The sequence below is a fragment of the Oncorhynchus masou genome, chromosome 30 (assembly GCF_036934945.1).
Source record: "Oncorhynchus masou masou isolate Uvic2021 chromosome 30, UVic_Omas_1.1, whole genome shotgun sequence".
NCBI classification, from domain to species: Eukaryota; Metazoa; Chordata; class Actinopteri; order Salmoniformes; family Salmonidae; genus Oncorhynchus; species Oncorhynchus masou.
In genome coordinates, this window is record NC_088241.1 from 21845997 (window position 1) to 21990175 (window position 144179).

The 144179-nt window shown below is 42.6% G+C and overlaps 6 protein-coding genes, 2 long non-coding RNA genes and 1 pseudogene across 18 annotated transcripts; 7 read left to right on the forward strand and 2 right to left on the reverse strand.

Moving 5' to 3' along the window:
* The first annotated feature begins 452 nt into the window (after positions 1-452).
* LOC135522344 (uncharacterized) lies at positions 453-8879 on the forward strand. Its single transcript, XR_010452676.1, has 2 exons — positions 453-528; positions 7374-8879. It is a non-coding gene; the product is annotated as an uncharacterized LOC135522344 (long non-coding RNA).
* Positions 3116-15672, reverse strand: LOC135522342 (serine/threonine-protein kinase Nek8-like). Its single transcript, XM_064948494.1, has 5 exons — positions 15601-15672; positions 10233-10378; positions 5083-5221; positions 4786-4893; positions 3116-4599 (listed from the first exon to the last, which is right to left on the reverse strand). The coding sequence occupies exons 2-5, from the start codon at positions 10376-10378 to the stop codon at positions 3367-3369; spliced, it is 1626 nt and encodes a 541-aa protein (XP_064804566.1). The 5' UTR covers positions 15601-15672; the 3' UTR covers positions 3116-3366.
* Positions 15673-29258: 13586 nt separating this feature from the next.
* Positions 29259-41434, forward strand: LOC135522345 (lipolysis-stimulated lipoprotein receptor-like). 7 transcript variants are annotated; one of them, XM_064948500.1, is made up of 12 exons: positions 31897-32134; positions 32766-32858; positions 33353-33682; positions 33871-33990; positions 34532-34588; positions 36166-36312; positions 36997-37200; positions 37414-37473; positions 37790-37918; positions 38321-38660; positions 38779-39247; positions 40442-41434. In XM_064948500.1, the coding sequence occupies exons 2-12, from the start codon at positions 32849-32851 to the stop codon at positions 40475-40477; spliced, it is 1902 nt and encodes a 633-aa protein (XP_064804572.1). In that variant the 5' UTR covers positions 31897-32134; positions 32766-32848; the 3' UTR covers positions 40478-41434. The 7 variants fall into 7 exon arrangements, with proteins under 7 accessions (XP_064804568.1, XP_064804569.1, XP_064804572.1 ...); XM_064948499.1 differs by having other exon boundaries at positions 32788-32858; XM_064948501.1 differs by having other exon boundaries at positions 31897-32013; positions 32788-32858.
* A 944-nt stretch (positions 41435-42378) lies between these two features.
* On the forward strand, positions 42379-68289 carry LOC135522347 (myelin-associated glycoprotein-like). Of its 5 annotated transcripts, none has more exons than XM_064948505.1 (13): positions 42379-42486; positions 55177-55312; positions 56392-56531; positions 56808-56883; positions 59078-59446; positions 59733-60029; positions 60487-60744; positions 62486-62746; positions 62878-63180; positions 63675-63774; positions 64447-64549; positions 64940-64993; positions 65691-68289. In XM_064948505.1, exons 4-13 carry the CDS (start codon positions 56838-56840, stop codon positions 65850-65852), a joined length of 1953 nt encoding a protein of 650 aa, XP_064804577.1. In that variant the 5' UTR covers positions 42379-42486; positions 55177-55312; positions 56392-56531; positions 56808-56837; the 3' UTR covers positions 65853-68289. The 5 variants fall into 5 exon arrangements, with proteins under 5 accessions (XP_064804577.1, XP_064804579.1, XP_064804576.1 ...); XM_064948504.1 differs by lacking the exon at positions 42379-42486 and adding an exon at positions 46822-46970; XM_064948506.1 differs by lacking the exons at positions 42379-42486; positions 55177-55312 and adding an exon at positions 46822-46970.
* Positions 68290-87484: 19195 nt separating this feature from the next.
* LOC135522348 (sialic acid-binding Ig-like lectin 5) lies at positions 87485-92448 on the forward strand. The gene is made up of 9 exons (XM_064948509.1): positions 87485-87516; positions 87985-88137; positions 88287-88682; positions 89069-89389; positions 89500-89760; positions 89844-90125; positions 90319-90445; positions 90645-90726; positions 90855-92448. The coding sequence occupies exons 2-9, from the start codon at positions 88077-88079 to the stop codon at positions 91233-91235; spliced, it is 1911 nt and encodes a 636-aa protein (XP_064804581.1). The 5' UTR covers positions 87485-87516; positions 87985-88076; the 3' UTR covers positions 91236-92448.
* Positions 92449-103149: 10701 nt separating this feature from the next.
* LOC135521612 (myelin-associated glycoprotein-like) lies at positions 103150-107650 on the forward strand (annotated as a pseudogene).
* An 11183-nt stretch (positions 107651-118833) lies between these two features.
* On the forward strand, positions 118834-126144 carry LOC135522350 (uncharacterized). The gene is made up of 6 exons (XM_064948512.1): positions 118834-118882; positions 119437-119592; positions 121779-122055; positions 122321-122447; positions 122646-122721; positions 123603-126144. The coding sequence occupies exons 3-6, from the start codon at positions 121983-121985 to the stop codon at positions 123999-124001; spliced, it is 675 nt and encodes a 224-aa protein (XP_064804584.1). The 5' UTR covers positions 118834-118882; positions 119437-119592; positions 121779-121982; the 3' UTR covers positions 124002-126144.
* LOC135522351 (uncharacterized) lies at positions 120940-121927 on the reverse strand. Its single transcript, XR_010452677.1, has 2 exons — positions 121752-121927; positions 120940-121571 (listed from the first exon to the last, which is right to left on the reverse strand). It is a non-coding gene; the product is annotated as an uncharacterized LOC135522351 (long non-coding RNA).
* A 3043-nt stretch (positions 126145-129187) lies between the features above and the next one.
* Positions 129188-142504, forward strand: LOC135522349 (myeloid cell surface antigen CD33-like). The gene is made up of 7 exons (XM_064948510.1): positions 129188-129392; positions 137566-137717; positions 137917-138303; positions 138557-138877; positions 139164-139290; positions 139507-139588; positions 139743-142504. Exons 2-7 carry the CDS (start codon positions 137657-137659, stop codon positions 140163-140165), a joined length of 1401 nt encoding a protein of 466 aa, XP_064804582.1. The 5' UTR covers positions 129188-129392; positions 137566-137656; the 3' UTR covers positions 140166-142504.
* The last annotated feature ends 1675 nt before the right edge of the window (positions 142505-144179 follow it).

Below are 144179 nucleotides of genomic sequence, written 5' to 3' on the forward strand. Positions count from 1 at the left end.
CAGAGTTGCTCCTGAAAACACTGTTGCCTTAGAAACCCTGTCTTGTTCTATTTGTCCTTTCACTTTACTTTTGATTAAACTTCAGGTCGAGATTTATGAATGGAACCGGTTTCTAGTGATAGCAACACTAGTTGATAGAATAAATACATGAAAAACCTCTTTCAGCCACTGATAATGCAGTAGCATATGGGTCGTTCCACCAATTACAGTGCCTTCAGAAAGTATTCATACCCCTTGATTTATTCCACATTTTTGTGTTACAGCCTGAATTTAAAATTGATTAAATTGAGATTTGTTACTGGTCTACACACAATACCCCATGTCAAAGTGGAATTATGTTTTTTGAAATGTTTACAAATTAATTAAAAATTATAAGCTATAATATCTTGAGTCAATAAGTATTCAACCCCTTTGTTATGGCAAGCCTAAATAGCGTCAAATAACGTGAGAGAGAAACATTGGATGTCTGATAGCTGTGCATGTGGTTGCATGCTGACATAGGGATAGATGGCCTTCCACTGACTGCAGGTATGTTGAGGTTTGTGTGTGCGCTACTATCTGATCTAGGAATCTCGTGGATGACCTGCTTCACTATGTAGTCTATGTCTTTACCTTTTCTACTCCATATGATGCCTGGTTATGCATGACACACAGACCCTGTATTAGATGAGTGGGATGTACAGAGATCCACACACAGACCACCATAGCATGACTTCACATTTCAGTTTCCTGAAGCATGCTAAAGCGTATGCTTGTGTAGTGATTTGTAAGACGTATGCTACATGTACTATACAGTATGTACCTTTAATCACTTCATGCCATGGTTTATTATCATATCGTGATATCGTATTATCATGTCTGTATGTGTGCTCTTTGGCTTCAGTCGATGTTGAACTTGACTTTCACTCCATTATGATGTGGATATAATGTCCAGGGTGTCTGCGTCAGAAGATGGAGCTCACTGAGAATGTGATACTTCTGATTTAATTTCTCTTCTCTCAATGAAGCCTGCACAGTCCAGAGTGACTTTATACCATGATTAATTAACAAAATGATTACTCAAACATCATTGAAGTTCCTCCTGACGGGATGAAGTGGATGAACTGTGTGTTAACAGTCTTGCAAAAGGTTATTTTGAACACTGTTGTTGTAAAGAGGATAACACAGTCATTTTCATAAATATATGCTTTTATTCTTAAGAGTAAAAAAAATGTAACAACTTTTTGTCTTAGATGATACCAAACAAATGCTTATTATTATAGTACCAGTCAAAAGTTTGGACAACTTACTCATTCAATGGTTTTTACCTTTATCTTTTACTATTTTCTAGGATAATAGTGAAGACATCAAAACTATGAAATAACACATATGGAATCATGTAGGGACCAAAAAAAGCGTTAAACAAATAAAAATCTATTTTTTATTTGAGATTCTTCAAAGTAGCTGCACTTTGCCTTGATGACAGCTTTTCACACTTGGCATTCTCTCAACCAGCTTCTTGAGGTAGTCACTTGGAAAGCATCTCAGTTAACAGATGTGCCTTGTTAAACGGCAGGAAAGAAATTCCACAAATTAATGCGTTTGAGCAGTTGTGTTGTGACACGGTAGGTGTGGTATATTTGGTTAAATGACCAAGTCCATATTACGGAAGGAACAGTTCAAATAAGCAAAGAGAAAGGACAGTCCATCATTACTTTAAGACATAAAGGTCAGTCAATACGGAACATTTCAAGAACTTTGAAAGGTTCTTCATGTGCAGTCAGTCGCAAAAACCATCAAGCGCAATGATGAAACTGGCTTGCAGGAAAGGAAGACTCAGAGTTATCTCTGCTGCAGAGGATAAGTTCATCAGAGTTAACTGCACCTCAGATTGCAGCCCAAATAAATGCTTCACAGAGTTCAAGTAACAGACACATCTCAACATCAACTGTTCAGAGGAGACTGTGTGAATCAGGCCTTCATGGTCAAATTCCTGCAAAGAAACCATTACTAAAGGACACCAATAAGAAGAAGGGACTTGCTTGGGCCAAGAAACATGAGCAATGGATATTAGACTGGTGGAAATCTGTCCTTGGTCTAACGAGTCCAAATTTTAGACTTTTGGTTCCAACCGTCATGTCTTTGTAAGACGCAGAGTCGGTGAACTGATGATCTCTGCATGTGTAGTTCCCACTGTGAAGCATGGAGGAGGAGGTGTGATGGTGTGTGGGGGTGCTTTGCTGGTGACACTGTCTGTGATTTATTTGGAATTCAAGGCACACTTAACCCGCATGGCTACCACAGCATTCTGCAGCAATACACCACCCCATCTGGTTAGCAATTAGCGGGACTATCATTTGTTTTTCAACGGGACAATGACCCGACACACCTCCAGGCTGTGTAAGGGCTATTTGACCAAGAAGGAGGAGAGCGATGGAGTGCTACATCAGATGACCTGGCCTCCATAATCACCCGACCTCAACCAAATTGAGATGGATTGGGATGAGTTAGACCGCAGAGTGAAGGTAAAGCAACCAACAAGTGCTCAGCATGTGTGGGAACTCCTTCAAGACTGTTGGAAAAACATTCCAGGTGAAGCTGGTTGAGAGAATGCCAAAGCTGTCATCAAGGCAAAGGGTGGCTACTTTGAAGAATCTCAAATATAAAATAGATTTTGATTTGTTTAACACTTTTTTGGTTGTTACATGATTCTTTGTGTTATTTCAAAGTATTGATGTCTTCACTATTATTCCTCAATGTAGAACATAGTAAATAGAAAAGATAAACCCTTGAATGAGTTGGAGTGGCCACACTTTTGACTGGTACTGTATGTACACAGTCAAATGTATGATATAGAACTAAAGAGTCAACTGATTTGCAACAAGGATGAGATTCCCAAAACAGAAAGTTTTCAAAAACATTCACAGATAGTTATTTGACTCCAGGTGCCTCTGTACACTGTCACCTAACCAGTTGTGCAACATTGTAGCCATACTGTAACATGATGTAGCATTAGAAGAAGTGATAGTACATTCAAGATCATCCCTAAATCCTTACTCAACCTTAACTCACTCAAAGGTTTCCTTCTTACCAGTGCAAGAAAACTTTTGTTGTTAATAGTCTTTTTCGGGGGGGGGTCTCACGTTGTGGGATATTGTGCCACTTTGTTTTTAGGCACAGTACATCTGGTATAGTTTCATTGGACGTTAGAATTCTTACATTAGTTTGTCCCATCTCCCAAATATACTCTTCCCCTTCTCCATAAAAATGTCAGACTTTTACAATGAAGGATATAAGGGGAGTGACCATAGTCAAATCAACTCCCAACTATTTCAGAAGCAGAGTCAAATCAACTCGCAACTATTTCACAAACTCTCAATAACCTACTTATGACTTGTTGTTAAACATCACATCCTCAAACTTGACTATCCTCCCTCCTTCAGTCTCCACCTCCTTTTGCTCCCATGTCTCCACTTCCCCATTCCTTTGCTCATAACGGCGGATTCGCACCTTGCCCGTTGTTGGGAGTGGGCATGGGAGACCCTTCATGGCCTCTTCGTAGAGAAGCTGTTTCATGACATCTTGACTGGGTTGAACCATGCCTGATGGAACCAGTGTATTACCCTTGTCTACCTTCGGAAGGGGAGATGATGAGTTCTTGACTTCAGGATTTGGAGAGGCTGCACGCTCCCATCTTGACGGGGAAGGTGAACGCTGTACGGGTTGTGGTTGCAGTGTCGCCTTGACCTCAGTCTTTGGCAGGGCTGCACGCTCCCACCTTGACGGGGAAGGTGAACGCTGTACGGGTTGTGGTTGCAGTGTTGTCTTGACCTCAGTCTTGACCTCAGTCTTTGGCAAGGCTGCACGCTCCCACCTTGACGGGGAAGGTGAACGCTGTACGGGTTGTGGTTGCAGTGTTGTCTTGACCTCAGTCTTGACCTCAGTCTTTGGCAAGGCTGCACGCTCCCACCTTGACGGGGAAGGTGAACGCTGTACGGGTTGTGGTTGCAGTGTTGTCTTGACCTCAGTCTTGACCTCAGTCTTTGGCAAGGCTGCACGCTCCCATATTGATGGAGAAGGTGCTCGCACAGGAGCTCGCACTAGCGTCTTGACCTCAGGCCTTGGTGAGGCTGCGCACTCAGCTCTTGATAGAGGGAGTGATTGCTGTACAGGAGCTTGAGGACGTGGCAATGTGACTTTTATCTCAGTGTGAGGAAAGGGTGTCGGAAGATGTCCTCTTTGTTGTTCCTCGGTGTTGCCACTTCCCACTGCCTTTCGTATCTCTGGCATGATCCCGGCCATGGTGGCTCGCACTGTGGGGTCACTCTGCACCATCCTACAGACAGCGTTACAGTACTGCTGTCCTTGGAGACTGAGGATCTCATGGATCTTAGCCGGACAGACACTGGGGGTGTGCAGCCTGACTCTGGCACAGAGTTCAGCAATGATTTTACCGATAGCCCACACGTCCGAACGCTGGTCTCGGTGGCCCCGCCTCTGCAGGACCTCAGGTGGAGAGTAGGCCTCGTTGCCCATATCCACGGCAGAATTTAGGCCATTACGGAAGAATTTGGCCAGTCCCATATCAATGATCACAGCTCTGTGAGTGTCATGCTCTACCTGGAAGAGATCATTTGAAAGGGATGGAAAAATATAGTTTTATATCTAATCGAAGCATTTAGCGTGATAATGCTAAATAATTTAGCGTCCTTTATTCCCAATAACAGATGAACTACTGCTTCGGAAGTTTTGCATAATTAATGAAGAACATTAAAACAACAAAACCCATTATAATGCCTGTCTCACCATGATGTTCTCAGGCTTGAGGTCTTGATGGACGATATCTTTGCTGTGTAGGTGAAGCAGTCCTTCACACATGCCTGCGATGATGGTGGCCTTTATAGATAGAGTTAACTGTGGGAGATCAAAGGCTTTCATTACCAACTGATGAGTTAACTTGCAATTTTTTGTGATAATGTTTGGAACACCCCCTGAAAATCCTGTAGGCTTAGATATTTATTTATCAAATATAAGTTTTTCTGTGAAATTCATCAACACTGTCACATGTGTGTTTGGTGGCAGCAGGGGGATCCATAGACCTACCTGTATTTTAGATTTTTGTGATTTGAAGATGGTTGTCTCCAGTTCCTCTCCAAAGATGAACTCCATGGGGATGATCCACTTTGAGTCCTTGAGTGTTGGATTACCCAGAAGCTTCACTATGTTAGGATGAATCGCTTTACTGGAGTCCCAGATCACAGACAAAGTGTGAAAGAAAATGGGGAGAAAGAGTTGAGGGCATTGGAGTCTACAGACAGCACAACTAATCACTTCTGTAGTGACCTTCATCAGCACCATCTCTCCTATAGCAAAGCAGTCCAAGAAGAGACCTTCTTTTCCCCTTTTGTTTCTCCTAGCCACAAATTATCTCTCTTTAACACCAAAATGAGACTACGACCATTTTCTTACATTTCAAAATGTCTACTAACCTCTACAGGATCGGTTGGTCCCCGCGGATGGTTGAGCTAATGTAGGCTAATGCGATTAGCATAAGGTTGTAAGTAACAAGAACATTTCCCAGGACATAGACATATCTGATATAGGCAGAAAGCTTAAATTCTTGTTAATCTAACGGCACAGTCCAATTTACAGCAGCTGTTACAGTGAAATAATACCATGCTATAGTTCGAGGAGAGTGCACAGTTAGGAACTTATTAATAAACCATTTAGGCACATTTGGGCAGTCTTGGTACCAAATTTTGAACAGAAATGAAATGGTTCATTGGATCAGTCTAAAACTTTGCACATACATTGCTGCCATGTATTGTGCTGGAATAATACATAATGGCCTTTCTCTCGCATGCTTTTTTCTTTGTATTATCTTTTACCAGATCTAATGTGTTTTATTCTCCTATATTAATTTCAGATTTCCACAAACTTTAAAGTGTTTCCTTTCAAATGGTATCAAGAATATGCATATCCTTGCTTCAGGCCCTGAGCTACAGGCAGTTAGATTTGGGTATGTCATTTTAGGTGAAAATTGAAAAAGGGGGTGGATCCTTAAGAGCTTTTAAGAGAAACAACCACATACACTATATAAACACAAAATTATATGGACACTCCTTCAAATTATTGGATTTGGTCATGTCAGCTACACCCAGTGCTGACAGGTGTATAAAATTGAGCACACAGCCATGCAATCTCAATAGACACTCTTTGGTAGTAGAATGGCCTTACTGAAGAGCTCAGTGACTTTAACGTGGCACCGTCATAGGATGCCACCTTTCCAACAAGTCAGATGGTCAGATTTCTGCCCTGCTAGAGCAGCCCCGTGCAAATGTAAGTGCTGTTATTGTGAAGTGGAAATAACAATGGCTCAGCCAGGAAGTGGTAGGCCTAACAAACTCACAGAACGGGATTGCTGAGTGCTGAAGCGCGTAGCATGTAAAAATCGTCTGTCCTCGGTTGCAACACTCTCTACCGAGTTCCAAACTGCCTCTGGAAGCAATAGAAGCAACATCAGCATAATAACTTGTTAGTCAGGAGCTTCAAGAAATGGGTTTCCATGGACGGGCAGCTGCACAAAGCCTAAGATCACCTTGTGCAATGCCAAGCGTCAGCCTGAGTGGTTGGACTCGCTGGAGCAGTGTAAACGCGTTCTCTGGAGTGATGAATCACGCTTCACCATCTGGCAGTTCGATGGACAAATCTGGTTTTGGCGGATGCCAAGAGAGCACTACCTGCCTCAAATGCATAGTGCCATCTGTAAAATTTGGTGGAAGAAGAATAATGGTCTGGGGCTGTTTTTATGGTTCAGGCTAGGCCCCTTAGTTCCAGTGAAGGGAAATATTAACTCTGCAGCAAAGAATGACATTCTAGACGATTCTGTGCTTCTAACTTTGTGGCAACAGTTTGGGGAAGGACCTTTCTTTTTTCAGCATGACAATGCACCAATGCACAAAGCGAGGGCCATACAGAAATGGTTCATCATCTTGTGGAAAGGCTTTCCAGAAGAGTGGAGGCTGTTATAGGGGGGGACCAACTCCATAATAATGCCCATGATTTTAGAATCAGATTTTCGACGAGCAGTCAAGCTGTCATCAAGGAAAGGGTGGCTAATTTGAAGAATCTCAAATCTAAAATACATTTTGAAATGTTTAACACTTTTTTGCTTACTACATGATTTCATGTGTTATTTCATGGTTTTGATGTCTTCACCCTTATTCTACAATGTAGAAAATAGTAAAAATAAAGAAAAACCCTTGAATGAGTAGGTGTTTCCAAACTTTTGACTGGTATTGTCTATCTTTTTTTCTATTCATTATGATCACAATATTTAATGTGGCAACTTTTGTTTAATCTAAACCCTCTTTCTGTCGTTGTGTTTCTGTCAGACATTCCAGATACAGCGCTGGGCCGTTGACCGGCTGAGGCTACCCTCCCCAGAACATGTTGCCCTCGTCCTCCTCTGCTGTCTCCTCCTCAGTGGGGGCATACAAAGATCCCCTTTATCTGGAGGACCCCCATGCACCTTCTGAAGACCCCTATCACAGGGGTCACCCACCTACTGCACCCTTCCGTTCTAACAAGCCCCCTGCTCTACCCCGCATATCCTAACGCTGGAGGGGCTGGACAGCACATGGCACAGCACCCTGCAATACCTTCTCCACCCCTTGCACCCCAGGCCGACAGAGACAGAGAGTGGGACAGCGACTCAGGTGGGATTGTCTCTAGAAGGTGATCTTACCAGGAGGCCAAGTCTTCCTCTAAGTATTCCCGCCACTCAGAGCGAGAGAGAGGGGAAAGGGTCTACAGATGAGTCAGCTTGGGCTACAGAGACCACGGTAGACCCTGTAACCACTACTCACACAACCACAGCAGCTACCACAGTCATATATTTGTGCTATTTGTGAATAGTGTGAAGTAAAATTCAGAGTTATATCGATACAAGATGTGAATATCAGTGACAAAAAGGCTTTGCAGTGGTATCGTGATACTTTCACATACATTGTTTTGTGGGTAATATTTTGGCATCAGGACAACCCCAATAGTGATGTGGCAAAAACATTATACAGTTACATATCAGGATATTATCTTTGACACTATATTGAATCGTTATGAAAATGCCACAATATTATTTTTTTGCGCTAGTTGGCTGTACCTGCACAAAAAGGGATTACATTTGTTTTCGGCATTTATTTCTATGACGGATCAAAACTTCTTTTCTCATGGCTCACTCGTCTCACTGTAGCAGACGTATGGTCATGTTTGGAACATTGAATCACAATAAAATCACAGTATGGAATTGCAATACATATAGAATAGTGAGAATCGCAAAACACATCGTATCGTCACCAAAGTATCACGATAATAATGTATTGTCACTAGCAATTCCCAGCCCTAAACCCTAATACATTATGTAATTTCATATGGGTTAAGCTGCATTTCAGTTGAACTCCAGGTCCATTTTGACACATGTAAGATTTTTGCAATCATTTTCAGTATTTATAACAGAGTTTCACTAGGTGTGGAGGTGGTACAGTTTGCACAACTTATGAGCTGGTATGTGCTGACTGACAGCTTTTTAGGCAGCTCCCCCAGGCATTTGCAGGGAGTTTTACACTTTGGCTTTGTCTAAATGGGGTGGTGAAACGTTTGTGGTTTACCCAATAAATTACTGGGAGCCTGTATATAGTGTTTAACTCTCTTTATGTTTTAATAGAATGCAGTTTACTTGCCCGTTAGTCAGCACCTATACTAACTTTTTTGGTGGTGGTGTGCGCCAGCTCCTATTTTCTGTGTGGGGTTAATGACAGCACTTTCAATTTCACACCATTTTTTTTTACTATTTTGTTATTTTACAAGCAATACGACTTTGTATTAAAAGCAATCTAACCTCTTCCCAGTCACTTTTTTGGGGTATTTTTTAGTTCATTAAACATCAAAGTAGTTAACATTTAAAGAATGTGTTGTTGTGAAACTTGAGTGTGTCTAATGCATGCACATTTATAGAATGTATACAGTTAAAGTCGGAAGTTTACATACACTTAGACGGAACCCAAACCGGATGCGAGCCTGCGCTGTCGTGCATAAATTTATTTTGTCCCCCTACACCAAACGCGATCACGACACGCATGTTAAAATATCAAAACGGGCCTCCCGGGTGGCGCGGTGGTTAAGCGCCAGCTGTACCCTCAGAGACTCTGGGTTCGCGCCCAGGCTCTGTCGTAACCGGCCGCGACCAGGAGGTCCATGGGGCGACGCACAATTGGCCTAGCACAATTGGCCTCGGGAGGGGTTGGCCGGTAGGGATGTCCCTGTCTCATCGCGCACCAGCGACTCCGGACGCAGTGCACGCTAACCAGGTCGCCAGGAGCACGGTGTTTCCGACACATTGGTGCGGCTGGCTTCCAGATTGGATGCGCGCTGTGTTAAGAAGCAGTGCGGCTTGGTTGGGTTGTGTTTCGGAGGACGCATGGCTTTCGACCTTCCTCTCTCCCGAGCCCGTACGGGAGTCGTAGCGATGAGACAAGCTAGTAGCTACTAAAAAAACACGAAAACAGGGTAAAAATAATTTTAAAAAAGATATACTATACTGATATACAGTAATAGTATAAATAATTTAGCAAACTTATATTTTATTTACAGAAAGTCACCTGCACAACATTCAGACATCATGTGTGTTTAGGGAGTCCGCCAGATCAGAGGTAGTAGGGATGACCAGGTTGATAAGTGCATAAATCCCTTCCTGCTAAGCATTCAAAATATGGGAAAATGTATGGAGTAAAAAGTACAATATTTTCTTAAGGAATGTAGTGAAGTAAAAGTAGTCAAAAATATAAATAGTAAAGTACAGATAACCCAAAAAACTACTTAAGTAGTACTGTGAAGTGTTTTTACTTAAGTACTTTACATCACTGTGTATATATCTCCTTGATGCTCAAAAAAGCTTGTTTGGCGCAATAAATGAGACATTAATGAGCTCATGTGGAGACAATGATAAGATCTCATCTATTTCTCATGCTTCTCAAATGGAAGACTCAATTCAAGCTCATTTGTCTCCTGAAGATTTCAAGAATGAATTCTCTTAGGATAAACAGTTCAGATTTAAGGGATCACTAAATTATACAAAATTGAGATCTCCCATTTTTCTTCAGAGATTAAAAAAAGACCACTGATCAAAATACTTTCCCTCTGGGCTGATATCACCTTTTAGCAACATACCATGATAGCACATTGTCTGTCATACTCACTTGTATACTTGACACTCTCTCTCCAGGTCTCTCCTATTGATTAAGTGTTGTGGCACCTTCTTGATTGCAGCCCAGGTGTCATTGTACTTCTCCTTGTATACCTTCCCAAACGAGCCAGCAGCAAGAGTTTTGGTGGAGTACGCCATCTAGGGGTTTGGTGGGGAGTGGGCAGTGAGGTCAAGATCAGAAATGAGAAAAATGTTGACCAAAAACGACTAAAGCATTCACCTCTACATAGCATTTGTTATAGTACTGGTGTTAGGGTAAGTACCTGTAAGTACACCCTACAGAGTCAATTCTCTCAAAGTTACAAAGACAAAGAGAGAATTCTAAGATTATAATGGAGTGGGAGAGAAGGATGTGTCTGTTGACTAGGAACTAAAGCAAACAGTGTTGCAACCGTCCAAAATAGTAGGCTGTTTGAGTATGTGAAAAAGTAAAGTTTAATAGTAAGCAACATTTTGAAAATCGATTATACTTTAAATGCCTAGATGTCATACTCATTTGGGCTTTGACAAATCAATTACAGTGCCTTGCGAAAGTATTCGGCCCCTTGAACTTTGCGACCTTTTGCCACATTTCAGGCTTCAAACATAAAGATATAAAACTGTATTTTTTTGTGAAGAATCAACAACAAGTGGGACACAATCATGAAGTGGAACGACATTTATTGGATATTTCAAACTTTTTTAACAAATCAAAAACTGAAAAATTGGGCGTGCAAAATTATTCAGCTCCTTTAAGTTAATACTTTTTAGCGCCACTTTTTGCTGCGATTACAGCTGTAAGTCACTTGGGGTATGTCTCTCTTCAGAGTTTACAGAAATTAATCAAATTGGAAATAAGCTATTATATAAAATAGCTATTATCAGGCTGGTTAAAGCATGTATGTCTGTTGAATTTAGAAAAATCTACCCGCACTCGGTCCCACCCCACCTACTCAGCCAATCAGGAGTCACTACTACACTGTGGCGGTGGCATATGGCATACTTTTTACTAAATGGTATGTACTAAATAGTATGCAACGATGAGTACAAAGTATGCAGTTTAAGCACAGCTGAAGTCAGAAATGTACATACACCTTAGCCAAATACATTTACACTCAGTTTTTCACAATTCTTGACATTTAATCATAGTAAAAATTCCCTGTCTTAGGTCAGGATCACCACTTTACTTAAAGAATGTGAAATGTCAGAATAATAGTAGAGAGAACGATTTATTTCAGATTTTATTTCTTTCATCACCTTCCCAGGAGGTCAGAAGTTTACATACACTCAATTAGTATTTGGTAGCATTGCCTTTAAATTCTTTAACTTGGGTCAAACGTTTCAGGTAGCCTTCCACAAGCTTCCTACAATAAGTTTGGTGAATTTTGGCCCATTCCTCCTGACAGAGCTGGTGTAACTGAGTTAGGGTTGTAGGCTTCCTTGCTCGCACACGCTTTTTCAGTTATGCCCACAAATGTTCTATAGGATTGAGGTCAGGGCTTTGTGATGGCCACTCCAATACCTTGACTTTGTTGTTGTTAAGCCATTTTGCCACAACTTTGGAAGTATGCTTGGTGTCATTGTCCATTTGGAAGACCCATTTGCGACCAAGCTTTAACTTCCTGACTGATGTCTTGAGATGTTGCTTCAATATATCCACATAATTACCCATCCTCATGATGCCATCTATTTTGTGATGTGCACCAGTCCCTCCTGCAGCAAGGCCCCTCCACAACATGATGCTGCCACCTCCATGCTTCACAGTTGGGATGGTGTTCTTCGGCTTGCAAGCCTCCCCCTTTTTCCTCCATACATAACGATGGTCATTATGGCCAAACAGTTCTATTTTTGTTTCATCAGACCAGAGGACATTTCTCCAAAAAGTACCATCTTTGTCCCCATGTGCAGTTGCAAACCGTAGTCTGTCTTTTTTATGGCGATTTTGGAGTAGTGGCTTCTTCCTTGCTGAGCGGTCTTTCAGGTTATGATGATATAGGACTCGTTTTACTGTGGATATAGCTACTTTTGTACCCGTTTCCTCCAGCATCTTCACAGGGTCCTTTGCTGTTGCTCTGGGATTGATTTGAAGTTTTAGCACCAAAGTATGTTCATATCTAGGAGACAGAACGAGAGAAATCACACATCTCCTTCCATCTACTTGTAGAGGTCTACACATTTTTTTCTGACGTCTTGGCTGATTTCTTTTGATTTTCCCATGATGTCAAGCAAAGAGACACTGAGGTTGAAGATCGGCCTTGAAATACATCCACAGGTACACCTCCAATTGACTCAAATTATGTCAATTAGCCTATCAGAGGCTTCTAAAGCCATGATGACGTTTTCTGGACTTTTCTAAGCTGTTTAAAGGCACAGTCAACTTTGTGTATGTGAACTTCTGATCCACTGGAATTGTGATACAGAGAATGGTAAGTGAAATAATCTGTCTGTAAACAATTGTTGGAAAAATGACTTGTGTCACGCACAAAGTAGATGTCTTAACCGACTTGCCAAAACTATAGATTGTTAACAAGAAATTTGTGGAGTGGTTGAAAAATTAGTTTATGGCTCCAACCTAAGTGTATGTAAACTTCCGACTTCAACTGTATGTAGTATGGGTATCTGGACAATTTCAGTTGCTCATATAGTAAGGTGGAAATTTGGTTAATTCTAAACTGGTATTCTAAACCATTCAAAACCAACCAACTATAATTGAGGTACTCCCAGATAGAGCAGTACCCTATTTATGCCAGCTGGGTAAAATTGTCAAACACGTTATTTCCTACTCTACACAGGAACAAAAAGTCCCATCCTGTGTTGTGTGCCATCCATTTGTCATTCATTTGTATAGTAACAATATGCACTGAGTGTACAAAACTGCTCTTTTCATGACAGACTGACCAGGTGAAAGCTATGATCTCGAGGTCGACTGTTAAATCCACTTCAAATCAGTGTAGATGAAGGGGGAGAGACAGGTTAAAGATTTTTTTTTAGCATTGACACAAATGAGACATGAATTGTGTATGTGTGCCATTCAGAGGGTGAATGGGCAAGATAAAATATGAAAGTGCCTTTGAAAGGGGTACGTTAGTAGGTGCCAGGTGCACCGGTTTGAGTGGTGTCAAAAACTGCAATGCTGCTGGGTTTTTCACACTCAACAGTTTCCCGTGTGTATCAAGAATGGTCCACCACCCAAAGGACATCCACACCTGTGGAAAGTATTGGAGTCAACATGGGACAGCATCCCTGTGGAACGCATTTGACACATTGTAGAGTCCATGCCCCGACGAATAGAGGCTGCTCTGAGGGCAAAAGGGGGTGAAACTCAGTAGGAAGGTGTTCCTAATGTTTTGTACACTCAGTGTAGATTATGATGTATAGGAGCAAAGCTGTCTGAGGGACAGACATCAATATAGGTAAATACCTTTTAGGTACCATTTGTGGCCTGCCATGAAATAGAGTATATTGTGGTCCCTATTTCTGTTCCCAACACTACAATTATTTGAAAAGATCTTATCTTGGGAGTGACCACACATTACAATAATGATTTCATAGCTCATGCTATTCAAGCAAAGAGGGAATTTCTAAACTATGAGCATGTACAGTGCATTTAGAAGGTATTCACACTCCTTAACTTGTTGTTGTGTTACAGCCTCAATTTTCACCCATCTACACACAATAGCCCATAATGACAAAGTGAAAACATGTTATTTTTTAATTTTGCAAATGTATTGAAAATGAAATACAGAAATACACATCTCTAAGTATTCACACCCTGGAGTAAATTCTTTGTAGAATAACATTTGACAGTGATTATAGCTGTAAGTCTTTCTTGGTCAGTCTCTAAGAGTTTTCCACACCTGGATTGTGCAACATTTGCCCATTATTCTTTTCAAAATTCTTCAAGCTCTGCCAAATTGGTTGTTGATAATTTCTAGACAACCATTTTAAGGTCTTGCCATAGAATTGCAAATAGATTTATGTCAAATCTGTAACTCAGCCACTCAGGAACATTCACTGTCTTCTTGGTAAGCAACTCCAGTGTATATCTGGCCTTGTGTTTTAGGTTATTGTCCTGCTGAAAGGTGAATGACTCTCCCAGTGTCTGGTGGAAAATAGATTGAACCAGGTTTTCCTCTAGAATTTTGCCATTCCATTTCTTTTTTATCCTGAAAAACTCCACAGTCCTTAAGCATACACATAACATGATGCAGCCACCACTATGCTTGAAAATATGTACTCAGTTTTGTGTTGTATTGGATTTGTCCCAAACAAAAACAAATCCACATATTTTGCGATATTACTTTAGTGCCTTGTTGCAAACAGGATGCATGTTTTGGAATATGTTTTATTCTGTACAGGCTTCCTTCTTTTAACTCCATCAATTAGGTTAATATTGTGAAGGAAATAAAATGTTGTTGATCCATCCTCAGTCATTTTCCCCTATTATAGCCATTGTTTTAAAGTCACCATTGGCTTCATGGTGAAATCTCTGAGCGGTTTCCTTCCTCTCCAGCAACTGAGTTAGGAAGGATGCCTGCATCTTTGTAGTGACTGGGAATATTGATACACCATCCAAAGTGTAACTAATAACTTCACCATGCTCAAAGGGATATTCACTGTCTGTTTTTTTTTTACCCAAATACCAATAGGTGCCCTTATTTGCGAGGCATTGGAAAACTTTCAGGGTCTTTGTGGTTGAATCTGTGTTGGAAATTCACTGTTTCACTGAGGAAACTTTCAGATAATTGTATGTGTGGGGTACAGAGATGAGGTCATTCAAAAATCATGTTAAACAATATTATTGCACACATAGTGAGTCAATGCAACTTATGTGACTTAAGTACATTTTTACTCCTGAACATAATTGAATAGTTATTGACTCAAGACATTTCACTTTTCATTTTTTTATCAATTGCAAAAATGTCAAAAAACATAAATCCACATTGACATTATGGAGTATTGTACGTAGAGCAGTGAAAAAAAAATCTAAATGAATCTATTTCAAATCCTGGCTGTAACACAACAACATTTTGCAAAAGTCAAGTGGTGAGAATACTTTCTAAAGGCACTATAAGTATGCAGAATATGAAAATGATTTCCCCCCCACCAATGTGCAGCTCTCCTGACATTGCTTTTACACAAATGGCCACATTGGGCAAATAACGCTGACACCTCTATAAACCGGATATAGATATGTTTTTAATGCCTCATGATAGGCAATAACATTTGCAATCCTCTCTAGTAGATACTTACACTAAATTTACATTCCCAATTTCCTTTGTTCTACTTTACAAAAGCAAAGTTGATTAACTTAATGCTTGTTATAAATGGGAAGTTAATCAAATACAGTTTATATCATCTTAAAATAAAAGCATCCTTACCTATAACACCGTCTATTTAGCTCAGGAATGGCTGCTGTCTTGCTGTGTCAGGTCTAAACATGAGAGAACACAGTTGTCTGTGTTTTTTTACATCTCCTCTGCCCCACCCCTAAAGTAGTCACGCCCCTTTATCTGGTGTCATGCTGTGATGAAACTGTTGGACAGCTTGCAAGGAAAGACATGTCTAAATAATGAACTAATTGCTCGTACCTGTTCCTGCTTGCTAAACTCTGCCCGGGACTCTGAGAAACTGATATAAGGCAGAGCCGAGAGCGCATGAAGGTCTTGACGGGGGAGCTGGTGCTTTGATGTATATTGGGCTCTTTAACCCTTGCAAGTTTCCGCAGTTTAAGTTTCAAGCTTTTTATGCCATGTGCACAAGTACAGTGAAATGCCTTTCTTGCAAGCTCCAAACCCAGCAATGTAGTAATCAATATCAATGTAGCACAAAACATTTAATATGGTAGAAAAACACACAATAAATAAAAATAAGAAATGAAAACAACTGGAGAAAGTAAGAAGCTATATACAGTTGAAGTCGGAAAATTACATACATTTATGTTGGAGTCATTAAAACTTGTTTTTCAACCACTCCACAAATTTCTTGTTAACAAGCTATAGTTTTGGCAAGTCAGTTAGGACATCTACTTTGTGCATGACACCAGTCATTTATCCAACAATTGTTTACAGAAATATTATTTCACTTATCATTCACTGTATCACAATTCCAGTGGGTCAGAAGTTTACATAATCTTAAATTGACTGTGCCTTTAAACAGCTTAGAAAATTCCAGAAAATGATGTCATGGCTTTAGAAGCTTCTGACATCATTTAAGTCAATTGGAGGTGTACCTGTGGATGTATTTCAAGGCCTACCTTCAAACTCAGTGCCTCTTTGCTTGACATCATGGGAAAATCAAAAGAAATCAGCCCCAAAATTTGTAGACCACCACAAGTCTGGTTCATCCTTGGGAGCAATTTCCACACGCCTGAAGGTACCACGTTCATCTGTACAAACAATAGTACGCAAGTATAAACACCATGGGACCACGCAGTCATCATACCGCTCAGGGAGGAGACGCAGTCGGCCTCCTAGAGATGAACATACTTTGGTGCGAAAACTGCAAATCAATCCCAGAACAGCAAAGGACCTTGTGAAGATGCTGGAGGAAACAGGTACAGAAGTATCTGTATCCACAGTAAAAACATGTCTAAAATCGACATAACCTGAAAGGCCGCTCAGCAAGGAAGAAACCACTGCTCCAAAACCGCCATAAAAATGCCAGACTACGGTTTACAACTGCACATAGGGACAAAGATCGTAGTTTTTTTGTAGAAATGTCCTCTGGTCTGATGAAACAAAAATAGAACAAAAATAGAACTTTCACATTCTTAAAATAACGTGTTGATCTTAACTGACCTAAGATGGGGAATTTTTACTAGGATTAAACGTCAGGAATTGTGAAAAACTGAGTTTAAATGTGTTTGGCTAAGGTGTATGTAAACTTCAGACTTCAACTATACATGGGTAGTTTCTATACCATACTTACGATGTAGTGATAGAGGTATATATGTATAGGGGTAAGGTGACTAGGCATCAGGACATATACTAAAACGGAGTAGCAGCAGTGTAAATTAGGATTGTATGTGAGTGTGTGCATGTTGGTAGATGCAGTATTTTATTAGAGGAGCAGTGAACCTCCACTGTGGGGACAATGTCGCCGATGCATTTACTTATGAAGCTGATGACAGAGGTGCTTAGCTTGTCGTTGTTATCTGCGGAATCTCAGAACATATTCCAATCAGCGCTAGCAAAGCAGTCCATAATCTCTGTTTCTGATTACCATTTCTCAACGGAGCGAGTCACAATCGGATTTGCCAAAGGTCAGTGCTATCCAACGTCCTTGGAACGTCCCTACCCTAAACCCTCACCTTAACCATAACCCTTAATCTTTTTAAATTTCAACTTCTAATGGGGTAGGAATGTCCCAAGGATCCCAGATAATTATTTGAGCCTAATTCAGATAATGCATGTCATCACTAGATACCTAGCGCTTGCCCGCTTCATAGCAAGCTGCTCTATCCGCACTGCATGATTGGTGAAGTAATTTAATGTTCAAATTAAATGTAAAAATCCGATTTCAAAGGTTTGAAATGGTTCTGTTCAGAACAAAATGATTGGAAAATAATTTTGGGTTCCAACACCTGCATAAGACAGAAGGTTACTGAAAGGGATACTTCAAGATTTTGGCAAGAAAGCCCTTTATCTACTTACCCAGAGTCAGATGAACTATGGATACATTTTTATAGTATGCTAGTAGATACTATAGACTTCCAGTCATTGTGCTGATGCTAGTTAGCATTGGCTCACGAAACTACCTCCAAATTCCTTCATACGGGATGCAGAGACATAAAAATGGTATCCTTGAGTTCATCTGACTCTGGGGAAGTAGATAATGGGCTTCATTGCCAAAATCCCATAGTTTCCCTTTAAGGCAAGATGAGTGGGCGTATAATGCGAATGTCTAGAAACCTACTTTTTAGCTACTTTGCAACTATTTAGCATGTTAGCTAACCCTTTCCCTAACCCTTTAACCTAACTCCTAAACCTAACCTTTAACTCTAGCCTAGCTAATGTTAGCCACCTAGCTAATGTTAGCGTTAGCCACCTAACTAACATTAGCCAAAACCAATTCTAAATTTGGAACATATCAAACGAATTGACATTCGTAACATGTCATACAAAATGTATGTATTCATTTGTGGATGTAAATCATCCCATCCCATACGAAACGTAACATATCATACTAATTGGAGTGTCCTGGATTTATGTTTAATCAAATTGATTTATAAAGGCCTTTTTACTTCAGGAGTTGTCACTAAGTGCATATACAGAAACCCAGCCTAAAACCGAAAAAGAGCAAGCAATGCAGATGTAGAAGCACGGTGCTAGGAAAAACTCCCTAGAAAAGGTAGGAACCAAGGAAGAAGCCTCGAGAGGAACCAGGCTGATGGCCATTCCTCTTCTGGCTGTGCTAAGAGTAAGAGTACATGACCATTAATGCCAGATCGTTTTTTCAAGATGTTCATAGATGACCAGCTGGGTCAAATAGGGTGGAACAAGACAGCACCTAAGGAGAAAATGTCAGTTGGACTTTCATAGTCGAGCATTCAGAGGTCAAGGTTGGGAGAGAGACACTCGAAACACCTGGTTCGGGACAAGGTCGCACGTTCAGTGAGCAGGTCAGGGTTCCATTGCAGCAGGCAGAACAACTGGATCAGCACACGGCCAGGTGGACTGGGGATGGGAATAGCCACGAGTCGTCAGGCCCTTCGAGACATGGTCCTAGGGCTCAAGTCCTCAGACAGAGAGACAGAGACAGAGAGAGACAGAGAATTACACCAGATAGTCCAGGTTGGATAGTGTGGTTTCTAGGAGTGCTAGCCCTCTCTACTGCTTCTGTAAATGGATCACGCTGCACCTAACGTGTTCTTTGACATGCAAATGAATTAACTTGAAGCTATATCAGTGATTTTTGGCTAAACAGAGCATGCTGCCAGCTGTATTGCACTCCTCGATTTGATTTAATCATGCTAAACCCGGTCATAGGTTGCTACATTTGTCTTCCCCATCTTGGTTTCCTGGATTCACAGTGATTAACCTGAAACCGAGTGTAGCCTAGCCTGTTTCTTCTACCCAGTTTGTTGTTGTAGCTTATTCAGTGCACCGCAGATGTGCATCTACTGCAGGGCCCAAAGATGTTGAAAACACACCCAGACCCCATGAGTGAGGGAAGAGGGGGTCCGTCAGCTGGAGAAGCGAAGTGTTTTTAAATGCAACATTTAAATGTTCAATGTTATATCTATGTCCCAGTTTGGCCATAGCCATTTAAAATTACAGCGTGGGTTACGAGGGGCGGGCAGAACAGTACTGCAGACTGTGTGGCTTAAAGTGGGCTGGGTTCTACATAGATTTACGATCACGTGTGGGACTTTTGGACCGTGTGCATTCAGCTCTCGTTTGTAGAGTTCTATTTGACGCTATCACTATCTAGTGGGTCTTTTGACCGTGTATTGAGCTAAACCCCTGTTTACATTGTAGTTGCATGCTTCCAGAGTGTTTTATACTCAGTTTCCCCTTTAACTGCATGTTTCACCTTTGTGCGCTTGTCACATTCTGCAGCGTGTTTCGCTTTCCTACCCGTGGTCCATTTCAGTGACACAGCTGCTTAATATGATTAGGGCGCTCATCTTGGGTCCACGCTGTCCTACGAATTGGTATTTTCTATTAAAGATCATTTGTTATAACTGTGTTGTTTGTTTGTTATATCTGTGTTGAGTGTCCAAGCCTCGGATGTAGCACTAAGCTACTCTGCTCAATCCAGTTCTTGTCCCACCTCTCAGGTGGTCCTCCAGATTTATTATAATACATAGAGAAAGTGTGACAGGAGTTGAGCCATGGATTCAAATGCGACATGATCAGCTGAATGTTTTTAAGGGACAAAAATGTTACATGATTCAGTTATTGACCATCCTAATGCTGCTGCTCTATAATACACACATACACTGCTGGGTTCTGTTCTTCACCCAATTAGGGGTATCTCTTGGTATCCCTTCATTAGTGCACATGACAACACTTTATGACTGCAATGAGCCTTTATTGTTATGTGCAGCCTAACTTGAAGAGTGACTAATAATCAGTGCCATCAGAAAGTATACAGACCGCTTGATTTTTCCCCCACATTTTGTTGTGTTACAGGTTGAATTGTAAAATGATTCAATTTAGATGTTTTTGCCACTGGCCTATACACAATAACCCATCATGTCAAAGTGGAATTATGTTTTCGATGTTTTCTTTCTTCAAATTGATTAAAAAAAAGAAAATCTGAATTGTCTTGGGTCAATAAGTATTCAACCCCTTCGTTATGGCAAGCCGAAATAAGTTCAGGAGTAAAAATGTGCTTAACAAGTCACATAATAAGTTGCATGGACGCACTCTTGTGCGTAATGACAGTGTTTTACATTATTTTAGAATGACTACCTCATCTCTGTACCCCACACATACAATTAACTTCATGGTGACTAATTCGAGTGGTGAATTTGAAACACAGATTCAACCACAAAGACCAGGGAGGGTTTCCAAAGCTTCGCAAAGAAGGGCACCTATGGGTAAAAATAAAAAAAGCAGACATTGAATATATCCCTTTAAACATTAAGTTATTAATTACACTTTGAATGGTTTATCAATACACCCAGTTACTACAAAGATACAGGAGTCCTTCCTAACTTGCGTGAGAGGAAGGAAACTGCTCAGGGATTTCACAATGAGGAAAATGGTGACTTGAAAACAGTTACAGAGTTTAATTGCTGTGATAGTTTTCTCCTGAGGATGGATCAACAACATTGTATTAACTCCACATTACTAACCTAATTGACAGAGTGAAAGCAGATAGCCTGTATAATACAAATATTCCAAAACAAGCATCCTGTTTGCAACAAGGCACTAAAGTAATACTGCAAAAACAAATGGCAAAGCACTTAACTTTGTCCTGAATACATGTTATGATTGGGGCAAATCAAAACTCTCAATGTGTTCAAGCATATTGGTGGTTGTGTCATGTTATGGGTATGCTTGTAATTGTTAAGGACTGGGGATTTTTTCAGGATAAAAAATAAACAGAATAGAGCTAAACACAGGTTAAACCCTAGAGGAAAACATGGTTCAGTCTGCTTTCCACCAGACAGACACTGGAAGATTAATTCACATTTCAGCAGGCCAGGCACAACTCCAACACCATCATTACGTTTGCCAATGACACAACAGTGGTAGGCCTGATCACCGACAACAATGACACAGCCTATAGGGAGGAGGTCAGAGACCTGGCTGTGTGGTACCAGGATAACAACCTCAACGTGATTAAGACAAAGGAGATGATTGTGAACTACAGGAAAAGGACGGCCGAGCACACCCCCATTCTCATCGACAGGGCTGTAGTCGAGCAGGTTGAGAGCTTCAAGTTCCTTGGTCCACATCACCAAGACAGACGTGAAGAGGGCACAACGCCTATTCCCCCTCAGGAGACTGAAAAGACTTGTCATGGGTCCTCAGCTCCTAACATTTTATTTACAGCTGCACCATCGAGAGCACCATACCATACCAGGCAGTGGTTGCATCACTGCCTGGTATGGTATGGGAACTGCTCGGCCTCCAGCTGCAAGGTACTACAGAGGGTAGTGTGTACGGCCCAGTACATCACTGGGGCGAAGCTTCCTGCCATCCAGGGCCTCTATACCAGGTGGTGTCAGTGGAAGGTCAAAAAAATGGTCAAAGACTTCAACCACCCTACTCATAGACTGTTCTCTCTGCTACCGCATGGAAAGCAGTACTGGAGCGTCAAGTATAGGTCCAAAAGGCTTCTAAACAGCTTCTACCCCCAAGCCATAAGACTCCTGAACAGCTAATCAAATGGCTTCCCAGACTATTTCATTGCTCACCCTCTTTTACGCTGCTGTTACTCTCTGTTTATTACCTATGCATAGTCACTTTAACTCTATCTATATGTACATATTATCTCAATTACCTCGACTAACCTGTGATCCTACAGATTGATACAGGTACACCCTGTATATAGCCTCGATACTGTTATTTTATTGCTGCTCTTTTATTATTTGTTACTTCTCTTTTTTACTTATCACTTATTTTTCTTAAAACTGCATTGATGGTTAAGGGCTTGTAAGTAAGTATTTCACTGTAAGGTCTACATACAGTGCCTTGCGAAAGTATTCGGCCCCCTTGAACTTTGCGACCTTTTGCCACATTTCAGGCTTCAAACATAAAGATATAAAACTGTATTTTTTTGTGAAGAATCAACAACAAGTGGGACACAATCATGAAGTGGAACGACATTTATTGGATATTTCAAACTTTTTTAACAAATCAAAAACAGAAAAATTGGCAAGCAATAAACATTTCAGAACACTATAGTTAAATTATTATCCATACACATTCAAAAATACTAGTCGAATAAGACAATGGAGAGATGACGAATATCGGCAAAGAGATTTATTTATAGACTAATACAAAATCAGTAGCGGATTTTGGTACGGGCGACATGGGTAGCCACCCAGGGCGTCATCTTGCCAGCGGAGGCACGGGGCGCCCCCCTAGTGCGGGCGCGGAAGGGGGGTTCGCCCAGGGCGCCATACAAGCCAGAACCGCCACATACACTTGGAACAAATAGCCAAACTAAGATCAGTGATCGGGGGGGGGATTCTGGCAGGGGGGAGATTTTCGGCACAACATCTGTATTGTCCGGTCCCGCATGTCTATTTCCTTGAAAGAAGGTTAAAGCATACTGTAGGCTGTACCTGACAACTGACACGTACTGGGCTCACTCAAACCTCGAAACAATGCTTATTAGTATCACAAAGCTGACTAAGTCTACATTCAAATATGTCATCTAACTTAACTTGTATGATTGTAATGTTCATTATCGTGCTCGGAATAGCCTATACCGCCTGCTAAGCTATTTCTGAACTTTGTAGATATGTTGCACGCAGAAGCCCGATAATTTTCCTCCGATAATACTGTCACAGAGGAAAGGTGAAAACTAACCCCATAAAGTTAGCATAGTCTTTGATAATGCTATCCAGAGTAGCCTATTCTAGCCTCTACTTTATTTAATTGAAGTTTAGACCTTTTCAAAGCGGAGGTCTCGGTCTCCATCGAATAGCCTAAACAGGTTTATTTTTTTTAGGCTTCGCATGATAAACCGAGGTCATAAAATAATACGTTTAGGGTGTCTTTCATTTAAAAAATGGTCTATGAACTAGGGTGCCAGTCAGAATTGCAATGAATAATATTATGCTAATTAGGGTGTATCAATAATGGTATAGCCTGGGGCTCCCAGAAAGCCTGAAAAGAAAATCAATAGCCTGATAGATTAATCAATTACGGAATCCAATATTGGGGAGATATCATTCCATTCCGAAACCATTTGGTAGCTAAGCGAAATCTTGAATAAATGATGAATAGTTTGCAAAGCCAAAACAGAACATAAAAAAATGTAAACTGTGCAAAATAGCCTGTATTTCGTAGGATATGCCTATATTAATTTTAACCTGCCTTAAACTCGTAGTTTTAATACGACTTAAAGTTTGATTCTATCAAATTTGATAAGATTAATGATTAATTCAGCTTAATCGTTATCCTATTTAGTGTGTGTAATTGGTTAAATATAAGCTATTATAGTAGGACTTTTGTATTTATATTATCCTGTGCTATTTCTCTTGACCTGTTCTTAAAAAAAAGAAAATCAGATAAGGCGCGTGTAATTCCACTAACTCGTGACAGACTTTTACAATCCCGATAGTTATTAGCCTATATAAAAAAGACTTGTCCTCAGACATCACAAGGTCCATAACGAAATTCTTACCCTATAAAAACGTAGCGTTTTATTTTTCTGGCGGTTATTTGGCAGTAGATTATTAACGTGGTAGCATTTAACGGCTGATGAATTTAACTAGGCCTACATCATATTCTCCAGGCCCCATTTACGTTTTCCCAATGTCAAGATAATGATTCAGAATTACTATTTTTATTTACCCCACAGGTGGATCATTGCAGCATGTTCAGGGTAGTAGTTAGTTGTAGATTTACCCAATCTGTGTGTGCCTGCGTGTTTGCTGTAGCAGTGTGCAGTGGTGTAAAGTACTTATGTAAAAATATGTTAAAGTACTACTAAAGTCATTATTTTATGGTATCTGTTCTTTACTATTTATATTTCTGACAACTTTTACTTTACTACATTTCTAAAGAAAATAATCGACATTTTACTACATACATTTTCCCGGACACCCAAAAGTACTCGTTACATTTTGAATGCTTAGCAGGACAGGACAATGGTGTAATTCCCGCACTTATCAACCAAATATCTCTGGTCATCCCTATTGCCTCTGATCTGACAGACTCACTAAGCACAAATGCTTCAATTGTAAATTACGTCTGAGTGTTGGAGTGTGTCCCTGGCAATCTGTAAATAAATAAAAAGCAAGAAAATTGTGCTGTCTGGTTTGCTTAATGTAAGGAATTTGAAATAATTTGTGCTTTTACTTTTGATACTTAAGTATGTTTAAAACAAAATACTTTTACTCAAGTAGTATTTTACTGGTTGACTTCACTTGAGTCATTTTCTATTAAGGTATCTTTACTTTTACTCAAGTATGACATTTGGGTACTTTTTCCACCATTGGCGGTGCGTGGGGTAAAATCACTGGGGAAGCCAAGCCATGTATTGTGATAATTGTGTTGTTTGCTCTTTAACCTGTTAGTTCATATGCCTTGCGACAGTGATATATAGGCCTAAGGCCGAGACAATTAGAAGACAGTGGCAGAATAAATTCAACCACACCTTTGTTTCGTCACAAAACCAGAGAGCAACCTCTGTCCGGTGAAGTCCACAAAGCATATTGCATGTAACAAACAGTTATGGTAAAGCAAATTAAACCAAAATTTTCTGACCACTAAAACAACCACGAAGAGTTACTGCAAATTGCAAAGAAAACAGGAGCTGCCTCCACTCTTCCAGCACTATTTCAACTTCAACCTCATCAAACCACCTATGCTTAGTCTAATAAAGTGACAACAAAAAGATACCAAAAACAATTTAGTCCAATCAATGTAAGCTAAATATCATGTGGCTGTCCATGGTTCTGATTTCTGTGTGTGTGTGTGTGTGTGTCCGAAGGTGCGCGTCTGTGCAAGTAGAAAAATACATGTTGACTCACCCTACTTGTAGAGAAACACCAATGCCATCCTCCTCTCTTTCATGTTGAAACAGTATCACTCTGTCATACAGTACACTGTGTTTGCAGTACTTCTGAAATCAATAACTTTGAACAAAATAGGTGCTTTTGGTATTGTTAAAACAATTAAAACAAAACCTAACCTCAATTTCCTGTGTTTCCAGTGTTTCTCCAGTTCTTAATCATCAGTGCACTAATTCAAGACTCTGCTGGTGAGCTCTGCCTTTTTGTCAATGTTTGCTCTTTAAACGTTTTGAGAATTTTTTTGCAATGAAAAGCTCGATGCATTCTGATGTGTTTAAATTGATAGAGTCATGTCTTTACAGTCATGTAAAGAACTCTACTTGACTGACACATACACAGGAAGTGGAACACTCTCAGGAACACTCCTGTAAGTGAGGCTGTGTGATCAGTTTAAACCAGTAGAGGGATTTTCTCTCTCCCTATGTCTCTTTCCTTCTCTCTCTCCCCCACTCTGTGTGAGATGTGTATTGCTTTAAACAACTAATCAACCACGGATGTTTAGTTGTGTGGCTTTTAACTATTATTTTTGGATCAACCAATAAAAATGTCATGGAGATTAAAAAAAGTTAAATCCATCTAAACTCAGTAAAAAAAGAAACGTCCTCTCACTGACAACTGCAACAACTACATTCAGCAAATGTAACATGTGTAAATATTTGTATGAACATAACAAGATTCAACAACTGACATTAACTGAACAAGTTCCACAGACATGTGACTAATAGAAATGGAATATTGTGTCCCTGAACAAAGGGGGGGTCAAAATCAAAAGTAACAGTCAGTATCTGGTGTGGCCACCAGCTGCATTAAGTTCTGCAGTGCATCTCCTCCTCATGGACTGCACCAGATTTGCCAGTTCTTGCTGTGAGATGTTACCCCACTTTTCCACCAAGGCACCTGCAAGTTCCTGGACATTTCTAGCCCTCACCCTCCGATCCAACAGGTCCCAGACGTGCTCAATGGGATTGAGCTCCGAGCTCTTCGCTGGCCATGGCAGAACACTGACATTCCTGTCTTGCAGGAAATAAAGCAGAGAATGAGCAGTATGACTGGTGGCATTGTCATGCTGGAGGGTCATGTCAGGACGAGCCTGCAGGAAGGGTACCACACGAGGGAGGAGGATGTCTTCCCTGTAACGCACAGCATTGAGATTGCCTGCAATGACAACAAGCTCAGTCCGATGATGCTGTGACACACCGCCCCAGACCATGACGGACCCTCCACCTCCAAATTGATCCCACTCCAGAGTACAGGCCTCGGTGTAACGCTCATTCCTTCGACGATAAACGCGAATCCGACCAATCTGAGACAAAACCGCGACTCGTTAGGGAAGATAACTTTTTGCCAGTCCTGTCTGGTCCAGCGACGGTGGGTTTGTGCTCATAGGCGACGTTGTTGCCGGTGATGTCTGGTGAGGACCTGCCTTACAACAGGCCTACAAGCCCTCAGTCCAGCCTCTCTCAGCCTATTGCGAAGAGTCTGAGCACTGATGGAGGGATTGTGCGTCTTGGTGTAATTCGGGCAGTTGTTGTTGCCATCCTGTACCTGTCCCGCAGGTGTGATGTTCGGATGTACCGATCCTGTGCAGGTGTTGTTACACGTGGTCTGCCACTGTGAGGACGATCAGCTGTCCGTCCTGTCTCCCTGTAGCCCTGTCTTAGGCGTCTCACAGTACGGACATTGCAATTTATTGCCCTGGCCACATTTGCAGTCCTCATGCCTCCTTGCAGCATGCCTAAGGTACGATCACACAGATGAGCAGGGACCCTGGGCATCTTTCTTTTGGTGTTTTTCAGAGTCAGTAGAAAGGCCTACAGTGCCTTGCGAAAGTATTCGGCCCCCTTGAACTTCGTGACCTTTTGCCACATTTCAGGCTTCGAACAAAGATATAAAACTGTATTTTTTTGTGAAGAATCAACAACAAGTGGGACACAATCATGAAGTGGAACGACATTTATTGGATATTTCAAACTTTTTTTAACAAATGAAAAACTGAAAAATTGGGCGTGCAAAATTATTCAGCCCCTTTACTTTCAGTGCAGCAAACTCTCTGCAGACGTTCAGTGAGGATCTCTGAATGATCCAATGTTGACCTAAATGACTAATGATGATAAATACAATCTACCTGTGTGTAATCAAGTCTCCGTATAAATGCACCTGCACTGTGATAGTCTCAGAGGTCCGTTAAAAGCGCAGAGAGCATCATGAAGAACAAGGAACACACCAGGCAGGTCCGAGATACTGTTGTGAAGAAGTTTAAAGCCGGATTTGGATACAAAAAGATTTCCAAAGCTTTAAACATCCCAAGGAGCACTGTGCAAGCGATAATATTGAAATGGAAGGAGTATCAGACCACTGCAAATCTACCAAGACCTGGCCATCCCTCTAAACTGTCAGCTCATACAAGGAGAAGACTGATCAGAGATGCAGCCAAGAGGCCCATGATCACTCTGGATGAACTGCAAAGATCTACAGCTGAGGTGGGAGACTCTGTCCATAGGACAACAATCAGTCGTATATTGCACAAATCTGGCCTTTATGGAAGAGTGGCAAGAAGAAAGCCATTTCTTGAAGATATCCATAAAAAGTGTCATTTAAAGTTTGCCACAAGCCACCTGGGAGACACACCAAACATGTGGAAGAAGGTGCTCTGGTCAGATGAAACCAAAATTGAACTTTTTGGCAACAATGCAAAACGTTATGTTTGGCGTAAAAGCAATACAGCTCATCACCCTGACCACCCTATCCCCACTGTCAAACATGGTGGTGGCAGCATCATGGTTTGGGCCTGCTTTTCTTCAGCAGGGACAGGGAAGATGGTTAAAATTGATGGGAAGATGGATGGAGCCAAATACAGGACCATTCTGGAAGAAAACATGATGGAGTCTGCAAAAGACCTGAGACTGGGACGGAGATTTGTCTTCCAACAAGACAATGATCCAAAACATAAAGCAAAATCTACAATGGAATGGTTCAAAAATAAACATATCCAGGTGTTAGAATGGCCAAGTCAAAGTCCAGACCTGAATCCAATCGAGAATCTGTGGAAAGAACTGAAAACTGCTGTTCACAAATGCTCTCCATCCAACCTCACTGAGCTCGAGCTGTTATGCAAGGAGGAATGGGAAAAAATTTCAGTCTCTCGATGTGCAAAACTGATAGAGACATACCCCAAGCGACTTAAAGCTGTAATCGCAGCAAAAGGTGGCGCTACAAAGTATTAACTTAAGGGGGCTGAATAATTTTGCACGCCCAATTTTTCAGTTTCTGATTTGTTAAAAAAGTTTGAAATATCCAATAAATGTCGTTCCACTTCATGATTGTGTCCCACTTGTTTTTGATTCTTCACAAAAAAATACAGTTTTATATCTTTATGTTTGAAGCCTGAAATGTGGCAAAAGGTCGCAAAGTTCAAGGGGGCCGAATACTTTCGCAAGGCACTGTATTTAATGTCATAAGTTTTCATAACTGTGACCTTAATTGCGTACCGTCTGTAAGCTGTTAGTGTCTTAACGACCGTTCCACAGGTGCATGTTCATTAATTGTTTATGGCTTAATAAAGATCTGTGTATTTATTTGGATTTTTACGAATTATCTTTGAAAGACAGTGTCGTGAAAAAGGGACGTTTCTTTTTTTCGCTGAGTTTATATGATCAAGCTGCTCAGGAAAATGTAATATTCCAAATGTGTTAATTTTAATTTTCCTACTTGCTGCCTTTGTGTTCATCCATGCCTCCTTTTTGTGTTATCTCAGGAAGTTGTTCAGCCTGCAATGACGACGGATGTGAAAAAGTGCAGACAATATATGGATCGGATGACACCCTATTGTATCAGAGAAGTAACCCCATGGAAAACCTCACAAGTTGTTCCACCACCTCTGCACCACCTCCTCAGAGTCGGATATGCATTGTGTGTCTTGCTGATACCAGAGCTATGGTCCTCTTTTGCTCAGACAGCGAGGAAGCAGCTGGGCCACTCGACTGGGAGATTGATGGCGTCCGATTGAAAAACATCTCTATGGTTGGTAAGTATAACATATTGCTGAAATAGGACTTAATAGTGAATTAAAGCAATTTGACAAAACAGATTTTGATATACCATTCAACCGTCAGGATGGGAAATCTATCTTCAAAGTTGTATATTGTCTTTTGTTTTTAAAATGTGATTTGTTATTCTATAAATAAGTAATTCAAATACCCTTCCCTCAATTGATGTTTATAATCATGTACTGTTTTAATGACAGACTGCCCTTGCCATGAAGACTGTCCCTCGTACAATAGGTAACTGCCTTGCTGGTCTTCTATCTGGAATTTTATTCCTCATCATGTCTTCTCTACTTTTGGTGGCCTTAACTTCATGTTGTTTTGCAATTAAAATATTGACAAAGTTCCAGTGAAACTTTCTGCTTTTCATCGGCAGGTTTTCTTGTCATGGTCCTTAATTTATGAACACAATTTTTCTCCACATAGATATTATATATGGAATGATCGGGATATATTGTATAAAAATACGTCTTTGTTTTTAGAATATTGGTTCCAAAATAATATCCTATTGGTGAGCCAACTGGTAAATGCAGAGGGTCTTTTACTCAGTTATAAGGAATTCCTATCATTTTACAAGGTCCCTGTAACACCTAAAGATGTTGCAATTGTTTTAGATGCCATTCCCTCAGGTGTTGCTCTGTTATTCAAGAACGTGTCAAGACCTGACTCTCAGAGCCTACCTTCTATTGACCCTGTTGACTCATCAGTAGGAAAGATTTGTTTCTCTTTTGGTCCATTCAACAACAGAGCAATGCAAACCTTGTTTCAGCAGGATGTTGTACCTTATGTCATGCCTTATTGGAATGGATTTATTGATAACATCTGTTGGAAAAAGTTTGGATGTTGCCACACACATACCTACTTGTTAACAAAATGAAGGAAGTTTCTTTTAAAATGATTCATAAATATTATCCTGCCAACCACTATATGAAGAAGTTTAAGGAAAACATCAACTCAAATTGCTCCTTTTGTAATGACCACCCAGAAACAGTGTTGAATCTTTTTTGGCATTGTATGCATGTAAGAAAACTTTACATACGATAGAAATAAGCTGAAATATTTTTATGTAATTAATTTCATTATTCTTTTGGCCAAATTTCATATATACAAATGTAAATTTACAAACAAAAAAACTGATTTTCTTACCCTACAAAAATAAATGTAACTGTATTTTAAGACAGTTAAATACTCCTACTAACAAAAAAGTTGTATGTATGTCCCTTAAAAGTGTATGTATGTACCTTAAGATCCTTGTGTAATTGTAATGTCATATTGTACCCCCTAGCTCGATTGTCCATTGTATATAATCTATATATACTCGTGTTCCCTCATGTACTTTCTGTATTGAGTTGTTGTTAATAAAAAATAAAAATAAACTGCCGTGCTGATTAACTGTCAGCTTGGGGATTCGATATGAGGATGGTTTGTTGATAAGCAATTTACCCTATGCGTGAAATGCCAGTAAAAGCATTTGTGGGCTTCAATTATTAAGCCATAATGCCCGAGGAGGGTGACCAATATTCTGCGGCCAAGGGCTGTTCTTAGTCACAATGCAACTCGGAGTGCCTGGACCCAGCCCTTAGCCATGGTATATTAGCCATATACCAACTTATTGCTATTATAAACTGTAGAGCAGTAAAAATACATATTTTGTCATAGCCATGGTATATGGTCTGATATACCATGGCTGTCAGTCAATCAGCATTCAGGGCTCGAACCACCCAGTTTATTTCTATTTGAGTTGGTTTCTATTTGAGTTTGATTTGTGGACTTCCAAGTATTTCATTTTTTTCCTTGAAGAAACGTTGTTTTACATAGTTTTCCCTCTGAATGTCCTTAGCGATGGTATCCTACAAGTTTCACATGGTTTTGATTGGGATTCCTGAAACCACTTCATACAGATTCTTACATCAGTGTTTTAACAGATGTTTACCTATCCCACTGTCCCCGGGCGCCGAAGACGGAGATGTCGATTATGGCAGCCCCCGCACCTCTCTGATTCAGAGGGGTTGGGTTAAATGCGGAAGACACATTTCAGTTGAACGCATTTAGTTGTACACTGACTAGGTATCCCCCTTTCCCTTAAAACAGTGTTTTACTAGGCCAGAAGCTTGAGATCGCAACATTTCTAATGCTTAGTATTGAGGGGGAATAATAACTAGTTTCGAGTTGGGCAATACCAACTATCACTCCCGGTAGTTTGAAGTGGAACGGGTGTATCCCAGGTCACGTTCAAAGGTACATTATCAATGCAGAGGGCGATAAACTGTAATTGGAAAAAAAAGTATTCATGTTTTTTTTTCTCAACACAATTCACATTCAAATCTTAGGGGTGGACAATGGAAACTAGTTTCCAAAGGCCACCCCTAGGATTCACATCGAACGTCCCCCTGTTGGGCCAGAGGTTTGGCAGTCTCACCTGTCAGGTCCGCCTCCTACTCGCATACCTACACCGCGAGACAAAATGTCGGAAGTAGGCCTATCTAGTTAAAAAAAAAATACATGGTTGCGGTTTTTCAAGGTTTCGAATGGCTTTTATGCAGGTCTTTAATTCATTACTATACATAGTTTCAATTTAAAAGACTCAATTTAAAAACTAACATATATTCACTTCGGATCGAAAAATGTTCTTGACTTTCGTCGTGACCGTCCTTATGGCAACAGGTAGGGAGAGGAAATTGAATGTTTTTCAAGGCAGGGTCAGGGCCCAATTTAATCAGTACGTTTGTTACTGATGTGCGTATTTATTAGTACTCCTTATTTTAAACAGTTTATATGATCTAATGTTGACTTATTTTGATGTCGAATTCGTAGGCTAAAGTAGCCTCGGCCTCGATTGTTTTTGTTATCGTAAGAGGTAACCTGGATCTCTGGAGTTCGTTGTTTTATCAGGTGTTGGCCACCAAATGGTTAAATCTGTATTCATTTGAACGTTTATAAATGCTAATCATCTGTTGGCTTCATGACGTGCCCGAAATACTATGTTTATGTATTTTTTTTTACAGTTTTGTGTAGGCTTTGTAGAATCATCACCTATAAATATTGAGTGTTTTCCTAAAGAAAGAAAATAGCCCTATGTATTCAGATAATGAGTGATTTTGTGATTTATTAGTTAACTCACAGATTTCCAGTATATTTACATGTCAGAATATAATACATTCATGATTACTAGAGACTTTAATCATAGTCAAAGCCTTTAAAAAAAGGCTTTACTTTCAGATCAAGTATTCATCATATCATTGCTATTTTTTTGTCTCCTGACATTTTTTTGTACTCAAACATGGCATGGAATAAGATGAAGGGGTGTAATTCCACAGGGATGCTATCTTTTTGACAATTGAAGAACGGTGAAGCAATCTTAGCAAGTTGAAGTTTCTGATGAAGCTAAGTAACAGCATCTAATATGTTCATGCCAAATGCCCATGTCTGCCTTATACATTTGATACAATTTTACCCCCTATGAAATGTATAATTCAGTCTAAGCTGAATTATGACATCATCTCACTGAGTCTAGGGCTAGGCTATTACTCAAATGTGGAGTTTTGTTGATGAAACATGCCCAGCTGAAGGTCTTGGTGACTCATTGCATCTACTCTCTATGATACCAGTCTTTAGTTATGAAATACCTTTGTGAATGTCACTTACAGACTGGTCAACTTCCTGCCACACCCAGAGTGCCTTAAATCTCACTCAAACAGAGCTGCTGAATTGCGAACTAAATTAGAAAATGTAACAATTAATGTACTCACAAGAAAAGTTAGCTGCCATCAGTTAACAACAAATACTTTCTTGCGCACTGTTATGGGTGGTGAAGATATCGATCTCTACCTGCATGCATTGAGACAAACTATCCTCTTTAAAGACCCCCTATTCTCTCTCCAGGGTCCACTATGGCCATCTCTGTCCAGTGTCCTGTCAAGAGGTATGTGGTCATCCTGTTCCAGCCGGTCACACTCACCTGCAACTTCCAGACGTCTTCCACGCAGCCGCCCGTCATCACCTGGAGGTACAAGTCCTACTGCAGGGACCCCATCCAGGCAGCCCTGAACCCCAGCAGTGCTGACAACATCCTGTCCCAGAACAACCCTAACTACAACGCCAACATTGAGTGTGCCGACAACTTGCGGACGGTGCGCATCGTGGCCTCCAAGCAGGGCAGTGCTGTTACTCTGGGCCTGGAGTACCAGGGGCGCAAAGTCAGCATCTTGAACAGTGAGTTTGGCTTTTAGTGATTTCAAATGTGATGTGTGTGTGGGGGGGCGGGCAAGCGCACCGGTGTGTGTATATGTGCCTGTCTCTCTCTGTCTGCGTGTTACTTCCATTACAAAACTCCTATACCACAAGGAGTCTTGTCTGTTGCCAGTGTCCCCTCATCAAACCCACCCTACTTGTCTCTTTAGACGCAGACCTGAACCTTGCCCAGACGGCGTGGGGAGACAGCGGCGTGTATGTGTGCTCTGTGGTGTCTTCTCAGGATCTGACAGGAAACAGTGAGGACTACACAGAGCTCATAGTGCTGGGTGAGTGGCTCCTATCCTCATAGACCATTTTCAGAGTTCCCCTGACCTGTTGTCATCTATCCACCCTTCCACCACCACCCCTCCATCTCTCTACCAAGTCCTATTCTACTGCTCCTCACAGAACTGCTGTCCTTTTGAGGAACAATCACTAATTTTCTCTGTGCTAGTTTCCCCTTAGTTTGCTTGGGTTTATTTGTTGAGTTAGCTGGGCACCGTGTGGAGCAACACAACATCTGATAGCAATAGCAATCAAATGTAAAAGATCTTGAAAAGCCAAGTCCAATTTTCAGGCAGTTCCACAATTTCCAAATTTGCTATTTGATTCCTGGTTGTGCTTAATGAGACTGCTCAGTGACGTTTTTCGGAAGGATCCATGGCTTCTATTTTGAAGTGATTCGTGAATCATGGACCACTTAGCAGGGACTTCCAAGAAGGACAAGTTGTCGTGAGGGAGACTCAAGAGGGCAAAGGTGTAGTCATTTATTAGAAAGATAGATTTTAAATAGATTTTAAAATAATTGTGGCTTTCTTTCTTTCACAGAGAGAAAGTCAAATACCACTGACCTCCTGCCTGAGATTGACTTACTGGTTATGGAAGGTACTTTCCAATTTGCCCCTTATAATCAGTAGAGCCTAACCCAGCCAATCAGTAGAGCCTAAGAGCCCTGTTTTTTAAGATATGTCAACTATGCCACTGTTTTATGTTCAGTTTCCGGTGAATAACATTTGGCCTGAACCCACAGCTTTGAATGGGACAACATATGGTGTGGTTAGAAAATGTAGTCTGAGAAGCAGGCCTCCCTTGAGAAAGGCTGACAAAAACTAAAGTTTTGCTGGTTTACTTTATCAAGCCTGGTTTACTTTAACAAGCTTGTTGATGTTTTTATCAAGGTTGTTGGTGCAACGATTTTGGCTGTACTGAATCAAGCCTTGGTCAATTTTGAAACATTACAACACCTTCAATGTCTACGTTTTAGTATGAGGAGCCACATTGCTTAACATTTCAAAGTAATGCTCATCAGACAGCTAAAAAGCTTTAACCCCCCCCCTCTTTACAATGATCTTGTTTTGACTTGTCCTTGCATGGAAAGTCCCCTCACAACAACATAAAAAACTGATTGTTAACCCTTGAAATATACAATTAGTTGGTTGCGTTGATTAAAAAGTGATATTCAACTCTAACTTGCTTCTTCTCCTTCACGGTCAAGACTGCAAAACTCTCAGCAGAACATAACTATAGCCCTAAAGGCTGTGACATTGTTGCAATATGAGGCCACTCAGCACATAGCTCTGGTCTGTTTTTGTCGGCTCAAACCGCAAATGAACTCTTTTTCAGTCAGACTGCAGCCTATGACATTTATAGGCGATGTGTGGTTGAAGTGAGTATGTCCTCTGTCACTATATTGGCATATATTGTTTTTCTTTCCCGTGCAGCTAGCTCCCTCATCTGACAGAATGACTCACGTGAAATCTGGTTTCTCTGATGTCTGAAATGAACCTCTCGTGTAGATGCTCCAATGTTTACTGCTTGTCATTGTGACTTTTCACCCAATACATACTGTAGCCTTTGCATACTAGACTGACCATTGGACGAGCCAAGCTACAGGTTATAATACAAATGTTTATTTTTCTATACTAGGGCTCTGTTCAAGTGTTCTTGATAGACTTGTAAATTGTCATTTTCTGGTCCACATTTTTGAAGAAATTAGCGTTTGTCAAGTTGGCTATTTGAACAGTAGAAGTGTTCCACTTCTCTGGTTTAAACAGAGCCAAGGGAAACCTAGAACTGCCTGAACAAGTGCTATGTGAATACAGAAACATTAATATTCAACCACGCTGATAGACACCCAGAGAACACAGAGATGTTTCATTTTGACTGAATGGCATACACATTAGCTTGCCCATACAAACATACATAATTGGGGTGGCAGGGTAGCCTAGTGGTTAGAGCGTTGGACTAGTAATCGAAAGGTTGCAAGTTCGAATCCCCGAGCTGACAAGGTACAAATCTGTTGTTCTGCCCCTGAACAGGCAGTTAACCCACTGTTCCTAGGCCGTCATTGAAAATAAGAATTTGTTCTTAACTGACTTGCCTAGTAAAATGTAAAATAAAGGTAAAATAAAAAAATAAAAATAATTATAATATCTCTGTCTCTCTCTCTTCTCTGTCTACAGACTGGTTGTTGGTGGTACTGGTAGTGTTTGGCTTCCTGCTGCTGTTGCTCCTCATAGCGATCTGCTGGTGCCAGTGCTGCCCCCACACCTGCTGCTGCTACATCAGCTGCCCCTGCTGCCCTGAGAAATGCTGCTGCCCACGGGCACGTAAGTACCACTCTCCACCACTCTGTAGAAAACCCCCGCCACCACCAGCCCTACATGTTCCTCTTCCACTGGGCACAGAGCATCCTGCTTCCATGCCACCTTCACATTAGTATGCCCATTCCATTCAAGCAAACTCCTTTTTCTCATTCAGTTTCACTTTGCCAGTTTGTGACCCTGGCACTGTTTACCTTTCATTTGCCATTCTCATGTACATGTTATTTATACAGTATGTGCTGCTACTCTTATCTTCTTGGGGCTCCCAAGTGGCGCAGCAGTCTAAGGCACTGCATCTCAGTGCTAAAGGCGTCACTACGGACCCTGGTTTGATTCCAGGCTGTATCCCAACCGGCTGTGATTGGGAGTCCCGTAGGGCGGCGCACAATTAGTGTTAGGGTTTGGCCATGGTAGGCCGTCATTGTAAATAAGAATTGGTTCAGAACTGACTTGCCTAGTTAAATAAAGGTTAAATAAAAACAAATACAATACAGTTCATAGAAAGGCATAAGGTTTTACTCACAACACACTAGTTGTATTGAATTTCATCATGACTTACAATTAAACACATTTTAACAGACCAATAAAGTAAACCCTGGGAAATGAGGCCTCCAGAATATGCAGTTACAGTATGCGACCTAACTACAGCATTAATGTGTCGTAACACTGAACTGACTCCTCTCAATTCAGTGTATGAAGCAGGCAAGGCGGTGAAGTCGGGCATCCCCAGCCACTACGTCCCCACGCTCTATACTCCCAGCATGTACCCCCAGCCACCCTACGGAGGTGGCATGCAACAGCCCGGCATACCCATGCTGCCCCTGCCCCAGGGAATGGGCAGCCCCCCACTGCACCCCAACGGCTACGGACGGGAGTATGACAGAGCCAGCTCAGGTGACTTACAGCCCATCTCCAGTTTTAATGTGACAATTAACTAGATAAAAGCAAGGACTTGATGTGTGACTTTCGTTTCTCAGTTTTGTTTGGACTGATGCTCCTCTTGCTCTCAGATCTCACTACTGCACGTTTTTGCAGCAATGTGGTTTTCAACGCTGGTGTGAGGAACATTTTTGTTGATAAATCTCTGTTTTTGTTTTCTGTTTGTAGTTGGACAAGGCTCCCAGGTGCCTTTGCTGCATGACCAGGACAGTGGCGCAGGAGACCAAAGTGAGTAGTCAAAATGGTTACTTCAAAATCCTCAGTCTGTTTGATTATTTGTGATAATACATAAGTCTAATCAGACCTATAGCTCAGCCCCCAAAGCATCTTGGGGAGGCTGAGAAATGTCAGCATATTTCATCTTGTCACTAGGGTTGGGCTCAGTACCATTTCCATTCAGTCAATTCACAAAGTAAACTGAAATTCCCATTCCAATTTTCCTCATTGCTTTTCAAAGGAATTTTAGTTTACTTCCTGAATTGAAATGGAATTGAGACCAACCCTGCTTGTCACAATGTCTCATGATTTACTCCCTCCTCCTCAGCTCGGAGTGGGTACCGTATCCAGGTGGACCCAGATGGGAACGCAACGCGAGCCATCTACTACATGGAGAGACAGCTAGCCAACCTGGACCCCACACGGTCTGGTGATGCCGCTGGGAAGTACAACCGCTGTGAGTCTTACATCTACACATAAACACACCCATGTCAACTGTACTGTACTGCGGAGTTCGGGGCCTGTAATCACAAAGAGCCTCAGAGTAGGAGTGCATGTTCTAGGATCAGTTGAAACTTTTAAATCATAGGAGACGCTTTTTGAATATGGTCCCTAGGCTCGTCTCTTAATCAATGTTGTGGTTTGTGGTTGTTCAATTGAAAGGGTCAAGTTTTCGTTCATTTCACATGGAGCCTTCAACGGGCTTCATCAACTTTAATGTGTTGTAATGTCCTTTGATAGGGCTTTTTAAATCTGACTCGTGCTTGATCTATGTCTGTCTTTCTTGAGCGTTTCCCCATCCTCTTCCTTTTTCCTTCTCCTCTCCACCCTTCTTTCTCTCTCTGTCGCTCTCTCTCAGTGGATGGGGGGATGAGCGAGGTGAGCTCCCTACACAATGACTCCCGGGGCCGTGGCGGCGGCCGCTCCCAGGCCCCGCCCCTCGCCACCTTGTACGACCAGGACGAGGCCATGAGCACCATCAGCAGCGTGTCCGCGCACGGCCAGCGGGGGCGTGACGACTACCCGCGGCGAGGAGGTGGGCCCTCCCCCCACATGGGGGCCCAGGGACGCGCTCGCTCCATGGACAATCTGGATGACATTGCCCGCCGAGGCCGCTACCCCAGAGACCCCCGGGATCCCCGCGACGACTACCCTCCCCAACGCCGTACCGGAGGAGGAGGAGCCAGAGATCGCAGAGGGTGAGGTTCTTATTTGGCGCCTCTCTCACTCTTTCTCCTTCTAGTGCATGAGCCTTACCTCTCAGAGGTCAAATCTGGGGAAGAAAATTATTCGACCCACTGTTTTTTCTCCTCTCAGCTCGGATGATGACTTTAGCAGCCGCGGAGGCTACGACCGCGGCCGTGACTTTGACGACCGCAGACGGCGCGAGCCCTCCCCTGACGACCGTCGCCGCAGAGGCAGCCCGGTCAGCGGTCTGCAGGGGAGACGTAGCCGTGACGACCTGATGACCATCGAACGTGATCGGGAGCGTGGTGGCGGCCGTGGCGGTGGGCGGGACGCCTACGATGATAGCTTTCTGCGGGAAGCCATGGAGAAGAAGCATCTAGGCGAGCAGCAGAGGGCGAGGAGCCGCGAGCACCTGGACAGCGACAGCGAGCGCTCGGACCGAGGCAGGGCCCCCCGCGGACCCCCTCCACTCCCCATGTCCCCGCCCTCCGCCTACCCTGTCCGTCGCTACGATGACAACTACCCAGCCCCTCCCCCGCCCCCCTACATTAGTGATGACGAGAGCTTGACGTCCTGCAAGAAGAGCAACCTGCGCAAGGTCAGTCATCACAGAGTTTTGCATATGGACATTGAGCATTCAGGGTGCCGCTCAAGGCCATTGCCAAAATGCCTCATTGATTGTTTCATTCATAGAACTACTTTCATCAACATAGTTAAATAGATACTTCGGGATTTTGGCAATGAAGACCTTTATCTACTTCCCCAGATTCCGATGAACTAGTGGATGCCCTTTTTTATGTCTCTGCGTGCAGCCTGAAGGGAAAGATAGCATGCTGTTCCCATAGCATTTCAGTCATTACGAGACATAAAAATGTTATCCACCAGTTTTACCTAAACATCAGACTGTTACCATGGTTATTCCATGGATAATCAGTCAAAGAAGTCACTGAAAAGACGCAATAGTCTCTACAAGCCAGAATGTTGACTAAATTGGTTGTCCGTGCTTTTGGTCCTTTTGCCGGAAGGTAGTGGAGATCAAATGTCCACAGTAAAGTATTGTTTCCCCAACTTTTTGCGGCCCCGGTAGGTTTATGTCGCATGTATTTTCCATTTCCTGATGCAGTTCACGTGATGCACAATATGTAAAGAATAGTCGAATGTAACCGAACGTTGTCGACTGAAGTCCATTCCCTCACAATCATTTGGAAGTGCTTGTGAAATCTGCTCGCTGATTGCGTGCGATAACGTTCGGTCTCTGCTTCGGGAAAAGCTCAGCCATTGTTGACATATTGTGCAAGTAGCGTGTGAATTGCATCATAATTGAAACTACAAACCGATATACAGACCAGCATAGTGAAAGTCGGGTTAATAACAATACTCTGGGTATTTTGTGTCAGATTAAGGTAAAGTATGTTCAAATAAAGTTTATTCAGCATTCTTACTTGGGATGGGACTGTTCACAAAAGGGAGTCTATATGTTAGAGACGATAGAAGAGTCTTCCACTCTTGAATTTGTAGAGGCGACAACAAGTTCCTCTGACTCTGGGGAGGTAGATAAAGGGCTTCATTGCCAAAATCCCCAAGTATCCCTTTAATGCCTGTTACAAAATAGTATAATCATATTCAGCAGAACAAACAAACAAATATCCAGATCCTAGTTTTGCCAGAATTGTGGTGGTATGTTTTAGCAGGTTTTTAGCTTGTTGTCTCTAGATAGATAGTAATGCTTTATAGTACAGTATCAGGCCAACTCATCGTTCTGTTTGTTTCAACTCTCTTTCTTTTCTGACAGAATGGAGCTGTGAGTCGGGAGAGTCTGGTGGTGTGAGACGTTCAGTATCCCCCAGCATAACTGTTCTGTCCCGTAACACAATGACCAATTGTCTATGTAAATAGTACTAATGTTGCAAACTTGCTACCGTGATTTTATATTCAATGCCTAAACTAAGATATCAAAATTTGACGGTGCAAATATATCTACAAATGACCTTATTGTGGTAATTTAGTAATTGATTGCTTCATATTTACTGAAAACATTGTCAGCCTTATGTCCTCTCAATTCATTTTAATGTACAGAATAGCTCTAACTGAAGTGCTAAGTGTAGTGTGTGGTTGAACATACCGAGGGCTTAATTAAAGTAGACTACGCTGGAATGGCAGTAGCCAAAGTAAACCAAAAAGGGTTTTTCCATTCACTCTTTTTATCCATTCATTTTCACTTTACAGTCATCTTACAGTCAATGGGAGTATGAATGTGAGTAACCCGGAGCTTTAAGTTTCTAAAGCAAGTATTAATTTTAACTTTTAATTACTTACTGTGAGAAATCATGGACTTATTTTATTGAAAATTAGATCATGCTGTACATTTGAAATGGAATAGATTTTATTAGGGTGGGAGGTAGCCTAGCAGTTAAGAGAGTTCTTCACTTAGTCGCAGTGCCGACTAAGTGAAAAATCTGCTAATGTACCCTTGAGCAAGGCACTTTACCTTAATTGCTCTGTATAAGAGCGTCTACTAAATGACTAAAATCGAATAATAGCCATGTTATTTTTACATTGCGTTTATCATTGTATTTATAGTATTGGATTAGTTTTAACTGTCTGTCCAGCATGTATTTGTCATGAATAATGTCAGCCATAGGCAGATTATATATATTTTTTTACATTGCTATGAAAAATGAACTTGCTGCATTGTTGTACAGTCTACTTGTCATACTCACTGTCCGTACTGTGTTTACTGTGATTTACAACAGGCGTCATTTTACAATAAATCTTTTTCAAAATGCTCAGTGGTTTTTTCTCTCTATAAAATACATTCTATGGGGCGAACTTCTACTTAAGTCAAATATTCACTTAGTCATGCATTGATGTCAATTGGAAACTAAGTGAAAATTCAATAATAAGCGATCTGACATGCTGTTCTAGGAGGTACCACCGGACGTCACTGTCTTGTTTCTGTGGCATGAAGAAGAGCTGTTCGCTGAGGGAGTATCATGCAGGGAATACTGTATGACATACAGAAGGCACGATAGTATTTCAATATTTGTTTATGTCTTTATGGGTATCTACTATTTGACCACATGAATGTCATTACCATACGTTGTCTTTCCTATTTTCATAGATTGAAATCTTAAGGCCTTTTGCTATTGCTTGTCCAATTTCCATGTTCAACATCTGCCAATATGTATACATGATGGATGTGGTGTAACGCTGTGTATGACTGAACGGTGCCCTCTGTTTATACCTGTTATTGAAATATGTTCAGGATTTTGAATTGTTGCCACATTTTGTTATGGCAAGTCGTGAGGATTGGTACTGTACAATGTAAGAAACCTGCTGCCACCTGCTTGGTACATCAGCTCCACCAGCACACCAGATGTTGCTGTGTCACCCTGCTTTTGGATAGATCAAATGATATGAAATCAAATATGCAAACTTTAAGAGTTATATAGATAATTATAAACCGAGTTGTTCGAGCCCTTTATGTGGATTGACTGAAAGCCATGGTATATATTGAAACGTGTTTCACAAAGGAAGCCAAACAGTCTTTTAGTCAATGTTATTCACTCACTACAACCTGCTTGACACTACAATGTAATGTTTTGCCTATATAAAGAAAGTGGTTTATGACAGATTTACCCAATGGGTATGAATATTACAAGTAATACAACTGATACAAAATTGTGTTTTCCCTTAGTTTTCTTTGATTCACCGAGAGAGAGGGAGAGAAAGAGGGAGGGAGTAGGAGAGAAGGCAGATGCCATAGGAGAGGAGGACTTGCTGGTTCTTATCTGCTGGGCATTTGAGTGCTTCACTGGGTGCATATCAACTGATGAGGTAAGAGCTATACTAAATGTATGGGACTTGTGTTCTTATGTTTGCTTTTAGCTTTAGATTACTAATCTCGATTTTATTGCAATTATGTTAATTGACTTTTATTGACTTTGATTACTATTGCTAATTGCATCAGTCTTTTCAGGGCTGTAATACCGAATGGTATTCTTGCGTAATCCTACTTTATTTGATAGTCGGCTGAAACGCTTCCATTGTATCCCATTGTGTTTGCCTTTAATACCTCACACTGTATTGCATGCTCTGTATCAGGGTACCATTACAATTCATTGGTTTTCACGAACAAGTTCACAAGGTATGGTTTGCGAGTTCAGCCTCGTGTCTCAAGGTGTTTTAGCACATGGTTGTTGGCAGTCACGTTCAGGCTTTGGTGACAGGATGAGTGTGGCACTGTGAGAGGGAGTTGGTGACCTTTTATAACATACGAGTTGTTTTCATGTGAAAGCTGCAGAGGTTTGGTACCAGTAAGGCTTTAGAAGCCTCGATATAGCAACGGAGCTTCTCTCCTCATCCGTGGTATTTTTTAAGGCTGAAAACAACATCATGACTCACACCACTTCATTAATGCTAAGGGGTGTACAGTATGTTGGCTTGGGTCTATTTGCAGCAGTGTAAGAGAACATCTAGGATAGCTAGATGGGTATGAGTGCTGTTTCATATCCCAACAAAGTTTTCTCTTATTCTGTTCTTATTCGAGAGGGTGATCCCATTTTTGCTTTTAGATAATAAGATGAGGTGCCTCAGGAGAAGGGTCCATTGGGACAATCAGTTTAAACAAATACAATTCAGTTGATCTTGGCATTATATCTCAGTATAGTTTACTTAATTCCCAAGATGAAGCCAGAATTGGGTATGAGGCAAAGTGGGGCACAGATTGGGGAGCAAATGTGCCTTGGGGAGTAATTCCTCCGTTCCACAGGGACACAAGCCAGTAGTGACAGTGGGTGTACAACAGACACATTCAATAATCTAGTGACCTGATTCCTTTGGACCCAATAATGGCTGGAACAGATGGACGTAATGACAACATGTTCATTTCTATGTCATAATGTCATGAGACTTCAATGATGGCAGAATGTAGCAGAAGGTTCTAGACCTGGGTTCAAATACTATTTGAAATCTTTCAAATACTTTGAGTGTTTGCTCTAGCCTGCATAAAGTGCCAGATGGGGCTTGCATTGTTTTGATTATTCTATTGATCCATTAAACCAGGCAACTTCAATAAATCATCAGATAAAGTATTTTATTTCAAACAGTATTTGATCCCAGGTCTGGAATGTACCAAGATAGCAAGCTAGTAGTGTCAGAAAATCATGAGAAATGTTAATCAATGAGAGAGAAAAATAATGAGTTTACGGATCAAAAAAAAAAAAAAAAAAAAAAAGAAATGATCAGTGAGAGTAGTACCATCAGAGCTTAAGTATTTGACTGTTGTACTGTTACAATCTCCACCCGACACAGCCAGAAGAGGACTGGCCACCCTTCAGAGCCTGGTTCTAGGTTTCTTCCTAGGTTCCTGCTTTTCTAGGGAGTTTTTCCTAGCCACCGTGCTTCTACGTCTGCTGTTTGGGGTTTTAGGCTGGTTTTCTGTATAGCACTTTGTGACATCGGCTGATGTAAAAATGGCTTTATAAATACATTTGATTGATGTCTCTCTACTGACACCCTGTATGCGTACCAATAACTTAATTTTTTATTTATTTAATTTATTTAAGTAGGCAATTCTTATTTACAGTGACAGCCTAATTGTAAAGACCCCCCGGCCAGACCCTCCCTTAACCCAGACGGCACTGGGCCAATTGTGCACCGCCCTATGGGACTTCCGATCACGGCCGGTTGTGATACAGCCCGGGATCCAACCCACGTCTTTAGTGACGCCTCGAGCACCGCTAGACTGCTGCTACACTTGGGAGGTCACAAATGACAACCATGCATCTCTCCTGTCCACCAAAGGTGGATGGGTAGGTGTGGATCCTTTCTCAGTGTGTGCTCTGCTCTCACCCTTTCTCCCTGGCCTGGCTATCTCTGTCCAGCAAGAGCCCAACCCCCCAAAAAATCATACACTACAATAGGGGGATATTGTGTGTGTGTGAGTGAGTGAGTGAGAGAGAGAGACTTTGTGTATTTGGTGATGGTAGTGGGTGATGATGGTGAACTAGAAGAAGCAGATGAAGAAACATGATTCACTTGAATGCTGCCATGACCAAACAATGGAAGACTAATGCGAGAAATCATAGAACAAGAAGGGTGATGGGTCGAATTAGCTAATGCCACCAGGAGAGAGAGAAATCCAACAAGAGAGAGAGAGGAGCAAGAGCAGAGAGAAAAGAGGATTGTTGTGATTAAAAGACAATTATCTGTGCACATCGACTTCCCAGTGTTGTGCGGTGTCAGGCTCGAGCTGTGCTGTTCTTTTCTCCCAGCAGGGCCTGGGAGACAATGGCTACTGTGTCAGGACAGGAGGGGGTGGTAGCAGGGTGGGTTGAAGGGGTGGAGAGAGGTTCAGTCAAGGGGCGCAGGGAGCAGCTCCCCTCACCATTGTGTTTTCATGCTCTATTATCTAAGGCCTGAGCAATATAGACTGTAAACGGAGTCTGAAAAGCATTAGGAACACCTGTTCTTTCTTTGACATAGACTGACCAGGTAAATCCAGGTGAAAGCTAGGATCCCTTATTGATGTCACTTGTGAAATTCACTTCAATCAGTGTAGATGAAGGGGAGGAGACAGGTTAAAGAAGGATTTTTAAGCCTTGTCACATTGAGACACGTTTGTGTATATGTGCCATTCAGAGGGTGAATGGGCAAAACAAAACATGTAAGTGCCTTTGAATGGGGTACGGTAGTAAGTGCCAGGCGCTGTGGTTTGTGTCAAGAACTGCAACGCTGCTGGGTTTTTCAACCTCAACAGTTTGTGTATATCAAGAATGGTCCACCACCCGCAGGACATCAGCCAACTTGACACAACTGTGGGAAGCAGTGGAGTCAACATTGGCCAGCATCCCTGTGGAACGCTTTCGACACCTCGTAAAGTCCATTCTCCCACGAATTGAGGCTGTTCTGAAGGCAAAACTGTGTGCAACTCAATATTAGGAAGGTGTGCCTAATATTGTATACACTCAGTGTATATCGCAATATCATAATTAATATTATTATCCGGATGTGGATATATCTGGATATATGCCATGTGCGTATGATTGGTTTTCAGCATTTCACCATATTTAGGCCTTTCCTCTGGCCCTCAAAACACATGTGAATGTTCTCATACTGCAGTTACAGTCACTGTAGTCAATGGGTCATGTTCAGAGGGCTCATATCATCCGTCACATCGTTATTGTTATGATTGTTTTTATCGTGAAATAAATGTTTGTAAATATAATGAACAACAATATAAAACGCAACAATGACAAGCTCATGAAAAATGGAACCAACTTTACATGTTGCATTTATATTTTTGTTCAGTAAATATATTGCCGGACCTTCCTTTATAGTACATTTGAGTTGTCAACCTTCATTCTTGGACAAGGTCATAGAAAATAGGGTTGGAGGAAAGAATAGGGCCTCTTGAGAACTGTAAGGGAATTTTTGACAATGTGTTCATGGTTTATGATCTGGTCACAAAGAAAGTGATGCAGTTTGAGGTCACATGCTCCTCACTGTGCCCTCAAAATCAGTTCAGTATGGTTCAGCCACAGGAGAAGTTTAGTGACTTTCATTATTCTCAATATCCAGCCGTTTAGAAGATTGTGGTGGCAAATGTATTGGTCAAGCCCTCTATTGGTTAGGTTAGGTGGCAGCTACAAGTACCGTAGCTATAGTTCAAAAAGGTCTATAGATTACATATAGACATGAGTGGCATATACTATATTAGCCTCTGAGAGGTCTTCTACCACAAAACAACAACCATTTCCATACAATGACATTGCTATTTAAATTCCCATCTCTATCTTAACCCTGTTTGTCCCCCTTCTCTGGCGTCCCTTCTTCCACCCCCTTTGGCGTAGTAGTGACCTCAAACAAGGACATTGCACTCCATCAATCCAAAACAAACGAATATGCTCGGACCCATCCAATGTTAAACCAATGGCCGTGTTGGATGGAAAGGGTCTTGGAGCTCAAAGCCTCACCCACATGTGTTGGGATGAGTGGGAACAGTGGAGGTCATTGTGGCCAGGGCGGTGCGGGGTGTGCATTTATGAATGGCTGGGCCTCGAGGCGAAGGCACAGAACAATGCTGGTACACTGAGGAGACTGATTTCCATATGGGAGAGAAGGAGGGAGGGCAGTTTATTCCTCCCCTCTTGATGGGGCATGGTACAGAGAGGGGCGAGAGGTCTCTTGATGGCAGCGTGAGCGGTGGCGTGATGGTTAGAGTATAGTAGTACATGTGCTTGTTGTTGGGGACAGGCTTGTTGGCACTAAGGCTAGAAGCCCAAGAGAGAAACGGCTGTGACACTCACCTGACTGCACAGGTGAGTAAAAGCTCTGAACAATATCATTTTCATGGAGTTAGTTGGAGTTAATTGGTTCATGGAGATAGTTGGAGTCAGTTGGTCCATGGAGTTAGTTGGTTTCATGGCCATGATTATTTAATGAAAGCTATTGACTTGGTTTCTCAGTGCTTCTTGGCCTCTCTATGTGTCATACCTTTTGTTAGAGATGTCTAGGTCAGTGGTTTTCAACCGGTGTGCAGAATTTCTTTGAGGGTGACCTGACCTGTGGAATTTTGACTTGGGAGCACCAGTGCGCTCAGCTAATACATTGACAATACATTAATACAATATTGGCATTGGCACATGGTTACATCTCTGTCATTGTTTTTAAGTCCAATGTGTTCAGGCCTCTTCATCAAGAGAAAAGTAATTTGTATAATTTTACTTTGCCTGCAAGAACCATTAGCACAGGCAAGTCTGATTAGACTGAGCTGTACCACAGCCTCTACCATAGAAACAAACCGACCATGGCTTTGTGTCCGTGGTTGAACCTTTATAATGCAGAAAACCGCTCCTCTCTAGCGCAAACCGTTCACAATGAAAGACCTATTTTACCTGAGCACATTTCATTTTTTTCTGCGGTGGATTCTTGGACGCTCTTAAAGGGGTAGCCTACAGCCTACAAGTGATTCATAATGAGTAAGGAACTCTGCAAACTATTTAAAAAAATTAAAATAACCCCTATTTAATCTATTTTTAAAAATTGTCACAGAAAATAGAAGATTTGTAGTATGGATCAGATTAGATGGAGGTCATTACCACTAAATAAATTAATAGGGGAATGTTAGGTTTTCTGTAGAAATGTTTATCACATGGAGGTGTGCCGCTGTTCATAAAAGTCTGGGAACCACTGGTCTAGGTGCTGACTTTGGATGAGTTATTACACCACTTATTACATCTTGCTTTTCTACAGTAATATTGAAGGTATGAGGAGCAGTGTCTGTATGATGGTTCAATGAGTCCTCATTAATACAGTGACACAGCAAATGTGTTTGATTTCAGTTGTTTTTCATTTAATACTCAGCGGCATGACTTGAAATTGATAAGACATTGAGAGTGAAACGAGAATGCGTCTTTTACCTTGTATTCGAAGGTGAGTGTGTAAGTGAAGTGGCAAATGAGCAAGTGAGTGATCTAGTGATTGAGTATTGTGTGTGTGTGTGTGTGTGTGTGTGTGTGTGTGTGTGTGTGTGTGTGTGTGTGTGTGTTTGCATTTGCGTGAGTAGGGGCTAGTGAAAGCCATGCAATAATCAAAGGACAGATTTTCCTCCAAGTACAACACAGAAATGAACAGTTCCTACTTTTACCAGAGCTTTTGCCAGTGTCTCACCACAATTACTTAGAATTCTGAAAGCAGATACAACAGCAGATGAAGATTCCAAATCTAAATTCGGACGGACTGTTTTGAGCTTATTGTGCCATAAGGTCCATGTGTCCTTTCTTTGGCTCTTCTCCTGTGTGACCGCTGATGCAAACAAAATACTTCATAGGAGTGAGGAACATGGTATTAACTGACACACTCCTTCAGTCTATATGTTGTACAAAAGGAAATAATAGCAGTGTGGGAAGGGATTTGGACATTGGGAAGGTTTGGGATTTGGACATTGGGAAGGTTTGGGATTCGGACATTGGGAAGGTTCGGGGGAGAATTGAAAATGGCGATACGTATCTTTCCGCAGTAGGTCTTGGCCTCCTGCCTGTGGGGCTATGCAGGTGACTGCTCTGTTTGTCGCCCCCTACTGGGCAGGGCGGAAGAGAGAGCACTCTAATGAGCGAGGAGGCCTGTGGCTCACCATCTGCCCACTGTGCTGGGACTGCATTTGGCAGCACTTTACTGGATACTGGTCCAGAGACACACGGCTGCCAGGTAGAGGATACACACATTAGTAAACACACACACAAATGCACTCTTGAATGCATGCAGGTGCACAAACACACACACAAATGCACTCAGAAAATACACCCCCGCATGCAAATCAAATCAAATGTTATTTGTCACATGGGGCCAAATACAACAGGTATTTCACCTTACAGTGAAATGCTTACTTACAAGCCCTTAACCAGCAATGCAGTTTTATGAAAAATAGCTACAAAAATAAGAAATAATAGTAACAAATAATTAAGAGCAGCAGTAAAATCACAATAATAAGGCTGTATACAGGGGGTACCTGTACCGAGTCAATGTGCGGGGTGACCGGTTAGTCAAAGTAATTGAGGTAATATATACATGTAGGTAGAGTTATTAATGTGACCATGATTAGATAATAACAGAGAGTAGCAGCAGCATGGGGATGGGTTGGGGGGGGGGGGGGGGGGCAATGCAAATATTCTGGGTAGCCATTTAATTAGATGTTCAGTAGTCTTATGGCTTGGGGGTAGGAGCTGTTTAGATGTCTCTTGGACCTATACTTGGCACTCCGGTACCCCTTGCTGTGCGGTAGCAGAGAGAAGAATCTATGAGTAGGATGGTTGGAGTCTTTGACCATTTTTAGGGCCTTCCTCTGACACCGCCTGGTATAGAGGTCCTGGGAAACTTGGCCCCAGTGATGTATTGGGCCGTACGCACACATACAGTACCAGTCAAAGGTTTGGACACACCTACTCATTCAAGGGGTTTTCCTCTATTTTTTTACTATTTTCTACATTGTAGAATAAAAGTGAAGACATCAAAACTATGAAATAACACATGGAAATATTGTAGTAACCAAAAAAGTGTTAAACAAATCAAAATCTATTTTATATTTGAGATTCTTCAAAGTAGCCACCCTTTGCCTTGATGACAGCTTTGCACAATCTTGGTATTCTCTCCACCAGCTTCATGAGGAATGTTTTTTTCAACAGTCTTGAAGGAGTTCCCACATATGCTGAGCACTTGTCGGCTGCTTTTCCTTCTCTCTGCGGTCCAACTCATCCCAAACCATCTCAAGGGGGTTCAGGTCAGAGAATTGTGGAGGCCAGGTCATCTGATGCAGCACTCCACCACTCTCCTTGGCCAAATAGCCCTTACACAGCCTGGAGGTGTGTTTTGTGTCATGTGTCATTGTCCTGTCCTTGAAAAACAAATGATAGTCTCACCTAGCGCAAACCAGATGGGATGGAGTATTGCTGCAGAATGACGTTGTAGCCTTGCTGGTTAAGTGTGCCTTGAATTTTAAATAAATCACCTACTGTGTCACCAGCAAAGCACCATCACACCTCCTCCTCCATGCTTCACGGGGGAAACCACACATGCGGAGATAATCTGTTCACCTACTCTGCATCTCACAAAGACACAGTGGTTGGAACCAAAAATCTCAAATTTGGACTCATCAGATTCAACAGATTTCCACCGGTCTAATGTCCATTGCTCGTGTTTCTTGTCCCAAACAAGTCTCTTCTTCTTGTTGGTGTCCTTTAGTAGTGGTTTCTTTGCAGCAAGTCAACCATGAAGGCCTGATTCACACAGTCTCCTCTGAACAGTCTCTAATGAACGTATCCTCTGCAGTAGAGGTAACTCTGGGTCTTCCTTTCCTGTGGCGGTACTCATGAGAGTCAGTTTCATCATAGCGTTTGATGTTTTTTGCAACAGGTCATGAAGAAACGTTCAAAGTTCATGAAAAGTTTGGATTGACTGACCTTCATGTCTTAAAGTAATGATGGACTGTTGTTTCTCTTTGCTTATTTGAGCTGTTCTTGCCATAATATGGACTTGGTCTTTTACCAAATAGGGCTATCTTCTGTATACCACACCTACCTTGTCACAACACAACTGATTGGCTCAAACGCATTAAGAAGGAAAGAAATTCCACAAATTAACTTTTAACAAGACACACCTGTTAATTGAAATGCATTCCAGGAGACTACCTCATGAAGCTGGTTGAGAGAATGCCAAGAATGTGCAAAGCTGTCATCAAGGCAAAGGGTTGCTACTTTGAAGAATCTCAAATATGAAATTGATTTTGATTTGTTTAACACTTTTTTGGTTACTACATGATTCCATATGTGTTATTTCATCATTTTGATGTCTTCACTATTATTTTACAATGTAGAACATAGTAAAAATAAAAGAAAAACCCTGGAATGAGTAGGTGTGTCCAAACGTTTGACTGGCACTGTACATGCACACACAGATACTGTACAGGCACTGTACATGTCACACCTACATTTTGTCATCATTTTACAGGTTGTAATTGTGGCCTTATAAGCAGTACTCTACCTCACACAGACTGTGTCATGTGGAGTGACGGTGGAGGGGTGGGCTTCTCACAGGCAGCTCTGAGTGCTGTGTGTATGGGAGGGGGGAGCGGGTGTGCTTTAAGACCATCTGCTCCTTGGAGTATTTTAGTGGGAGCCAGAGCTTGTGGACCAGTGCGCGTCACAGGCAAACAGCAACGCAAGCTGTGAGCTGGCCTGTTCCGGAAAATTCCTCCAGTTTCTGCCTCACAATGGGCAGTGTTCCGCTTACAGTGTTTCCTTTATTCATATGAGCCACCAGCGAGCTTCACATACATACAGTATATGATATTAAGAATACAAATTATCTTGGCTGAGCTGGCTCCTTCTCTTGAGGACAGTGGGGCCATTTGTTATTGGTTGATCATTTGGAATATGGAATATGAGTCATGGTAATATGGCAAGGTTACTGATTCTGTGTCGATAGTCTCATTGTTGCACTAGACATCGTGGACATAGTACACACTGCATATGGCCTAGTGTAGGCTATGATTTTCTCTTTGAAGAATAATTGTTAGAATGAAATTATAGGGCTAAGGATGCCTGTGATTATTCTGCCTATTTACTACTGTGTTAGCCTGTGGGGGCTGTATTATCCCAGCGCCATGTGAAACACTATGAAGAACAGGAGGAGTGGTGGAGTGTACACCTAGGGAGATTCTCAACTGATAAAAAGTAAGCTGTCCTCCTCTCCTCCGATAAACGATAAGTGGTGGAGGAGAGCGTCAATTCGTTAGTTGCCGAATGACGAAGTGTCCTCCTCCTAGATTATCTACTTCAGCAGAGGACGCACAAGAGCGTCCCAACGGCACCTAGCACGGAAGGGTTTTAACGTCCGCCACACCCCCTTTGAATCAGCTGTTGTTTTCTCGAAGGAGAAAAGCATGCACACTTTTAAAAACGATACACTACTTATCCTTTCACCTTTAAAATGTCTTGCACAACTAGCTACCTTTGTTTTTGAAATCACTTTACACATTTATTTGGGGATTCCACCCCTAGAAACATCATTTGCCTGATGACGCGCAAGTGGAAAAGGGGAAAAGGGGTCTCATTTCATACAAGCACATTTGTTTCCAGATATATCTCTATACCATTAACTAAAGTATAGCAGTTTGGAAATGTTGCTGTGCCAACATTGCTAATAATGGCAATGCGATAGTGGTCAGATTAGGAGATGAACATGCATAAAGTTGTGCCAAATTTTTGAGAATGACACAAATATTAATTTTCACAAAGTCTGTTACCTCATTTTGTATGATGGCAATTTGCATATACTCCAGAATGTTATTAAGAGTGATCAGATGAATTGCAATTAATTGCAAAGTCCCTCTTTGCCATGCAAATGAACTGAATCCCCAAAAAACATTGCATTTCACTGCATTTCAGCCCTGCCACCAAAGGACCAGCTGTGAGTGTGAGTGTTGACGACGACAAGGCTGGAGATCACTCTGTCATGCTGATTGAGTTCGAATAACAGACTGGAAGTTTCAAAAGGAGGGTGGTGCTTAGAATCATTGTTTTTCCTCTGTCAACCATGGTTACCTGCAAGGAAACAAGTGCCGTCATCATTGCTTTGCACAAAAAGGGCTTCACAGGCAAGGATATTGCTGCCAGTAAGACTGCACCTAAATCAACCATTTATCGGATCATCAAGAAATTCAAGGAGAATGGTTCAATTGTTGTGAAGAATGCTTCAGGGTGCCCAAGAAAGTCCAGCAAGCGCCAGGACTGTCTCCTAAAGTTGATTCAGCTGTGGGATCGGGGCACCACCAGTACAGAGCTTGCTCAGGAAGTGCATCTGCACGCACAGTGAGACGAAGACTTTTGGAGGATGGCCTGGTGTCAAGAAGGGCAGCAAAGAAGCCACTTCTCTCCAGGAAAAACATCAGGGACAGACTGATATTCTGCAAAAGGTACAGGGATTGGACTCCTGAGGACTGGGGTAAAGTCATTTTCTCTGATGAATCCCCTTTCCGATTGTTTGGGGCATCCGGAAAAAAGCATTTTCTGGAGAAGACACGGTGAACGCTACCATCAGTCCTGTGTCATGCCAACAGCAAAGCATCCTGAGACCATTCATGTGTAGGGTAGCTTCTCAGCCAAGGGAGTGGGCTCACTCACAATTTTGCCTAAGAACACAGCCATGAATAAAGAATGGTACCAACAAATCCTCTGGGAGCACCTTCTCCCAACCATCCAGGAACAGTTTGGTGACGAACAATGCCTTTTTCAGCATGATGGAGTACCTTGCCAAAAGTGGTAACTAATTGGCTCGGGGAACAAAACATTTATATTTTGGGTCCATGGCCAGGAAACTCTCCAGACCTTAATCCCATTGAGAATTTGTGGTCAATACTCAAGAGGCGGGTGGAGAAACAAAACCCCACAAATTCTGACAAACTCCAAGCAATGATTATGCAAGAATGGGCTGCCATCAGTCAGGATGTGGCCCAGAAGTTAATTGACAGCATGCCAGGGCGGATTGCAGAGGTCTTGAAAAAGAAGGGTCCACACTGCAAATATTGACTCTTTGCATCAACTTCATGTAATTGTCAATAAAAGCCTTTGACATTTATGAAATGCTTGTAATTATACTTCAGTATTCCATAGTAACATCTGACCAAAATATCTAAAGACACTGAAGCAGCAAACTTTGTGGAAATTGATATTTGTGTCATTCTCAAAACCTTTGGCCATGTCTGTACACTCTAAGCTCTGTAAATGTTTGAAATGACTTAGGAGGAAACCTCCCCCAAGTGGACACGTACATACACACACAGGCACACACACACAATGACCATGGCGCAGGGAAACACTGCTTTGTCCCAACAGAACGACTGCGAGTGGAGGAGGATGAGGGGATGGGGGAAGGAGAGAGGAGGAGGCGGAGAGGAAGGTCACATAGCTGTTGTGTCGCCGTAAGGGCCACAGTGCGAAGTGTGTTGGCACGCCGTGTGCCTCGTGTGTAGGGGTCTGTGGCATGCTGCACATTCATTTGTACAGGCTCCAGTCTGTGAATGAGGTATTCACTCTGACTCTACCAACCTTCCGCCACCCAGGCCTACTCAGCCCATCCTCAAGTGTGTTTGTGTAGGGATTCCCTTGAAAACATCCATGGCTTGGTGGATGTCATCGTTTGGCCTATGGCTTAATGGCTCTTGGAGACAGTGACTCACACTACTTAAACTGTAATAACCGTTCCACCATGAAATAGAAGTATTCTTTGTTGCGTTGATATGTAAGGGGTCCTTCTAGTTGCTTGCTGGACCATGTTGTCATCCCACATCCACAAACATACCTTATGCAGGAAAATATTTGGTGTGTGTGTGTGTGGTCCAACAGAACGCTCAAAACATTTTACAACACCAAATGTCTTATTTTTTTTGTAATAAAATAAGAACCGTTGTTGTTCGTTTTTAGATCAGAATCTCAGGTTTGCATCTTTTGGCTTAGTTTTTTAAATATTTACTCATTTTGTTTGCAAACGGTAGTCAACGTGGGCAGGGTACAATAACTAAAGCCTCTAACTGTGGGGATGTATGATTCCAATGGAACTGTTTGGAAATGGAGAACATTCTCATCGGTATGGGTATAAACCCAGTCATACTTATCTAGTCACACTCACTAGTCATAGTGATATTATGGCTCAACTTACATTCACCCAGAGGTCACTGGCTCTTTGTGGATACAGTAGGTCCTAGCAGGGAAGTTATCTAATGCTAGCAGGGTTCATTTGACCTGGTTGTGAGAGTCAAAAGCCTGGTCCATGGTCTGAGACAGAGAGACGGGCGATAGAGGAGAGGAATGCGTGTAGTGGGCCTAAGAAAAGACAGAGAAATGTTTGAATTCACATTCAAAACTACCCACCACACACATTCACCACAGCCTTCAGCTCACACAGTCTCTCTTTCCCTCTTTCCATCTCTCTCTCTGCCACTGTCCCTCTTTCTCTCCTCGTCCCCTGTCCTAGAATCCATAGAACCCGACAGACAGGATCTTTCCACCTGTGGAGTCCCACAAGGGAAGCACACGCTCGGGGAGAACGTAGGACCGACAGAACCCGAGGGAAGGAACCGAGAGGGAGCCGGAGCCTGGTGCTGAAGCTGGTATGAGGAAAGTTGTCTGTGGCTGGTCTCTGTGCTGGCCGTTTGTTTGCCAATCAATGGCTCTCGTTGTTGCTGGTGGTGTCAGTGCCCTGCTCTCCGGGCTATTATGTTCCTCCTGACATGGCTGATGTGTTGACTCTCAGCTCAGACACAGTCCCTCTCTTGGGGTTTTGTCTAATGCAGATGGTAGAGCTTGACGCAATGTTTTAGAAATGTTTTAATGGCATTGGCTATTATTGCCATAACCTAGAGCCTCATGGTTTGGTTTAAAGGGGTCCAAGTCAACTTTATAAGTGATCTGTATGTGGACCGTACATTTTACTTTGGATTTCAAATGTGTGTGTTATGTTAAGTGTTATGACACTGTTTGGAAATACGCATGAGCATGCTGTTTGTGTGCGTACAATCACTTGTTCGAGAACGGGATGTTCGTGTCCCTCAGCCCAGAATACCCTCTCCCTGTTGTTGCCAAACTGCATAAAACCAACAGAATTTGCCCTTATTTTCCGTAGGAACACAGCTTATCAGCCTATAGACTGTCTGGGGACGTAGTGATGTGTTAATCATGGAGCTCTCCAACACAATCCACTCTTAGGCCCACCATCTGCAGCCACCGGCTGCTCGGAGGGAGGCTAAAGACAAGTCGTTGCCTCCATAGCATCATGGATGACATACAGGGGGAGACACAGACTGGTATATACAGACTAAATGGTCCAAACAACCAACGGACCAAATGATGATGGTTGACGCCATGATGTCATGTAGTGGATAAGGGCCTAGGGACTAGGGTATTGAGTCATGGTTCTGAACAGGGCCCAACAGTGACTGTCTGTCAAAGACCTGGGACTTACGTATGAATAGCCTAATGAGTGACTTTACAGGCACTCACACCACGGCGCCCGAACAGGTGCCGTCTGAGTGAGAGCGGGAGAGAGAAAGAGAGAGTGTGCGTCACCATATCTATGTGCCAGTGCCTGTGAAGAACCCGAAGAGTCCGTCTCAGGCAGCAGGGCTGATGACATCGCCTGATGCTCATGTCAATTGTTGTGTGTGTTTTTTGTTGTTTTTGTTTTTTACAGAGAAGATAAGGGAGAGGGCTGTTGATGTGTCTGGGTGTGATTGGCCGCCCTCTAGTGAACATTACTACTACTGCTACCACCAAGCTGAGGAATCAGACATTTTCTGTCTTGGCTACTTTTCGCCCATTGAGCAATTCAAGGTAATAGTCAGTAATGTCTACTGTCTTTTTACACACAATCATATTGACTTTTGCCATTGTTACCTGAGATAAAAGCAACATAGGCTAATTATAATATATTTTTTAATGTATCATTTAACCATTGCATTTACATGTCACCACTACTGACATTAGTTATATGTCACTATATTGGCATATTCAAAATATATCACTTAGCATTGGGCTCCATTGGTCCAGAACAGAATGGTAAAGGGTGAAGTTGTGGCTGCGTAAATTGAGGTCTGATGTCTGTTGCAGAGGTCTCCGGTTCAGGGTTAAATAGACACCATGTGGTGTTTGGAGCTGCTTCTGCCAGTGTTGCTAATCATCAAAGGTAAGACTTTTATGTTTCTCATTCCCTATTCAGTGTGAATAACTACTCGATTACACCACAACTCAGACTGGGGAAATTCATTTCAAGACGACAAATGTAATACTAGAAACGAAGTAATCCAGAAACAGTTAAAGTCGAAGTTTACATACAGTTGAAGTCGGACGTTTACATACACCTTAGCCAGATGCATTTAAACTCAGTCTTTCACAATTCCATTTAATCCTAGTAAAAATTCCCTGTCTTAGGTCAGTTAGGATCACCACTTTATTTTAAGAATGTGAAATGTCAGAATAAAAGCAGAGAGAATGATTTATTTCAGCTTTTATTTCTGTCATCACATTCCCAGTGGGTCAGAAGTTTACATACACTCAATTACTATTTGGTAGCATCGCCTTACTAACTTGTGTCAAACATTTAGGGTAGCCCGCCACAAGCTTCCCACAGTAAATTGGGTGAATTTTGGCCCATTCCTCCTGACAGAGCTGGTGTAACTGAGTCCGGTTGTAGTCCTCCTTGCTCGGACATGCTTTTTCAGTTCTGCCCACACATTTTCTATAGGATTGAGGTCAGTGCTTTGTGATGGCCACTCCAATACCTTGACTTTGTTGTCCTGAAGCCATTTTGCCACAACTTTGAAGTATGCTTGGGGTCACTGTCCATTTGGAAGACCGATTTGCAACCAAGCTTTAACTTCCTGACTGATGTCTTGAGATATTGCTTCAATATATCCACATCATTTTTCCATGATGCCATCTATTTTGTGAAGTGCACCAGTCCCTCCTGCAGGAAAGCACCCCCACAACATGATGCTGCCACCCCCGTGCTTCACAGTTGAGATGGTGTTCTTCAGCTTGTAAGCCTCCTCCTTTTTCCTCCAAACATAATGATGGTCATTACGGCCAAACAGTTCTATTTTTGTTTCATCAGACCAGAGGACATTTGTACGACAAAGTACGATCTTTGTCCCCATGTGCAGATGCAAACCGTAATCTGGCTTTTTTATGGTGTTTTTGGAGCAGTGGCTTCTTCCTTGTTGAGAGGCCTTTCAGGTTATGTCGATATAGGACTCGTTTTACTGTGGATATAGATACTTTTGTATCTATCTTCACAAGGTCCTTTGCTGTTGTCCTGGGATTGATTTGCACTTTTCGCACCAAAGTACATTAATCTCTAGGAGACAGAACGCGTCTCCTTTCTGAGCGGTATGACAACTGCCTGGTCCCATGGTGTTTATACTTGTGTAGTATTGTTTGTACAGATGAACGTGGTTCCTTCAGGCATTTGGAAATTGCTCCCAAGGATGAACCAGACTTGTGGAGGTGTACTATTTTTTTCTGAGGTCTTGGCTGATTTCTTTTGATTTTCCCATGATGTCAAGCAAAGAGGCACTGAGTTTGAAGGTAGGCATTGAAATACATCCACAGGTACACCTCCAATTGACTCAAATGATGTCAATTAGCCTATCAGAAGCTTCTAAAGCCATGACATCATTTTATGGAGTCTTCCAAGCTTTTTAAAGGCACAGTCAACTTAGTGTATGTAAACTTCTGACCCACTGGAATTGTGATACAGTGAAATAATCTGTCTGTAAACAATTGTTGGGAAAAATTACTTGAACAAGGTAGATGTCCTAAGCGACTTGCCAAAACTATAGTTTGTTATCAAGAAATTTGTGGAGTGGTTGAAAAACGAGTTTTAATGACTCCAACATGAGTGCATGTAAACTCTCGACTTCAACTATATGCAATTGCACTGTAAAACTGATTTGGTGGTTTTACTGCATTGACCCAGTTGACCTTTAGAGTGTGTCAAACTTACAGCAAACAACACTAAAACAAACAGGTACAGAGTAGATACAGGTTCCAACTGTCACACATGGCAGCAGGGAATTAGCCTAATGTTCCAGTGCTTTCTGATGGCTGGCTGGCGCCCAACTTGACTCAACCTTGTCCCTATCACTTAAACAGTGGTGCCATATGCTTCCTCCACATAGGGTCTCTGCTCTTACCATCTCAACCAGGGAGAACATCATGATATCATCCTCTGTTCTCTCTATCTGTTCATCTTTTCTCAGTGATTCCATTTGAAACTGTAGATGTATTGTAGATTGACGGGTCATTGATACAGTATATAATTTCGCTCTCAATATTTCCATTTCCAATCTTTGTCCCATATCCCTCCTGCCCTCCCTCAGATGTCAGTGGCCAGTGGAATGTATGGATACCCAGGGACATCTCGGCCATGACCAACTCCTGCGTGGTCATCCCCTGCACATTCATGTACCCGTCCAGTATCCGGCCGTACCGCGGCACCCACGGCATCTGGTACTTTGGTCAGCCCTACCCCCAGCTCTTCCCACCTGTGGTGATCAAGACGCGCACAGACATCGTACATGAAAGTTACAAAGGGCGTACCAAGCTCATTGGGGACCTGCAACAGAGGAACTGCACCCTGCTCATCAGTAATATAGGTACAGAGCACTCAGGGAGGTACTACTTCCGTGCCGACCTGGGCGGTGCCAACATCTACACCTACCCAGACTTCTCTGAGCTCAAGGTGCTGGGTAAGCCTGCTGAGAGGTTATGTTTACAATTGTTTACAATTGAATTTGTCACATTTAAGGGCTGGACTGCCCTCGCCTCGTACCATATCTGTTTGTGCTGTCTTTCCAACGACTGTGGACACTGTTTTGCATGACAATGACAGTAGGAGTTGGCAAGCCCAAATATATCTGGGACCAGGCCAGATATATAGCTGGGATTATAATTATTATAGTTTTAATGAGAATTGGTAAATATTGTGAAATGGTGAATCTTCACTCATTCGCTTATATCCTCTCTGTCCCCCAGACCAGCCCAACATTGACATCCCTGAGGAGATAGTCGCTGATGAGAATCTGGAGTTGACGTGCTATGCTCCAGACAATTGTCCAGAGAATAGCCCAGAGATCCAATGGATGTATACAGACTACCTGCCTGAAGCCGAGTATACCTCAGACTACGTTGAAGAGAGCAACACAGCCATGCTGACCAGCACGCTCATCTTCACCCCCAGGCCCATACACAATGGTCAGCTGCTGGGCTGCAGGGTCTACTACCCCAACACCACCCTGGTCTATGAGAGACTCATCTCTCTGGATGTCAAGTGTAAGTGACCAACTGACTGTTGTCACCGAACCTGTAGCTTTGAATCCTCAAATTCTGTGAGAAGCGTGTCATTGGGACACAACAGGGGGCACATTATGTAATGTGGGGGATTATATTAATAAAGAAAAACTAATCTTGCCGACTACGCCAAATGTAAATGAGCAGTGTTACACATATTTCTGATATACACATTGTAGAATCATTGTCAATATCTACAGTCATCCATTATTCTACATCTAAAGTAGAAGGATAGTAACTTCATTTAGAAATATATTGCAAGATTGTGACATGGTATGCATTGGGTATGTTAGCCTGGCATCCAAACCTGTTTGTCTACGTTTCACCTTTTGTTTTTCTTTGAAACAATGATGAGTGCAGTGTTAGGTCGGGTTTAACCAGGTTATACACTTGTCACATTTAATAGTCTAACCCCACCTTCTCCTTCCTCTCACCCCAGATGCCCCTTGCTCGGTGTGGGTGAACGTGTCCGTGGAGGTGATGGAGGGCAGCTCGGTAACACTGCTCTGCGAGGTGGACAGTAACCCTCCTCCCAGGATCTCCTGGCTGTTTGGGGACCAGGAGCTGCTGTGGGACACGGCTTCGAACGCCTCGCTCTCCCTGGAGGACTTAACTCCCTCTCAGGGGGGCATCTACACCTGCGTGGGAGATAATGGCTACGGCTCCATGAACACATCCATGTACCTGGCTGTCTTGTGTAAGTGTCATTGTGCAACATGGTGTTTCAAGAATAATAAAAAATAGTTACATTTAACCATTGCAGTTATACAGTATGTCAACCAAGCTGACATTTTAGTTTATGTCATTTGCAGTGACATATGTGACTGACCGACTTGGTTCGGTCTTATTTAGTCAAATTTGAAATGGTGTTTTTTATATTGGATAAAAGTAAAGACTCGGAGCTAGAAAATAGTATATCACACACTGCAGTTGAGGAACAATGGGAAAGTCATTCTGCTTTAAAAGTTGATAAACTTATAACCTCACTTCTAAGAAAATGACACTTGAATGTTTTGGTAGTCCTACTGGAGAGCTCTTCTTTGTCTACACCCATTAAGCATTGTTCACACCTTCTTAAGACATAGCCCCACCCATCTCTTTAAGGATTCACACGTGAGGCAAGATTTCAAGACTAAAGGCTGGTCTACCAACATGTCTGTAAACAGTTATCAATTAATTATTCCAGGAAAATAAACTCACAAAAAGATCATTATTTACAAGTTAACGGTTCGCTAATTACAGAAAATAGCTTACGGTTGTGAGTGTAAAAGCATGGCATTCTACCAGAGAATTTTAGAACTTGGACACTGTCTCGTTGGTCTAACGTTATATCGGACTATGGTGCAGTTCATGCTGTTCTTCACATTACAGTCTCTGGTAAACACACACTATATCAAATAAAATCAAAGTTTATTTGTCACATGCACAAATAATGCACAAATAAACTGTACAAGGAAATGGTTACTTGCATAGTGGAGTATTTTGTTTAGACATGTAGATAACTAGCTAGCTAGCTAAACAATGAAACATTATCCCAACTCATAGCATTAGTACCCTGCATGAATCTACAGGTAGCTAAACTAGAAAATGGCTCTGAGATACGAATAATATTACTACACAGTTAACAGTACGCTTTAACTTGCAATGAAAACGACTTCCTGACAAAATTAGAAATGTATAATATCTGAAAATGTAGCTAGCTTTACTCTCTTACCTGTATACAGTACATGGATGAATGCTTCTCCCTCTCTGTCACGGATGACATGGTTGCCCTTAGTTTTGGAGATGTAATCCAGAGACAGGTGTTTTACACAACAGACTGTTTTCTTTTCGACTCCCTCCGCATTTGCTATCAAACGCCTGAATTTTCTCCATCTCCTTAGCTATCATATTCTGCTTCTATTGGGAATTACACTGATTTCAAAACTCGGTCCTCCAGAAAGTGTAAAACTATCTTTCCAAAACAAATCTGCTTAAGAAAAGATTACCTAGACATACTGAGCAGCTCATTATAGACAGAAGCATGCTACATGGCAGATAAATCCGAACTCATCTCTCAGCCTGTCCAGCCCACCCATTATCTCAGCCAATCATGGCTAGTGGGAAGGTTCCTGACTTTTTCCGTGACTAAACCAACTAGGCTCGTAATTTAACAATTGTATTCATATTTACAGATGGCATGCACGTTTGTTATTAAGGCACATGAAAGTTCACATGATCAAGAAGGCATTTCTGCACCAAAACGTATTTTGATTTAAAAAATTCAATGTTTGCAGTCAAATGCCTCTCCTGTGAAGTAGTGATGCGCAATATATATAACGATGTATTAGACATGTGATAAACCTGGCCCATAGCTTCTTGCTCTTGTTTATACACAGTAAAACATTTTAACTCCTTTCATATAACTCTACCTTTCATCCCCTCTATCCTCCCTGCAGACCCTCCCAGTGAGCCAGTGGTAAACGGCTCCATGACCGTTTTGGAAGGTTCCTCCATCTCCCTGCAATGTAGCACCCAAGGCAATCCCGCACCCACCCTCACCTGGCTGAAGGACGGGGAGCTGGTGGGCACCATCACAGCCGAGGAGGTGTCTGTGCTGGAGCTTCTCGAGCTCACCCCTCAGGGAGACGGACAGTACCGCTGCCTGGCAGAGAACGAACACGGACGAGCCAGCAGCTCCCTCAACATCACTGTGGAATGTGAGTGGGTCATCATGTCATGTGGTATCATAACATATCATATCGTATTGTACCACCTACATTACACCACGCTACACCATGCCATCCCACTCTACATGTCAGTCATATCCTTACCTCCACCCTCTCTTCAGACGCTCCTGTCCTTCTGGAAGAGTCCAAGTGCACGGTGGTGAGGGAGGGAGTCCAGTGTGTTTGCATGGCTACGGGTAACCCTGAGCCCATCATCGAGTTCTACCTCCCCGACAAGAACATCACCATCAACGACACGGACGGACGCTACAACTACTACACGCACACGGACGGCCACACGTCCACGGGCATGATAAAACTACGGGAGAAGGGCGAGCGCCTGGGCAACGGTGCTGTCAATGTGCACTGCAGCATTAGCAACATATACGGGTCGGAGAGCTTTCATCTGGAGTTACAGCAGGAGAGTGAGTACACAAGTTCAGGTTTATGTTTAAACACAGAAACAAACGTTGTATAGCCAAGCATACATGAGAGATTGTACTGAAATTAGAAGTGTAGTACCTTTATATGATGTAGTACCTTTATATGATATCTAGATTGACTGTATAAGTAAGAGCATAAACTGGCTACCCCATTGGCTTGATATGGCAATGGCATTATCTTGAATGTTTTTTTATTTTATTTTACCTTTATTTAACTTGGCAAGTCAGTTAAGAACAAATTCTTATTTTCAATGACGGCCTAAGAACAGTGGGTTAACTGCCTGTTCAGGGGCAGAACGACAGATTTGTACCTTGTCAGCTCGGGGGTTTGAACTTGCAACCTTCCGGTTACTAGTCCAACGCTCTAACCACTGTAAATATGTTATATATGTAAATATGTTATAGTACCAGGACCTTGCTAAACAGTATTTATGTTTCTATATTGTCTTCAATATGATGTTCTTGTCCGATGTTAGAGAAGTACATGATGGCAGTGATTGTTGGCACCATCGGTGGAGTGGCTGTCATCGCCTTCATCATCGCAGCAGTGAGATATGTGGGCCATAACAACAAGAAGTGAGTATCCACCCTTCACTAACTGTGACAGGGTTCGATGCGAGTTACAGGTACAGGTCATTTCCTGTTTGAATTGACGATAAGGAAACACTTCAGCCTCGCCATCCATTCTAAAACACCTCTGTATTCATGAGTGAATGATTGATCGATGAACGGACTTGAGAATCATTAGTCATAATTTATGCTAACGCCAGAGCGAGTTCAATTAATTTGCCATCCCTAGTCACATTTCTGGAATACTCTGAGATGGAGATCCAAAATGGCTGCCTGGTGGATTGGGTTAGCAAGCCAGACTAACCGTGGCCTATAGTTTGCAGGCTCAATTCCCTGCTTTGATACTGCTTTGTACCCTTGACCTGCTATGCTAAAAATACAGCCACGGTAGCCTACTTAACTAAGGTGCTTCAGCATTATACCATTACATCACATTCCGACAAAAGCTTTTACTGAAAGTCGCTCCAAGAGAGGGTGTCGGCTCAACCGCAACTAAACCCATGAACCAATAACCACAACCATGAACGTCGACCACAACCATGAACCATGGGCCTGTAGATTATTAACTGTGTTGGGATGCAGGCCCTTGTTTTAAAATGGATGCCCAGGCTTGGAGTGTCGCCCTGAGTTAGTTAGTGGCCATGAGACCGAGTCTGATCTTGTGACTCCACCCCCCAGAGAGAATGGCAACCCTGGGCAGGACCTGGTCTCTAAACTGGAGAACCCAGCGTTGTACTACAGCACAGTCAAGAAGGACAAACAATGTCTGAGGAAGAAAGTGGTGAGACATGTTGATGATGATGACTATAATGATGATAATGACCATTCTCAGATCTGTCTTAAACGTGAGAATGATAGCTTACCCGTTGCTGATACTGAAACTATACTATACCCATTCAATTCATGTCCTATTTTTGATGTAAAGTAAGGTTCATTCCGTGGAGATATTCATAAATAATCAAAAACCTATATGACCTCTTATGTTAAAGAGAAAATGTAAACTTCCCCAGTCAACTACTGGCCTAGCCTGAGAATCCCAGTACCACTATAGCAATCTATCACAGTACCACTGGTGTAGCTGCCACCATAGACTTTCCAGACCACTGTTTTCTGCTTCATCGCTTCTCTGCGTTCTTCTGTCTCTGTTTTCTCTTCCCTTACTCTTGCACAGCTTAAGACAGAGCTTCTGGGCTCAAAGTTTAACTCCATTCTAGAGGAGAGCACGGTAAGGTTCCTAAACAACCCAGCCTCAATCCCAAGTCCAAGTCTCAGTGGTAGACAGCATCCCTCACACATCACAGACAGCAAAATTATACGATGGCCCAAATTTGGCTCTAATCTACAATATTACGACTTACCATTTTACCCAGTTAACCACTTGGTGTTACGGTCCTGAAGTGGATCTGTAGCATGAAATGTGCAGACCTTGCCTGGCAATGTGGCCCACATTCAGACCAAAAGTAACTATGGGAAATTCTTTGGGCCACATAACTCAAGCCAGAGATGGCCCATAAGCAAAGTGCCAACCCTCCCCCAGTTTGCATCTCCAACATTTGGACCAGATCTGGGCCATATGACTCATTGTGGTGCCAGAACGGAGCCACATTGTATGTGTCACAAAACAACCAGATCTGGCCCACAGTCGTCTGCTGTCTGAGATCAGCTTCCATGTGCTCTATTGCCTTTGATTTCCACTACTATTGTTGCACGGCTGCCTTGATACTAACAGGATATGCTAAACAGCCTCAATCTCCTTGTCTTACGCCTCTGCTCACCAATAACTACTAACCCTCCTTTCTCCTCTCTCAATGTCTGTCATGTTATCCCTTTATACTCTGAATGTTCTGAGGTGTCAATGGCATTGGTGGCACTGTGCTGATATAACCTGTGATTCTGAATCTCTCTTTCCGTACCTTCAACAGGGAGAAGACGGGGATTATCAACCTGTGGGCTCTATGGCAGACCTGGAGAGGCAAGAGCTGAATTACGCCGCCCTGCAGTTTCTCGGGGGGCGCTCCAGGGATGGGGGGGCTTCAGGGAGGGGGGATGACGGCAGCGACTACACCGAGATCAAGGCCAAATGAATCGCGATCCTTCCCTGACCCATCGTCACCGCGGGACACAGTGGCAGCCATGTTGTCACCCCCCTCCTCACATCATTCGCCCCCCTCTTCAAACGTCTTCCCCCCCTCCCCCGTAGACACCATCCCCAACCTTCACCGTCACACCAAGAACTCCCATCGTCTCCGCCCGTCCCCGAATCATCTCAAATGACGTCCCCGTTAGTCGACCCCCAAGCCTCCAAGGGGAACCCCAGTCACATCTCGCCACCCAGGACTGCTGGTAGCTACTTGCAGGGTCAGAACACGGCCCAGTGGACAATGTAAAAAGATCTTTGTATTATCAGCAGCTGTCGGTCTCCAGGCTCTTACTCTACTGTTCACAGTCAAACAATTCCCTCACAACAGCGTTAGTTACTGTACTGTATCATCTAGATTCAACGTTGCTATTTCCATCTCTACACCATTAATTGTTGGCATTGCTTTTCTGGGGCTCCCCTTCTGTATGTCACCCTGTATCATACTCATAGCTAGCCTGGTCAAACCAGATTGAACGCTGCGCTCACCAGTTTTCCTGTGAAACGCAGCGCAATCAGTTTGGATACCAAGCTAACTGTCTAGATCCGTCCATTATAGTTCTTCTCCACTGTGTCCGCTGCCAGTCGAAGTGTCAGGGAAAGGGGTGTGTTTTGTGCTTTTTCTTTTCTTATCTCTATTTCTGACCCTGGATCTGGAGGAAATGAGGGATCTCTTCTCTCTTCCTGATCCAGTGGTTGTCAACGCTGACCAGTGTTCAACAAACATTAGGCCTGGTACACATCCAATTGAAGCCTGTCATCTTCATCTCACATATTCTGTTCCCACATATAGTTCAATAGTGATGTGTGCTGTGACTCCGTGGCTTTTGATGATGATGAGAAATGAATATTTCTTTGATTTTATATAAAGAGAGAGAATGGATACTCTTAGAGGTTTGTCGAGCTCGTACAAGAAGTGGCCTGATTTTTTTTGTTTTTATGCATTATAAGCACTGATTGCATTGTGTTTTGCTCTTGAGGAAATATGCCGGGGTAACACAGAATGTTCTATTTATGCCGTTGCCCATGATTCAATTACTAGTACTTTTTGGACGATGTTTTGCTAAGGGTAAGTGTTAACTTATCCTTAAATGGGAACCAATGGATTAGAATACATTTTTGGATCAATCTGGCATACATGACTCCACTGTAACACTCGCACAGCAGGACAAAATGTATCTCATTGAGACAATGTGTGTGTGTGTGTGTATGTAAACAGTGCTGAAAGATCAGCGAACACTGATCACTGTGGCTGTTTCAAAAGATCACTTTACCTGAGACCGCTTCTCACAAAATGTCTACTTCAATGGTTGTGAAGTGTGAAATCCATGCCTAATCCTATAGGGTTGTATCAGATGAGGCATTTGAGTGGCACAACATTGAAGTTTGTTATACCAGTTGGTTGTGCTATTCAAATATACTTGATCAACTCATGTAATGTCATCTCCAAGCTCACTAATGGCAACACTAGATAACAATGACTCTTAATACAATATTAATACGCTGCATATGAATGGGTAAAAGGATACCAGTATACATTATGTAAATAAATACCCTGCATGACTATTATGCTGTCAGCCATATGTGTAAATACACTACGGTATGTACATGCTCACTATTGCAACAATGGTTTACACAGGCAAGTCGGATACAGGTTCGGTAACACTTTAATAGACTTCTCTGTCATAAGGGTGACATAACGCTGTCATAACATGTCATTTTCGGTCATGAAAACTGATGTCAAAATACTGACAACCCTTTACACTGTCATGACACAAATTGGTATTTATGTAAATTAGTTGGCTAGCGGTATGCTAAGCCAATAACCCGACTGAAGCAAAGATTTGTGTCATGACAGTGTCAAGCTTATATCAGCTGTCATGACTGTTAATAACATATTTTATGTAATTGTTCTGACATGGTTAAGTCACTAGACCTAATGGCAGAGCGTTCAAGATGTGTTGCCCAACATTGAGACATGCCAATATGGACATCCGTTTAGTAACACTTACTGTCGTCAGTTCTCTTGAATGCCTCATGGGGGGGGTTTATTTCTTTCTAAACCTGGGAACAAAATGGAGAAGCGTTGTTCATGTCTCCTCTAATTTGTTTGTCACATAGTGTGTTGTAAAGCAGATTTGTACTTTCTTTACTTTGTGGTATTCATTATTATTATTGTGATGTTTTTTTTTTATATCTTTGACACAATAATTCCGATCAGAATTCTGCAATCCTTCTGCAAATTAGCAGTTATTACTTAATGACAACAAGAGCTCTATGATGATGTTTGATCATTCTCTTTCTTTCACAAGTCTGTCCCGCCTCAAGCAAAGCCATCTTTCTTTGGGTCCAAACAACAAATAAATAAAGTAAACAACAGAGAATGTGACCAGTTCAGTTTGTTATCTATATATAGTTTATATGATTTCTCATACCCAAAACAGTATGGAAAATACACCCTGAAAACATTCTATATCTCCATGTATTAGTATGACTTTATTAATACAGTATGTAACAGTTATTCCCCCCACACCACCCCTCATTGTTTGCAGTAGCTACATCTCACAAAGCTTTATTTTAAACCATTTCACTTGATAATATTTGCTACATAGTTGAATATGAGGAAGATAAAAACTTGTAGCTTCCTAATGTGCTTTTACATAAAATGCACAATTCGTCTATAATATATATTTTTTTGTGCAAAAATACTGTGACATTATTCTAAAAAAAGAGGTTGAATTATTTCACTTAAAAAAAGCTTTCAGGCGTAAAAACAAAACAAAAACAACGTATTGCAATAGAAAAGAATTGGAATTGAAAAAAAAGCTAAATCAAGCCTCTGAACCAAATGCTAAAATAAAATAGAAGTTTATCACAAGCAGAGGATCATTATGGATTCGGGGTGATGAGGTCATTTTCGGGAGACAAGTCTGCTTTGTCCAATGAGACAAAGAGACAAATCTTCTGTTCACCCTTTTGCTATTTAAGTCACAGAAACACTGTTAACTGACATGATTTTAGAGCCAATTTGTGCAGTACTGAAAGAAGTAGAATAAAGGAAGCAGCTACAGTATGTTGCAACCTGTTTATTAAGATTGATATTTTTATTTATTTATTTTACCTTTATTTAACCAGGCAAGTCAGTTAAGAACAAATTCTTATTTTCAATGACGGCCTAGGAACAGTGGGTTAACTGCCTGTTCAGGGGTAGAACGACAGATTTGTACCTTGTCAGCTCAGGGGTTTGAACTTGCAACCTTCCAATTACTAGTCCAACACGCTAACCACTAGGCTACCCTGCCACCCTGGGGATAGCCTATATCACTTTATTGGTCAGTTGCACTCAAGGTCCAACCAAAATGTGACTTCCTTTTTTAAGCCAACCCCTCCGAAAGACACACATACATACACATACAGAAATATTTTGGAGAGGTGTGGGGGGGCTGCCACAATTTGCGGCAGGTTGATATTTGAAGAATAGAGCGAATTTCGCTAAATGGGTTAGCTGCAGAGATGTGTAGTGTTAATTTGAGGTTAGGTTAAGCGTTAGGGTTAACTGTGTGGTTAAGGTTAGGGTTAAGTCGGTTTAAATCACGTTTTTATGACTTTTGGCCATTTCAGCTAGTGACCACTCTGCAGAGCTGCCTCGAGAACGAGATTCAGGCCAAAAACACTAACCTGCCACTGGGTGCTGTTGTGGGGGGTTGCTCAAGGGCACAAAATGGCATCAAATATTTGATACCAGCAACCCTCCAGTTGTCAGCTCACTTCACAAAAGACTTTTTCCTCATCGGATCTGGAATTAGTTTGGTTTGACTCTCTAACCGCTAGGCTACATTCTCTGGTTGCAAATTTCAGTTAGCCAAACGTAACTTAAAGTTGTCCTTGATTATAATTTACCTCGCTCAGACAGTCCTACCTTGCATAACTTGTTGATAAAAAAAAAATCTAAATATAACAGTGATAAGCATTTCATTGGCACCTGACCTAATGCCATATGTCACCCTGTAATGAAACTGTGGGATTGTAATGTTGTCTTACCATTTACAAGCACTGGTTAGATAGACAAGGAGGGTGTCAGGATTTGGCCAGGGTTGTTCCGGGTTTTGGTCAGTAGATGCCCCCATTGTGCTTTTTGTCCTTATGTTTTTCCCTTGATCCCCATTAATTATTTGCACCTGTGCCTCGTTTCCTCTAATTGTATTTAAACCCTTAGTTTCCCTCAGTTCTGTGCTCTGTGTTTGTATGTTAGCACCCTGCCCTAGTGTTCTGTGTACTCTTGTCGATTCCGGGTGACGCTCTTGTGGTATTCTGTTTTTTTGTTTTTGTTTATTTTTTGTTAGTTTCTTTTGAGGCCTTTTTGTGTTTTTTCCTACCACCTTTTGGATTTGCCATTTTTTGTATTTAAGGATTTTTTCTTTATTAAATACACCGTCTTAAGTACTGCTGTGTCTGCCTCATCTTCTGGGTTCTGCTGACTATTCGTGGCTCAGTTGGTTAAGTGACTGTTTCTCACTCCGGAGACCCAGGTTCGAAACCGGGTCCTGACAGAAACACAGAGACAAATGAACCCAGAGGCAGCCAGTTCCCAGGACCTTTTTGCCACGCTGTCCCACCACCAGGAGACTGTCCAACGCCACGAAGCTGCCCTGGTTCAGCAAGAGGCCTTAATGGCTAGACATTCTCATCTTCTGTCGGAGATGCTGACTTCCATTAAGCAAATATCTGATCGACTTACCCCGGCAACAGTTCCCGTCCCAGTACCTCAGGTTCACGTACCCATGGCAGTTAACCCCCTGGCTGAACCTCGTCTTCCACCTCCCCAACGGTTCTCAGGTGATCCAAGTGCTTGTAAAGGGTTTCTCACTCAATGTTCTCTCTCCTTTGAGCTGCAACCCTCGTCGTTTCCCACCGACCGGTCTAAGATCGCATATATCATCACCCTGCTGTCGGAAAAAGCCCTGGCCTGGGCTACTGCTGTGTGGGATGCCCATAGTTCCTGCTGTGCCAGCTACTCTGCCTTTGCTGAGGAATTCAAACGAGTGTTTCAAGGCCCAAGCAGTGGTTCTGACTCAGCCAAACAGCTCCTGACTCTCCACCAAGGTTGGCGCAGCGTGACGGACTATGCCATCCAGTTCCGCACGGTGGCAGCAGCGAGTGGCTGGAACAACGAGGCGCTCACGGTGTGCTTTCTGAAAGGCCTTTCCGACACTATCCAAGATGAACTGGCCACTCGGGAACCACCGGACAATCTCGAGTCCCTGATCAAGTTGGCCTCACGCATTGACCAGCGTCTGAGAGAGAGGGAACTCAACCGTAGACCTCTAGCCCCTATCAGTCCCAGCTCCGAGTCCCCACCTTTATCATCGCTGGCTCCACCGGAACCCATGCAGATTGGACGCATCTCCCAGGCTGAGAGAGACCTCCGGATGAGGGAGCGACGCTGTCTATATTGCGGCAAACCGGGCCATTTCCGTTCCACGTGTCCCGGGCTCCAGGGAAACGCTCTGTTCCGTACAGACCGGGGGGAACTGTAACGGGAAACATAACCTCCTCCCATCCGTCCAACTCCCGTCTGCTCATTCCAGTCACCCTCTCCTGGGACAACCACAAGCTTCACCTTCAAGCCTTGGTAGACTCTGGAGCCGCAGGTAACTTCATGGATGGTGTCTGGGCGAAGGAGAATGGCGTTCCCTCTGAACCTTTAAGTGACCCCATGAGGGTTACTACATTGGATGGAAGCCCTTTGGGATCTGGACTTGTCACTCATGTCACTACCTCCTTGCGACTTTCAGTTTCACAACACCAGGAATTGATGAACTTTCATTTGATCTCCTGTTCCGAGTTCCCTCTCGTCCTTGGATACCCCTGGCTTCACAGCCATAACCCTCACATCAACTGGTCTGTGGGCACTATCAAGCAGTGGGGTCCTACGTGCCAAGCTACTTGTATTTTCCAGAATTCCCCGAGTTCTACTCCCAAGTCTTTAGAATCCATCGACCTGACCCGAGTTCCCGAGTGTTACCATGACCTCAAACTGGTGTTTAGCAAACAGAGGGCCACCATGCTACCACCCCATAGACCTTACGATTGCCCCATCGACCTGTTTCCGGGCACTTGCCCCCCAGGGGTCGGATCTTTTCCCTATCTCCACCCGAACGAGCTGCTATGGATACCTACATCAAGGACGCTCTGGAAGCAGGCCTCATGCGTCCATCCACCTCCCCGGCTACCCCTTATGGGGAGCAGGGTTTTTCTTTGTGGCCAAGAAAGACGGTGGATTACGTCCTCAAAGTGCTGTACAGCATAAAACCCCAAACAGCGCAACTAGCCGGGGACTCAATGCCATAACCGTCTGTAATGGCCAAGATGTTCAAATGTTCATAAATGACCAGCATGGTCCGAACAGTTGAAACCCCTTATGGCCACAGCCTTCCTAGGGAGCTGCTCCAGGAAGCAGTTGTTTTCACTAAGCTTGACCTGCGGAACGACATACCATCTTGTGCGGATCAGACCTGGTGCCAAACAGGAAGGAGTGGAAGACCGCTTTCAACACGCCTACTGGTCACTATGAATACTTGGTGATGCCCTTCGGCCTGACCAACGCCCCAGCGGTGTTCCAAGCGCTCATAAACGATGTGCTTAGGGATATGCTTAACATATTTGTGTTCGTTTACTTGGATGACATCCTCATCTTTTCGAGCTCCCTTCAAGAACACACTAAGCATGTCAGACAAGTACTCAAACGCCTCCTAGACAGCCATCTGTACGTTAAGCCGGAAAAATGTGAATTCCATTCATCCCGAGTACAATTCCTGGGATTTGTAGTGGAACCCGGTCGAGTCCAAATGGACCCTAGGAAGGTAGGGGCGGTAGCGGATTGGCCCACCCCCAAATCCGTTAAGGATGTTCAGCGTTTCCTGGGCTTCACAAACTTTTACCGCAAGTTCATCAAGAACTTCAGTTTGGTGGCAGCTCCTCTCTCAGCTTTAACCAAAGGTGGCAATGCAAGGTTTTTGTGGGGAAGAGAAGCTGAGACGGCCTTCCAAGGACTCAAGCAGCGCGTCCTCTCTGCTCCCATCCTGATACTACCGACTACGGATGAACCATTTGTGGTGGAGGTAGACGCATCAGAGGTTGGTGTTGGAGCTGTCCTGTCTCAGAGGGGTGAAGCCAAGAAGCTTCATCCGTGCGCTTTCTTCTCACACCGGCTTACCCCGACTGAGAGGAACTACGATGTGGGGGATCGTGAACTCCTAGCGGTTAAGATGGCATTGAAGGAATGGAGACACTGGCTCGAGGGGGCTTCTCACCCGTTTTCAAGTGCTTACGGACCACAAAAATCTGGAGTATATCCAGCAGGCGAAGCGATTGAACTCTAGACAAGCTAGATGGTCTCTTTTCTTCAATCGATTCCAGTTTATCCTCACCTATCGGCCCGGGTCGAAGAATCTCAAACTGGATGCCCTGTCCCGAGTCTACGCTCCTGCCATTCGAGATGACACGGACATGCCTGTCCTTCCTGCTGCTAAGATTGTGGCTCCGATCTCGTGGCAAGTTGAGGATACCGTGAGACGTGCTCAAGCTAGCGAACCGGACCCTAAAGGAGGCCCTGCCAATCGGTTGTTTGTCCCCAAGGCAGTGAGGACTCAGGTCCTTCTGTGGGGGCACTCCTCTCGCCTCACCTGTCATCCGGGCGTAGGTCGCACCTTGGAGTTCATCCAGCGTAATTTCTGGTGGCCTACCATAAGAGAAGACGTTGCCACTTTCGTCAATGCCTGCCCCGTGTGCTGCCAGGGCAAATCTTCTCACCTCCGCCCTCAAGGACTCCTTCACCCTTTACCTGTTCCCCACAGACCCTGGTCCCATATGTCATTGGACTTTATTACTGGACTTCCTCCATCCCATGGCAATACTACTATCCTAGTCATAATCGACAGGTTTTCAAAGGCGGCCAGGTTCGTCCCTCTGACTAAGTTACCTTCTGCCAAGGAAACGGCTGAGTTGGTAATTAATCATGTGTTCCGAGTCTTCGGCATTCCTCAAGATGTGGTTTCTGACAGAGGTCCCCAGTTCGCCTCAAGGTTTTGGAAGGCCTTCTGCCAACTCATGGGGGCTTCTGCCAGTCTATCTTCAGGGTACCATCCGGAGTCCAATGGCCAAACAGAGAGGATGAATCAAGAGCTGGAAACCAACCTCCGATGTATGACTCGTGACAACCCGTCCACATGGTCATCCTTTATTGTTTGGGCCGAATACGCGCACAACACCTTGCGCTCCTCCTCCACTGGTATGTCCCCGCACGAGTGTCAGTTTGGCTATGCTCCTCCATTGTTCCCGGACCAGGAGGCAGAAGTCAGAGTGCCTTCAGCCTTGAAGTTCGTCAGACGCTGTCGGCTTATGTGGAGGAAGACCCGTCTTAATCTTATGCGTTCCTCACAGAGGTATCAACAACAAGCCAACAGACGTCGCCGTCCCGGGCCTACCCTGCGCCCCGGCCAGAGAGTCTGGCTCTCCACAAGAGACTTACCTCTACGGGTGGAGTCTCGCAAGCTGTCCCAAAAATACATCGGTCCCTTCAAGGTTGCCAGGAGAGTTAACCCAGTTTCTTATCGCCTACACTTACCCAGATCCCTTAAGATTAATCCCACATTTCATGTTTCATTGTTAAAACCTGTTGTTTTTTCTCCCCTTGTCCCGGCAGACAGACCTCCCCCTCCGCCTCGTGTCATTGGAGGCCAGCCGGCTTATACCGTCCACCGGATACTGGATTCCCGCCGGGTGCAGCGGTCCTGGCAGTATCTGGTGGACTGGGAAGGCTACGGTCCTGAGGAGCGCTCCTGGGTTCCTGCCAAAGACATCCTGGACCCTGACCTCATTCGTCAGTTCAGGGTCCTCCACCCTGAGAGAGCTGGTAGGAACGTCAGGAGCCGTTCCTAGGGGGGGGATTCTGTCAGGATTTGGCCAGGGTTGTTCCGGGTTTTGGTCAGTAGATGCCCCCATTGTGCTTTTTGTCCTTATGTTTTTCCCTTGATCCCCATTAATTATTTGCACCTGTGCCTCGTTTCCTCTAATTGTATTTAAACCCTTAGTTTCCCTCAGTTCTGTGCTCTGTGTTTGTATGTTAGCACCCTGCCCTAGTGTTCTGTGTACTCTTGTCGATTCCGGGTGACGCTCTTGTGGTATTCTGTTTTTTTGTTTTTGTTTATTTTTTGTTAGTTTCTTTTGAGGCCTTTTTGTGTTTTTTCCTACCACCTTTTGGATTTGCCATTTTTTGTATTTAAGGATTTTTTCTTTATTAAATACACCGTCTTAAGTACTGCTGTGTCTGCCTCATCTTCTGGGTTCTGCTGACTATTCGTGGCTCAGTTGGTTAAGTAACTGTTTCTCACTCCGGAGACCCAGGTTCGAAACCGGGTCCTGACAGAGGGCCACATTAAGGCTGAGGAACAGATCAACAATTATCAACGAATAGACTGCAATGTCAATATTCTCTGGCCCATGGATATCTATGGGAAGTGATACAAAATGAATTAGTACTAAGACACTTTGTTTAATTGGTCCAACACTATTCTACTTTAGCTCTACTCTTTACCCCACCAGCCAGGTTTCCATCCAATTGGCGACAGATTTTCATGCAGAATAAAATGTGCACGTTTCCACCAAACTGACGTGCTGCAGATATAATCAGTGCCTGATTTTCCACTGCTATTTCTCACATAATACATTCTTACCGACACAAAAATATCCCACCATGTTGAACGAACAAATGATCTGTCTGCATTTTTTTAATTGTATCATCTAAACTTCCTGGTTCATTCACAGTTGTCATTATTATTATGACTTTACCAGCATAAACATTGTGGATGGATAAGTGACCAAAAGTAGGTGGACGCCTGCTCATCGAACGTCTCATTCCAAAATCATGGGCATTAGTATGGGGTTGGTCCTCTTTTTGCTGCTGTAACAGCCTCCACAACAGCCTCCACCTCTGGGAAGGCTTTTTACTAGATGTTGGAACATTGCTGCGGGGATTGCTTCCATTCAGCCATGGGCAATTTGACCTGTTTCACAGTCGGCGTTCCAATTAATCCCAAACGTGTTTGATGGGGTTGAGGGTCAGGGCTCTGTGCAGGCCAGTAAAGTTCGTCCACACTGATCTCGACAAATCATTTCTATTTGGACCTCGCTTTGTCATGCATTGTGGGGGCATTGTCATGCTGAAACAAGAAAAGGCCTTCCCCAAACTGTTGCCACAAAGATGGAAGCACCGAATCGTCTAGAATGTCATTGTATGCTGTAGCCTCAAGATTTCCCTTCATTGGAACTAAGGTGCCTAGTCCAAATCATGAAACAATGTGTTTTATAAAAGAGGTGATTTTATAAAACTATAGTTTATTAAACTCTGTATAAACAACATATACAGTGCATTTGGAAAGTATTCAGACCCCTTGAATTTTTCCACATTTTGTACATTACAGCTTTATTCTAAAATGTATAAAATACTTATTTTCATCAGTCTACATACACACTATACCCCATACTGACAAAACAAAAACTGTTTTTTTAGACATTTTGGGAAATGTATAAAAAAAGAAAACAAATATTAAATGTACATTCAGACCCTTTACTCAGTACTTTGTTTAAATAAAATCAAATGTTAGTTGTCACATGCGACCTTACAGTGAAATGCTTCCAAGAAAAATACCTACAAAAATAAGAAATAAATGTATCAAATAATTAAAGAGCAGCAGTAAAATAACAATAGCGAAGCTATATACAGGGTGTACCGGTACAGAGACAATGTGCGGGGGCACCGGTTAGTCGAGGTAATATGTACATGTAGGTAGAGTTATTAAAGTGACTATGCATAGATAATAAGCAGAGAGTAGTAGCTGTTTAAAAGCCTCTTGGACCTAGACTTGGCACTCCGGTACCGCTTGCTGTGCGGTAGCAGAGAGATAACAGTCTATGACTAGGGTGGCTGGTGTCATTGACCATTTTTAGGGCCTTCCTCTGATACTGCCTGGTGTCGAGGTCCTGGATGGCAGGATGCTTTGCCCCAGTGATGTACTGGGCCGTACGCACTACCCTCTGTAGTGCCTTGCGGTCGGAGGCAGTTGCCATACCAGGCAGTGATGCAAACAGTTAAGATGCTCTTGGTGGTGCAGCTGTATATCATTTTGAGGATATGAGGACCCATGCCAAATCTTTTCAGTCCCCTGAGGGGAAATAGGTTTTGTCGTGCCCTCTTCCTGACAAAACTTGGACCATGTTAGTTTGTTGGTGATGTGGACACCAAGGAACTTGAAGATTTAAACCTGCTCCACTACAGCCTCGTCAATCATAATGGGGGCGTGCTCTGCCCTCCTTTTCCTGTGGTCCAAAATCATCTGCGTTGTCTTGATCACGTTGAGGGAGAAGTTGTTGTCCTGGCACCACACGGCCAGGTCTCTGACCTCCTGCCTCTAATCTGTCACATCATTGTCGGTGATGAGGCCTGCCACTGTTGTGTCATCAGCAAACTTAATGATGGTGTTGGAGTTGTGCCTGGCCATGCAGATATGAGTGGACAGGGAGTACAGGAGGGGACTGAGCACACCCCTGAGGGGCTCCCGTGTTGAGGATCAGTATGGCGGGTGTGTTGTTACCTACCCTATCTACCTGGAGGCAGCCTGTCAGGAAGTCCAGGATCCAGTTGCAGAGGGAGGTGTTTAGTCCCAGGGTCCTTAGCTTAGTGATGAGCTTTGAGGGCACTATGGTGTGAAACGCTGAGCTGTCGTCAATGAATAGCATTCTCACATAGGTGTTCCTTTTGTCAATGTGTGAAAGGGCAGTGTGGAGTGCAATAGAGATTGCATCATCCGTGGATCTGTTGGGGCGGTATGCAAATTAGAGTGGGTCTAGGGTTTCTGGGATAATGGTGTTAATGTGAGCCATGACCAGCCTTTCACAGCACTTCGTGGCTACAGATGTGAGTGCTACGGGTCGGTAGTCTTTTAGGCAGGTTACCTTAGTGTTATTGGACACTGGGACTATGGTGGTCTGCTTGAAACATGTTGGTATTACAGACTCAGACAAGGAGAGGTTGAAAATGTCAGAGAAGACACTTGCCAGTTGGTCAGCGCATGCTCAGACAACACGTCCTGGTAATCCGTCTGGCCCTGCGGCCTTGTGAATGTTGACCTGTTTAAGGTCCTACTCACATCGGCTAGGGAGAGCGTGATCACACAGTCGTCTGGAACAGCTGATGCTCTCATGCATGTTTCAGTGTTACTTGCCTTGAAGCGAGCATAGAAGTAATTTAGCTCATCTGCTAGGCTTGTGTCTCTGGACAGCTCGCTGCGGTGCTTCCCTTTGTAGTCTGTAATAGTTTGCAAGCCCTGCCACATCTGAAGAGCGTTGGAGCCGGTGTAGTACGATTCAATCTTAGTCCTGTGGGGACGATGTCATCTATGCACTTATTGATGAAGCCAGTGACTGATGTGGTGTACACCTCAATGCCATCAGAAGAATCCCGCAACATATTCCAGTCTGTGCTATCAAAACAGTCCTGTAGCTTAGCATCTGCTTATTCTGACCACTTTTTTATTGACTGGGTCACCGGTGCTTCGTGCTTTAGTTTTTACTTGTAAGCAGGAATCAGGAGGATAGAATTATTGTCATATTTGCCAAATGGAGGGCGAGGGATAGCTTTATTCGCGTCTCTGTGTGTGGAGTAAAGGTGGTCTACAGTCTAAAGGTGGTCTCAGGCGAGCAAAGCCTTGAAACTTCCTTAGATATCGTGCACCAGCTGTTGTTTACAAATATACATAGACCGCCACCCCTTGTCTCACCAAAGGCTGCTGTTCTTTCCTGCCGATACAGTGTATAACCCGCCAGCTGTATGTTATTCATGTCGTCGTTCAGCCACAATTCGGTGGAACACTTTTTAATACCCTTGGGTAGGATATACGTTCTTATAGTTTGTCCACTTTATTATCCAACAATTGACATTGGCCAATAGTACCGATGGTAAAGGCAGGTTAGCCACTCATCGCCGGAAACTTACAAGGCACCCCGACCTCCTTCTGCAATATCTCCGTCTCTTGACGGGATGAGGGCCCTGTCAGGTGTCTGGAGTAAATCCATCTCGTCCGCCTCATTAAAGAAAAATTATTTGTCCAGTTCAAGGTGGGTAATCGCTGTTCTGATGTCCAGAAGCTCTTTTCGGTCATAAGAGATGGTAGCAGCAACATAATGTACAAAATAAGTTACAAACAATGTGAAAAAACAAACAAAATAGCATGGTTGGTTAAGAGCCCATAAAACGGCAGCCATCCCCTCCGGCGCCATCTGGTAAGCACCTTTTACAACGATTACAGCCTAGTCTTTTTGGGTATGAAGCTACTGTCACGTCCTGACCTTAGTTCCTTTTTCGTGTCTCTATTTTAGGTTGGTCAGGGCGTGAGTTGGGGTGGGCATTCTATGTTTTCTTCTTGTGTTTATATTTCTATGTGTTTGGCCTGGTATGGTTCCCAATCAGAGGCAGCTGTCAATTGTTGTCTGATTGAGAACCATACTTAGGTAGCCTGTTTTCCCACTTTTGTTTGTGGGTGGTTATTTTCCGTTTCAGTGTTTTCACCATACGGGACTGTTTCGTTTTTCCTTTATTCTCTTGTTCGTTTGTTTTCTGTGTTCAGTGTAATAAATATGACGAACACTTACCACGCTCCATATTGGTCCAATATTTCATACTCCTCGTCAGAGGAAGAAGAACACCGTTACAGCTATAAGGTTGACACATCTGTAAATGGGGAGTTTCTCCCGTTCTTCTCTGTAGAGCCTCACAAGCTCTGTCAGGTTGGATGGGGAGCGTCGCTGCACAGCTATTTTAGGGTTTCTCCAGAGATGTTAGATCAGGTTCAAGTCAGGGCGCTGGCTGGGTCACTCAGGGACATTCAGAAACTTGGCACGAAGCCACTCCTGCGTTGTCTTGGCTGTGTGCCCAGTGTCATTGTACTGTTGAAGGTGAACCTTCCCCTCAGTCTGAGATCCTGAGCGCTCTGTAGTAGGTTTTCATCAAGGATCTCTCTGTAGTTTGATCCATTCATCTTTCCCTCGATCCTGACTAGTCTCACAGTCCCTGCCACTAAAATACATCCCCACAGCATGATGCTCTTACCACCATGCTTTCCTCCAGACGTTAAATCTTGACCAAGGCCCTTCTCCCCAGATTGCTCAGTTTGGCCGGGTGGTCAGCTCTAGGTAGTCATGGTGTTTCCAAACGTCTTCCATTTAAGAATGATGTAGTCCACTGAGTTCTTTGGGACCTTCAATGCTGCATACATCTTTTGGTACCCTTCCCCAGATCTGTGCCTTGAAACAATCCTGTCTCGGAGCTCTACAATCAATTCCTTCGACCTCATGGCTTAGTTTTGCTCTGACATGCGCGATCAACTGTGGGACCTTATATAGACAGGTGTGTGCTTTTCCAAATCATGTCCAATCAATTTAATTTACCACAGGTGGACTCCAATCAAGTTGTAGAAACATCTCAAGGATGATCAATGGAAACAGGATGCTCAATTTTGAGTCTCATAGCAAAGGGTCTGAATACTTATGTAAATAAGCTACTTCTGTTTTGTTTAATACATGAGCAAACATTGATAAAAACATTTTTTTTTGCCTTTGTCATTGTGGGGTATTGTGTGTAGATGTATGAGATTTTTTATTTATTTAATCCTTTTTAGAATAAGGCTGTAATGTAACACAATGTGGAAAAGGCTAAGGGGTCTGAATAGTTTAAGTGTAAGTTTTTGGGGGAAGTAACACCCGACTTAACAAATATCACAGTCACAAAGTGTGAAGATGAAGTAAACTATTTATGACTACATGCACTTCCTTTACAACTACACAAATTGAAACTGAAATTCACCTGACAGTTTACACATTACTGATAATTTATCAGGCATTGTTGCAACAAATTCCTTCCATTTCACGCTGTGATCAGTGGCATTATTACCATGTCTTCTTGCTATTAAGTCAACATAATGTAACGGTGAAAGAATCATCACTCTTCAAACGTGGGTCTTATATGTCTGTATACTGTAAAGATTGTGGTATAGAACCATCACAAAAATATATTGAATGCAACCCAGTAGCCTCTAACGTTGATAATAAAGGGAGAACCTAGTCAGTCACCTAGTCAAACCTTTGGTTACTGGCCCAACACTCTTAACTGCTAGGCTACCTTCCGCCCATGTCAAGGTCATTGTAATTAGGAGACCAAGGCGCAGCGTGATAAGCATACATTCTTCTTTTAATGAAGAAAAAAACACTGAACAAACTAACAAAGTAACAAAACAAACCGTGAAGGTAAATATGAAAAGTGCAGACAGGCAACTAAACATAGAATAAGAACCCACAAAATACTCAAGGAATATGGCTACCTAAATATGGTCCCCAATCAGAGACAACAATAAACAGCTGCCTCTGATTGGGAACCAATTCAGGCCACCATAGACCTACATTTACCTAGACTTACAAAAAAAACTTGATATACAAAAACTAACATACCCACCCTAGTCACACCCTGACCAAAATAAAGAAAACAAAGATAACTAAGGTCAGGGCGTGACAGCCCATAATAAGTGCATTTAGCACACTTTACTTACTATAGTTACTATGTCAGTTGAAATAGAATATGTCAGTTACTGCAGAATATGGCAGTACCCTTTTTGCAGCAGATCTTTCGTATTGGGTACAGGGCTTCATTTCTCAGACCACAGAGGGCATCAATAACAGTGAGACTATTGCCAGCTTATCTCTATCCAATGCATTCTCCATGTAATTCACATGCACATGTTTCAAACAGCTGTCAGGACCCGTTTACGAACCTGGGTCTCCGGAGTGAGAAACAGTCACTTAACCAACTGAGCCACGAATAGTCAGCAGAACCCAGAAGATGAGGCAGACACAGCAGTACTTAAGACGGTGTATTTAATAAAGTAAAAAGGAGAAGTCCTTCAATACAAAAATGGCAAATCCAAAAGGTGGTAGGAATAGCACAAAAAAGCCTCAAGAGATACTCAAAAACAAAAACAGAATTCCACAAGAGCATCCACCGGAATCGACAAGAAAACACAGAACACTAGGGCTGGGTGCTAACATACAAACACAGAGCACAGAACTGAGGGAAACTAAGGGTTTAAATACAATCAGGGGAAACGAGGCACAGGTGCAAATAATAATGGGGAACAAGGGAAAAAACACAAGGTTAAAAAGCACAATGGGGGCATCTAGTGACCAAAACCCGGAACAACCCTGGCCAAATCCTGACAGAATCCCCCCCCTAGGAACGACTCCTGACGTTCCTACCAGCTCTCTCAGGGTGGAGGGCCCTGAACTGACGAATGAGGTCAGGGTCCAGGATGTCTTTGGCAGGAACCCAGGAGCGCTCCTCGGGACCGTAGCCTTCCCAGTCCACCAGATACTGCCAGGTCCGCTGCACCCGGCGGGAATCCAGTATCCGATGGACGGTATAAGCCGGCTGGCCTCCAATGACACGAGGCGGAGGGGGAGGTCTGTCTGCCGGGACAAGGGGAAAAAACAACAGGTTTTAACAATGAAATGTGAAATGTGGGATTAATCTTAAGGGATCTGGGTAAGTGTAGGCGATAAGAAACTGGGTTAACTCTCCTGGCAACCTTGAAGGGACCGATGTATTTTGGGACAGCTTGCGAGACTCCACCCGTAGAGGTAAGTCTCTTGTGGAGAGCCAGACTCTCTGGCCGGGGCGCAGGGTAGGCCCGGGACGGCGACGTCTGTTGGCTTGTTGTTGGTACCTCTGTGAGGAACGCATAAGATTAAGACGGGTCTTCCTCCACATAAGCCGACAGCGTCTGACGAACTTCAAGGCTGAAGGCACTCTGACTTCTGCCTCCTGGTCCGGGAACAATGGAGGAGCATAGCCAAACTGACACTCGTGTGGGGACATACCAGTGGAGGAGGAGCGCAAGGTGTTGTGCGCGTATTCGGCCCAAACAATAAAGGATGACCATGTGGACGGGTTGTCACGAGTCATACATCGGAGGTTGGTTTCCAGCTCTTGATTCATCCTCTCTGTTTGGCCATTGAACTCCGGATGGTACCCTGAAGATAGACTGGCAGAAGCCCCCATGAGTTGGCAGAAGGCCTTCCAAAACCTTGAGGCGAACTGGGGACCTCTGTCAGAAACCATATCTTGAGGAATGCCGAAGACTCGGAACACATGATTAATTACCAACTCAGCCGTTTCCTTGGCAGAAGGTAACTTAGTCAGAGGGACGAACCTGGCCACCTTTGAAAACCTGTCGATTATGACTAGGATAGTAGTATTGCCATGGGATGGAGGAAGTCCAGTAATAAAGTCCAATGAGATATGGGACCAGGGTCTGTGGGGAACAGGTAAAGGGTGAAGGAGTCCTTGAGGGCGGAGGTGAGAAGATTTGCCCTGGCAGCACACGGGACAGGCATTGACGAAAGTGGCAACGTCTTCTCTTATGGTAGGCCACCAGAACTTACGCTGGATGAACTCCAAGGTGCGACCTACGCCCGGATGACAGGTGAGGCGAGAGGAGTGCCCCCACAGAAGGACCTGAGTCCTCACTGCCTTGGGGACAAACAACCGATTGGCAGGACCTCCTTTCGGGTCCGGTTCGCTAGCTTGAGCACGTCTCACGGTATCCTCAACTTGCCACGAGATCGGAGCCACAATCTTAGCAGCAGGAAGGACAGGCATGTCCGTGTCATCTCGAATGGCAGGAGCGTAGACTCGGGACAGGGCATCCGGTTTGAGATTCTTCGACCCGGGCCGATAGGTGAGGATAAACTGGAATCGATTGAAGAAAAGAGACCATCTAGCTTGTCTAGAGTTCAACCGCTTCGCCTGCTGGATATACTCCAGATTTTTGTGGTCCGTAAGCACTTGAAACGGGTGAGAAGCCCCCTCGAGCCAGTGTCTCCATTCCTTCAATGCCATCTTAACCGCTAGGAGTTCACGATCCCCCACATCGTAGTTCCTCTCAGTCGGGGTAAGCCGGTGTGAGAAGAAAGCGCACGGATGAAGCTTCTTGTCTTCACCCCTCTGAGACAGGACAGCTCCAACACCAACCTCTGATGCGTCTACCTCCACCACAAATGGTTCATCCGTAGTCGGTAGTATCAGGATGGGAGCAGAGAGAACGCGCTGCTTGAGTCCTTGGAAGGCCATCTCAGCTTCTCTTCCCCACAAAAACCTTGCATTGCCACCCTTGGTTAAAGCTGAGAGAGGGGCTGCCACCAAGCTGAAGTTCTTGATGAACTTGCGGTAAAAGTTTGTGAAGCCCAGGAAACGCTGAACTTCCTTAACGGATTTGGGGGTGGGCCAATCCGCTACCGCCCCTACCTTCCTGGGGTCCATTTGGACTCGACCGGGTTCCACTACAAATCCCAGGAATTGTACTCGGGATGAATGGAATTCACATTTTTCCGGCTTAACATACAGATGGCTGTCTAGGAGGCATTTGAGTACTTGTCTGACATGCTTAGTGTGTTCTTGAAGGGAGCTCGAAAAGATGAGGATGTCATCCAAGTAAACGAACACAAATATGTTAAGCATATCCCTAAGCACATCGTTTATGAGCGCTTGGAACACCGCTGGGGCGTTGGTCAGGCCGAAGGGCATCACCAAGTATTCATAGTGACCAGTAGGCGTGTTGAAAGCGGTCTTCCACTCGTCACCAGGTCTGATCCGCACAAGATGGTATGCGTTCCGCAGGTCAAGCTTAGTGAAAACAACTGCTTCCTGGAGCAGCTCGAAGGCTGTGGCCATAAGGGGTATCGGGTAACAGTTACGGACGGTTATGGCATTGAGTCCCCGGTAGTCGATGCAAGGACGTAATCCACCGTCTTTCTTGGCCACAAAGAAAAACCCTGCTCCCGCCGGGGAGGTGGATGGACGCATGAGGCCTGCTTCCAGAGCGTCCTTGATGTAGGAATCCATAGCAGCTTGTTCGGGTGAAGATAGGGAAAAGATCCGACCCCTGGGGGGCAAGTGCCCGGAAACAGGTCGATGGGGCAATCGTAAGGTCTATGGGGTGGTAGCATGGTGGCCCTCTGTTTGCTAAACACCAGTTTGAGGTCATGGTAACACTCGGGAACTCGGGTCAGGTCGATGGATTCTAAAGACTCGGGAGTAGAACTCGGGGAATTCTGGAAAATACAAGTAGCTTGGCACGTAGGACCCCACTGCTTGATAGTGCCCATAGACCAGTTGATGTGAGGGTTATGGCTGTGAAGCCAGGGGTATCCAAGGACGAGAGGGAACTCGGAACAGGAGATCAAATGAAAGTTCATCAATTCCTGGTGTTGTGAAACTGAAAGTCGCAAGGAGGTAGTGACATGAGTGACAAGTCCAGATCCCAAAGGGCTTCCATCCAATGTAGTGACCCTCATGGGTTCACTTAGAGGTTCAGAGGGAACGCCATTCTCCTTCGCCCAGACACCATCCATGAAGTTACCTGCGGCTCCAGAGTCTACCAAGGCTTGAAGGTGAAGCTTGTGGTTGTCCCAGGAGAGGGTGACTGGAATGAGCAGACGGGAGTTGGACGGATGGGAGGAGGTTATGTTTCCCGTTACAGTTCCCCCCGGTCTGTACGGGACAGAGCGTTTCCCTGGAGCCCGGGACACGTGGAACGGAAATGGCCCGGTTTGCCGCAATATAGACAGCGTCGCTCCCTCATCCGGAGGTCTCTCTCAGCCTGGGAGATGCGTCCAATCTGCATGGGTTCCGATGGAGCCAGCGAGGATAAAGGTGGGGACTCGGAGCTGGGACTGATAGGGGCTAGAGGTCTACGGTTGAGTTCTCTCTCTCTCAGACGCTGGTCAATGCGTGAGGCCAACTTGATCAGGGACTCGAGATTGTCCGGTGGTTCCCGAGTGGCCAGTTCATCTTGGATAGTGTCGGAAAGGCCTTTCAGAAAGCACACCGTGAGCGCCTCGTTGTTCCAGCCACTTGCTGCTGCCACCGTGCGGAACTGGATGGCATAGTCCGTCACGCTGCGCCAACCTTGGTGGAGAGTCAGGAGCTGTTTGGCTGAGTCAGAACCACTGCTTGGGCCTTGAAACACTCGTTTGAATTCCTCAGCAAAGGCAGAGTAGCTGGCACAGCAGGAACTATGGGCATCCCACACAGCAGTAGCCCAGGCCAGGGCTTTTTCCGACAGCAGGGTGATGATATAAGCGATCTTAGACCGGTCGGTGGGAAACGACGAGGGTTGTAGCTCAAAGGAGAGAGAACATTGGGTGAGAAACCCTTTACAAGCACTTGGATCACCTGAGAACTGTTGGGGAGGTGGAAGACGAGGTTCAGCCAGGGGGTTAACTGCCATGGGTACGTGAATCTGAGGTACTGGGACGGGAACTGTTGCCGGGGTAAGACGATCAGATAGTTGCTTAATGGAAGTCAGCATCTCCGACAGAAGATGAGAATGTCTAGCCATTAAGGCCTCTTGCTGAACCAGGGCGGCTTCGTGGCGTTGGACAGTCTCCTGGTGGTGGGACAGCATGGCAAAAAGGTCCTGGGAACTGGCTGCCTCTGGGTTCATTTTTGGCTCTGTGTTTCTGTCAGGACCCGGTTACGAACCTGGGTCTCCGGAGTGAGAAACAGTCACTTAACCAACTGAGCCACGAATAGTCAGCAGAACCCAGAAGATGAGGCAGACACAGCAGTACTTAAGACGGTGTATTTAATAAAGTAAAAGGAGAAGTCCTTCAATACAAAAATGGCAAATCCAAAAGGTGGTAGGAATAGCACAAAAAAGCCTCAAGAGATACTCAAAAACAAAAACAGAATTCCACAAGAGCATCCACCGGAATCGACAAGAATACACAGAACACTAGGGCTGGGTGCTAACATACAAACACAGAGCACAGAACTGAGGGAAACTAAGGGTTTAAATACAATCAGGGGAAACGAGGCACAGGTGCAAATAATAATGGGGAACAAGGGAAAAAACATAAGGTCAAAAAGCACAATGGGGGCATCTAGTGACCAAAACCCGGAACAACCCTGGCCAAATCCTGACAACAGCCAATCTTGAAATATGTACACATTTTCTTATAGAAACCTTATAGAAACGTTCTTATGAAATAAAGCTGCATCTGAATATACAAGGCAAGGGGATTGCAATGTTGATCAAGGCTGGTTATTAGGTGTGGATCGGTGGGGTTTGATGGGTTGGTTGATGTGTTTGGGTTGATTATGGTCTAGATACAGTACAGTAAGGCTGGTTATTAGGTGTGGATTGGTGGGGTTTGATGGGTTGGTTGATGTGTTTGGATTGATTATGGTCTAGATACAGTCCAGTATGGCTGGGTGGTATGTGTGGATTGGTGGGGTTTGATGGGTTGGTTGATGTGTTTGGGTTGATTATGGTCTAGATATTCAGTACAGTATGGCTGGGTGGTATGCAGTACAGAGGGACTTCCTGGATTGCAGCACCAGGTTAGAGGGAGGAGTAACAGACTGGGGACATGAAGTGACAGCTCACACCCATCAGAGACTCACACAGGGCTCACAGTCAATAGGAAGAGAGAGCACACAGAGAGAGGTAATGTGCTGATTCAGTCTTATTCTAAGCATGGATCAAAAGACAAGCTATTGAACCATTATATATTTTTGTCTCGTTACATTGAATAACTGTTAAAACTTAATTAGGACTATGTAATGTAATGGTAATATTATTCATTTAGGGCATTACAACACATTCCTTCATAAGGCTTTAAATAGCATAGGAATAAATATTTATGAATGCAGTTAAATATATTTATGAGCAATTGTGAAGAAGGCATTCATATGAACCTTGAACATAAATGTTTCTTTGACACCATCTCTAGGCATTACAGAAAAATACATCTTAGTTGAATAAAAGTGCTAAGAAGGTTGTTATGAATGCCACTGTTGCACTCATAAAGGTGTAATGAAATATTCATATCCGATGTGTATTGCTATATGTTGTTATTATCACAACACCATTTCATATTGTATTTCACACTTGTCTCCTGCTCCATACCAGTAGACACAGACAGAGATAGTGACCATTAGAGAAAGAGGAGAAAGACGAGAGAGACCTCGGTGTTGTGGTTGATTCATCGAGGCAGTAGAGGCAGGATGTGGGTCCTCATCTGGGCAGCTCTACTTCTCTCTCTGACAGAGAGAACCACATGCCCAAGTAAGGTCCCTTTTATCACTACTATTGTTAATATACATATGACACACATCCCAACAGATACTGTCACATGATTTTTTTTTTTACAAACAAGTGAAGTAGTATCAATGCGTCTTGTATTACTCATGACTTTATTAATTTCCCTCTGTCAGTGAAGGCCCCTGCAGCAGCATACAAAATCACCTTCAGTCCAGCAGAGATAACACCACAGACTGGACTATGTGCTGTTATTCCATGTTCGTTCACTCACCCTGATGACTTCCTTGCTGGCATAGCAATATGGCTTAAATGCCCTGATGAACAATGCTCTATTAAAGTCGAAACAGACTCTATTTTCCACTCAATGAATTGCTCTATAGCTCAGGAGGGTTATAGAAGGCGAGTAGCACTACTGGAGACAGACCTGACAAAGAAGAACTGCAGTATGATCATCAACGACATCACTAAGACTGATGACGGAGACTATAAATTAAGACTGTCCGGAACATTGAACAGTGGAAATATAAGTAAATTTACATACCAGACGAAACTGAAAATGGCAGTGAAAGGTACAGCATGACTATTACTGTTAGTTACAGTGACAAGAGTATTACTTCAGTGTAATTTGTCATGTACACTTACTGTAACATAAGTACCTCCAATTTACAAAGCCCAAGATTTCCCAAGTCTCCCATTTCAAAGTGTTTATTTTTCTAAACCGGTACTATGATTTCATACTTTCTATAAGTATATGTTTCTGCTGTTTTCTACATTGATACAAAATCCATGTTATAGCGTGACTTAAATGTAAAGATAAATTCCTCTTGAGCCACCATGTGCAGTTACCATGAATACGGGAACATTGCCTCTAAATGTAAATCATGCTATTGTGCGAATCTTCCACAATCCTGATTGAATTTAGGCCTCAGTCTGTGTTTCTATTTCCTACCTCCAGCTCTGACCCAGAAGCCCTCAGTGTTGACTCCTCCTCTGACAGAGGGAGAACCAGCGACCCTGACCTGCACCGCCCCGGGGATCTGCTCTGGAACTCCTCCTAACATCACATGGACATGGAGAGGGACAGGAGACAACATCACTGAGCTCAGAGACAACACCACTACACAAAGGAGAGAGGATCTGACCAGCGTCACAACAACCCACTTCTCAACTTTGACCTTTACACCTTCAGCAGAGCACCACACCACCAAGGTCACGTGCCAAGTGACATTCAAAGGGAAAATCAGCACTGAGGAGACAGTGACTTTGAATGTGACTCGTAAGTAGCCTACATCATCTGACCTTACTTTGCACAACCCAACAGCTTGTTGTGCTTCAACAGTTATAATTCATGAACATGATAAACTGATTATATACTTTATTTTCTAGATGTGAAGGAACCCAAGATCTCTGGTAGTAACACAGTGAGAGAGGGTGATACCCTGAATCTGACCTGCAGTGTTGACAGTTACCCACCACCACCATCTATCACCTGGAGTAAGAATGGGACAACAGCTTTGGAACAGAATAACTCTGGACTGGCCTCTCTCACCATCTCCAACATGACAAGAGAACGTGCTGGGGAGTATGTGTGTAAAGCTCAACACCTCAACAGGACTCTGACAGCTTCCATTGTTGTCACTGTGATGTGTGAGTACAACAACATAAAATAGCTTGAAACATGTTTACTTTAAATTGTCCATGATATATCTTCCCACTCTGTCTCTCATTAGACCATCCTGTGATTCTCAATGCTTCTGGGTGTGTCATCCAGGCAAAGGTCATGACCTGTGTGTGTGTCAGCCAGGGGGTTCCCTTACCTCTCATAGGCTGGCTTAACACTGAGGAGTACTCCCTCACTAAATCAGTGTTGAGGTCCTCAGTGAACACCACCATCAGGATGCATGTCGGAAACCACAACAACACTACTGTGGAGTGTGTCAGCACAAATGAAGTGGGCAGAGTGAGAGAGAAGCTGCAAGTCACCCAAAAAGAGAGCCAAGGAAAGCAAGGAGGTAAAGATATAAGTTGTTACTTTGTTAGAGAGCAACAGCTTCCCTATCCCACCCAATATTTCTGCAGCATAGGGGATTTATATGCTTTGAGTGAGAAAATATAATGTTATTATTTCATGTAAAAAAGAAAATCAGAGGATACAAAGTATGGTGAGCAACTTCTAAAATCATACATGCTTTGTTCTCTTTATAGAGGAAGTATCTAAAGACATCTTGGCTCTGCTGTTGAACCCACCACTGATTGCTGCATTTGTGATTGGTGCAGCCTGCTCATCCACCATCTGTTGTATCATCCTGTGTTTGACAGGGAAATGTAAAAGGTACATGCATTCTGTTACTGAAGTACAGTTCGTGTTATATGAGTGTTGGTGATTGTCTTTAGAAATTCACATTTCCTATCGAGAGTATCAGATATATTGTCAAAAGTTGCAATGCCCTGCACCATGTTGTAATGGAGGTGCTTGCTAACCTCTCTAACATATAGTTATTGAGACATTCTATTTATAATATTTTCCCTAGATGCAAAGTGAGGATCCCAAAGGAGTCAGACTCCAAAAGCCCTTTAACGAAACTGGAGATGGTGGCATGTGAAGACCAACAGGTGCCGTACCAGTTTCTTTCTTTTTTCAGCTTGACCAACATTATGTTAGCATTGACAGCCTAAACAGATCTGGGACAACCAGGCTAATAAGACTCCTCACACAGTGCTCTCTGTAATCTACTCCATAGACGAATGCAGGACAGGCTGTGCGGGGCGATCAGACCCCTCTGCAGGTGGTGCTGATGGGGGGAGCTGAAAACACAGGACCCCAGACCAGTGGAGCTGCAGGAAACTCTGCCAAAGGGGAAGAACCTAAAGATGTGCACTACACCACTATCAACTACTCCCAACTGAAGAAGACTCCTGAGGAGGCAGAGAAGAAGACCACCACCTCGGAGTCAGAGTACGCCAAAATCAAACGAGAGAAGAAGAAAGAGGGGTATGAAGGTGGAGGAGAGGGGAGTGGAGTGATGGACGAGGAGGAGAACGAGAATGGTAAGCTAGCAGCAGAGACATATGACAATACAGAGCTTTACTCCAACGTCAAGGCTATTATGGGTGGTGAGTGACACAGCAATTTTCACTAGAAACATGGGGGATAGCATGCAGTATTGTATAGCCATGTGTTCCTTTATCATTTTCTGAATTCAGATTGAATGTTTTATGTTGATACTGGGACTTTTGCTCAACTGAAACTACTGTAGTTTTGGTGTTGTTTCCTCATGTGCCAAATCAAGTTGGAATGTTTTATGATAATACAGAGACGTTGTTTAATAACTGAAACTACTGTAGTTAATAGTTTTGGTAAATGATTTATTTTACAGCCTTGTGTCAGATGGTACTGTATGTATCTGGTGGTTGGACATTTTCAATAAGAATATTTTCTAGTTGTACATAGAAGCAAGTTTTGGTCAAGTTTTTATAAAGTTTTTCAAGGAAGAGTCATTTTACTTTTGTAATGACAGTGTTTTGTCACCAAGGGGAAGGACTGACATATACGCGGTTGGGAAAAGTAGAGGTCAAGACATTTCTTTTTTCTTCTCCTCTTTCCTTTCATTTTTGCATTTTGATTTTACAAGTGGGTGGGGATATTAGGTAGTACGTGTGGATGTAATCAATATATTTCTGTAAATAGAATACTGATAGTGTTCCAGAATTCTCATTTTGGGCTAGCCAGAGAGCTCAAAGTAAAGAATCAAGAAAAAAAGTACATTATGCTTTTAAATGTTGTTTGCTTTAGACAGCTTGGTTGTTTAGCAACAAAACAGATGCAAGCACAACTATGTGGTAAGACAGATGGGTTGGCTTAGATTGTTGACAACATGTCACATATTTTGTCTCCAATGTTTGAAAATATAAATACATTTCCAAAATGAGCACTTGTTGTCTCTCAAATACGGTGTTACAGTTGTTTGGTTAGCTAGGTAGCATTTTGCGTGCCATATTAGCAAATAACACCCCCCAAAAAATATGACATTTCAAGAACAACATAAAACTAGCTGAAACAAGCCACCTACTATTCCCCAGATGGCAGCTTTTTATGTCATTGATGCTAGATATCTGGCCATCCAGAATCACCACAACATGCGGTCTTCTGCCCCATTGAAGCATGCCTATCGTTTTCATGACATTGTCAGCTAACCCATTTATGAGAATATTTTTCTATTCACAAGTGTGCATTATTGCAGTATTGTTTTATATTGGAGGCACTACCTCAATCTTTTTTGTAATTTCATTTGTTTGTTCTCTGAAATCTGTTAAAATAATGTATAAATGGTACATTTTCCAACTTACAATCTCCACAAATTTCATTCAATAGTAATTATAAGCTACCAATTGAATAAATCAGGAATGGTCAACTTTGATGGGGGTGGAGGCCCCCCCCAAATAAATCAGGTCTGCATACCCACATCTATACCCACACATGTAGTCAGATGTAGTCAGAGCAAGAGTCAGGGCTCTGACTACATGTGGGTATGCAGCCCTGTGAGCCACTGCGGCCCCCTGTGATGATTTTATTTTTGTGGTGCAATGGTACATTCTGCCACCTAGAGTGTGTTATATGGACAGGAATAAAGCTAAGGTTGGTGATTTACTGCCACCTGCAGAAATATTTGCTTACAAGTATAATTCATTGGCTGATCTCTCCTGATTATTCGAATTGAATCATGTAATCCCTCTTTAAAACCTCTTAAGGATCCATTTAAATGTTCGCCTAAAATGATTTACCCAAATCTAACTTGATTAATTTCCCGAAATAGGCTTTAAATACATTAACGGCTAAATAAATATATACAGTCACATTTGCTAATGACTTTGGGATATATGAACCACTAGACACTATTGTGTTATACAGTTTTAAATTGTTTTTGTGTAAAGAATAAGGAGACATGAACCTGCCCTCAGAATATCTCTCTCGGATTGAAGAGGAGGCAGACCAACTTTCCAAATAGGGGAGAAGCACTCAAAACCCACTAGTTGTTCATTCAAGGAAAATAATATAACAAAGGTAAGTTAGAAGATCTCTCGTATTGCCAACCTTACGACAATGGCAGTAAATATTTTTATGAATTCGACAACACATAATGAAAGGAAACTTTATTAATATCACATTTTCTGAAGTGAATGGTTTCACCCACTACTCTGACCAGGAACTGTGGTGTTCTTTGATATTACGTTGCATGCAGCGCAAGTGAGGTTGATGGAAACAATAGTTTTATAAGCCTTGAAATAATTGAGACATGGATTGTGTATGTGTGCCATTCAGCGGGTGAATGGGCAAGACACAATATTGAAGTGCCTTTGAACGGGGTACGGTACTAGGTGTCAGGCTCAAAATTAGGAATACGGTCTTAATGTTTTGTACACAGTATATATCAGTGGTGGTCGGTGCGGTATAAAATGAGTGAGGACGATTATTTTTTTCATGAGCATGGCCTCATTCTATTGCAGCATATTTTAAGACTGTCATTCATATTCTATTCACCCAGTTCAATGTAACAGCAATAGGTTTAGGCTACGACCTGATATAAAAATGTTCCCTATATCCATCATGAGGTTGCTATGACGTAGGTGCACACAGGTCGAGATCATTTTGGGGGGTGACAGTGACACCCGGACAGACAGAAGCACATTCAATAACGCCTTGCACACGCTTGCCTGCATCGAGCTGATCTAGGTTGTAATCATTAGTATAACAATTATAAACGAGAGAATCTAATGGACAAATTCAGGTATTTTTATCCCCATTTCGTTCCGTTTGCTTCCGTTTAAGAAACGTTTTCAACAGAATCGGCGTAATAAATACACCCCTGATCATGCGTAAACTGTTCACTTTTATAGCAGCCCCGTTGTATTCCTTCTCATATCTATACACTCTCCTCTTCTCTTGTGGAGTTCAATGCACAAAACATCAGCTGTATGTGACCAGGTGAAAAAACCTTTCCAAATCAAACCATATCATAGCCACAACACACAGCCTACATCGTTGTCACCATATTAACTAGTAAGTAATGTCATAGTCAACATAGTTCATAGAACTAATGCGTTAGTAGTAAATCCCCTACAATCATGCAGTAATGTTACAGTGTACAGTTAGTTGGCAGTTTAGCACTTACAACATAAATTAGTCAAACTAAAAGCTTACCTTGACTTGAAGGAATTCCGGTGTTCTGTTGGAAAGTCATAGCCAGCCAGCTAACATAGCATCCCTCTGTTTGAGCGGGGGTTTTGAGTGGGCTAAATTGGCTAGCTACATTTGCTAGCTAAGTAAGTGAAAGTGAAAAAAAATACGAAATATCTCTCTCTCTCTTACTTCTCCTTCATTTTTTGAAGAAATTAATTTGTTCAAAACTGTTCAACTAATGTCTTTCTGTCACGTCCTGACCTTAGTTCCTTTTTCATGTCTCTATTTTGGTTTGATCAGGGCGTTAGTTGGGGTGGGCATTCTATGTTTTTGTTCTATGTTTTGTATTTCTGTGTTTGGCCTGGTATGGGTCCCAATCAGAGGCAGCTGTCTATCGTTGTCTCTGATTGAGAACCATACTTAGGTAGCCTGTTCCCACCTGTGTTTGTGGTTAGTTGTTTTCTGTTTTGTGTTGTTTCACCTGACAAGACTGTTTCGTTTTTCACATTCTCGTTGGTATTTTTGTTTTGTGTTCTGTTATATTAAAATATTAACATGGACACTTACCACGCTGCGTGTTGGTCCGATCTTGACTACTCTTCCTCAGACGAAGAGGAGAATCGTTACACATTCTCTCTCTTTGAGTGAACTACTCACCACATTTTATGCACTGCATTGCTAGCTAGCTGTAGCTTATGCTTTCAGTACTAGATTAATTATCTGATCCTTTGATTTGGCGGATATGTCAGTTCATGCTACAAGAACTCTGATAGGTTGGAGGATATCCTCCGGAAGTCATAATTCTTGTGTAACTCAATGGAAGGGGGAGAACGATGAGCCTGCTAGATTTTGATTTAAAGTCATGGTACCCAAAGGAGGCGGAAGCTTGCTGTCCTCCAGCTACACCATGGTGTAACCCTACAGAGTGCTGTTGAGGCTACTCATTGCAAAACAGTGCGTTTTAATTAACTATTTGGTGACATATATTTAGTATTGTTCATCTAAAAAGTACAACTTCTTAAATGTTTTTTCATTTTTATGAAATTCACTGAGGAGGATGGTCCTCCCCTTCCTCCTCTGATGATCCTCCACTGGTGTGCATGCAAATTAGCCATTGCAATGTCTGACTGATTATGATAGAGCGTGTCACATATTTCATGAACATGATTAACTGCATATTCACTTTGTTTTCAAGATGTGAAGGAACTCAAAATCTTTGGCATTATCACAGTGAGAGAGGGTGACACCCCAAATCTGACCTGCAGTGTTGACAACTACCCACCACCATCATCTATCTTCACCTGGAGTAAGAACAGGTCAACAGCTTTGGAACAGAAAAACTCTGGACTGGCCACTCTCACAATCTCTAACGAGAGAACATACAGGGGAGTTTGTGTGCTCAACACCTCAACAGGACTCCCAGCTTCCACTCTTGTAACTCTAATGTGTAAGTACAAACAGAATTATACAAACTTGATTGAAAATTAAACATTGATATGACATGGAATCACTTATCTGTCTGGTTGACATCAATCTAACACTGATACCTCTCTCTTCAATGTCCTTTTCCAGATCGTCCTGTGATGCTCAATGGCTCTGGGTGTGTGGTCCAGGCAGAGGTCATTATCTGTGTGTGTCTGTGTGTGTCACTCAGGGCGTTCCCTTACCTCTCATACAGTAGCCACTGCTGGAGCTCAACACCATCGGCCTGCCTATTGGAAACCACACCAAAAACATCACTGTGGTGTGTGTCAGCAGAAATGCTGTGGTAGGAGTGAGAGAGAAGTTGCAGGGCACCCAAATAGGAGGGAACCAGAGGTGCTATAATGTAAAGAAAAAACTTGCCAATATTTCTTCTAGTAGACAATATTAACTTGTGCACAGCTTGCAATTGTGTTGTGTGACGGTTGGAGTGTGTTTATTGCAAGACTTCAAAGACTGCTCTAATGACACTGTTTCTCTCTTCATAAATTGTAGATATTTCTGAAGGATGTGGGAATGCAGTTCTCCCCTGGACCATAGCTGGTGTCTCTCAGCTAATATATTTCACATCTAGTTCAAATATGCAGAATATAGAAGTACTTTTTAATGAAAAGGTTACTTTATTTATTAATGTATCTGTTATAAGATACTGTCAAATAAGATGCTTACTATAGGGCTAGATTTACTTTCTCTGAGTGCTAGAAGTAACTAGTGGTTCTCAAAGGGTACAAGGTAAGAATGTGAAGCCTCTGAAGTATCTCATTGGATACTCTCAGAAAGAGCATGAGGTCATTGCCATGTGTACCATGCGTACAAGATTATTGAGCATCTGTTCTTCCCCCACACTCCTAAACTTAAGCTTTTCAGTGCACCATTTCTATGTTAAATAATTCACACTTCTCTTCTTAGTAAAGTTTCAGATTTGTATAAATAAAATGGAAAAGTTAAAATGGAAAAAAATCAATTTAAAGTTTTATTATGTTTTCTTGTTTTTCAACTAGCAAAACACATTCCACACTCACTGATGTTTGCAGACATAAATAATAATACAAAGTCAAATGTAAAACAAAACAAACAAACTTGCAGCAGCACTATCAGTGTTCATATTAGTCATTTCCAGCTTTAGCTGAGACAATGAGCAAAGAATGAGTTTTTACAGCACCTTACACAACATGTATCTGCTAATTTCCCTAATCACCCCGTTCACTCTGTCCAATTTGAAATATAGTTGAGTAGTGGAGACCAGAGTCTATCAAACCTGGGCTGTCTCTTGTGGAGGTCATAAGTGAGCTTTTCAAGAGGAAGAAAGTCAACAATCTGGTCAATCCACATTTTAAGTTTAGAAGAAGTATTAGAAGCCCACAATAGGAAAACACATTTCTTAGCAAAGTATGTGAAAGTCATAAACACATTTTCTCTGTCAGGATCAATAACAATGTCCTGCTGGGCATTAAGAAGATAGATTCAAGGGTGATATCAAACTGTACATCTAGTATTTTCTGTGCAGCAGAATGTATAGATTGCCAAAATCTGGTCATCTCTCTACAACTCCAAAATACATGTATATAGTTTCCACTTTCAGAGGTACATCTTTTACAATCAGGACAATTGGCTGTATTCATTCTGTGGAGTTTCACTGGGGTGTAATACAATTTGTACAAACATTTGGTTCATTCATTTTTATATTAGTAGAGGAGCAGTATACCCTATTGTAAACATCCACCCATAACTCATTGCTAATAGTCAGACAAAGGTCCTTTTCCCAGATTATTTTCAGAGGAGTAAAGGAGGAGCCTCCTTTCTCAGAAAAGAGTCTATAGATGTAGGAGATTTTGCCTTTGATGGATTGTGCTGTAGCAAGAAGGGTCTCAACTTCAGTCAGCTGAGTTCTAAACTTCCTCTTGGAAGTAAATGAGGAAATTACATGTCTAATTTGAAGATATCTTGGCACATTGAATTCACTGCAGAGCTCTTGAAAGGATTTCAGTGTAGTGGTTCTCTGATGAAATAGGTCTGAAAAGGTCCTGATCCCTAGAGTATGCCAAATATTAAAGTTGGCATGTCTGGGTTGCATTCTATAGGTGAGTGAGAGCGTATTTGGGAGAAAATGCCAATGTACTGTATGTCTTACAGTCCCTCCATGCTAGTAGGGTGCTGTAAATCACAATGGTTGTGGCTATTTTGCCCACTTCACTAAAGTTATCAATTAATATAAATGAGCTTAGGGGCAATGAAACAGAGGATTGGGCTTCTATCTGAATCCACGTTGAGTCTTGTCTGTTTGTGATCCATGTTCGCATGTTGCAAATTTGTGCAGACAAGTAGTACAGTTGAAGGCAGGGAAGGGCAAGAACACCCTTTTTTAATTGCCTCCATATACATTTGGTGATGCTTTGGTTAGTTGTTTTGAAAAAAGAAACGGGGAGATAGCATGGGAGCATCTGAAAACAATAGTTCAATCTAAGGAGGATGTTCATACGGATGACATTGATTCTTTGACTAAGATAATTAGGAAGAAGATCCAGGTTTGGAGATCGTTCTGATTCGATCCAGGAGTGGAAGAAACGTTTCCTTGAAAAGGCAATTCAGATCTGGTGTTACAAAGATCCCAAGGTATTGAAACCCCTTTGTCTTCCATTGGAATGTACAGTGTCTTCATAGAGCTGTTGAGTGTAAGATTAAGAGGGCAAACAGTGGATTAGTTCAAATGTATCTTATATTCTAAAAACTTGCCATACTGAGCAATTGTGTCTAAAATGGGAGGGATTTCTCAGGGTTGGATATGTAGAGCAAGACATCATGCGTAGAGCGAAATCTTGTGCTGCAGGCCGCCTGCAGAAACACCCATAATTCCTTGGATTGCTCCTTATCAACTCTGCCAAAGGCTCCACCCCCAACAAGTAGAGAGGGGGGACAGCGATCATCCTTGTCTTGTGCCACTTCCTAAATAATTTAGACCATTAGTAGTCACCATGGCATTTGGATGAGAGTATAGGGACTTAATCAATTTAATAAAGTTTGGGCCCATATTGAACTTTTCTAAGACTGAGAACAGAAAGCTCCACTTCATCCTGTCGAATGCCTTCTCAGCATCCAGTGAAGCCAGCAGGACAGGGGTCTTCTGCGCGTTTACTTGATCAATAATATCAAATAGACGGCAAATGTCATCAGAAGAGTATCTGTCTCTAGTAAATCCAGTTTGATCCACTTTAATTCATTTGCGAAGAAGAGTGTTTAGTCTTTTGGCGAGCAATTTGTTAATTATTTTGTAGTCGAAATCCAACAAGCTAAGGGGCCAGAAGGACGAGCAGGATAGAGGGTCCTTTTCTTTATTTAGCAACACTGTAATGTGGGCTGTGTACATAGAGACTGGGAGTGTCACGTATTTCTAGGAGTGGTGGGTGTAGAGTCAGGCGCAGAGAGTAAACTTCCAAAGAAATGTGTTTATTGCGCGTAGTCGAGCCAAACAAACAGGCAATGCCCATAGAACACGTATGTCTCCAAAACAGGGAAAGAACATAATACGCAGGCAAAAAACACAACAGCACCACTGACAGTAAGGATAAGCCCGCACTACAGCAAGCGGGCACTAGAAGTTTAACCTTTTGTGACTAGGGGGCAGTATTTTCATTTTTGGAAAAATAACGTTCCCGTAGTAAACGGGACATTTTGTCAGGACAAGATGCTAGAATATACATATAATGGACAGCTTAGGATAGAAAACACTCTAAAGTTTCCAAAATGGTAAAAATATTGTCTTTGAGTATAACAGAACTGATATTGCATGCGAAAGCCTGAGAAAAATCCAATCCGGAAGTGACTCATCTTTTGAAAGCTTTGCGTTCCAATGCGTCCCTATTGAGCAGTGAATGGGCTATCAACCAGATTACTTTTTCTCCGTATTCCCCAAGGTGTCTACAGCATTGTGACGTAGTTTTACGCATTTATGTTGAAGAATACCCGTAAGCGGCTACATAGCGCAAGTGGTCACCTGATGCTCTCAGAGTGATTCTTGCGTAAAATATAGAGGTAGCCATTATTCCAATCGGTCCTACTGAAAAACCAATTGTCCCGGTGGATATATTATCGAATAGATATTTGAAAAACACCTTGAGGATTGATTATAAACAACTTTTGCCATGTTTCTGTCGATATTATGGAGCTAATTTGGAATATTTTTCGGTGTTTTCGTGACTGCAATTTCCCGGCGATTTCTCAGCCAAATGTGAAGAACAAATGGAGCTATTTCGCCTACAAAAATAATACATTGGCTATCTAACTGGGAGTCTCGTGAGTGAAAACATCCGAAGCTCATCAAAGGTAAACGATTTAATTTGATTGCTTTTCTGATTTCCGTGACCAAGTTACCTGCTGCTAGCTGGACAAAATGCTATGCTCGGCTATCGATAAACTTACACAAATGCTTGTCTAGCTTTGGCTGTAAAGCATATTTTGAAAATCTGAGATGACAGGGTGATTAACAAAAGGCTAAGCTGTGTCTCAATATATTTCACTTGTGATTTTCATGAATATGAATATTTTCTAGGAATATTTATGTCCGTTGCGTTATGCTAATTAGTGTCAGTCGATGATTAAGCTCCCAGACCCGGAATGGGGAGTTAAGTTGTTTGTTTTCATTAAAACAAAATATCAACAGGATAAGGCCATAGGCATAAAATTGACACACTGAGCCTCTCGTTAGGTCTGTAGATGTGTCGTAATCGACTGGCTATAAATGGCGGAGGCCTTTGTGAAAATTATAACTACAAATCATTTAAAAAAAGTGGAAATACAAGTAGGCTAGAACGTTAGAAGGCCTAGGTTATGCTATAGGGCCTATCTCTGTCTCAGCTAAAATAAAATAAATACAAATTAGACAGCTGTAGCAACATTAAGCGGGGCTTGTGGGTCATTGACTATATGTCGTCTTACCTTCATTAGTATTAACAGTAATCTCTTTAAATCATTGGTCCATTTTGTCAGTGGCCAGAACTGTCTTTCAAAAAACGCTTTGCCTCTTCGGGAGTGTTGATGTGTTGCAGGGCTCCTTGGTGAAGAATCTTGAGCTCGTTTGGGTATTTGAATCCCCTAAAGATTCCTCGGTCAATGAAGTATATCTTCACCTTGTCAATCTCTCGTCGCTTTCGGCGTATTCCAGTGGACAAGTCCTGGTGTAAGGGGAGTTTGGCATTTCCCACTGTAATGGTGTTGATTTTCGCCGCCTGTAGGACTCGTTCCTTGTCGGTGAATCTCAGGAAACGTATGGTGATTGGGCGCGGTTGTTGTCTGGCTGCTGGTGGGGGCCTCAGTCCTCGGTGAGCTCTATTGAGTACTATGGGCCTGTCGGTGGACAGGTGAAGCCACTTGAGAAGTTTGTCTTGCAGGTAACGGATCAGTGGCATGCTATTCCTTTGCCCCCTATTTTCCATATCCTCTGTTTTCTCTTCCAGATGCTCTGTTTTCTTTTTAGCAGATGCTATTGTTTCAATGGCGTCTGCCAGTGAGTTTTCCATGGTTCACCCCTCTGCCTCATCCAGGCGCCCCGCGTTGATGCTTATCTTGTTGTTGATGTCAGGCAAAGCATTTTCCAGGGTTGTCACCTTGTCCCCTATCACACTGAACTGAGAGTTAATGCCGTCTAATTTGATGTTGAGTTCTGTACATTGGGATCTCAGCTCAGAAAGGATGTCTTCGACAGAGTGCGAGGTTGGCTGTTGTTGGGCCTCAGAAGGGGACGGGTCCTCTTGCTCCTGGCTAATGGCACTAGCTTTATCTGAAGATAGCTGCTTCTTGGAGGCTTTTTCTTTTTCTATTTCTCGAGTCCGGGTAAAAAGGTTGCCTTTTGTAGTCGCCATGACTTTTGTGAGGAACTATTTTGTGAGGAGCTCTTAGTTCATGTGGACATCTCGTTCAGGGGTCACGTGATCCCCCCCCCAGAGGCACAATTTTTTATCATAAAAATTATTTTGGATATCATGGAAAAGTGCGTAAGTACTGTATGATAAGTGAAGGAAAAAGCACATTGGATTTTCTATTTTTAATTTAGATAAACTATGTGAATCAAATATGGAGATATGATTCTATGCACTCTGCACTACCGTCCTGAAATGGTATATTTGCTCATTGCACTCTGTCCATTGCTGTGGAAACCTGTAGATTCCTTCACCTGCCAATATATTTCCATTCCATATTTTTTCCTTACAAGCATGCCACATTTTCTGTTATGTTCTTCATTTATTTTTGCTTGGAATCGAAGGAAGTTACTTTTTCTTCATATGTGATGAACTTATTCAGCCAATCAGTGGCCGTCACTGGTTGGAAGACGTTTAAAGGTCTTGTCACCAGGCCATCAGACATTTAGAACATCCAAAAAAGAAGTAATATCCAGAGACCTTAATAATAGTCATGAATATTGTAAAGAAAATATACCACTATAATGTCCGTTTTGAGGCATGAGGCCTGTTCTGATCGGAACATATTATTTTTCTAATAGCAGCAACACATATTGTATTTTAGGGATTATAGCTCAAATGTAAGTATTTGGGAGAAGTAAAAACACACCTATACAAATATAGTAAGGGTGGGGGCACTTAAACACAGTCTTAAAGTGTGAAGAGGAACTTAACTGCAGCCCAAAGTGTTGAAGAAACTGTGGTCAAACTCAGTAAGGCTATCAGATCTGGTTAAAGTAAAACACGTGGGGAAAACTCAGTTGAAGACCAAAAAGGCATATTGTCTTTTACAGTAACATTGTTTTGTGATAAATTGCAGATAGGTCTCTGACTGTACAGTAGTGGTAAATTATGTGGATCTATGACTACGTGCACTTCCATTACAACTAACTACACAAAATGACACTGAAATTCATCAGCACCGGGTTAGAGGGAGGAGTAACAGACTGGGGACAGGAGGTGACAGTTCACACCCATCAAATCAAATTGTATTTGTCACATGCGCCGAATACACCAGTTGTAGACCTTACAGTGAAATGCTTACTTACAAGCCCTTAACCAACAATGCAGTTTTGAGGAGCAATACACAGGGGGAACTGGTTCGGAATCAATGTGTGAATGTGCGTGGGCACCGGTGTCGAGGTAATCAAGGCAATTATGTACATGCAGGTAGGACTGTTAAAGTGGCTATGCATAGATAATAACAGAGAGTAGCAGCAGCATGGGGGGGGGTGCAAATAATCTGGGTAGCCATTTGATTAGCTGTTCAGGAGTCTTATGGCTTGGGGGTAGAAACTGGACTTGGCGCTCGAGGACCGCTCGCCATGCGGTAGCAGAGAGAACAGTCTTTGGCTAGGGTGGCAGCTGGAGTCTATGACAATTTTTAGGGCCTTCCTCTGACACCGCCTGGTATAGAGGTCCTGGATGGCAGGAAGCTTGGCCCTGGTGATGTACCGAGACGTACGCCCTACCCTCTGTAGTGCCTTGCGGTCGGAGGCCAAGCAGTTGCCATACTAGGCAGTGATGCAACCCGCCAGGATGCTCTCGATGGTGCAGCTGTAAAACCTTTTGAGGATCTGAGGACCCATGCCAAATATTTTCAGTCTCCTGAGGGGGAATAAGTTTTGTTGTGCCCTATTCCCGACTGTCTTGATGTGCTTGGACCTTGTTAGTTTGTTGGTGATGTGGACGCCAAGGAACTTGAAGCTCTCAACCTGCTCCACTACAGCCCCGTCGATGAGAATGTGGGCGTGCTCGCTCCTCCTTTTCCTGTAGTCCACAGTCATATCGTTTGTCTTGATCATGTTGAGGGAGAGGTTGTTGACCTTGCAATACATGGCCAGGTCTCTGATCTCCTCCCTATAGGCTGTCTCATTGTTGTCTGTGATCAGGCCTACCACTGTTGTGTAATCAGCAAACTTAATGATGGTGCCGGAGTTGTGCCTGGCCATGGAGTCATGAGTGAACAGGGAGTACTGGAGGGGACTGAGCACGCTCCCCTGTGGGGCCCCCATGTTGAGGATAAGCGTGGTGGATGTGTTGTTACCTACCCTTACTACCTGGGGGGCGGCCCGTCAGGAAGTTCAGGATCCAGTTGCAAAGGGAGGTGTTTAGTCCCAGGGTCCTTAACTTAGTGATAAGCTTTGAGGGCACTATGGTGTTGAACGCTGAGCTGTAGTCAATGAGTAGCAACCTCACATAGGTGTTCCTTTTGTCCAGGTGGAAAATGGTAGTGTGTAGTGCAATAGAGAATGCTATATACTATCTCCTTGTTCCTTGGTAGAAACAATTGGTACTTTCTTGTTTGTTACAATGAATCTCCATAATGACTTAGGTAAAAAGTATGTAATTACTCTGTTACCATGTGGTTTCTAAATCAATTCCAGACAATTAGGGTAAAATAAAACATTACTTGGAATTTGATATCTTCCCTCCATGCATTAAATTACAGTTTTAAAAATGTGCTAAGAAGGTTGAACCCATCATAAACGTGTCATAAAAAGTTCATGATAGATGTTATGAATGCTTATGTATTCCACTTACAGAGCTATCAATGAGATGTGTATTATCATAACATTATCATATTATTCTATACTCTTTCTGTGCTCCAGGCCTGTGGAAACAGACAAGGTGACCAGAGAAAGAGGTGAAAGAGGACAGACCCTGGTGTTGTGGTTGACTCATTTAGGCAGTGGAGGCAGGATGTGGGTCCTCATCTGGGCAGCTCTACTCTTCTCTCTGGCAGAGAGAGCACCATTTCAAAGTAGTGTTCCTTTAATCATTTCAAGTATTGTTAATATTGAAATCATTAGCAGATGTATAGATGAGGTAGTAGTATGGTATGGCAATTAAAACCCATTTTAATCTAAACTGATTCTGTATCATCAAAAATGTTACAGACAAGTGAAGTGTTTATTACTCATGAATATTAATTCCCCTCCATCAGGACAGGCACCTCCAGCAGCTGCAAACACATACTGCAAAACTTCAGTCCAGAAGAAATAACAGCACAGACTGGCCTATGTGCTGTTATTTCCTGTACTTTCACTCACCCTGATCACGTCAAGTTTAGAACAGCAATATGGTACAAATGCCCTACGAATGGCAAATGCGTTAAGGGTAAAGACATACTTTTTGAGGCAGAGGACTGTAGATCTGTCTGGGTGTGATTGGGCGCCCTCTAGTGAACATTATTACTACTACCACCAAGCTGAAGAATCAGACATTTTCTGTCTTGGCTACTTTTCCCACCTTCAGCATTCAAGGTGATCCTCAGATATGTCTATTGTCTTTTTACACACAATCATCTTGACATATGTCATTGTTACCTGAGATAAAAGCAACATAGGCTCATTAGAATATGTTTAAAAAAAAAGAGTGACATGAACCATTTCAGTTATATGTCACTGCTACTGACATTAGTTGACCACAGGTAACATATTACTTATATATTGAATATAACATTATATTGACATATATCACATAGCATGGGGCTCCATTGGTCCAAAACAGAATGGTCAAGTGTGAAGTAGTTGATGTGTAATTGAGGTCTGATGTCTGTTGCAGAGGTCTCTGGTGGAGGATTCAACAGACACCATGTGGTGTCTGGAGCTGCTTCTGCCCCTGTTGCTGGTCATCAAAGGTAAAACCCTTATGTTTCTCATTCCCTCATGTCAGTGTGAATAATTACTCAATTACACCACAATAACTCAGACTGTGGAAATTAATTGAAAGACTACATATGTAATACTAGAAAAGCAGTAATCTAGATATGCAATTGCACAGTAAAACTGATTTGGTGGTTTTACTGCATCGACCCAGTTGACTTTTAGAGTGTGTCAAACTTACAGCAAACAACACTAAAACAAAAGGGTACAGAGTAGATACAGTGTCCTGGCACACCTGGCAGCAGGAAATCAGCCTAATGTGCTGATGTGCTGGCTGGCGTCCATCTTGGCTCAACATTGTCCCTCTCACTTAAAGTGTTGCCAGTGGTGAGAGTGAGGCATATGCTTCCTCCACATAGGGTCTCTGCTCTTACCATCTCACCCAGGGAGAACATCATGATATCATCCTCTGTTCTCTCTCCCTTTGTTCTCTCTGCTCATCTTTTCTCAGTGATTCCTTTTGAAACTGTTCATGTATTTTAGATTGTTCATTGATATACAGTTTCGCTCTCAATATTCCCATTTCTAATCTCCCCTCCCTATCCCAGTGGAATGTTTGGGTACCAAGGGACGTCTCGGCCATGACCAACTCCTGTGTGGTCATCTACTTCACGTTCATGTATCCGGCCACACCGCGGCATCCACAACATCTGGTGCTTTGGCAAGCCTTACTCCCAGCTCTTCCCGTCTGTGGTGTTCAAGACATTGTGCGTGAAAGTTACAAAGGGCGTACCAAGCTCATTGGGGACCTGCAACAGAGGAACTGCACCCTGCTCATTAGTAATATAGGTACAGAGCACTCAGGGAGGTACTACTTCCGTGTCGACCTGGGCGGTGCCAACATCTACACCTACCCAGACTTCTCTGAGCTCAAGGTGCTGGGTAAGCCTGCTGAGAGACCCTGAGAGGCTTTTTTTACGGGCGGGATTGCCCTCGCCTGGTATCATATCTTTTGTGCTGTCTTGTCACCTACTGTGTCCACTGTTTGGATTGACATGGGATAACAATGACAGTAGGATTTGGCAAGCACAAATAGATATAGGATTTCCCTAGCTGTGATTATAATTATTTTCGTTTGAATGAGAATAGGTAAATGTTGTGAATTTGTGAATTTTAAGTCATTCACTTATGTCCTCTCTGTTCCCCACACCAGCCCACATTGACATCCCTGCGGAGATAGTAGCTGATGACGTTGGCGTGCTACAGCATCCTCCAGACAACTGTCCAGAGAATAGCCCAGAGATCCAATGGATGTACACAGACTACCTGCCTGAATCCCACTATACCTCAGACTACGTGGAAGAGAGCAACACAGCCGTACTGTCAAGCACGCTCATCTTCACCCCCAAGCCCGTGCACAATGGGAGATGGACAGTACTGCTGAGTGAGCTTCTGGGCTCAAAGTTGAACTCCATTCTAGAGGAGAGCACGGTAAGGTTCCTAAACAACCCAGCCTCAATCCCAACTCCAAGTCTCAGTGGTAGACAGCATCCCTCACACATCACAGACAGCAAAATTATGCGATGGCCCAAATTTGGCTCTAATCTACAATATTACGACTTACCATTTTACCCAGTTAACCACTTGGTGTTACGGTCCTAAAGTGGATCTGTAGCATGAAATGTCAGACCTTGCCTGGCAATGTGGCCCACATTCAGACCAAAAGTAACTATGGGAAGTTCTTTGGGCCACATAACTCAAGCCAGAGATGGCCCATAAGCAAAGTGCCAACCCTCCCCCAGTTCGCATCTCCAACATTTGGACCAGATCTGAGCCATATGACACATTGTGGTGCCAGAACGGAGCCACATATGTGTCACCAACAACCAGATCTGGCCCACAGTTGTCTGCTCTCTTCCATGTGTTGTATTTCCTGTGTATTCCACTACTACTGTTGCACGGCTGCCTTGATACTAACAGGATATGCTAAACAGCCTCAATCTCCTTGTCTTACGCCTCTGCTCACCAATAACTACTAACCCTCCTCTCTCAATGTCTGTCATGTTATCCCTTTATACTCTGAATATTCTGAGGTGTCAATGGCATTAGTGGCACTGTACTCACATAACCTGTGATTCTGAATGGGCTTTCATCTCTGTCTGTACCTTCAACAGGGAGAAGACGGGGATTATCAACCTGTGGGCTCTATGGCAGACTTGGAGAGGCAAGAGCTGAACTACGCCGCTCTGCAGTTTGATGAGGGGGCCTCAGGGAGGGGGGATTACGGCAGGGAAGGATTGCGATTTATTTGGAATTGATCTCGGGTTAGTTTCTGCCGTCATCCGTATTTATCTTAACTGCATTGTTGGTTAGGGGCTCGTAAGTAAGCATTTCACTGCAACACCTGTTGTATTCGGCGCATGTGACTATTAACATTTGATCTGATTTGATCTCCCTCTGTCCCTGAATCATCTGAATGACGTCTCCGTTAGTCAACCCCCCGGCCTCCAGGAGGAGCCCCAGTCACATCTCGCCACCCAGGACTGCTGGTAGCTACTTGCAGGGTCAGAACACGGCCCAGTGGACAATGTAAAAAGATCTTTGTATTATCAGCAGCTGTCGGTCTCCAGGCTCTTACTCTATTGTTCACAGTCAAACAATTCCCTCACAACAGGTGCAATGTGTTATTTACTGTACTGTGTCATCTAGATTCAATGTTGCTATTTCCATCTTTACACCATTAATTGTTGGCCCTGCTCTCATGCTTGGGACACAGTAACACATTTTCTGGGGCTCCCCTTCTGCATGTCATCCTATATCACACTCATAGGTAGCCTGGTTAAACCAGATTGAATGAGGCACTCACCACTATTTTCTTGTGTAACGCAGAGCAATCCGTTTGGATACCAGGCTAACTTGTACCTGCTCCTGTTCGAGATCTTTCCATTATAGTTCTTCTCCACTGTGTCCGCTGCCAGTTGAAGTGTCAGGGAAAGGGGTGTGTTTTGTGCTTTTAAATATATCTATTGCTGACCCTGGATCTGGAGGAAATGAGGGATCTCTTCTCTCTTCCTGATCCAGTGGTTGTCACCACTGACCAGTGTTCAACCAACGCCAGGCCTGATACACATCCAATTGAAGCCAGTCATCTTCATCTCACATATTCTGTTCTAACATATAGTTCAATAGTGATGTGTGCTGTGACTCAGTGGCTTTTGATGATGATGATGATGAGACTTTTTCTTTGATTTTATATAAAGAGAGAAAATGGATACTCTAAGAGGTTTGTCAAGCCTCGGCCTGATTTTTTTGTTTTTATGCATTATAAGCACTGATTGCATTGTGTTTTGCTCTTGAGGAAATATGCCGGGGTAACACAGAATGTTCTATTTATGCCGTTGCCCATGATTCAATTACTAGTATTTTTGGACAATGTTTTGCCAAGGGTAAGTGTTAATTTATCCTTAAATGGGAACCAATGGGTTAGAATCAATTTTTGGATCAATCCTGGATCAATCCTACATTACTTCACTGTTGTCACGGCTGTCGTCGGATAAAGAAGGAGACCAAGGTGCAGCGCGGTAGGCGTTCATCATTTTTTTATAAAACTGAACACCGCAACAAAATAACAAAGTTGAACAAAACAAAACGGTTCTGTCAGGTGCAGACACTAAACAGAAAACAACTACCCACAAAACCCAAATGAAAAAGGACAACTTATATATGATCCCCAATCAGAGACAACGATAGACAGCTGCCTCTGATTGGGAACCACACCAACATCGAAATAAAGAAACTAGAATGCCCAACCTAGTCACACCCTGGCCTCTCTATGGCCAGGGTGTGACAACTGTAATACTCGCACAGCAGGCCAAAATGTATCTCGTTGAGACAATGTATGTGTCTGTGTATGTAAACAGAGCTGAAAGATCAGCGAACATTGATCACTGTGACTGTTCCTAGGATCACTTTACCTGAGATCGCTTTCCACAAAATATCTTCTTCAATGGTTGTGAAGTGTGAAATCGATGAATAATCGATTACGAATCAACTTACCACTCCTGTGCACCTGCTCTCTGCCTGTCTCACTTAGGTATCTCTGTTCAGTGGAGATCTTCTTCTCTGATACTTGTGAGCACATTTACAGATCACAGATATACAGTATCTAATTACTGTTTGTCATTATAAATTGTGAGAAATGTAAAAATATCTGTAGAGGCCAAAGATGAGAGTCAGTATCTGTATTTTGTTCCCCCTTCTCACTCCGTCATTTTGTGGTGAGACAAACTGTTGCACAGTACAACACTAGGGATAGGCGTCCCGCTAGCGGGACACCAGCCGACAACATTCCATGAAATTGATGGGTGCGCAATTCAAATAAATAATCGTAATTTTAAACAATCATGAACATACAAGTATCTTATATCATTTAAAAGCTTAAATTCTTGTTAATCTAACTGCTTGTCCGATTTACAATATGCTTTCTGGCAAAAGCATTACATGCAATTGGCTGAGGACAGCGCCCCACATCAACATATATTTCAACCAGCACAGGCTTCATAACATCACAAATAGCGATTACATAAATCACTTACTTTTGAAGACCTTCCTCTGTTTGCAATCCCAAGAGTCCCAGCTACAACATGAATGGTCGTTTTGTTAGATAAAATCCTTCTTTATATCCCAAAAAGCACGCCAAAAGATTGATATTGTACCGGTGCTCTCCTAACCAAAACTCCAAATTCTTGCATGTTTTTCAAAAACAAGCCTGAAAAATTGAATAAAGACTGTTGACATCTAGTGGAAGCCATAGGAATTGCAATCTGGGAGACAGATTTACATTGGAACAGGAATAGGTTTCCATTATAAGAGCCTGGGACCTAAAAAAATAATTTCAGTTGGAATTGTATCAATTCTGTTATAGTCTCCGACATTATTTTAACAGTTTTAGAAACTTCAAAGTGTTTTCTATCCAATGCTAGCAATTATATGCATATCCTGTCTTCTGGGCCTGAGTAACAGGCAGTTTACTTTGGGCACAACAGTCAGGTGGAAATTCAGGAAACTAGACCCTATACCTACAAATTTTAATTTCAGCACAATTAGCCACAGTTGTAGATGATGCTAAAGTCAGTATAAAGTAACCAAAAATATTGCATTGACATTCAGGCCCTTGGTATAATTGTTCTTTCAGTCTTTGCACTAATGCATGAGGGCAGTTCAAATTTCAATTAAATAATTGTGCATATGGTTCACATTGGTCAGATCTTGCGTTCCATCTTAACAGCTCCGTTTTTAGTGCATCTCAACGTATTACAAAAACAACAAAAAGCAAACCAAACGTCATTGGTAGAGCATACATAACTTCAGCCATTTATGGTGCTGGTGGATCTTTACTAATAGTCACTAATATCTGACTGAATAGATATCTTTGGACCTGTACACACTCAGGTTGTACAACTGATGTACAACGCATTTGACACCATGGATGTGGTAGCTGATATTTTTGTGATACAATAAAGAGTTTAAACAACCAATGCGCAGGCTTCCACAATGCTTATGTGATTATATTTGTGCAGACCAAACCTTGTTTTATCACAACAGTTGTGCCAAATGCATCAGTTGAGTTTTACTTAGTTGTTAACCCACTTAGTTTTACCCTCAATTTCAATTCAATTCCAATCAATTTGACTATAACTTACAATGGCTACAATAACTCTACAAGGCTTTTAGTTTAGGGACCAACTTTGTGAATGTGTGTCGTATGGTGCATGCTGATGATGGACCTTCAAATCAAATCAAATTGTATTTGTCACACGTGCTTAGTGGTGTGGGGGCTGTGCTTTGGCATAGTGGGTGGGGTTATATCCTTCCTGTTTGGCCCTGTCCGGGGGTGTCCTCGGGTGGGGCCACAGTGTCTCCTGACCCCTCCTGTCTCAGCCTCCAGTATTTATGCTGCAGTAGTTTATGTGTCGGGGGGCTGGGGTCAGTTTGTTATATCTGGAGTACTTCTCCTGTCCAATTCGGTGTCCTGTGTGAATCTAAGTGTGCGTTCTCTAATTCTCTCCTTCTCTCTCTCGGAGGACCTGAGCCCTAGGACCATGCCCCAGGACTACCTGACATGATGACTCCTTGCTGTCCCCAGTCCACCTGGCCGTGCTGCTGCTCCAGTTTCAACTGAACCGCGGCCCTAGGACCATGCCCCAGGACTACTTGACATGATGACTCCTTGCTGTCCCCAGTCCACCTGGCCGTGCTGCTGCTCCAGTTTCAACTGTTCTGCCTTATTATTATTCGACCATGCTGGTCATTTATGAACATTTGAACATCTTGGCCATGTTCTGTTATAATCTCTACCCGGCACAGCCAGAAGAGGACTGGCCACCCCACATAGCCTGGTTCCTCTCTAGGTTTCTTCCTAGGTTTTGGCTTTTCTAGGGAGTTTTTCCTAGCCACCGTGCTTCTACATCTGCATTGCTTGCTGTTTGGGGTTTTAGGCTGGGTTTCTGTACAGCACTTTGAGATATCAGCTGATGTACGAAGGGCTATATAAATAAATTTGATTTGATTTGATTTGATTTGCTTAGCAGATGTTTTTGTGGGTGTAGCGAAATATCTAACAGATTCACGACAAATACCTAATACACACAAATCTAAGTAAAGGAATGGAATTGAGAATATATAAATACATGGACGAGCAATGTCAGAACGGCATAGACAGGTAGTAGATAGTATAGAATAAAGTATATACATATGAGATGAGTAATGCAAGATATGTAAACATTATTCAAGTGGCATTATTAAAGTGACTTGTGTTCCAAGTGGCATGTAAGTATTTAGGAGAAGTAAAACCCCAACTAACAAATATAGCAAGGCCTTTGCACTTTAGCACAGTCTCAAAGTGTGAAAAGGAACTAAAATAGGGCCAAAGAGTGTTGTAAGCTTTGGTCAAACTCTGTGAAGACCCACTAACCGGTCTGGTGAAACACAATAAAAATGTAATGGGAAACTGAGTTGAAGATGAAGAAGGCATCATGGCTTTTACAATGATATTGTTTTTAGAGAAATGTACAATTATGTTGATGTATGACTAGATGCACTTCCATTACAATTACACAAATTGACACGGAAATTCATCTGACAGTGTACATATTATTGATAACGTATCAGGCATTGTTGCCACCGAATTCCTTCCATTTCAGGCTGTGATCAGTGGCATTATTACCATGTCTTCTTGCTATTAAGTCAACATAATGTAACGGTGAAAGAATCATCACTCTTCAAACGTGGGTCTTATATGTCTGTATACTGTAAAGATTGTGGTATAGAACCATCACAAAAATATATTGAATGCAACCCAGTAGCCTCTAACGTTGATAATAAAGGTAATGCCGACTCAGTAGCGCACATACATACATACATACACATCTTATTCAAATATATTTTCCTTTATTTTTTCCCCACAAACTCTACCACCCCTCCCCAAACTGGATTAAACTAATGAACAACATCACTTAGGCTTCCACTTCCAGCTTATACATACCATATACATTTCAAGGACAATCTATTTTACAATATTAATATTTTGTTTGTCTTTAGTCCTGGCCTTCCTCTATTTATGATGTCCATCCAGTTTGATTTCTATTGGCCAAAAGATCTGAACCTATATACAGTGCCTTGCGAAAGTATTCGGCCCCCTTGAACTTTGCGACCTTTTGCCACATTTCAGGCTTCAAACATAAAGATATAAAACTGTATTTTTTTTGTGAAGAATCAACAACAAGTGGGACACAATCATGAAGTGGAACGACATTTATTGGATATTTCAAACTTTTTTACATTGGGCGTGCAAAATTATTCAGCCCCCTTAAGTTAATACTTTGTAGCGCCACCTTTTGCTGCGATTACAGCTGTAAGTCGCTTGGGGTATGTCTCTATCAGTTTTGCACATCGAGAGACTGAAATTTTTTCCCATTCCTCCTTGCAAAACAGCTCGAGCTCAGTGAGGTTGGATGGAGAGCATTTGTGAACAGCAGTGTTCAGTTCTTTCCACAGATTCTCGATTGGATTCAGGTCTGGACTTTGACTTGGCCATTCTAACACCTGGATATGTTTATTTTTGATCCATTCCATTGTAGATTTTGCTTTATGTTTTGGATCATTGTCTTGTTGGAAGACAAATCTCCGTCCCAGTCTCAGGTCTTTTGCAGACTCCATCAGGTTTTCTTCCAGAATGGTCCTGTATTTGGCTCCATCCATCTTCCCATCAATTTTAACCATCTTCCCTGTCCCTGCTGAAGAAAAGCAGGCCCAAACCATGATGCTGCCACCACCATGTTTGACAGTGGGTATGGTGTGTTTAGGGTGATGAGCTGTGTTGCTTTTACGCCAAACATAACGTTTTGCATTGTTGCCAAAAAGTTCAATTTTGGTTTCATCTGACCAGAGCACCTTCTTCCACATGTTTGGTGTGTCTCCCAGGTGGCTTGTGGCAAACTTTAAACGACACTTTTTATGGATATCTTTAACTTCTTGAAACTCATCATCCCGGATCCGGGTTTGTGACTAAAGCCTCAGGCTCATTAGCATAACGCAACGTTAACGATTTCTGAAAATCGCAAATAAAATGAAAATAATGCATCTGCTCTCAAGCTTAGCCTTTTCTTAACAACACTGTCATCTCAGATTTTCAAAATATGCTTTTGAACCATAGAAATTGACTAATTTGTGTAAGAGTATGCAAAGCTAGCATAGCATTTTGAGTAGCATTTAGCATGCAACATTTTCACAAAAACCAGATAACCAAATAAATAAAATCATTTACCTTTGAAGAGCTTCTGATGTTTTCAATGAGGAGACTCTCAGTTACATACCAAATGCGCAGTTTTTCCTGAAAGCGTCTGTGTGTAGGAGAAATCGTTCCGTTTTCTACATTGCGTCTGGCTACCAAACGAACCGAAAATTCAGTCACCTACAACGTAAAACTTTTTCCGGATTAACTACATAATATCGACCGAAACATGGCAAACGTTGTTTGGAATCAATCCTCAAGGTGTTTTTTCACATATCTCTTCATTGATATGCAGTTCGTGGAAGCTTGCTTTCCTCTCTGTATCGCATGGAAAAATACTGGCAGGTGACTTTGCGCACCAATTTCGGCGCAGGACACCGGGCGGACACCTGGTAAATGTGGTCTCTTATGGTCAATCATCCAATGATCTGCCCACAAATACGTCACAATGCTGCAGACACCTTGGGGAAACGACAGAAAGGGTTGACTCACTCCTCTCGCATTCACAGCCATATAAGGAGACAATGGAAAACAGAGCCTCAAAAATCCTTGTCATTTCCTGGATGCCATCTCATCTTGGTTTTGCCTGAAGCTCACGTTCTAGGGCACGCACAGAGAATATCTTGGTATTTCTGGACACGTCAGAGTGTTTTCTTTCGAATGGTATCAATTATATGCATAGTCGAGCATCTTTTTGTGACAAAATATCTTGTTTAAAACGGGAACGTTTTTCATCCAAAAATGAAATAGCGCCCCCATAGATGTAAGAGGTTAAGAAATGGCTTTCTTCTTGCCACTCTTCCATATATGCCAGATTTGTGCAATATACGACTGATTGATGTCCTATGGACAGAGTCTCCCACCTCAGCTGTAGATCTCTGCAGTTCATCCAGAGTGATCATGGGCCTCTTGGCTGCATCTCTGATCAGTCTTCTCCTTGTATGAGCTGAAAGTTTAGAGGGACGGCCAGGTCTTGGTAGATTTGCAGTGGTCTGATACTCCTTCCATTTCAATATTATCGCTTGCACAGTGCTCCTTGGGATGTTTAAAGCTTGGGAAATCTTTTTGTATCCAAATCCGGCTTTAAACTTCTTCACAACAGTATCTCGGACCTGCCTGGTGTGTTCCTTGTTCTTCATGATGCTTCTCTACGCTTTTAACGGACCTCTGAGACTATCACAGTGCAGGTGCATTTATACGGAGACATGATTACACACAGGTGGATTGTATTTATCATCATTAGTCATTTAGGTCAACATTGGATCATTCAGAGATCCTCACTGAACTTCTGGAGAGAGTTTGCTGCACTGAATGTAAAGGGGCTGAATAATTTTGCAAGCCCAATTTTTCAGTTTTTGATTTGTTAAAAAAGTTTGAAATATCCAATAAATGTCGTTCCACTTCATGATTGTGTCCCACTTGTTATTGATTCTTCACAAAAAAATACAGTTTTATATCTTTATGTTTGAAGCCTGAAATGTGGCAAAAGGTCGCAAAGTTCAAGGGGGCCGAATACTTTCGCAAGGCACTGTACATGTTACAGACACAGTATATTTTACATTTGTTATCTTGTATTTATTAGTCCCACTCTTCAGCTCCATTCAACCCCTCCCATCTATCTCTTAACACTATCCATATTGGATTTCTATTTGCCATATATTTTTTCAACTGTCCTGTGATTCTTCACAAAAGTTCTGAACCTTTCTATTCTCATAGTTTCTACAGATTGTAAATGAAAGATATACATTTTTGCTATTAGTATTATTGTATTATTGATCACCCGGTAGTGCTATCTGCAGCATTAGCTCCAGGTAAATGATGCAATTCTTCAGACATTCCTTGACCTGTGACCAAAAACCAGCTACATATGGACAGTACCAAAAACAAATATCTAATGACTCTGCCTCCTCTCAGCAAAATCTGCAGAGCTGGTAAGATTTTATCCCCCCCTCCCCCCATATATATAACATTCTATTGGTTGCAAGAATTTTGCAAAATCATTTAAATAGAAAAATTGAACGTTTTGAATCCGGCGTTGTTTTGCATGTCAATTCATAAGCCATGTGCCATGGAATGGGAACATCGGAAATCTCTTCCCAACTATTTTAACATCTATATGGCACAGCTGTCAATTCTTTGGTCGTTAAATGAAACTCGTATATATTTTTATTTATCACAATTTTCTTTAACCAATTTTAGTCCTTATTGCAGGGCCGACAGACAAGTTCCTTACTATTAGCCTCTTCAACTTGCCTCTTCCATTTTTGCGGTAATGCTGCAATTAGTTGGTTGTCATTTTGGGTAGAGCAAATATTTCCATATATTTGTGTTAGCTGCATATGTGACATAACTCCACCAGTCCTATTTATGATACAATTGACAAAGATGATACTTTTTTAAACATTTTATTGAAAAATAAAGGCATATATTAGCATATTTGAGTTTAACTACAATATATGAAGTATTATTTCTTCAGTCTTTTCTGGTGGATTAACCTCGCTGGGCAACCCGACGCGCCAGCGTCCCACCTTGCCAACAATAAATGCAAATGCGCTACGCCAAATGCTAATAGCACTCGTTAAAACTCAGACGTTCATTAAAACACAAATGCAGGGTACTCAATTCAAGCTACACTCGTTGTGAATCGAGCCAACAAGTCAGATTTTTTAAATGCTTTTCGGCGAAAGCATGAGAAGCTATTATCTGATAGCATGCAACACCCCGAAATACCTGAAGGGGACGTAAACAAAAGAATTAGCGTAGCCGGCGCTACACAAAACGCAGAAATAAAATATAAAACATTCATTACCTTTGACGAGCTTCTTTGTTGGCACTCCTATATGTCCCATAAACATCACAATTGGGTCTTTTTTTATTAAATCGGTCCTTGTATACCCAAAATGTCCATTTATGAAGACTGTGTGATCCAGGAAAAACACCGTTTATAAACGCAATGTTATTTTTTTTTATTAAAAAAGTTGCCTATAAACTTTGACAAAACACTTCAAACTACTTCTGTAATCCAACTTTAGGTATTAGTAAACGTTAATAAACAATCAAATTGATCACGGAGCGATCTGTATTCAATAGCAACAAGTTTGGAAAACGTAGTCCACTTTCCCCCCTCCATTTCTTCCTGCTGTGTACCCGACAAAAAGGCTGTGCCTATTACTCATATGACCAAGGATTTAGCTGCATAGAAATCACAACACTGGCGACATCGTGTGGAAGCTGTAGGAACTGTAAGCCCATCGTTATCTATTATACCTTGCAATAGACAATACAGAGACTGGCGGATTGATTTTTTCTTCTGCGATTTTGTGATCAGGTTTCCTTGCGATTTTGACCACGAAACACGTTCTGTTATAGTCACAGACATCATTTAACCAGTTTTAGAAACGTCAGAGTGTTTTCTATGCACACATACTAATCATATGCATATACTATATTCCTGGCATGAGTAGCAGGACGTTGAAATGTTGCGCGATTTTTAACAGAATGTTGAAAAAAGTAGCCCGATCTCTAACTTAAACTGAAATTGCAACCAACTTTCTACGGCTTTTTTAAAAATTACGACATTTTGGAGAAGATTTTGTTTTCAAATAACCGAAAGTGAGTGGTGGTGAATAAATGGAAAAAGGCCGTTCTTGAACATGGGGTGAGACATTCTTACCAATTTGCTAGAGAACCAGTTCGGATTTAAGTATAGCCTTTGTATGACTGATGCCTTTAGTGAGAGGTCTAATGCTTTAATATTTAATCATTTCTGCCCTCCGAATTCATAATCATTATATAAATAGTCTCTTTTAATTTTGTCTGGCTTGCTATTCCAAATAAAAGGGAATATTTTTTGCAGGTTGCTAGGTGTAGGCCAAACCATAAGCAAATAGGTCAACTGTGATATGACTGAAGAGTTAACCTGGGTGATTTTTCCACCCATAAACAGGTATTTTCCTTTCCATGGTAGCCAGCTCTTATCTATTTTCGCTAACTTTCTGTAAAAATGTATTGGAGTGAGATCATTTCTTTCTTTCGTGATATGTATACCGAGTATGTCCACATCACCATCAGACAATTTTATTGGTAAACTACACCGTAATGTAAAAGTTGCATTTTTTAGTGACCCAATATGAAATATAGCACATTTATCATAATTTGGAGTTTAGTGAGTCCATCAGATGAAAGGCAGTAGGGATGATAAGTGTGTGAATTGGACCATTTTCCTGTCCTGCTAACCATTCAAAATGTAACAAGTACTTTTGGGTGTCAGGGAAAATGTATGGATTAAAAAGTATATCATTTTCTTTAGGAATGTGGTGAAGGAAAAGTAAAAGCTGTCAAAAATAGAAATAGTGAAGTACAGATACCCCCCCCCAAAATACTTAAGTAGTACTTTCAAGTATGTTTACTTCAGTACTTTAAACCACTGCACGTTACAAACAGCCAATCTTATAAAAACGATCTTATAGTGAAATAAAACTGCATCTGAATATAAAAGGCAAGGGGATTGCAGTGTTAACCAAGGTTGGGTGATGGTTGTCGATTGATGGGGTTATAAGGGTTGGGTAATGGGTTTGTGTTGATTATGGTCCATACAGTACAAGTATGGCTGGACGATATAGTACAGAGGGACTTCCTGGATTGCAGCACCAGGTTAGAGGGAGGAGTAACAGACTGGGGACATGAAGTGACAGTTCACACACATCAGAGACTCACACAGGGCTCCTGATCAACAGGAGGAGAGAGCACTCAGAGAGAGGTAATGTGCTGATTCCGTATTTTTTTCCCGGCATGGATCAAAAGACAAGCTATTGAACCATTGTAAAGTTTTGTTTCGTTACATTGAATGACTGTTAAAACTTGATTATGACTAAGTAATATAATGGTAATATTCTATTATTCATTTAGGGCATTTCAACATATTGCTTCAAAAGGCTTTATATAGCCTAGCTATAAAGATTTCTGAATGCAGTTAAATATATTTATGAGCAGTTATTCATTAGCGCCTATGTTGAGCATTATATTGTATTATAAGGAGTCACTCATAAGGAGTTATAAATGGGCTTGTAATGCATTATGAAGAAGGCATTCATATGAACCTTGAACATAAATGTTCCTATGACATCCTCTCTAGGCATTACAGAAAAATACATGTTAGTTGAATAAAAGTGCTAAGAAGGTTGTTATGAATGCCACTGTTGCACTCATAAAGGTGTAATGAAATATTCATATCCGATGTGTATTGCTATATGTTGTTATTATCACAACACCATTTCATATTGTATTTCACACTTGTCTCCTGCTCCATACCAGTAGACACAGACAGAGATAGTGACCATTAGAGAAAGAGGAGAAAGAGGAGAGAGACCCCGATGTTGTGGTTGATTCATCGAGGCAGTAGAGGCAGGATGTGGGTCCTCATCTGGGCAGCTCTACTTCTCTCTCTGACAGAGAAAACCACGTGCCCAAGTAAGGTCCCTTTTATCACTACTAGCGTTAATATAATAATCAGCTGTAGGAGAGGACCATGTAACCATGTTTTCCCAGTAACGACATCTTGTACTGTTATGAGAGGAGCAGGGTTGGGGAGGAGCAGGGTTGGGGAGGAGCAGGGTTGGGGAGGAGCAGGGTTGGGGAGGAGTAGAGTTGGGGAGGAGCAGGGTTGGGGAGGAGCAGGGTTGGGAAGGAGCAGGGTTGGGAAGGAGCAGGGTTGGGGAGGAGTAGAGTTGGGGAGGAGCAGGGTTGGGGAGGAGCAGGGTTGGGGAGGAGCAGGGTTGGGGAGGAGCAGAGTTGGGGAGGAGTAGAGTTGGGGAGGAGCAGGGTTGGGGAGGAGCAGGGTTGGGGAGGAGCAGGGTTGGGGAGGAGGAGAGTTGGGGAGGAGCAGGGTTGGGGAGGAGCAGGGTTGGGGAGGAGCAGGGTTGGGAAGGAGCAGGGTTGGGGAGGAGCAGGGTTGGGGAGGAGCAGGGTTGGGAAGGAGCAGGGTTGGGGAGGAGCAGGGTTGGGGAGAGCAGGGTTGGGGAGGAGCAGGGTTGGGAAGGAGCAGGGTTGGGGAGGAGCAGGGTTGGGGAGGAGCAGGGTTGGGGAGGAGTAGGGTTGGGGAGGAGTAGAGTTGGGGAGGAGCAGGGTTGGGGAGGAGCAGGGTTGGGGAGGAGTAGAGTTGGGGAGGAGCAGGGTTGGGGAGTAACGGATTATATGTATCCATTACATGGAATGGATGGAAGTGCATTTTACCTGCAAGATTATTGTAATCAGATTACAGATACTTTTGAAAATCAAGATGATTGAATTCAGAAAGGATGTTTGCAAAAATAAATTGTTCACACTGCTCTGTTTTCTCAATGACATTCAAATCAGCATTGAGAAAAGGCGCGAGTCTGACTACAAGTTGGAGTCCACTATGATGACACACCAAATGTGTTTGATGAATCGCTGGAAAAGAGCAGGAATAGGCTTTTGTAGGTTACAGTCCAAGCTATGTTTTCCAATGGTGCGACTGCTGTCGGCATCCAAAGATTATCCAACATGAATAAACTATTGGAGGTAAGGCTGACAGCAGTGGTGTAGTCTACGGGGATACGGATATTACTTATTATCGATATTTACATAGCGCATTGACGTGAATCATACTGCTCCTCTCCCATTCAGCTATTTGCGCCGTACAGATTGTGGTTGTTGTGGACGGCTTTTCACAAATCTAAATGTGTATTGGAAACATATAACGGTTGAATTCAAGAGGTTTAAGCTGTTTTTGAAACCAGTGGACAGCCAGTGAAAAATGCGCTCTTGCAAAAGCTGAATAGTGAGGATCCAAGCCTATGGAATAAAAGTGGGCTTTTATTGCTCAATCTAATTCATGCTGATTTAAAAAAAAATATCCATAGAGGCCTAATGGACACATGCTCAAACTTCCACACTTTTGATAGACTTAAAAGGGAAATCTGTAGTTGGTACGTCCATTTTCTTTTAGATATATGTTGAGCTGGAACTTGGCAAGTGGTGAACTGTATACAATGAACTGCAGTAATAGTCTTGTCACTGTAACTGGTAATAATAGCAATGAAGTACCTTTCACTGTGATTTTCACTTTCTTGGGGTATGTATATGCACTTAGCAGTCTGAATTGACTCTCCAGTGTCATTCTCTCTGATGTCGTTGATGATCACACTACAGTTCTTCTTTGTCCGATCGGTCTCCAGTAGAGACACTCTGTTTATAACCCTCCTGAGCTTCAGAGGGAGTTTCAGGGTGGATAATTATATTTTCATCCTGATCACATTTGCCATTTTTAGGACATTTTAACCATATTACTGCAGTAAGTTTGAAGTTCTCTGTATGATTGAAGGTACATGAAATTACAGCACATAGTCCCTTCTCTCCTGTTATCTTTGCTGGACTGAAGGCGATGGTCCAGGGTGATGCTGTTGGTGGTGGTGGTAGTTGTGGCTGCCCTGAAGGAGGGACATGAATAAAGTCATGAGTAATACAGAAAGCACTTCAATACTACTTCACTTGTTTGTAACATTTTTCATGATGTAGCATCTATTGAGATATTTGCCATACCACTACTGCTACCACATCTACCAATGATAATGTGTCACTGCTGTTTTGTAGACAGATGTAAAACTCACTTCTGTGTTTGTATTTCCTGTCTCCAGCTCTAACCCAGAAGCCCTCAGTGTTGACTCCTCCTCTGACAGAGGGAGAACCAGCGACCCTGACCTGCACCGCCCCAGGAATCGGCTCTGGATCTCCTCCTAAAATAACATGGACATGGAGAGGGACAGGAGACAACATCACTGAGCTTCGAGACAACACCACCACACAGAGGAGAGAGGACCTGACCAACGTGACAACAACCCATGATGGTTAAGTGTCAAGTAACCTTCCAGAAAACATATACAATTGAAGAGACAGTAATTTTGAATGTGTCATGTGAGTACCATATATATCCCATTTAGCAGACGCTTTTGTCCAAAGCGACTTACAAGTCGGCTGGGGCCACTTTTTCCCTTTTATCATATGGGTGGTCCCAGCGGGTAAAAATAAATGTGTAAAATTAGAGAACCCACGACGCTTGGCCAAATAACCGGACATAAAATGGTGAAGGAGCCATGCTCTACCGACTGAGCCACACAGGACCAGAGGATATGAAGTAATGTGAGCCATTTCCCATACAGAGTTGTTGTTCTCTTTTTAGATAAGGAATGGGAAGACATTATAGCTATGCTGTCGGACCTAAAACTGATTGCTGCATTTGTGATTGGTGCAGCCTTCTCATCCACCATCTGTTGTATCATCCTGTGTTTGACAGGGAAATGTAAAAGGTACATGCATTCTGTTACTGAAGTACAGTTTGTGTTATATGAGTGTTGGTGATTGTCTTTAGAAATTCACATTTCCTATCAAGAGTATCAGATATATTGTCAAAGCGCCAATGCCCTGCACCATGTTGTAATGGACTTGCATGCGAACCCCTCCAAAATATAGTTATTGAGAAATATAATTTGTAATATTTTCAATAGGCAAAAAAAGAGGATCCCAAAGGATTCCAAAACCCCTTTCATAAACCTGGAGATGGTGACATGTGAAGACCAACAGGTGCAGTACCAGTTTCTTTCTTTATTCAGCTTTACAAACACTTAGTTAGCATTGACATGCCAATAGTAGTATCGAAGTTGATAATACAGCATAAACAGGTCTGGGACCACCAAGCTAACAAAATACTCCTCACACAGTGCTTTCTGTAGTTGATAATACAGCATAAACAGGTCTGGGACCACCAAGCTAACAAAAGACTCCTCACACAGTGCTTTCTGTATTTGATAATACAGCATAAACAGGTCTGGGACCACCAAGCTAACAAAAGACTCCTCACACAGTGCTTTCTGTAGTTGATAATACAGCATAAACAGGTCTGGGACCACCAAGCTAACAAAAGACTCCTAACACAGTGCTTTCTGTAATTGATAATACAGCATAAACAGGTCTGGGACCACCAAGCTAACACAAGACTCCTCACACAGTGCTTTCTGTAGTTGATAATACAGCATAAACAGGTCTGGGACCACCAAGCTAACAGAAGAATCATCACACAGTGCTTTCTGTATTTGATAATACAGCATAAACAGGTCTGGGACCACCAAGCTAACAAAATACTCCTAACACAGTGCTTTCTGTAATTGATAATACAGCATAAACAGGTCTGGGACCACCAAGCTAACAAAAGACTCCTAACACAGTGCTTTCTGTAATTGATAATACAGCATAAACAGGTCTGGGACCACCAAGCTAACAAAAGACTCCTAACACAGTGCTTTCTGTAATTGATAATACAGCATAAACAGGTCTGGGATCACCAAGCTAACAAAAGACTCCTAACACAGTGCTTTCTGTATTTGATAATACAGCATAAACAGGTCTGGGACCACCAAGCTAACAGAAGAATCATCACACAGTGCTTTCTGTAATGTACTCCATAGACGGATGCAGGACAGGCTGTGGGGGGCGAACAGAACCCTCTGCAGTTGGAGCTGAGAGGAGGAGCAGAAAACGGAGGGACCCAGACCAGTGGAGCTGCGGGAAAATTTGACACAAGGGAAGAACCAAATGAAGTGGACTACGCCAGTATCAACTACTCCCTGCTGAAGAAGAAGACACCTGAGGAGGCAGAGAAGAAGACCACCACCACAGAGTCAGAGTACGCCAAAATTAAACAAGAGAAGAAGAACGAAGGGGATGAAAATGGAGGAGAGGAGAGTCGAATGATGATGATGATGGGGAAGGATGAGGAGAACGAGAACGGTAAGCCAGCAGCAGAGACAGATGAGGATATAGCGCTTTACTCCAACGTCAAGGCTATTATGGGTGGTGGAGAGTGACGCAGATATTTTCGCTAGTAATGTGGGGGATAGCATGCAATATTGTATAGCCATGGATTTTTATATCATTTTCTGAATCCAGATTGAATGTTTTATGATGATAGTGGGACTTTTGCTCAACTGAAACTACTGTAGTTTTGGTGTTGTTTCCTCATGTGCAAATCAAGTTTGAATGTTTTATGATAATACAGAGAAGTTGTTTAATAACTGAAACTACTGTAGTTAATAGTTTTGGTAAATGATTTATTTTACAGCCCTGTGTCAGATGGTACTGTCTGTATCTGGTGGTTGTACATTTTCAATAAGAATATTTTCTAGTTGTACATAGAAGCAAGTTTTGGTAATGTTTTTGTAATGTTTGTAAGGAAGCGTCATTTAACTTTTTGTAACGATTCTATTATGTCACCATAAGGAAGGACTGACATTGACGTGGTTTGGAAAAGTCGAGAGGTCAAACCATTTCTTGTTTTTCTCCTCTTTTATTTTTTTTTTTTTATGGATGGGGATTTTATGTAGTATGTGTGGTTGTAACCAATATATTTCTGTACATAGAATACTGATATACTGCAGTACATTTTGGCAAAATGCCATAAAAAAGTCTCATTTTGGGCTAGCCAGAGAGCTCAAATTAAATGGTTAAAAAGTACTTAAAAGTTGTGTACTATAGATGGGTTGGTTGTTTGGCAACCAAACAGACGAGTGCACAACTATGGGGTAAAACAGACGGGTTGGTTTCGATTGTTGACAACATATAAACTATATTTGAAAATGTAAATACATTTGCACAATGAGCACATTGTTACAGTTTTTGCTTAGCTAGCTAGCAAATGCTTGCCATATTAGCATAAAGCACCTAAAAAACACAACACTAACTGAAACGAGCCACCGACTATTCCCCAGATGGCAGCTTTGTGTCATTGTTGCTAGATATCTGGCCATCCAGAATCACCACAACATGCGGTGCCCCATTGAAGCGTATGTATCGTTTTCATGACATTGTCAGCGAACCCGTATATGAGAATATTTCTGTGCATTATTGCAGTATTGTTTTATATTGAGGCACTACCTCACTTAATGGCTTTGTGTATTTTAAGTTGTTTGTTCTCAGAAATCTGTGAAAAGAATGTATAAATGGTGTATTTTGTTTTAGCTATTTCCAACCTACCATCTCTTCAAAATTCGTTCAACGGTAATTATAGGCTACCAATGGTATAAATCAGGGATGGGCAACATTGATGGGGGTGGAGGCCACAATAAATCTGAACTGATCACGGAGGGCTCACGGGTCTGCATACCCACAGCCATACCCACACATGTAGTCAGAGCCGGCCCTATCCATTTGGGGGCCCTAAGCAAAATGTGGTTTCCCCCACTATGCGAACACAACATTTTAGGCCTCCCGTCCTGACAGCGGAGAGAAAAAAATGCATGTTTTAGATTTAATTTCCTGCAATTCTACAGATGTTTGCCATGGGGCATAGAGAACATGTTGATGTTTTTGAGCAAGTTTGCTGCTATTCTATCCATTTTGCCATACGGTGAAGATAAATGTTTGCGGTTTTTAATATAATATCTGAGTGCGAGTGATCAATGGGTCCCCATCAACCATTATTACAACATGTTTATACTAACTTACCAATCAACAACAACAACAACATAAATTGCTGACGTGGGCTAATTGAGTGACTGCCAGTGACTGACATAACAAGAGAAACTGCTGATGCACAAGCAAATTTCGAAATTGCACATTGTGTATTCTGCTATTCTAACTCTCAAAAAGTAAGTTGAGACCCCGACTGAGTTCCCCAGGGACCTCCCAGTGATCTGGGCCCACACCTTCCTGCTGGCCTTGCCCACTCTCTCCCCTGTCCTGGTCACCCAGAAGATGGATGCTTTGAAGACCATGGTCTGAGCCATTCCTGTGCCCCTGGTGGCCTGCATGGTGGATGCCATCATGGGTGTGAGAATTCTCACCAAGGCCAGGGCTTCCCTCTGTTTGTCCGTGGAGTGGTTGCCAGGGCAACGTGGCGTGGACCCTATTTCATGGACATGATTACCTGCATATGCACTTTGTTTTCTAATTGTGAAGGAACCCAAGATCTCTGGTAGTAACACAGTGAGAGAGGGTGATACCCTGAATCTGACCTGCAGTGTTGACAGCTACCCACCACCACCATCTATCACCTGGAGTAAGTACAGGTCAACAGCTTTGGAACAGAATAAATCTGGACTGGACACTCTCACAATCTCTAATGTGACAAGAGAAAATGCTGGTGAATTTGTGTGCTCAACATCTCAACAGCATTTCCAGCTTCCACTGTTGTAACTGATGTGTAAGTACAAACAGCATTGTACAAACCTGATTGAACCATAAACTAACACGAATCACAGCCCTTAGTCTCCTAGAAACAGGAGCGGTTATGGACTATGGGGATGTTTTCTGCAAGCTGGCCCCTTAAACTGTCCTCAGCAAAATGGATGCACTGTACCTACTGTAGAGTGGCGATTTTAGCATGTAAATCTTGGTGAGGCAAAAAAAATATGTGGGATGGATGCCAGCAAAGCCACCACAAAACAGAACACTAAACAATACATTCATTGTACTATAGCGGTGACAAACGATAACCACAAACTGTTTGGGCCTACATAAAGCTGCCCCAACAACAGCAGTCCCAACACCTTACCACTGCTATACCTGGCTTTCAATGGAGCCTTGTTTGGCAGCGAAACAGTTCATTCAGCCTCATTTACTACGTTAAAAAAACCATAGCTGATATGGCTGACTTGCTTAAACAAATGTGGTTTCTACTGACAATTGAGATGTACAAACTATGGCATAAGGGGACGACAAGCAGATAAGAGGCAATCCTTCATTTCGATTATGACATTAATGAGCGACGGACGCGCTCAATATACGACTAATTATTGAATTTGCGATTTCCAACTCGCTGTGAGCACCGATACTTTTTATATATAATTTCTCTTCATTATTTATCTTCATATGACAAGTATTAAAAAAGATTTGTCAGTAGATTGTCAACTTGATTCATTATGATGACTGCTAGCTCAGACTTTGAAAGTAAGATGTTGACATGATCAGTCCAATCAAAGCTACTCTACATATAACGTGATTTGACGCCATTTTATCTGTGGCCAATGACCTTGAGCCTTCTTGGAAGGGGAATTGTAATATAACTCTATGGCAGGACCCAAAGGGCTGACATTTTGGAAGTCTATCCTTACTAAGGACTGAAACTATGCTATGACGTACTGTCCCCATGAGTGACAGAACACTGAGCCAATCACGGCGCAATGCTCCTATTTTCTGCTGGTTCGCACTACCACCCCAGAAAGCACTGAGCTAGGCTGAACACCTGCATTTTGGAGCTGCCTTTCTCAAGAAAACAAAAAGGAGACCATGTGTGTATGCAGCTTTATTAACTGAATGATATATATATATATATATATATATATATATATATATATATATATATATATATATATATATGTATATATTTTAGATGGTTTGTAAACTGATATGTGACACATATTAATGCCAAATTTACATACAAAGGCAAGCCACCAAAATATATTTATTTACAGTGGGGAGAGCAAGTATTTGATACACTGCCGATTTTGCAGGTTTTCCTACTTACAAAGCATGTAGAGGTCTGTAATTTTGATCATAGGTACACTTCAACTGTGAGAGACGGAATCTAAAACAAAAATCCAGAAAATCACATTGTATGATTTTTAAGTGATTGATTTGCATTTTATTGCATGACATAAGTATTTGATACATCAGAAAAGCAGAACTTAATATTTGGTACAGAAACCTTTGTTTGCAATTACAGAGATCATACATTTCCTGTAGTTCTTGACCAGGTTTGCACACACTGCAGTAGGGATTTTGGCCCACTCCTCCATACAGACCTTCAGGGCTGTTGCTGGGCAATACGGACTTTCAGCTCCCTCCAAAGATTTTCTATTGGGTCCAGGTCTGGAGACGGGCTAGGCCACTCCAGGACCTTGAGATGCTTCTTACGGAGCCACTCCTCAGTTGCCCTGGCTGTGTGTTTCGGGTCGTTGTCATGCTGGAAGAACCAGCCAGGACCCATTTTCAATGCTCTTACTGAGGGAAGGAGGTTGTTGGCCAAGATCTCGCGATACATGGCCCCATCCATCCTCCCCTCAATACAGTGCAGTTGTCCTGTCCCCTTTGCAGAAAAGCATCCCCATGTTTTTTTTACCTTTATTTTACTAGGCAAGTCAGTTAAGAACAAATTCTTATTTTCAATGACGGCCTAGGAACAGTGGGTTGTGGCACCAGTGAGCAGTGCACTGATTTCTCTGAACACATGTGCATACTGGGGCCATGGACAAAGAATGTGATCTTGCTATTGTACCAGTACAGGTCAAACACAGTAAAGACAACAAGGTTATCCAGACGGATTCCTTCCTAGACCCAGAAAGCCCAGCCACATTCTGCATAGAGAGACTGATGGTACAGCTTGGCGTCACAGGAAGAGGAGACAAAATGGTGTTAAAGACCATGAATCAAGTGAAAGGAAAGTCAATGCACACTCATGTTATCAGAGGATTGGAAGTTTCCGAGTTGGAGAAAGACAACTTCATCGAGTGACCTGAAGTCTACGCTCAGAACAATATGTCAGTGGAAGACAAAAGGTTTATGAATATAATGAATGATTCTGTAAAGTTACAGGAGGGCCATCACAGTCTAAGGTTACCTTTCAGGAAGGATGACGTCACCTTACCTGACCAGAGCCTCCTAAACCTGAAAGAGAAATGAACACTTCCACGACGAATAGAAAGGTTTCCTCTCGGATGTCATTGACAAGGGGAAGGCCGAGAGACTGCCGGAAGAGCAGCTAGAACGTACAGATGGTAAGTATGGTATATTCCACATCATGGGTTATATCACCCAAAAAGGGGACAATGAGTTGTTTTAACTGTGTACATACAAAGGCATCCCAGTGAACTCAGAGATTCTTTAAGGACCAGTCTTGTAGGTGGGCTCACACGATTCCGCCAGGAGCCTGTAGCAATGATGTATGACGTGCAAGCAACGTTTCACCAGGTAAAGGAATCCCAATGATGTTGATTTCCCGAGGTTCCTATGTTGGCCTGTAGGTGACACTAACCTCTCACCTGTTGAGTATCACATTTGTTTGGAGCTGCCTCGTCACCGAGCTGCGCAAGCTATGCACTAAAGAAGACTGCAGATGAATGTTGCCATCTGGAAGTTGTTGGCACAATCAGAAATCATTTGTATGTTGACGACTGCCTGAAGTTTCCACTGAAGACGAGGCAGTGCAACTTGCCAAAGAGATCACAGCTCGTCATAAAGGAGGATTCCATCTCTCCACGTGGGTGAGCAATAGCCAAACTGTACTAGTCTCCAACTTAGAAGCTGATAGAGCTAAAGAGATTAAACAGTTGAATTTGGACAAAGACAAACTCCCCATTGAAAAAGCATTGGGAGTGCAGTGTTGCGTGGAGACCGACACATTTACCTTTCATGTTATAGTCAGAGACCAGCACCACACATGTAGAGGAATTCTACACACTCACTCAAGCTCAACTGTACCATTTCTCAGATGCCAGTGAGTAAGGTTATGGAACAGAACTATGTGAGACCTGATGAGGCAGGGTAGCCTAGTGGTTAGAGCGTTGGACTAGAGGTTGCAAGTTCAAACCCCCGAGCTGACATGGTAAAAATATGTTGTTCTGCCCCTGAACAGGCAGTTAACCCACTGTTCCTAGGCTGTCATTGAAAATAAGAATTTGTTCTTAACTGACTTGCCTGGTGATGTTCATTTATCTCTTGTCATGGGGAAGGCCAGAGTAGCACCTCTGAATCAGATGACCATCCGGTTGGAGCTGGCTGCTGTAGTACTGAGTGTGAAGGTGGACAAGATGCTGTGTACAGAGCTGAAGCTGGATGACTTGGTGTCCTGGATAGACAGTCATTCAGTTCTCAAGTACATAGCCAATGAGCGTACAAGTTTCCAAACATTTGTGGCCAAAACGCAGAGTGGCTGACACCGAGAGGCGCCTGGACACCAGTGTAAGCCCTCACCCCAAATCACATTTTAATGTTAAATTCGAAACATGTCCTACCCGCTGGACTCTTTCAAAGAACAGACATGTACATAAGACGGCGTTGGAAGGAAGTCCAGTGCATGGCAGACTTATTTTGGAAGAGATGCAGGAAAGACAAAAGTGAGAAAGTGAAACGCAGCTTCAGTGAAGTACATGTGGTCCTGGTGGTGGACCCCACGGATACTTAGAAAGGTTTATGAGACCATGCCTTGCTCTAAGGGGGTAATTACCCCTTGAGTCGATGTCTGCGGCTCCGCGGTTTGGCCTCTAAAATAAACGATCATGACCTGTCTACGGAAAGATGAGCCTCTCACACACATGCACATGTTGGTTGATTTGCTCATTGATTTCCACAGGCCTCACAAGACTCGTCTGAAGGTCCACGGGAAGAAAATGAATGATTGTACATGTGGAGAATACAGAATACAGTATTAACTCAGCAACAAACAAAAAACGTCCCTTTTTCAGGACCCTGTCTTTTTAAAATAATTCTTAAAAATCCAAATAACTTCACAGATCTTCATTGTAAAGTGTTTCAACATTGCTTTCCATGCTTGGTCAATGACCCACAAACAATTAATGAACATGCAACTGTGGAACGGTTGTTAAGACACTAACAGCTTACAGACGGTAGACAATTCAGGTCACAGTAATGAAAACTTAGGACACTAAAGAGACCTTTCTACTAACTCTGAAAAACACCAAAAGAAAGGTGCCCTGGGTCCCTGCTCATCTGTGTGAAGGTGCCTTAGGCATGCTGCAAGGAGGCATGAGAACTGCAGATGTGGCCAAGGCAATAAATTGCAATGTCCAAACTGTGAGACGCCTAAGACAACGCTACAGGGAGACAGGATGGACAGCTGATCATCCTCGCAGTGGCAGATCACGTGTAAAAACACCTGCACAGGATCGGTACATCTGAACATCACACCTGCGGGACAGGTACAGGATGGCAACAACAACTGCCCGAGTTACACCAGGAAATGCATAATCCCTCCATCCCTACACCGAGGCCTGTACTCTAGAGCGGGATCGATTTGGAGGTGGAGGGTCTGCCATGGTCTGGGGCGGTGTGTCACAGCATCATCGGACTGAGCTTGTTGTCATTGCAGGTAATCTCAACGCTGTGCGTTACAGAGAAGACATCCTTCTCCCTCATGTGATACCCTTCCTGCAGCCTCATCCTGACATGACCCTCCAGCATAACAATGCCACCAGCCATACTGCTCATTCTGTGCATGATTTCCTGTAAGACAGGAATGTCAGTGTTCTGCTGTGGCCAGTGAAGAGCCCGGATCTCAATCCCATTGAGCACTTCTGGGGCCTGTTGGATTGGGGGGTGAGGGCTAGGGCCAATCCCCCCAGAAAGGTCCGGGAACTTGCAGGTGCCTTGGTGGAAGAGTGGGGTAACATCTCACAGCAATAACTGGCAAATCTGGTCCATGAGATGCACTGCAGTACTTAATGCAGCTGGTGGCCACACCAGATACCGACTGTTACTTTTGATTTTGAACCCCACTTTGTTCAGGGATACATTATTCCATTTCTGTTAGTCACATGTCTGTGGAAATTGTTCAGTTTATGTCTCAGTTGTTGAATCTTGTTAAGTTCATACAAATATTGACATATGTTACGTTTTCTGAAAATTAAAGCAGTTGACAGTGAGAGCACATTTATTTTTATGTTGAGTTTACTACTGTACTGTTGAGCTAGGAACATGGACTTGATAGGCGATGTCACGTTCTGACCTTAGTTCCTTTGTTTTGTCTTTTGTTTTAGTATGGTCAGGGTGAGAGTTGGGTGGGTTGTCTATGTTAGTTTTTCTATGATTTTCTATTTCTGTGTTTGTCCTGATATGGTTCTCAATCAGAGGCAGCTGTCAATCGTTGTCCCTGGTTGAGAACCATATTTAGGTAGCCTGTTTTCTATTGTGTTTTGTGGGTGGTTATTTTCAGTCTTTGTGTGTCTGCACCAGATAGAACTTTTTTGGTTTTCACTTTGTTGTTTTGTTTTTGAAAGTGTTCAGTTTCATTAAAATAAGATGAACACTTACCACGCTGCGCTTCGGTCCTCTCCTTCTTCCCAAGACAACCGTTACAGAACCACCCACCAAAAAAGGACCAAGCAGCGTGGTAACAGGCAGCAGCAGCAGGAGCAGCGCTATAAGGAGGAATGGACATGGGAGGACATTCTGGACGGCAAGGGTTGCTAGACATGGGAGGAGATCCTGGCTGGAAGGGATCGCCTCCCATGGGAACAGGTGGAGGCAGCCAGGAGAGCGGAGGCAGCAGCTAAAGGGAGCCAGCGCTTTGAGGGAACACGGCTGGCAAGGAAGCCCGAGAGGCAGCCCCAAAAATGTCTTGGGGGGAGGCACACGGGGAGTGTGCCGAAGTTAGGTAGGAGCGCCAACTCCCTGTGCTTACCGTGGAGAGAGAGGGACCGGGCAGGCACCGTGTTATGCCGTGAGGCGCACGGTGTCCCCAGTGCGTGTGCATAGCCCGGTGCGGTACATTCCAGCTCCCCGTATTGGCCGGGCTAGAGTGGGCATCGAGCCAGGAGCCATGAAGCCGGCTCTACGCATCTGGTCTCCAGTGTGTCTCCTCGGGCCGGGGTACATGGCACCAGCCTTACACATGGTGTCCCCGGTTCGCCAGCACAGCCCAGTGCGGGCTATTCCACCTCGCCGCACTGGCCTGGCTACGGGGAGCTTTCAACCAGGTAAGGTTGGGCAGGCTCGGTGCTCAAGAGCTCCAGTGCGCCTTCACGGTCGGGTCTATCCGGTGCCACCTCCACGCACCAACCCTCCGGTGGCAGCCCCCCGCACCAGGCTGTCTCTCCGTCTCCTCCCTACAAGTGCTCCCGCCTCTCCAGCGCCACCAGAGCCTCCCGTCTGTCCTGAGCCGCCAGAGCCGCCCGTCCAGCGCTGCCGGAGTCTCCCGCCTGTCCGGCGCTGCCGTAGTCTCTCACCTGTCCGGGGCTGCCGGAATCTCCTGTCCATTTGGGACCCGTGGCTTGGGTCCTCAGTCCGAGGTCGGCGGGAAGGGTCACCACGTTGAAGAGGCCACGGAGGCGGGTAGAGAGGAGGAGAAGGACTATGGTGGAGTGGGGTGCACGTACAGTGCCAGGGCCGCCACCGCGGACAGACACCCACCCAGACTCTCCCCTATAGGTTTAGGTTTTGCGGCCGGAGTCCGCACCTTTGGGGGAGGTACTGTCACGTTCTGACCTTAGTTCCTTTGTTTTGTCTTTTGTTTTAGTATGGTCAGGGCGTGAGATGGATGGCTTGTCTATGTTAGTTTTTCTATGATTTTCTATTTCTGTGTTTGGCCTGATATGGTTCTCAATCAGAGGCAGCTGTCAATCGTTGTCCCTGATTGAGAACCATATTTAGGTAGCCTGTTTTCTATTGTGTTTTGTGGGTGGTTATTTTCAGTCTTTGTGTGTCTGCACCAGATAGAACTGTTTCGGTTTTCACTTTGTTGTTTTATTTTTGAAAGTGTTCAGTTTCATTAAAATAAGATGAACACTTACCACGCTGCGCTTCGGTCCTCTCCTTCTTCCCAAGACAACCGTTACAGGCGCATACAGATACCTTACTACATTGTAACCGCGAAGCGGTTCCTTTTCAGGTTCAGGTGCCTTTCCATGTTAAACACCAGTTGTGCAGCTATTGCTTTCTAAAAGCCAATTTATGCTTGATCCGAAAATGTGGTCGGCTTCATATGGAGAGTGTGACGCAATTACGGAATCCCTGAGACATGCAGAGGCTAAATCGAGCTCCATACCGTGCCTCCCACATTTTGTAACAGTGCAGAGGGCGCCACATAGTTCCTCATTGTCATAATTGGCTGACGGAAGGTGGGGGTGTGAGGTTCTGTATAAACACAAACTCACTTCTTTGACAACTTCCTTCACAACAGCTCTGTGCTGCTCCACAAAGAGCAAGATGTATAAACGCCCTGACTTCTGCAGAGGCCATATCACTGTAAATGCTGTACGGCCAATGCAGACTCTGACCATGAAGCGCTTTTAACAGACAATTTATGCATTATCTGGAAATGTGGTCGGAGGTGCCATATGGATGGTGTGACGCAATTGTGGATCCCCCGGAGGCATGCAGAGGCCAAAGTTTGCTCCATACCGCATAGCCATGCACCGCCACAATCTTGTAACAATGTGGAGGGCTCCAAACAGCTCCGCATTGACATGATTGGTGGGGGTGGAAGGGGCAGAATGCTATAAACATAAACTCACTTCCTTGACCACTTCTTTCACAACAGCTCTGCAAGAAATATGCAGTGCATTCGGAAAGTATTCAAACCTCTTGACTTTTTACACATTTTGTGACGTTACAGCCTTATTCTAATATGGTTTAAATGTTTTTTTCCCCCCATCAATCTACAGACAATACCCCATAATGGCAAAGCAAAAACAGGTTTTTAGAAACGTTTGCAGATGTATTAAACATAAAATCTGAAATATCACATTTACATAAGTATTCTGACCCTATACTCACTACTTTGTTGAAGCACCTTTGACAGCAATTACAGCCTCAAGTCTTCTTGGGTATGACTCTACAAGCTTGGCACACCTAATTTGGAGAGTTTCTCCCACTCTTCTCTGCAGATGCTCTCAAGCTCTGTCAGGTTGGATGGGGAGAGTCGCTGCACAGCTATTATCAGGTCTCTCCAGAGGTTTTCGAATAGGTTCAAATCCGGCCTCTGGCTGGACCACTCAAGAGCATTTAGAGACTTGTCCCGAAGCCACTCCTGGGTTGGCTTGGCTGTGTGCTTAAGGTCGATGTCCTGTTGGAAGGTGAACCTTCACGCCAGTCTGGGGTCCTGAGCGCTCAGGAGCAAATTTTCATCAAGAATCTCTGTACTTTTCTTCGTTCATCTTTCTCTCGATCATGACTAGTTTCCCAGTCTATGCCACTGAGAAATATCCACACCGCATGATGCTGCCACCACCATGCTTCACCGTAGGGATGGTGCCAGGTTTCCTCCAGGTGCGACACTTGACATTCAGGCCAAAGAGTTCAATCTTGGTTTCATCAGACCAGATAATCTTGTTTCTCATGTTGTGAGAGTCCTTTAGGTGCCTTTTGGCAAACTCCAAGCGGGCTGTCATGTGCCTGCCTTTTACTGAGGCAAACGTCTGGCCACTCTACCATAAAGACCTGATTGGTGGAGTGCTGCAGAGATGGTTGTCCTTTTGGAAGGTTCTCCCATCTCCACAGAGGAACTCTGGAGCTTTGTCACAGTGACCATCTGGTTCTTGATCACCTCCCTAACCAAGGCCCTTCTCCCTCTAGGAAAAGAGGTGGTTCCAAACTTCTTTCATTTAAGAATGACGGTATCACACTGTGTTTTTGGGGACCTTCAGTGCTGCACACACAGATCTGTGCCTCGACATAATCCTGTATCGGAGCTCTACGGACAATTCCTTCAACCTTATGGCTTGGTTTTTGCTCTGACATGGACCGTCTACTGGGAACTTATATAGACAGGTGTGTGCCTTTCCAAATCATGTCCGATCAATTGAATTTACCACAGGTGGACTCCAATCAAGTTGTAGAAAAATCTCAAGGATGATTAATGGAAACAGGATGCACCTGAGCTCAATTTTGAGTCTCATAGCAAAGGGCCTGAATACTTAAGTAAATAAGGTATTTCTGTTTATTTATTTTGTATAAATTTGAAAACATTTCTAAAATCCAGTTTTTGCTTTGTTATTATGGGGTATTGTGTGCAGATTGATGAGGATTTTCTTTAAAATCCATTTTGGAACAAGGCTGTAATGTAACTAAATGTGGAAAAAGAAAAGTCAAGGGGTCTGAATACAAAACAGTGGCTGCGCCAGAGCAATGTAGCAAACAGAGCAGCTGCATCCCCACTTTCAAAATAGGGGTGCAAATGTATGTTTTTGCACCCCTACTTTTTTTGGACTAGAAACTATCATGATCCATTGGGTATTTTGATATTTTCAGTGATTAGTAACGTACACAATCTCCCCCGTCGTCTCAAGATGAATGGTTTTGCCCCCTTGAAAGTTTTGCAATTGAAATGCAAAACTGAATGAATAGAGAAAAAACAAGAAATCGACCTCTACTTTTCCAAATCTCGTCTTTGACAGTCCTTCCCCATTGTGAAAAACAGAAACATTCCAAAAGTAAAATTACACTTCCTTAAAAAACATTACAAAAGCACCTTCAAAACTTGCTTCGTTGTGCAACTAGTAAATATTACTTTTTGAAAATGTACAACCACCAGGCACATACAGTACGAGCTGACACAGAGCTATAAAATCAAGCATTTACCAAAACTATTAAAAGAGGCATAGTAGCGTGGATTGAATTATGTTGATTTATGACTACATGCACATTTGCTTTAAAACTACACATTACACATTATAGTATTACTGCTTTTGAATAAGGTACAAATTATAGTTTTACTTTATAATTTATCTAAATATAAAAGCGATGAGGATTGTAGTGTTGGTTGATCAGTATGAATTGATGGGTTTGGGTTGATTATGGTCTAGATACAGTACAGTACGGCTGGGTGGTATGTGTGGATTGGTGGAGTTTGATGGGTTGGTTGAGGTGTTTGGGTTGATTATGGTCTAGATACAGTACAGTATAGCTGGGTGGTATGTGTGGATTGGTGGGGTTTGATGGGTTGGTTGAGGTGTTTGGGTTGATTATGGTCTAGATACAGTACAGTATGGCTGGGTGGTATGCAGTACAGAGGGACTTCCTGGATTGCAGCACCAGGTTAGACGGAGAAGTAACAGACTGAGGACATGAAGTGACAGCTCACACCCACCCAACTCACACAGGGCTCACAGTCAACAGGAAGAGAGAGCACACAGAGAGAGGTAAATGTGCTGATTCAGTCTTATTCTTTGCATGGCAAAAATAAATATGTATTTTTTAAGTGCTTGGAAAAAAAAATGGCAACTCTGGACATAACTTGAAATGCTTTAACAAAACCAATAACTCCTTGTTCCTTGGTAGAAACAATTGTTACTTTGTTTGTTGCAATGAATCTCCATAATGACTTAGGTAAAAAGTATGTAATTACTCTGTTACCATGTGGTTTTTAAAATAGATTCCAGATAACTAGGGTAAAATAAAGCTTTACTAGGACTTTGATATCTTCTCTCCATGCATTAAATTACAGTTGGGGAAAAAATGTGCTAAGAAGGGTGTAACAATTTATAAACGTGTCATGAAAAGATCATGTCAAATGTTAGGAATGCCCCTGTATTCACAGCTGGCAATGAGTGCTCACTTTTTTTTTAAATGACACATTTAATCTCACATGATCACTACGCATGACGCATGGTGGGCGTGGAAACAATTCAATTGTGTGCACAATCAATCATAATTAATCACAGAGGTATATATGGTCATATTTTTACTCTTTCTGTGCTCCAGAGCTGTGGACACAAGCAAGGAGACCATAGAAAGAGGTGAAAGAGGACACACCCTGGTGTTGTGGTTGATTAATCGAGGCAGTGGAGGCAGCATGTGGGTCCTCATCTGGGCAGCTCTACTCTTCTCTCTAGCAGAGAGTGCAACATTTCAAAGTAGGGTCCCTTTAATCATTAAAGTGTTATACATTTTGAAATCATGACTATTTGTATAGATGCGGTAGTTGCAGTCGTAAGGCAATTAAAACCCATTTTAATCTAAATTGATTCTGGATCATCAAAAATGTTAAGGACAAGTGAAGTAGTATCCAAGTGCTTCCTGTATTACTCATGATTATTAATTTCCCTCCATCAGGACAGGCCCTTACAGCAGCAGCTCCATCAGCTGCAAACACAAACAGCATCATCTTCAACCCAGAAGAAATAACAGCACAGACTGGCCTATGTGCTGTTATTTCATGTACTTTCAATCACTCTGATAGCGTCGAGCAGAATGCAGCAGTATGGCTCAAATACCCTGCAAATGGCGAACGTAAAAAGGATAAGCATATAATTTTCCACTCCAGAAATCGCTCTAAAGCTCAGGAGGGTTATAACCACAGAATGTATCTACTGGAGACAAACCTGACAAAGGGGAACTGTAGCGTGATCATCAACGACATCAGAGAGAATGATGCTGGACAGTATCAATTCAAAATGAAAGGAAGACCACCTACAGACCCACAGAAACTCAAAGTAACAGGTATAGCATGACTATGTACACTGTAACAGGTACAATTAAATGTGTACGCTGATTGCAACATACAGGTACATACAGTACCTCCAATTCACAAATGCCAAGATTCCCCTCCCCAAGTCTCCCTTTCCAAAGTCTGCTTTTTTATTAAATAGTGGAGGAATTTTTGGGGCAGTTTAACATGGGTCTGATTATGTTTCTCTGATGTCTGGTGCACAGATGTGAAATTCACTTCAGAGTTTGTATTTTCTGTGTCCAGCTCTGACTCAGAAGCCCTCAGTGTTGACTCCTCCTCTGACAGAGGGAGAACCAGCGACCCTGACCTGCACCGCCCCGGGGATGTGCTCTGGAACTCCTCCTAACATCACATGGACATGGAGAGGGACAGGAGACAACATCACTGAGCTCAGAGACAACACCACTACACAAAGTAGAGAGGATCTGACCAGCGTCACAACAACCCACTTCTCAACTTTGACCTTTACACCTTCAGCAGAGCAACACACCACCAAGGTCACGTGCCAAGTGACATTCAAAGGGAAAATCACCACTGAGGAGACAGTGACTTTGAATGTGACTCGTAAGTAGCCTACAACATCTGACCTTGTGCTTCAGCAGAAATTAAGTGGGCAGAGTGAGAGAGAAGCTGCAAGTCAACCTAAAAGAATAAGAAGAAAAACACAGATGTAAAAATATAAGTTAAGATACTTTGTTAGAGAGCCACAGCTTCCCAGTCCCACCCAATATGAATGCAACATATAGATGTACAGTACATGCTTTGATTGAGAAAATATGCTTTTTTCTTCAGAGGATTCTTAGTATTCTGAGCCACTTCTAAAATCATACATGTTTTGTTCTCTTTGTAGAGGAAGTATCTAAAGACATCTTGGCTCTGCTGTTGAACCCACCACTGATTACTGCATTTGTGATTGGTGCAGCCTGCTCAGCCACCATTGGTTGTATCTTCCTGTGTTCCACAGGGAAATATAAAAAGTACATGCATCCTATTACTGTCTAACAGATACTATTCACTGAGTATGTCGTTTTAAAAATCAATTGCAGATTGTCTAACATATATATATTTACTATCAAGAACATCAGATTAATTGTCAAAAGTGCCAATGCCTTTCACCATATTGTAATGGAAGTGCTTGCTAACCCCTCCAAAATACAGTTATTGAGTAATTTAATTTGTAATATTTTCCTTAGATGCAAAGAGAGGACCCCAAAGAACTTAGACTCCAAAAGCCCTTTCACGAACCTGGAAATGGTGGCATGTGAAGACCAACAGGTGCAGTATCTGTTTTTTTTCTTTATTTAGCTTCACCAACATTCAGTTAGCGTTGACATGCCAACAGGAGTTTACAAGACAACACGAACAGGTCTGGGACCACCAAGCTAACAAAAGACTCCTAACACAGTTATTTATGTAATGTTCTCCATAGAGAGATGCAGGACAGGCAGTGATGGGCGAACAGACACATCTGCAGGTGGACCTGAGGGAGGGAACTGAAAACGGAGGGCTCCAGACCAGTGGAGCTGCGGGACACTCTGCCCCAGGGGAAGAACCAAAAGAGGTGGACTACGCCAGTATCAACTACTCCCTACTGAAGAAGAAGACACCTGAGGAGGCAGAGAAGAAGACCACCACCGCAGAGTCAGAGTACGTCGAAATCAAACGAGAGAAGAAGAATGAGGGGGGAAAAGATGGTGGAGAGGGGAGTGGTGTGATGGAAGAGGTGGAAGGGGAGAAAGGGGAGGAAATGATAGGGAAGGACGTGGAGAAAGAGAACGGTAAGCCAGTACGAGAGACAGATGAAGATACAGCGCTTTACTCCAACGTCAAGGCTATTATTGGTGGAGAGTGACACAGCAATTTTGTCTAGAAACATGGGAGATAGCACACAGTACTATGGCTTCTATTATACAGCACTGCTGTGTTTTCTCATATTCCAGACTGAATGTTTTATGATGATACAGAGACTTTGTTTAACTGAATCTACTGTAGGTAATAGTTTTGGTACTTCTTTATTTTTCAGCCCTGTGTCAGCCGAAGCAAGTATTTTTGGGAGGGTTATACATATTTTTTAAGGAAGTTAATGTAATGTTAATTTTGTAATGATTCTGTCTTGTGTCGCCATGGGGAAGGACTGACAAAGACATGGTTTGGAGAAGTAGAGGTTTTCTCCTCTGTCCTTTCATGTTTTGGCATTTTGATTGAACCCTAAACCTATTTATTGAGGCACTACCTTACTTTTGATGGTTGCGTGTATTGATAAATGTATGAGGGAAAGGAAGTAACCCGAACACTGCTCTTGATAGTACCACTGATCTTTAATAAACTTTTGTGAGTTTTTTAAAAATAGCACCCTTATGTAGACCTAGCCCCACCCACATCCGTTCCACGCATCGAATGGGGTTGGAGGCAAGGTGAAAAACAAATCACTGCTACCAAATATACCAATATGCATTTCATAAATATTCGAATAAAGTGTGTACATAAAACGTATTAAACACGTCTGTAAAACCACAATGGGGACATCAACCTTCCAAGCAAGTTTTCATAAATCCTTGGGTACAGTGTAAGAAAAACGTCAGAGTAAACTGAAATAGGGGCATAATTCATTTTCAAATGTACAACATCAAATACATAGGCATTTCAAATTTAAGAATTTAAGGAAATAGTGTATGGAGGGTGAAAATCCAAAAACATTCTCTTTCGCTCAGTGTATTATTCATCTCACCTCCCCTGTCTGATATCTTAACCTTCTCCATGCCACAAAATGTAAAGGCAGAAATGTCATGTTTAGGTCATTAGAATGTACTGCGACTGTATTATCCCTGTCGTTTCTCCTAATTGAATTTGTATGTTCACTGATTCTCTGTTTGAGAGAACGATAGGGTTTTACCGAAATAGCACAGCCCACATGGACATGTAATAATGTAGATAACATGAGTGGTGGCAACACAATCTCACATTCAATTCGTGCATTTGTGTACATAATCCATTTCAGCAAATTGTGTGCTTATTTGTGTTGCTTAATTCGTGAGAAAATACACAAATTTATGTGCTACTTATTTCGTTCGAAAAGACTAATTTAACCACTGGGCTCCACACAAGCCTTTGCAACAACCATTGACACGATAGCCTATATTTAATCGTTGTTCTTCTTTATGGCTAATTCGTCGTTATGAATATACAAAAATGTTGTCTTCATTTAATCCTGTTTTAAAATGTATAGTTGTATGCCTATATGTACTATTTTAGACTTGCTGAACAGAATTTGTGAGAATATATACACATTACGTGCGACTTAATTCGTGGGGGGGGGGTATTAATGCTAATGCTGTTTTCTATGCTTGATTTCGTTTAATACTTTGGAATATTGGTGCACTTGTAATCAGAAAAGGCATTTTTTCGCATAGGCAACAGTACACGATTTTCGGCATTACGCATTACATATTTCGTGGAGCCTAAATTACACAATTGTCTTCATAATGCATTTATTACATGTTAAACAAGTTAATGTAAAATAATGAATTATGTTGGCTTACACTTATGGCACTTCCAAGGCCTTTCCATGATGATTATTGCGGTCATGACAATCATGTTATATACTTAGGCTACTGTAACGCGTTCAAACAGTTAGCAAGTCAGAATGTCAGTTTCCTAGTACAGACGAGCTCTTAAACGTTGTATTATGCTGGCTTCACATTCTCGTGGGAAATGGCAAAATGGAAAGTTGTAACTCCGACATGATTATGTTCAAGTGCTTTTGAATTTGGAACAATGTTTAAACCAATAAGATTGGCAACATAATTTTATCATTTCCCACTTGTTATACCTATTTGGGGGGTCATTCAAGTGAAACATCCCAGTAGGAACTAGGAATTTCCGAGAACTCCGATAGCATTTGAACGAGGCATTAATATGTGTAATAGACAACAGTAGGGTCTGGGTCGCAGGGTGTCCAGCCCTCATACCCTTTCACGACCACCGCGGAGCGAGTGTCAGTAGCCTACTGTGTGTCCGTAAAGTCAACTAGTATAATTGTTTGTGAAGTAAGTATGGTGATTATTATTAAGGTTCTGGTCGTCTGAGATTCCAACAGGCTATACAACAAACAGTATAACTATAGAATTAAGAAATTAAGTAAATAAAGTAATAATGAAATTAATGCACAAAATAAAATATAACATTGACAAATGTTTGGTTGCTTTAACATATCTACACAATTCTATTTACAAAAAGCGGTACCAATGTTTAGCCTACATCCAATGTTTAGGCTACTGTCTTCAGATGTCTTATTCGACTAGTAGTTGTTCTGAAATGTTTATTGCTTGCCTACATTTTACTCCATCCTCTATGTTTAATATAACACACACACAAACATTCATTATTAATTTTGGGTATCCTACCCTGATGTGAAGTTTGTTCTATGGAAAGTATTTGACTCTTGCCACAAAATGAAGGAAATTAGAGGGGGGGGGGGGGGCTCTTGCCTGTCGAAATACCCTCTATTTTGGGACTGCAAGGCCTGGCACACATCAGAATCATTTTGGCAGCTCATGTTGACCAGTAGTGTGTGCTGCAGAAAGCATTTGACAAAGCCACAAAATTAATAAGGAAATAAGAAATCCCCCCTCCCCCTTCTATCTTGGGCCTCCTGGCACACTTCAGAATCATCTTGGTAGCTAAATTTTGGTAGCCCCCCCTCCCTCTAATTTCCTTAATTTGGTGGCCAGAGTCAAATACTTTCTGTGAAACACATCAGAGTCAAATACTTTCTATAGAACTAACTTCATGTCAGGATAGGCAACCAAGATAGATAATGAATGTATGTGTGTTATATTAAACATAGAAGGAGTAAAATGTAGGCAAGAAATAAACATTTCAGAACAACTACTAGTCGAATAAGACATGGGAGAGATTACTTAACTTAGCAAAGAGATTTATTTATAGACTAATACACTTGAAAAAAATAGCCAAACAAAAAACTGCAGACATTGCTAGTGCCTCCCCGTGATCAAACCGACATAAAAATATAATGAAATGCAGCCTAACGTGATCAGAAATCTCAACTATAGGCCTACTCAACAGTTTCAGCTAGCTAGCATACAGTCTATGGAGTTACATGGTGGGTGCATGGTTTTGCTCTGGCAACATCTACATACTTGATTAAACTAGTTTGAGTGGTTAATTACTTTTATCCACATGTGTCAAACTCCTACCATTTGAGGTCCGAATGTCTGCAGGTTTTTGCTCCAACCTTGATTGATAAATCAAGGTCACGAATTACTAAGGAACTCCGTTCACCTGGTTAGGTTGTCTAGGTGTTAATTGAAATGAAAAACCAAAAACCCGCAGACACTCGGTCCTCTGTGGAATGAGTTTGACACCCCTGCCTAATAGAGCTAAACTCAGCAATAAAAAGAAATGTCCTCTCACTGTCAACTGCATTCATTTTCAGTTAACTTAACATGTGTAAATATTTGTATGAACATAACAAGATTCAACAACTGAGACATAAACTGAATAAGTTCCACAAACATGTGACTAACAGAAAAGGAATAATGTGTCCCTGAACAAAGGGGGGGTCAAAATCAAAAGTAACAGTCAGTATCTGGTGTGGCCACCAGCTGCATTAAGTACTGCAGTGCATCTCCTCCTCAGGGACTGCACCAGATTTGCCAGTTCTTGCTGTGAGATGTTACCCCACTCTTCCACCAAGGCACCTGCAAGTTCCCGGACATTACTGGGGGGAATGGCCCTAGCCCCACTCCCCGATCCAACAGGTCCCAGACGTGCTCAATGGGATTGAGATCTGGGCTCTTCTCTGGCCATGGCAGAACACTGACATTCTTGTCTTGCATGAAATCAC

Bases quoted from the DNA above. Each gene is read 5' to 3' on its own strand.
- LOC135522342 (XM_064948494.1), bottom strand. From the start codon at position 10,378: ATGGCGTACTCCACCAAAACTCTTGCTGCTGGCTCGTTTGGGAAGGTA. The intron at 5,222-10,232 runs GTGAGTATGACA...CTGGGACTCCAG, and splicing joins AGAGAGTGTCAAGTATACAA to TAAAGCGATTCATCCTAACA. The intron at 4,600-4,785 runs GTGAGACAGGCA...GATCTCTTCCAG, and splicing joins TCAAGCCTGAGAACATCATG to GTAGAGCATGACACTCACAG.
- LOC135522345 (XM_064948496.1), top strand. From the start codon at position 29,274: ATGGAAAACCTCACAAGTTGTTCCACCACCTCTGCACCACCTCCTCAG. The intron at 34,589-36,165 runs GTACTTTCCAAT...CTCTGTCTACAG, and splicing joins TGACTTACTGGTTATGGAAG to ACTGGTTGTTGGTGGTACTG. The intron at 37,474-37,789 runs GTGAGTAGTCAA...CCTCCTCCTCAG, and splicing joins CAGTGGCGCAGGAGACCAAA to CTCGGAGTGGGTACCGTATC.
- LOC135522347 (XM_064948505.1), top strand. From the start codon at position 56,838: ATGTGGTGTTTGGAGCTGCTTCTGCCAGTGTTGCTAATCATCAAAG. The intron at 62,747-62,877 runs GTGAGTGGGTCA...CCCTCTCTTCAG, and splicing joins CCTCAACATCACTGTGGAAT to ACGCTCCTGTCCTTCTGGAA. The intron at 63,775-64,446 runs GTGAGTATCCAC...TCCACCCCCCAG, and splicing joins GTGGGCCATAACAACAAGAA to AGAGAATGGCAACCCTGGGC.
- LOC135522348 (XM_064948509.1), top strand. From the start codon at position 88,077: ATGTGGGTCCTCATCTGGGCAGCTCTACTTCTCTCTCTGACAGAGAGA. The intron at 88,138-88,286 runs GTAAGGTCCCTT...TCCCTCTGTCAG, and splicing joins AGAGAGAACCACATGCCCAA to TGAAGGCCCCTGCAGCAGCA. The intron at 90,727-90,854 runs GTGCCGTACCAG...TCTACTCCATAG, and splicing joins TGGCATGTGAAGACCAACAG to ACGAATGCAGGACAGGCTGT.
- LOC135522350 (XM_064948512.1), top strand. From the start codon at position 121,983: ATGATGGTTAAGTGTCAAGTAACCTTCCAGAAAACATATACAATTGAA. The intron at 122,056-122,320 runs GTGAGTACCATA...TTCTCTTTTTAG, and splicing joins AGTAATTTTGAATGTGTCAT to ATAAGGAATGGGAAGACATT. The intron at 122,448-122,645 runs GTACATGCATTC...TATTTTCAATAG, and splicing joins TTGACAGGGAAATGTAAAAG to GCAAAAAAAGAGGATCCCAA.
- LOC135522349 (XM_064948510.1), top strand. From the start codon at position 137,657: ATGTGGGTCCTCATCTGGGCAGCTCTACTCTTCTCTCTAGCAGAGAGT. The intron at 138,878-139,163 runs GTAAGTAGCCTA...TTCTCTTTGTAG, and splicing joins AGTGACTTTGAATGTGACTC to AGGAAGTATCTAAAGACATC. The intron at 139,291-139,506 runs GTACATGCATCC...TATTTTCCTTAG, and splicing joins TCCACAGGGAAATATAAAAA to ATGCAAAGAGAGGACCCCAA.